The sequence below is a fragment of the Staurois parvus genome, unplaced genomic scaffold (assembly GCF_062004578.1).
Source record: "Staurois parvus isolate SC_StPar_1 unplaced genomic scaffold, SC_StPar_1.0 ptg000090l, whole genome shotgun sequence".
Classification (NCBI taxonomy): Eukaryota; Metazoa; Chordata; class Amphibia; order Anura; family Ranidae; genus Staurois; species Staurois parvus.
In genome coordinates this window covers 13,175,984-13,320,162 of record NW_028317886.1, presented here as the reverse complement: position 1 = coordinate 13,320,162, position 144,179 = coordinate 13,175,984, and the positions used below count along the sequence as shown (strand labels likewise).

General features: G+C 41.9%; 1 protein-coding gene across 2 annotated transcripts; it reads left to right on the top strand.

The window, feature by feature from the left end:
- Positions 1-57,425: 57,425 nt before the first annotated feature.
- NPY2R (neuropeptide Y receptor Y2) lies at positions 57,426-133,236 on the top strand. 2 transcript variants are annotated; one of them, XM_089670424.1, is made up of 2 exons: positions 57,426-57,905; positions 130,117-133,236. In XM_089670424.1, exon 2 carries the CDS (start codon positions 130,151-130,153, stop codon positions 131,318-131,320), a length of 1,170 nt encoding a protein of 389 aa, XP_089526550.1. In that variant the 5' UTR covers positions 57,426-57,905; positions 130,117-130,150; the 3' UTR covers positions 131,321-133,236. The 2 variants fall into 2 exon arrangements, with proteins under 2 accessions (XP_089526550.1, XP_089526548.1); XM_089670422.1 differs by having other exon boundaries at positions 57,426-57,913.
- The last annotated feature ends 10,943 nt before the right edge of the window (positions 133,237-144,179 follow it).

The window sequence follows — 144,179 nt, the reverse complement described above, 5'->3', positions numbered from 1 at the left end:
CACCTTGTTGCAACGTCGCAGATCAGGCGATGCTGTGGAATTCCGTTCTGCCGCTGCAGCTCAAGGAGGGTGTGCTTTGCGGTGTAGGAATGGCTGAAATGCATGCAAAGTTTACGTGACATTTTAAGGATGTCTTGCAGTGGGATGGTGGATTTTAAGAACCGCTTGACAACCAGATTGAACACGTGAGCCATGCATGGCGCATGGCACAACCTTCCTTGACGCAGAGCAGACACCATGTTCTTTCCGTTGTCGGTCAACATGGTTCCGATTTTCAGTTTGCGCGGAGACAGCCATCTGTCGATTTCTCTGTTCATTACACTCAGAAGTTCCTCCCCTGTGTGACTACGTTCGCCAAGGCATACCAGGTGCAGAACAGCGTGACACCGTTGCGCCCTGCACATGTGATATGCCGGTCGGGTAATGGGACTTGGCACTGGGGTGGCGGCTGAGGACACGGCGGAAGAAGAGGTGGTAGAGGCGGACATCTTTGCCGGACCAAGGACGTGCAAACGTGGAGGCAAAAGCGGCGTGACCTGTCCAAGTTGCTGGTGCGGCTGTGACGGCACCACGTTCACCCAGTGGGCCGTAAATGACATGTACTGTCCCTGACCATAGTTACAGCTCCACACGTCGGCGCTGCCGTGCACTTTGGCAGAGACCGACATGCTCAAAGACTGGCCCACCATGTCTTCTACATGTGAATGCAGGGCTGGCACTGCCTTTTTGGCGAAGAAATGACGGCTTGGCACTCTCCACCGCGGCGCGGCACAAGCCATCATTTCTCTGAAAGGTGCTGAGTCCACCACTTGGAAAGGGAGGGACTGCAGCACCAGCAACTTGGACAGGAGGACGTTCAGCTTTTGCACCGTCGGGTGCGTGCTCGCAAACTGTTGTCTCTTGGAAACGGATTCCAAGAAAGACTGCTGACGGAATCCGTGAAGAGGAGTAGCAGGAGAAGGAGCATCTGAACGAGCGGAAGATGCCAACGAGCGACAACTCCCCTCAGCTGAGGTGTTGGAGCCTTGACTGGCTGATGGAGGGCGATTGACGTCGGGTGACGGAGCAAGTAACGGAGCGGGTGATGGAGCGGGGGCTGGGGCGGGCAGAACCGCCGTATCTTTATCACGGTTTTCCCAGGCCACCAAATGGCGACGCTGCATATGCTGCCGCAACGCTGTAGTCCCAACATGGGCCCCCTGGCCACGCTTGACTTTCTGGCCACATAGTCGACATATGGCTACGTTTACTTCCTCGGGCGGCTTGACGAAAAATTGCCACACCGCCGAGTAGGAAACTTTGCCCCCGATACTCCTCACTGGCTGACTGCTGCTTCCTCCGTGCACACCGGCACCACTACTGGCCGTGGTGGTAGGCTGCAGTGGAGCTGGTGCTCTACTCCGTGGACGTTTGGCTCCACTGACACTGCTGCGACCCTGCTGCTGTCTCCTGGGCAACCCACCGACTGTTTTGCTCGCTGCCAAGCTGCCACCCTCTTCTCCTGATGATGCGGAAGAAATTGCCTGATGACGACGAGGCTGCCAAGTGCGATCAACCTCCTCATCATCAAGTAGGGTCTCCGCCTCACTACTAGCCCCCTCGGCTGCGTCTGGGTCAGGAGACAGACCTGTCTCTAGACCGGCTACCGAGCCACTCTCCTCGCCACTACTTCTTCGCCTGGCTGCTGAAAAGGCGGATGTCTCCCCCCGTTCCTGACCGCCCTCTGTTAGCTCTTCCTCACTGTACAGTGGGGCTGAGCCCACAGCATGCGATACTTCGCTTGGTGAGGGAACACCAAAGGACAGGGGCAGGTAGAGGACACGTGATTTCAGTGGGCTTGGTCCCGGGCCATGCCAACTAACGGTTGTGTCTGACGTACCCACCGACCGTTGGCTGTAGGTGTCAGAGGTGACCTGGGAAGAGGAAGACAACCGAGCCAACCAATCGACGACGGCAGGGTTGTCGGTGGAGACACGACCGCTGGATGACACCGGGAGCACTGGCCTCTGGCTGCGAATAGTGCTGCCTCGACCCCTTCCTCTGCTGCCACGTCTGCTCGCTCCTAAAACATTGCCTCCTCTGCCACTCCTCTGCATGTTGTCTGACATACTCTTTAATTAAACGATTATGTGTCCCTGAGTAACAATTCTGTGTCCCTGAGTAACAATTCTGTGTCTGTGCGAGTAACAGTTCTGTGGCCCTAAGTAACAGTTCTGTGGCCCTCAGTAACAATTCTGTGTCCCTGATTAACGTTTCTGTGGCCCCAAGTAACAGTTCTGTGGCCCTCAGTAACAATTCTGTGTCTGTGCGAGTAACAATTCTGTGTCTGTGCGAGTAACAATTCTGTGGCCCTAAGTAAAGTTTCTGTGGCCCTAAGTAACAATTCTCTGGCACTCAGTAACAATTCTGTCTGTCCCTGAGTAACAATTCTCTGGCACTCAGTAACAATTCTGTCTGTCCCTGAGTAAAAATTCTGTGGCCCTAATTAAAGTTTCTGTGGCCCTAAGTAACAATTCTCTGGCACTCAGTAACAATTCTGTCTGTCCCTGAGTAACAATTCTCTGACACTCCGTAACAATTCTGTCTGTCCCTGAGTAACAATTCTCTGGCACTCAGTAACAATTCTGTCTGTCCCTGAGTAAAAATTCTGTGGCCCTAAGTAAAGTTTCTGTGGCCCTGAGTAACAATTCTCTGGCACTCCGTAACAATTCTGTCTGTCCCTGAGTATGAATTCCGTGGCCCTAACTAGCGTTTCTTTGTCCCTAAGTAAAGTTTCTGTGGCCCTCAGTAACAGTTCTGTGTCTGTGCGAGTAACAATTCTGTGTCTGTGCGAGTAACAATTCTGTGGCCCTAAGTAAAGTTTCTGTGGCCCTAAGTAACAATTCTCTGGCACTCCGTAACAATTCTGTCTGTCCCTGAGTAACAATTCTCTGGCACTCAGTAACAATTCTGTCTGTCCCTGAGTAAAAATTCTGTGGCCCTAAGTAAAGTTTCTGTGGCCCTGAGTAACAATTCTCTGGCACTCCGTAACAATTCTGTCTGTCCCTGAGTAACAATTCTCTGGCACTCAGTAACAATTCTGTCTGTCCCTGAGTAAAAATTCTGTGGCCCTAAGTAAAGTTTCTGTGGCCCAGAGTAACAATTCTCTGGCACTCCGTAACAATTCTGTCTGTCCCTGAGTATGAATTCTGTGGCCCTAACTAGCGTTTCTTTGTCCCTAAGTAACAGTTCTGTGGCCCTGAGTAACAATTCTGTGTCTGTGCGAGTAACAATTCTGTGGCCCTAAGTAACAGTTCTGTGGCTCTCAGTAACAGTTCTGTGTCTGTGCGAGTAACAATTCTGTGTCTGTGCGAGTAACAATTCTGTGGCCCTAAGTAACAGTTCTGTGGCCTTCAGTAACAATTCTGTGTCTGTGCGAGTAACAATTCTGTGTCTGTGCGAGTAACAATTCTGTGGCCCTAAGTAAAGTTTCTGTGGCCCTAAGTAACAATTCTCTGGCACTCAGTAACAATTCTGTCTGTCCCTGAGTAACAATTCTCTGGCACTCAGTAACAATTCTGTCTGTCCCTGAGTAAAAATTCTGTGGCCCTAAGTAAAGTTTCTGTGGCCCTAAGTAACAATTCTCTGGCACTCAGTAACAATTCTGTCTGTCCCTGAGTAACAATTCTCTGGCACTGAGTAACAATTCTGTCTGTCCCTGAGTAAAAATTCTGTGGCCCTAATTAAAGTTTCTGTGGCCCTAAGTAACAATTCTCTGGCACTCAGTAACAATTCTGTCTGTCCCTGAGTAACAATTCTCTGGCACTCAGTAACAATTCTGTCTGTCCCTGAGTAACAATTCTGTGGCCCTAATAACGTTTCTGTGGCCCTAAGTAACAATTCTCTGGCACTGAGTAACAATTCTGTCTGTCCCTGATTATGAATTCTGTGGCCCTAACTAGCGTTTCTTTGTCCCTAAATAACGATTCTGTGGCCCTCATTAACAAGTCTGTGTCCCTGAGTAATGGTTCTCTGTCCCTAAGTAACTTTTCTCTGTCCCCAATTATCGTTTCTGTGGCCCTAACTCTGTCCCTGTCCCTAGTACAGAGCGGTCTGCCTCTGTTCAATAACTGCAGGCAAATGAAGAATTCCAAAATGGCCGCTATTTATAGCTCGACCATTACACAGTGCTGGCTGGCTGGCTGCTGATAGGCTGATGCGATCACATGTAGTTGAGGAATGCATTATGGGTCAGCGCGCCTTGTCTGCGCGCCTTCCCAGACATCCCCGCTCCGTCGCCGCACATGTCAGCCGCCATTTTCTGAAAAATTTCGATTCGCGCATCCGAATTAGGCTATTTTTCGGATTCGGCACGAATCGAAATTTTTCCGATATTCGACTCGAATTCCACTTCGGATACTTCGATTCGCTCATCTCTAATTGCAATGCATGTAAACTAAAAATCCCTCTTTTCAAGAAAGGGTGTATAGCAGTGTGCAGAGGTTTCATTAAAATTTTTAGTGTTAACATGTGATCATACCCCTTTAGAACCTGATGGGTTATATGCTGTATATGTATTAGCCATCTGGATTTCAGCATAGGTATATTGCATTTCTATGGAAAATTCAGGATACAGAATTTTGCTGTCATTTTGCAGCTGCACACCAATGTAAAGCTTGATCTTTGGGGTATCTGTTACCCTGTACAACCTCATCTTTTATATTTTACAAAAAAAATAGGTATTATATTGTGTTTGTCTTCCTCCAAATTCCTTTACTGTTTTTTTACTGAATTTGTGTTCTTGATAAACCATTGTACAAAGATTGGGTGACAAAAAAAATTGGACTACTACAATTTTATTCTACAGGGTGTCTGCTCATATAATGTATACTGTAATTTTTGGAACTAATCCTCAGACCTAAAATTATTTTTTAAACCTGTGTGGAAAATTGGCTCTGGCAGCAAAAGTGTTAATAGCATGATATTATAATAATTAGAGATGAGCACACAGTTTGGTTCTGTCCTTAACAACCACTGACTTCATCTGGCCTATTCACTTACATGGCCAGGAACGCCAACCGCAAAAGCAAAAGTGACTGGGAAAGGAGCTTTACATCATTGCCACATGCAGTACCGGATTACCAAATAGGCAGAGTAGGCACTAGCCTATGGATTCCATGCCATTTAAGGCCCCGTGAAAGAAAATTACAATGAAGCTTTCTTAAATTGTTTACAAAAAAAATGAATCAACTCAATGAAAAGAAAACCTTACATGAAAGACTCCATAGAGAAAATACTGTATTAATGTACGGCGCGGTGTTCTTTCTTGTTTGGCAGCATGCATGCGTGCGCCCCCTGCTGACCAATGCTGTGAATGGCTACAGTACAGGTTTGTCAGCAGGTTTCAGCCAATGATTTTGGCCTTGAACCTGTTGATTGGCTGCAGCCAACCACAACACAGCCCAATGAGCTGTAAACACAGACACAGGATCTGGCCGGTTCTTTTCTTCCTGAGCCCTTTTCAGTCCAGGAAGGGAAGAAAGCCAGACCTGTGTGAGTAGAAGCAGCACATTTGCACTTGCATACACCTGTTTAACTCTTTGATTGCACTTTTAACCCTTTGATTAACCTCCGTTTGCTCTTTGATTGCCCTGTCACACAGCCAGTTGCCATTAGTACAGTGTCAGTGTACAGTATTTTTCATTGATCACTGTATTAGTGTCACTAGTGACATCAGATAGTGTTAGAGTCCATTAGTGCTACATGGCTCACCACACTATTGCAGTCACACTATAAGTCGCTGATCACCGCCATTACGCTTTTACTAGTATAGTGTCTGTACGGGTCAGTATCTTGATCACAAACAGAACTATACTAGTGTCCCCAATAGTATGGTGTCACCACAAATGCAGCATTAGCTGGAACAGCCCTGATCCCTGCCAGTACTTGCATTTAACACTTTCCCCCCTCAACAAGTGCAGTGTCAGTATCATCCTTCTGATCACTGCCACCTCTGATACATTGTCCACAAAACTGCAGTGTTAGCAAGATCAGACCTAATCTCTGCCAGCACTAGCAGTTAATTCTATTTCTAGTGTACAAGCAGTCCTTAATTTCTATCCAATCTTTTTCCCGTAGTCATGACTAGGTACCTGTAAATTTAGTGCCCAAAATGTCCCAAAAAAGGTACACTAGTGAGAAGATCTGGCAAGCACCAGTGGCGTAGTACATCTTGGTCTTTTAGATACCAGTGTTGCAGTGTTTCATGTTGAAATAGTGAGCACCATCATTGCAGTACAAGCTGGTGAGGCAGCTAGCACTTATAGTGTAATGCAACCACAGCAACCAAGTACTTGAGAACAGGCCCATAGAGCCTGTAGTAGCCCTCCAGAGGTTCTTGCAAACCCTAATGCCCCCCAGATTCAGCAGCACCTGATATTCCCCTAATCACAGACCAGCCCGGGGTTCAGGTAGAAAACAGCCTTTATGCACAACAGTACTTCGCTGCCAACCCAAAATCAAACATTGTCAGGTCATTCGAGTGGAGAGCTATTACGGTTTCCCAATTTAAAACTTTTTTAGGCTTAACCCCTAACATGAGCATTACAAAAAAGAATGAATTGCAGTCATATTAGTCCACAGAACTGATTCCGCATATGCACATGTTCTATGCAGTAATGTCCAGGAAAAGATATGTGAAAATAATACGTTTTATGCATTGCAGTGATAAAACCCTCTGTTGTCCTTGGGGTGACCCTGACTATGATAATCTCCACAAAATTCAGACCCTCATAAATTTCCCGTCCCAGAAATTTGCAGATGTGTATGTGCCCCAACACAACATCTGCAAAAATGAGTACCTCGTACATTTTGCTGGTAGGCTTGCAATTTAGCACTATCTTTCCAGAAAGCGTGCCAGATATGGGGTCAATATTTATAAGCTCTGTCAAAGAGCCACATGCTATACATACCAATTTGGAATTTATGAGGAAAAGAAAGACTAGTGGAGCCCCCTGTATGCCCAGACTACATGGGGAGCAGTGGCAAGATAGTGTGGGACTTGTTGTCAACCTTGTTCCATAAGGGGTATAATTTGTACGTGAGCAACTTTTATGCAAGCGTGCCACTTTTTAGACATTTTTCATTGAAGAAATATGCTACTGTGGCACCATGCGACCTAATTGCAGGGGCTTCCCCCAATGTCTTGTTAACACCCCACTTAGAAAAAGGGAGAATGCCTGCTTGCACAATGAAGAACTACTCTATCTTTTATACAAAGCTATTGGTTTTTCTTTAACCACCTTCCACCCGCCCTATAGTACCATGACGGGCGCAAGGTGGTTCTCTTGTTCTTTTTTTTTTTTTATTATAAATATTTATTAAATTTTTCCAATTCATATACAAAACATTTCAACATTTCTATTAAAATAATTATCCCAAATGTTTTCTCTTCTTACATAAATTATCCCTGTATATGACTTTCTTTCCTTGCCCTCCTCCCCCCTCCACCCCCCCATCTCCTCCAACCCCTCCCACGCTCAACATTATTTTTACTCTCGTTAACTCCATACTATTCTGTTGTTTCTAAATCTCAGTTCTAAGCCAGCTTCCATGAATATTATCTCTTCATATATTTCACCTTTTCTCTGTATTCTTCCCAGCCTTTCCATTTTTTATTATATAACTCCAGCTTGTCCTCGTGCGTGTAATACAATCTTTCTGTCCCTGAGATCTGATTTACTCTAGCCATCCAATCCTCCTCAGTTGGCACCTCTCTTTTCTTCCAGAACCTGGGTATCAGACTCTTCGCTGCGGTCAAGTAATGCCATATCCCAGAACTCTTATATGTTTTCACTGAGAGTTCTGAGATATGGAGGAGACATACTTCTGGATCTAATCCTATATTGATTTTTGTGATTTTCCCTATCAAATAAACTATCCTCCGCCAAAACACCTGTATTTCTGAACACTCCCACCACACATGATACCACGTGCCCACCTCTCCACAACCTCTCCAACACATCTGTGAGATTTCTGTATTCATCTTGTGCTCCAGATAGGGGGTAATGTGCCATCTATTCAAACACTTATAGTTTATTTCCACTTCTCTCATACTAATATTTTCGTGAATTAATGTGAACATCTTCTTCTTCTCCTCCTCCTCTATTTTTCTTCCCATATCTCTTTCCCATTTCTCTATGTGCATTAATTTTGTGTCTATATTAAGTTCCATTAATATCTTGTGAATTTTTGCCATACCGTGTCTACCATTTCCCCGTGACTCAAAGATTCTCTCAAATGGATTCCAGTCTTTTCTAGTCCTTATTGGTTTTGGAAGGCTTTCAAAGAAATTCTTCAGTTGGTAATATGTTAGTCTATCCATCTTATTAAAGACTTCACCCTTTCTTTCCTCCATATCCTTATATGACCCCATTTCCTCTCCTACCATTATATCTCTCCATTGCGCCTCCTGTTTTATTATCCATTTCCCTGCTATACTATCTTTTCCCGGGATGAAATATTTTGTGTTCCTAAGTGGCATTAGTTGTGAATTAAAAATCCACCCCTTTTGTCTGTGTAATAAATCCCATTCTTTTAAAACATTAAGAGTGTACGTGCTTGTGCTCTCCTCTAATTCTCTATATTGTGCAGGGACCCAGATACTATTACTCAAACTTTTTCCACTCAGTGCTTTCTCAATTTTAACCCAAGTTTTCTCCGGATTATGAATCCAGTCGAAGATTCTTGCAATAATCCCTGCTTTGTAATATCTCCTAAAATCTGGTACCCCCAATCCTCCTCTTACTTTGCTTCTGGTCAGCGTTTCATAACCTATTCTAGGCTTTTTATTCCTCCATATGCATTTTATTATCATTTTCCTCAGTTCTTTAAAATATGCCTCTGGGAGTTTGATTGGGATCATTTGAAATTTAGATAATACTTTGGGGACTATTACCATCTTTAGCAAGTTTATGCGACCTATCCACGATGGATTTCCATTTCCCACTCTTCTCAACTCCTCCTTGATTTCATTTAATAGCGTTATATAATTGGCTTTATAAAGGTTCTTATTTGAGGCTGATAGTTTTATTCCTAGATATTTTAATTCTTTATCTCTCCAAAGGAAAGGGAATTCCTCTTGTAGTTTTTCTTTTTCACTATTTTTGAGATTTATGTTTAAGATTTCGGTCTTTGTCGGGTTAATTTTTAGGTTTGACAGGTCTCCGTACTCCCTCAATGCTTTCATTAAATTTGGGAGTGATGTTCTAGGGTTTCCTACATAAAACATCAGATCGTCCGCATAAGCCACTACCTTGTGTTCTCTATCACCTATCTTTATTCCTTTTATGTCTACATTCCTCCTAATCATGGACAGCAAGGGCTCCAGTGATAACACATACAGCAATGGAGACAATGGGCATCCCTGTCTTGTACCATTTGACATCTTAAAGTACTCTGATCTTCCTCCATTTACCATTATGGTAGCGGTAGGCCCTCTGTACAACTCACTAATCCACCCTCTCATTCTATCTCCCATTCCTAATGCTTCCAGAGTATCCATCATAAAACCCCAACTCACTCTGTCGAATGCCTTCTCAGCGTCTATCGACATCAGTATCATTGGGGTTTTCCCTTTTTTGCCCTCCTGTATAAGCAACAATGATCTCAAAGCATTATCTCTACCCTCTCTTCCCGAGACAAACCCCACCTGATCTCCATTTATCCACTCAGGCATCAGCTCTTTCAGTCTATTTGCCAGAACCTTTGCATATATTTTAGTGTCTACATTCAGCAGCGCTATTGGGCGGTAACTCGCACATTGCGAGGGGTCTTTATCCTCCTTCTGTATCAATACTATATTCGCCTGTAAAGACTCTCCCCTCATCTCCATCCCATTCCCCAAGGCATTCATATAGGTCTTCATTTTAGGTATTAAAAGCTCTTTATATTTTTTATAGTATTTGGCCGTATATCCATCCGGACCTGAGCTTTTCCCTCCCGCCATGCTTTCTAATGCTATTTTTATTTCCTCTGAAGTTATTTCTGCCTCTAAAGAGTTCAGTTGTGTTTCTCTAATTTTCGGTAGGCCTGCCTCCTCTAGATATTTCTTTCTTTCCCCTCTATTTACTGTTTCGATTTTCTTAAACGTATCCTGGGGTATAATATTATACAGCTCATTATAATATTCTTTAAATGTTCTAGCAATATCCTTGGTTGAATGTACAAATTCCCCCTTGGGATTTCTTATTTTCTCTATATAATTTCTATTTTTCTTTTTTCTTAAAGTTCTCATTAAATACTTTCCCGGCCTGTCTCCCCATCTATATCTTTCACTTGTTATTTTATTAAAGATTCTTCTTTTTTCCTCCTCCATTACATTCTCTAATTCTTCTTTCTTCTTTATTAACATCTGCATTATCTCCTTAGATCTTTCCCTTTTATGCACTTGTTCAAGATCATATATTTCATTTAATAATGTATTTATCTTTTCTCTTCTTTCTTTTTTCTTTTTTGCTCCCATTGCAATGAGTAGACCTCTGATATAAACTTTATGAGCTTCCCACACCGTTGCAACCGAGACACCCTCTGTTTCATTCTCTCCAAAAAACCATTCAATTTCCCTCTCAATTCTTTGACCAATCTCTTCCTCCATGAGAAGTGCCTCATTCAACCGCCATACATAACCTTCTCTCCTTTCTCTCCCCCATCTCAACTTCATTGCAACTGGGGCGTGATCTGACAGGGTACTTCCTTCAATTTTTACTTCTACTACCAGCTCTATCATTCGGTGTTCTACTAATATATAATCTAGTCTAGAATAAGTCTCATGAACGTGCGAAAAGAAAGTATAATCTCTCTCCTTCATATTCCTGATTCTCCAGATGTCTACCAGCTGACACTCATGCATCAATTTCTTTACCATTCTCAAAGATTTGCTTTCCTCCCTCCTCACAGAGGAAGTGGTGTCCATCCGCGGGTCCATACAGATGTTTAGGTCGCCCGCTACTATCATGCATCCACTTTTAAAATCCATCAATCTCCTCAACACTTCTCTCATAAACCTCTCCGGCTTCTTATTTGGGCTGTATATGTTTGCTATTGTACACTCAATTCCCTGTAATTTACCTCTCAAAACAAAAACCTTCCCTCCAGATCTGTTAATCTCTCCTCCAGCTCAAACCTTATATTCTTTGCGAATCCTATAGCAACTCCTTTTGCTCTTTTAGTTGGTGAATCCGCATAGAACCATGTTGGAAAATATCTAGTCCTCAGTCTAACCTTCGACTCCGTCTCTAGATGTGTTTCCTGCAGGAATACCACTGAGGATTTTCTATGTTGGAGTTCTTTAAATAACCTGAATCTCTTTCCTGGACAACTTAACCCTTTTACATTATAGGTTATATATTGGATTTCTTCCATCTTACTCTTTTTCTACCGTCTCCTTCTTCCTCCTTTCCTTCTTCTTTCTTATTCCTATGGAGCATTTTTATCCCTCTACCCTTTTCTCTCCCCTTTTCCCTCCCCCCCTCTCTCCATGCGCCCCTCAATCTACTCCCTCTCCCTCCCTTCCCTCCTCCCCCCTCCCCCCCCCTCTTTTTAGGCCTTCACTTTGCCTAACCGTCATATGTGGAGGCAGTATCCACCTTTGACTTAATCCTCAGGGCTTTACTCCTCCCATGGACGGCCTCCCCTCCCTCCAAATCCCCCCCTTGACCTCCTCTCTACTTGTACTTTCTGAGAAAGGAAAAGAAAGGAGTCAGGCCGAGGGGACAAGGGAGAAAAAAAAGGCAACGGGATGGGAGCAAGGATAGAGAAAAAAAAAAAAAAACTTCTCTCCTCTTCACTCACCCTCCCCGTCCCTCCTCCCCCCCTCCACCCGCCTCCACCCGCCTCCACCCCTCCCCTCTTTTTAATCTATTTCCCCCAGAATCTTCTTCCCAACCGTTTATTTCAATTTTCTGCATTTCAAGTCTATCACAAAAATTTCTCAAGTCCTCTGGGAACCTCAATTGGGCTGTTATTCCATTTTTCCATCCTATTAAACTCTCCGGAACTCCCCATCTATATTGCACCTTCTGTTTTTTCATCAGCTCCAGCAAAGGCCTCAAAGTTCTCCTTCTCCGGAGAGTCTCTAGTGACAAGTCCGCATATATTTGAATATCCATTTCTCCATACTTTATAGCTGATTTTCCCTTAGTTTTCCTCCAGAGTCTTTCCCTTTGCTGTACTTCATAGAATTTTACAAGTATGTCTCTCGGCCTGTCCTTCTCATAATTTCCCTGGAGTTTCCCATTTCTAGAGATTCTTTCTATATTAGTCCTTTCCATTTCAGAATTTTCCATTATATAGTTCAGAATTTTGCAGACCATCTCTTCCAATATTTCTCCTTTTAAACTTTCCGGTATCCCTCTTATCCTTATGTTTCTCCTTCTTTCTCTATTCTCTTGGATTTCCGCCTTGTACTGCAATTTTTCCTGAATTTTTTCCATATTAATTATCCTCTTCTCTAATTCGGAAATAATCTGATTTTCAACTTTCTGCTCCGTTTCTTCCACCCTTAACAACAGCTGCCCCAGGTCATTCCGAATATTTACCATTTCTTGCTTTATTGTTCTCTCCAGATCTTTAAACATTTCTGTCATCTCTTTTTTATTTGGGATTTGTAGGTCTTTTTCTGTCTCTGATATTTGCTGATTACTGATATCCAATTCCAGTGATTGTTTAGGACTATTTTGCATACTTAAATCAGACTCTCTATCATTTCTGCTCTGGGGCCTTTCTGGGGTCACATTTCCCTGGGATGTATACTTTTTAATTGTCCCAATTTGGGTCCCCTTAGGCCCGGTTCCTTTTGTACTTTTATTTTTCATTTCTTCTGTAACTTTTATTTTCTTCTCATAGACTTATACTTTACAGAAACAGGGATACTAATAAGATATAGAGGTAGAATTCCCAGCTCTGTCTTCCCACCTTTCTGTACGCCTTTTGGCTACACCTTGCGCTCTTCTCCTTATTTTTATTATTATTCTCTGGGGGTCCCCCCCTTTTCTCTTTCTCCCAGCTCTATACAGTTTTTTTTTTTTTTGTTGAATATTTGGGGCCACCGCCAGACTCACTCACCCTTCCTGCGCTTCTTGTGAGACAGCTTTAGGCTCCACTCTCCATCTCTCTCGATAGATCAGCTCTCTTCCTTTCAGGGGGACCCTCCAGGACTTTCCTCCACACTCTTCTACTTTGTTGGATTGTTGGGCAGGCTCACCATTGATCCCCTGCCAAGGCTCCAGGGATAGCAGGTCGTCCGACAGAACGGGGATCTCTCCTGCTCTCTGTCAGCCTCCGGCCGGGCGGCCGGCTACCTTGCCTCCCAGGGATGCACCGCGGCCGGTCACATGTCCCAGCCGCGCCTCCCTGTTTCCCGGCAACCAGGCTCGGCGTCCAGGCTCAGCGTCCCCGCCTCTCTCCGCCGGTCTCCGCTCTCAACTCCCCTCACCGCGGGTAGCCACAGGAGCCAGTAAGTCCCCCGGTCAAGGAAGGTCTCTGCCTTCTAGTGCTCCATCTCCATGGGGGGAATGTAGAGGTCCAAGGGGGGGTAGGTCGGAGGGGCCTCGTGCGGGAGCTCCTACCACGAGCTCTCCGCCACCGCCATAGTTAGGCTCCGCCCCTCTCCCAATGGTTCTCTTGTTCTGATAGGATGTCATATGACGTCCTACCATTCTCACTGCGCATGCGCGGCTCAGGGAGCGCGCAGCGCGGCGATCGCCGGTGCGCTGTGTCCCTCGGACACAGCGGATCACGGAAAGAACCAAAGATGTCGGATCGGTCATGTGATCAGCTGTGTCCAATCACAGCTGATCACATGTAAACACGGAAATGCCGGTTATCGGCATTTCTCTCCTCTCGAGCTGTCACGCTGACAGCGCAAGAGGAGAGGAGAGCCGGTAATCGGCTTTCCGCGGAGGGGACATGTACACTGATCATCAGGGCACTGATGATCAGTGTGCCCTGATGATCAGTGTGGCCCCAGAAGTGCCACCTGTCAGTGCTCATCAGTGCCACGTGCCAGTGCCCATCAGTGCCACGTGTCAGTGCCCATCAGTGCCACATCAATGCCACATATCAGTGCATACCAGTGCACATCAATGCCACATATCAGTGCCCATCTGAGCTGCCTTTCAATGTCACCCATCAGTGCCAGTCAGTGCCACCTATCAATGCCAATCAGTGCCACCTATCAGTGTTGCCAATCAGTGCCACCTATCAGTGCCAGTCAGTGTCACCTATCAGTGCGCATCAGTGCCAGTCAGTGCCGCATATCAGTGCCAGTCAGTGCTGCCTATCAGTGCCAGTCAGTGCCGCCTAACAGTGCCAGTCAGTGCCGCCTATTAGTGCCAGTCAGTGCCGCCTATTAGTGCCAGTCAGTGCTGCCTATCAGTGCCATGTATCAGTGTCATGTATCAGTGTCATGTATCAGTGCTGCCTTTCAGTGCCCATCAGTGATGCCTGTCAATGCCCATCAGTGCAACTTACCAGTGCCTCCTCATCGGTACCACCTATCAGTGTCCATCAGTGCAGCCTATCAGTGCCCATCACTGCAGCCTCATTAGTGCACATCAGTGAAGGAGAAAAATCACTTATTTACAAAATTATATAACAAAAACTAAGAAAAAACATTTTTTCCCCCAAAATTTTCAGTGGTTTTTGGTTTGTTTAAGAAAAAATAAAAATCCCAGAGGTGATTAAACACCACCAAAAGAAAGCTCTATCTGTCTCAAAAAAATGATAAAAATTTCATATGGGTGCAATGTTGCATGATCGCGCAATTGTCATTCAAAGTGTGACAGCGCTGAAAGCTGGAAATTGGCCTGGGCAGGAAGGGGGTATAAGTGCCCTGTAGGCTAGTGGTTAAACATGTGCAATAGACCAGCATATTCTCTACAATGCTCATATCCTCAAATAACAATTAAACATGATTCAATAAAGTGTCCTTTCTGCTTCAGTAAAGTCTCTCTGTGCATATAATGTGCCCGAGTGCTTTCAGTTATTCACAGTATAATGCACAATGCCTTCAAACATATTAAAGTGTCCGTGCTCAAAAAATGCTCCATTTCCAACAATCAGTGCCATAGTGTTCCCAAAATACTCTACCATAAACACAGAACACTCCCCACATTTATTTGACTTCCTATCACAGGTGAGTCATACAGCATTTAGTATCATGGATAACCACCATCAGCCTTCTCCTTCTTGGGCCAACTGCACTCTTTCCTTTTAAATGTCTCTTAAATGCTGAAGCCGTATTTAGTCTCCCACAGAGTTAGACACTGGTACAAAAAAATGTCTATATATATATATATTTCAATTCTATATGCAACGCTTTTGGTATTCATAAAGCTACTGGAAGAACTGGATTCCTTTCAGGTAGCCATCATCACAGCCCTGCTGTTTCAAGAAGGCACTGTGGCCCAAAGCCTAAATCCATATGCTGTTAGCCGGCTGCAGGCTGCATGAGAGTCATTTTCCAGATGTCCTCCAAGGTACCCCAACACAAGGGTCACCCCAAAAAAGATATGTCTGTGGTAAAAGTGGAATAACATGTGACACCCATTTTTTTTGTCCCTCCTCTCCTGGCCAACCCGGCCTCAGGGACTGCTTCCATCTGTAACACACACACTAGTTGACTATTAGTCTAGAGTACAGCATGGCACTGTCTAGGGCAGGGGTGGGCAAACTTTTTGACTTGAGGGCCGCAATGGGTTCATATATTGGACCCGGGGGCCGGACCAAGAGTAGATGAATGATGTGTATGTGTCATCCATAGTAAGTATAGTAATATTCCCCCATAGTAAGCATAGTAATTAATCCCCCATATAGTAATTCATCCCCCATAGTAATTCATCCCCCATATAGTAATTCATCCCCCATATAGTAATTCATCTCCCATAGTAATTCATCCCCCCTATAGTAATTCATCTCCCATATAGTAATTCATCCCCCATATAGTAATTCATCCCCCCATAGTAATTCACCCCCCATAGTAATTCATCCCCCATAGTAATTCATCCCCCATAGTAATTCATCCCCCATATAGTAATTCATCCCCCATAGTAATTCATCCCCCATATAGTAATTCATCCCCCATATAGTAATTCATCCCCCATAGTAATTCATCCCCCCTATAGTAATTCATTCCCCATAGTAATTCATCCCCCATATTAAGTCCCCAAGTCCCCCCTGAGTCAATTCACTTACCTTTGCTCCGCGCGTTCCTCTCGCCGTGTTCCCGCGCCGTTCCGGTGTAGCATGAAAATCTGTCCCCTATGAGGATCTGTCCCCCTCGACGTATCTGCGCATGTGCCAGTTTCAGGCATTAGCAGCCGATCGGCGATCTCCGGCACATGCGCAGATACGTCGAGGGGGACAGATCTTCATAGGAGACAGATTCTCATGCTACATCGGTCTTCAGGGCGGACTGTCAGAGGAGCCTAGCGGGAGCCGTATACGTAGTTTGCCCATTGCTGGTCTAGGGCATTGTTTCTCAACCTTTTTTCAGTCAAGGCATCCTTTAAAATTATGGTCAATGACAAGGCACCTTCTAAAATTATGGACATTCCCAAGGCACCCTTTAAAATTATGGACAGTCTTGAGGCAACCCATTCTAATATGTAAAAACTATTCTAAGCAACATCCAAACACACAGTACACCAAACATTAGTGGCGATTTATTCTTCCATAGCAAATACACTTTTGCACACTGGTACTGACTAGTATTCCAATTTTTCTCTTCTCCCTAAATTTTTCTCCATCACTGAGCTAATGTGACCCGAGCACTAATGGATCAAAATAAATCAGTGAGAGAAAGGGGATTGAAATAATCAACTTGTCTGTTTTATATATGGTACTTACCCCAGCCGAACAGGAGGTTTTGCAATATGATTTGGACTTCTGCCCAACTAACAATATAGATACAATTTGAGGTGGTAAAAAATCTAAACCTTTTTGTCCAGAAATTGAGCTTTAACTGCACAATTGAAGGACCTAAGGTAAAAAAGAAAAATGCTCCTTTAGAGGGCTTTCCCACAGATCAGCGATATGTTAGTAAAAATTATTATAAAATGTTGAAGATGTTAACTGAGTTGGAGAAAAAATCAAATAAAGACCCCATGAAAATATTTGGTGCGTATTCTGATTTGATGGAAAGACATGAGGAGGGAGTGTGTTGGGTACCCACATGAAGAAGTTTAAAAAGAGATATAATAAGTTCCCTTGTCAAACCAATCCAAAAGTAAATATTTGCTTAGGTATCTGCCATTCTGGGCTGGAAGTTAGTTTTAGTTTTGGGACAAGTGCCACAGCTAGTGGAAAGTCATCTTTTGGGATATCAAAATATAAATTATTAGCCAGTATAACCTTTACAGCTTATGTACAGTTGCAAGAAAAAGTATGTGAACCCCTTGGGATTACATGGAATTTTGCATGAATTGGGCAAAAAATGTGCTCTGAACATCATCTAAGTCACAAAAATAGAAGAACACAGTCTGCTGAACATAATACTACACAAACATTAGATGTTGCCATGGTTTAATTGCACATAACATGTAAACATTCACAGTGCAGGGAGGAAAAAGTATGTGAACCTTGGGACTTAATAACTGGTTGACCCACCTTTGGCAGCAATAACCTCAACCAAACGTTTCCTGTAGTTGCAGATCAGACCTGCACAACGATCTGGAGTAATTTTGGACCACTCCTCTTCACAAAACTGTTTCAGTGTAGCAATATTCTTGGGATGTCTGGTGTGATTCGCTCTCTTAAGGTCATGCCACAGCATTTCAATCGGGTTGAGGTCAGGACTCTGACTGGGCCACTCCAGAAGGTGTATTCTGTGCTGTTGCAGCCATTGTTTTGTTGAATTACTTGTATGCTTTGGGTCATTGTCCTGTTGCATCACCCATCCTCTGCGGAGCTTCAGTTGGCGGACAGATGGTCGTACGTTTTCCTGCAAAATGTCTTGATAAACTCTGGAATTCATTTTCCCATCAATGACAACAATCCGTCCAGGTTCTGAGGCAGCAAAGCAGCCCCAAACCATGATGCTCCCTCCGCCATGTTTTACAATGGGGATGAGGTTTCGATGTTGGTGTGCTGTGCCTTTTTTTCTCCACACATAGTGTTGTGTGTTCTTCCCAAACAACTCAATCTTGGTTTCATCTGTCCACAGTATATTTTGCCAGTAGTGCTGTGGAACATCCAGGTACTCTTTTGCAAACTTCAAACGTGCTGCAATATTCTTTTTGGACAGCAATGGCTTCCTCCATGGTGTCCTCCCATGTACTCCATTCTTGTTTAATGTTTTCCTTATTGTAGATGTGTCAACAAAAATGTTAGCATGTGCCAGAGATTTCTGTAGGTCTTTAGCTGACACTCTGGGATTCTTCTTTACCTCATGCAGCATTCTGCGCTGTGTTCTTGCAGTCATTATTACAGGACGACCACGCCTAGGGAGAGTAGCAACAGTGCTAAACTTTCTCCATTTGTAGACAGTCTGTCTTACCATGGACACATGAACATCAAGGCTTTTGGAGATACTTTTGTAACCCTTTCCAGCTTCATGCAAGTCAACAATTCTTGATCGTAGGTCTTCTGAGAGCTCTTTTCTGCGAGACATGGTTCACATCAGACAGTGCTTCTTGAAACCAGTAAACCCAAAACAGGTGTGTGTTTTTTTAAGGGCAGGACAGCTGTCAGCAACACATCCAATATCATCACACTGATTGGAGTCAAGGTTGGCTCACTCCTGGCTCCAATTAGCTCTGGGAGAAGTCATTAAGCTAGGGCCTCACATACTTTTTCCTCCCTGCACTGTGAATGTTTACATGTTATGAGCAATTAAACCATGGCAGCATCTAATGTTTGTGTAGTATTATGTTCAGCAGACTGTGTTCTTCTATTGTTGTGACTTAGATGACGTTCAGAGCACATTTTATGCCCAATTCATGCAAAATTCCACGTAATCCCAAGGGGTTCACATACTTTTTCTTGCAACTGTACATGGGTATGTACAATTGATGCATTATTTAGAGGGGTGAATGTGGTTGTATACGATAGTGTGAGGAAGTTTGTTTGTGTACAGTATCTACTATATTGTCTTCCTCTTTAAAGTGATTTTGATCATCTACTTTACCTACTCAGTATACCCCCATTTTTGACTGCTTGGCTTTGGAGAGGTGCTTTTGAAGCTCATTGTTGACATTGAGCTAAGAATGTTCTTCACCTAGTCCTAATGACTTTCTTGCCCCCCAATGGAATCATATGTACATAGTGCTGGATGTTGGGGAGGGCTGTACTGTAAGTTAATAAGGTTTGGGGTGGGTGTGTGTTTCTTTTGTGTCCTCCCACACCTCTCTCCTGTGGTGTTCACATAGTAGGAACCTTGACTGGCATATATGTAACATTTAAATGGATATATTTTTTAATGTTTTGTGGTTGATATTATGATATTTTTATTATATTTTTTTTTTATAGTTACATCATTCACCAAACAGCGAGAATCCAGAGGAAGCACTATTTTGATGAAATGCGTTGATCCAATATGCCAGTTACTCTTCAATCATGTAATATTGATCCTGCTTGGTCATTCTATGATTATATGATAACCGCTAACACAGTTGGCATCCAGATACCTTACTATTGTCATTTAATTTTAGTGTTAAATTTTAATTAAGGTTTTGCTTTTATTGGATAATGTTGTTACATCCCTTACACTTTTGTGGGCACGAAAAAAAACACTATACTGTAAGTTTTAAGAATATTAGGATTTGCATCAGTGTCCACTGAACAGATAAAACCATGTATACAGATGATTAAACTCAGAAGTGAATCCTACTACTCTTCTGTTTTAAATTATTATTATTATACAGGATTTATATAGCGCCAAAAATTTGCTCAGCGCTTTACAATATAATGGGAGACAATACAGCAACAATACAGTTCAATACAAGAGGGATAGGAGAGCCCTGCTCCTTGGAGCTTACAATCTAGAAGGGAGGGTTTAGTGGTACAAAAGGTCAGGATAAGCTTCCCTGAAGAGATAGGTTTTCAGAGATCACCTAAAAGTGAGCAGAGTAGGCGATAGTCTGATAAATTGTGGTAGAGAGTTCCAGAGGATGGGGGAAGCTCTGGAGAAGTCCTGGAGACAAGCATGGGAGGAGGAGACAAGGGAGCTAGAGAGTAGGAGGTCTTGCGGGGAGCGGAGAGTATGGTTTGGGTTATATTTAGAGACAAGATCGGTGATGTAATCTGGGGCAGAGTTATAAATGGCTTTATACGTTATTGTTAATGTTTTGAATTTTATCCGTTGGGCAATAGGAAGCCATTGGAGGGATTGGCACAGAGGGGTGGCAGATACAGAACGGTTAGTAAGGTGGTTGAGTCTGGCAGCAGCATTCATAATAGACTGAAGAAGTGATAGCCTGCGATTAGGTAGGCCAATGAGGAGGGAGTTACAATAGTCAAGGCGAGATATAACAAGGGAGTGAATAAGTTGCTTAGTGGTTTCCGAGGTTAGGAATGGGCGTATCTTGGAGATGTTGCGGAAGTGCAGTCTACAAGATTTGGACAGTGAATGGATTTGGGACTGAAAGGACAGATGGGAGTCTAGGATTACACCTAGTACCTTGGCATGAGGGGAGGGACTGATGATTGTGTTATTGATGTTGATGGAGAAGTCAGGGGAGGGGGCACGGGCTGGTGGGAATGCTAAGAGCTCAGTTTGGAAATATTTAGTTTGAGGAAGTGGAGTGACATCCATGCCGATATGTCACTTAGTAGGTTAATAATGTAAGGAGACTGAAGGGGTGTGGTGAGGGGTAGAAAGATAGATTTGTGTGTCATCAGCATAGAGATGGTACTTAAAGCCATGGGAGTTTATCAAGTGACCAAGAGAGGTGGTGTAGATAAAGAAGAGAAGGGGTCCAAGGACAGAACCTTGAGGGACCCCTACAGAAAGAGGAAGTGAAGAGGAAGAGGCGGTTATAGGTAACGCTGAAGGAGCGCTGCGATAGGTAGGAGGAGAACCAGGAAAGAGCAGAGTCTCTGAGGCCAAGAGAGTGGAGTTTTTTGAGGAGGAGAGGGTGGTCAACCGTATCAAAAGTCGCAGAGAGGTAAAGAAGTAAGAGTATGGAGTAGTGGCCATTGGTTTTAGCTGTTAGTAGATCATTAGTGAGTTTTAGTAGGGCAGTTTCAGTGGAGTGTAGTGAGCGAAAGCCAGACTGTAGAGGGTCAATAAGGTTGTTGTTGGTGAGGTGGGAGCTCAGGCGATTGTAGACTAAGCGTTCTAGGAGTTTAGAGGTAAATGGCAGCAGGGTGATGGGTCTTAATTTGTTCAGGTCGGTGGGGTCCAGGGAGGGCTTTTTAAGTATGGGAGTGATGTGTGCATGCTTTAGAGGGGACGGGAAGGCACCAGTAGAGAGAGAAAGATTGAAGATGTGAGTGAGGGAGCATAGGATGGAAGAAGAGGGTGATCGTAGTAGTTGTGAGGGGACAGAATCCAGGGGGCAGGTAGTGAGACGGGCTTCTGAGAAAACCTTAGTGACCTCTTCAGTAGTAGCAAGGTCAAAAGAGGAAAGTGTTGAGGGAGGTTTAGTATAAGGTATGCTAAGTAGGATGGATGTCTGTGCAGTGGTGATGCCCCTACGAATTGCATCAATCTTGTTTTCGAAATGATCTGCAATCTCGTGAGCAGTGAGTGAGGTACTGGGTGGAGGTGGAGGTGGAGAAAGCAGAGAGTTAAAATTAGAGAAGAGACGACGAGGACTGGATGACAAGGTATTAATAAGAGTGACAAAGTAGGCTTGTTTGGCAGCATGAAGGGAGGAATTGTATGTTAAGAAAGCAGATTTATACAGGGCGAATGCTTGTTGAGATTTGGTTTTACACCACAATCGCTCCAGCACATGACTATGTCATTTAAGATTTCTGGTGTCGTCAGTCTGCCAAGGTTGTAATGGTAGGGGCCTGATGCTTTATGTTGTTAGAGGAACAAGGGAGTCTAATGTGGATGAAAGCAAACTGTTGTAGACAGTAGTGTCCAGGTCAGGGCAGGACAGGGGAGAGATTCTGTCATAGAGTTGGTCAGTTGCAGAGTGGAAAGGAGCTAGGTTCAAGTTGTGAAGGTTTCTGCGGGTAATTGTTTGCTGCGTTGAGGGATAGGTGTTTGAAGATGAGGACACTATGAAGGTGATGAGATTGTGATCAGAGAGAGGAAAGGGTGTGTTTGTGAGGTTGTAGGGAGTACAAAGATGGGAGAAAACAAGGTCTAATGTATTCCCATCAGAGTGAGTGGAGGACTGTATACATTGTGCTAATGCAAAAGATGAGGTTAAGTTGAAGAGTTGGGATGTAGCCGGATTGTTGACATTAATAGGGATGTTAAAATTTCCGAGAATGATAGCGAGTAGTTCAGAGGAGAGAAAGTAGGGTAGCCAGGCGGGGAAATCATCAAGAAAGTGGGACACTGGTCCAGGAGGTTGATAGATCACTGTAATCCTCAGAGAAATTGTAGAAAACAGCTGGATGCAGTGAGTCTCGAAAGAAGAGAAGGATAGAGAGGGAGGGTTAGGGATGACTTGAAAGGTGCTCAGTGGGGATAGAAGCAAACCAACTCCACCACCTTTCCAACCACTGGGTCTGGGTGAGTGGGTCCAGAGAAGGTCTCCATAGGAAAGTGCTGCGGGAGAAGAAGAATCTGCTGCTTGAAGCCAGGTTTCTGTAGTTGCTAGTAGGTTAAGGAAGCGGTAGACAAAAAGGTCATGGACAGAGGTGAGCTTATTACAGACAGAGCGGGCATTCTAGAGCGCACATGAAAAAGGGAGGGTGGTTTTTGGGAGCACGGGGACTGATATTAAATTGAGGGGATTGCTGCTATTCCCGGAAGAAGGAGGATGCCTGTTGTGGGGGTGAGATACTGGAGGGCCAGGGTTTGGGGAGATATCCCCAGAGGTTAGGAGAAGAAGAATGATGAGGAAAGTAACATGGGAACGGGATGTACACAAGTGCACATGCCTTCCAGTCCTGGTGTTTGGGTCAGCAGGAGAGTAAAGTATCAGCAGTAGGTGATGAGAGCAGTAGTAGGGAGGGTGGTAGCAGTGAAGGTGAGATGTACAAGTTTTGGGGTGGAGCAGAGGGGTAAAGAAGTGAGATTTTGGGAACGCAGGATAGTAATATGAAAAGGAGGAGTAGAGGGGACATATTAAAAGGTAGACGGAGTGGGACAGACTTGTAAGAGATGTTTCCCAGGGTGTTTGCTTGCAGTATGTCCAGCATGCAGTAGAATTTCTTGCTGTTGTTGTATCTTCCTGCTGCTTGAGTTATCCTGCTTTAGTTCAACTGCTGTGTTCAACTGCTTCTTAGCACTCTATCACAAACAGAACTCATGCAGAAACAGCACCCCATCTGTGACTATGCCCCCCGATCTGTGACCACCCCCCATGAGCTGATATAAATTTATAGGAAATGGTCAAATGAGCACTCTTCTCCGCCCAAATTAGGAACTGATAAAGATCACATGAATAAGGGGGGATGTTTCTCAAACACAGACCAGACACAGGCCACAGTCATAAAAAGAGTGAAACAAGAAGTGAGAACTAATCAACATAGACAAAATATATATACACTAGTTGTTCTGAAATTAACAGGAGTCTATGCGTTGTTGCAGTTTAGAGTGGAAAAGCATTTACCCAGAGATAGCAGGAGTCTATGCGTTGTTGCAGTTTAGAGTGGAAAAGCATTTGCCCAGAGATAGCAGGAGTCTATGCGTTGTTGCATTTACATACCTCCTAAGACCCAGCCTGTCTGGACAGTATGGTCATCTGCTAACTTGCCAACATCCACAGGCAGTTTAACTCTTAAATAAGACAATCAAATGTGATTTTACTTCAGATAATAGCTGTACAGAGGATTTTTTCCCCAGTATTTTTAAAGGAGAAGTATGGCCAAAGCTATTATGGCCCTGTTTTTCCTATGGATCACAGAAGTGCAGTTAGTTCTGTACTCCTGTGATCTCTTTTCAGCCCACAAAAAGCTAAAGTTTTCCGTTGGCTGACGTCACCCAGCCAGTCCATATGGTTGGGATCCAACCAGTAGCCTTGCTGGCAGCTGGTTCAAGCATTCAGCATGACACTGAAAGTCTGCCACAATCGTTCCCACCCCCTCCACAGCCCAGTGCTCCAGTGGGAGCTGAAGAGGCAGAGCTGAGAACTGGTTACAGGCATACACCACTCTCTGCTCAAAGCGGAGGAGAGAACCGAGTGATCAGTGATCAGTGCAGAGCCGGCAGGGGACAGATGCAGCATTGGATCAATGTTAGATCCACCTATGTGAGTATAAATGTTTTTATTCCAGCCCCATGCTGCCACTAGATGTCAACATACATCAAACAAGGACAACCTGAAACAATTCAATGCAACACAGAGAAAATTCAAAATGGGAGAGAACAATTTATAATAATTAATTGACAGAATATACTTTATTCTTAATTAAAACTGAGCTCTTAGTATTCCCCCCAGCCCGTGCCCCCTCCCCTGACTTCTTCATCAAGATCAATAACACAATCATCAGTCCCTCCCCTCATGCCAGGGTACTAGGTGTAATCCTGGACTCCCATCTGTCTTTTCAGTCCCAAATCCATTCACTGTCCAAATCTTGTAGACTTCACCTCCGCAACATCTCCAAGGTACGCCCGTTCTTAACCTCAGAAACCACTAAGCAACTTATCCACTCCCTTGTTATCTCTCACCTTGACTATTGTAACTCCCTCCTCATTGGCCTACTTAATCGCAGGCTATCCCCTCTTCAATCGATAATGAATGCTGCTGCCAGACTCATCCACCTTACTAACCGTTCTGTATCTGCCATCCCTCTCTGCTAATCCTTCCACTGGCTTCTCATTGCCCAACGGATAAAATTCAAAACATTAACAATAACATGTAAAGCCATTTATAACTCTGCCGCAAATTACATCACCGATCTTGTCTCCAAATATCACCCAAACCGTACTCTCCGCTCCTCGCACAACCTCCTGCTCTCTAGCTCCCTTGTCTCCTCCTATGCTCATCTCCAGGACTTCTCCAGAGCTTCCCCCATCTTCTGGAACTCTCTACCCCAATTTATCAGACTATTGCCTACTCTGCTCACTTTTAATTGGATCTCTGAAAATCTATCTCTTCAGGGAAGCCTATCCTGCCCTCAGCTAATAATGGAATCTTCTACTCTTCCTACCAGTCTATTCCCCATAGTTACTACCTTTTGTACCACTAGCCCCTCCAACCTAGATTGTAAGCTCCAAGGAGCAGAGCCCTCCTAACCCTCTTGTATTAAACTGAATTGAACTGTATTGTCTCCCGTTATATAAGCGCTGAGCAACTGTTCTGTATAATTCTGTATAATAATAATAATAATAATTAGGCTCTTTCAGTCCCAACACAAGGACAATAACAGACTACACAAAACTATTCACATTTTCAAGGAGTAGACCCCAAATGCTATGTGTGCTGTGCTAGACATGGAGCCTAATGAAAAAAAAATATGTAAATTTATAATCCTGTTTTTGTTGATTTTCACACTTTATGCTTCAGGTCAGTCGGGTGTTTATTAAAGCTTGGCCAGGTGTTTACTGCTATTGTGATCCTGTTTTATTTCTAATATACGTTTCACATATTTTACTGTTTTTGTTGTTTTTTTACACTTTATTCTTCAGCTCAGCCGGGTGTTTATTATAGGTTGTCCAGGTGTTCATTGCTACTTGATTTTGGTTTATTTTTTATATATGTTTCACATATCATTTGAATTTAGTGGCTGAGCCAGTTTGTTTTTATTTACTATTGACTTTATTTGTTTCACAGATTTATTCTATTACACATTGGTTTTGATTCTCACAAGGGTGTTTATTTATTATTAGTGTATTTTTTGGGTCACTAGGGCGCAGCACACTATTCTTGGGGAGTTTTATTGATGCGGGAACACATTTAGCTGCTTGCAGCAGCTAATCATTTATTTGTGGCAGCACATGAGTAATACAGTATATCCTTGAATTGCTTGTTTTCAGCGCCACCCAGGCACTGCTTGTTTCCAGATCTGTTCAGGCATTGTTTATAACAGTACTGACTCTTGGGGGATCAGGAAGGAATTTTTTCCCCTGCTGGAGCAAATTTGATCAAGCTTTATTGTGTTTTTTTTATTTCCTCTGGATTAACTGTGGGTATAGGGATGTGTATATAGAATTGTATAATTTTTTTTTACCTTTTAATGGTTGAACTAGAAGGACAGCTGTCTTTTTTGTCAACCTGACTAACTCTGTAACTACAGTAGATAGCTATGCACTGTTGAGCTCTGTTCAGGAATTGTTCATTTTCAGCATTCTTCCAGCCCTCCCTGCCCTGCTAGAGCCCAGGATTTGTTTTGTAATTCTTCTTACATCCCAGTCCTGCTTTTTGACTCTAGGATTGGTTTGGAGGGTATTTAAGTTCCAGCCTTTGAGCAGGCTGTTACTGCGTATTCAAACCTGTGTGCTGTTGTCACTGACCTGTATTTCCTCATTGTTCTCTCATCTCCTAATTTGTCTTCTGACATTGCCGACCCAGACTGTCCTACCATTTTTTATGCTTGCCGCCTGCAAAGACCCCTGCCTGATCTCTCATTATCATTCCCAGCCTAGTTTACTGCTTATTTGTTGCCAGCTCGAACTGCCTATCTACTGTCTGCTTGCCACGTACAATTGCTTGATCCCAACTAGTGGGGCAATCCTGGGGGTCACAGCCTGGTACCAGCATGTTAGCAGATGCAGTCTGTAATCCCCACTGTAGGTGGTGATCAACCGTAGCGGCAATGCAGATGGGGGAGGAACTTGAGAAAAACTTGGTGCCTCTATGATTTCCTCTGTCACATGGGGGAAGCTTTCTGATTGAATGCTGATACCCCATGTGAGCCTGGTGGCCATCTTGGGTCAGGCAAAGTATTTTTAAGACTCTGGCTCCAAAGCTTGGCACAATTTATGCAGGTGGCTAGCCTAGGTATAGTCCCTGTCTGTCAGGGACAGTGATTAGAGACAGGGAAATGTTCTGGAGGAGTAGGGACAGTGCAGGGAACACGTTTACCTCTTTCAGGAAGCCTTCTCCTTTGGATGTGGACTGGCAAGGCCACATTCCGCTCCTTATGGCAGATGTTGTTGGCATCTTCCATTCTTAAAACAGCTGTTTTATCACTGTCACAGTTGAGAGTGGCTCCAGATGAGTGTGCTCCCCCGCTGGGCTTGTTTTTCTTGCTAAATTCTCCAAAAACATATTGTTATTGACAACTTGGAAAACCACATAAAAGCTTGCATCAACTGCCAGAAGGTGTAGACATTACACTCTTTATACTGATATAACTTATGAGTCATTCACTATAAGGGCTCATGTACACTGCAGCTCCTAAACTCACATTCAGGAGCTGTTCAGCATTTTTTTCAGCAGCCCCTGAACTCTCCCTAATGTTTTCCTATGTGTCCATGTACACATAGTCCTTTACAGTTGTTTACAGGGAGTTGAGTTTGCAGTCTTTTTTTTGAACGCACCAAACTTGCGTTCAGGAGTAGATTTTACTGGTGTTTCAAACGCCAAACGCTTGTAAATGCGGTTAACCGAGTTTATAATCATTTGAGTTTAGAAGCGATTTTTAACTGTTCCATGTCCAGATGCTGTCCAGAGCCTTTTTTCAGAAATGCATGCAAAGCATTTTCCATGTATTCAAATGGACCTAGTACCCCAGAGCAGTCAGTTCCAGGTTTTGCGTGAAGGAAAAAGTTGTGATGGGATCCATAGTGAATACAACCAGAAAAGACAGATAACCTCGACACACACTGCTCTCTCTGCTTTTGCTCTCTATATTCCTCTCAAAATGTCTGAAATGGTTAATTTTTTACTATTTTTCAGTGCATTCTGGGCATTTGGGAAGGTCTCCTGAGGTTATCTTTTAAAAACGCTTCTAAATGCAAACGCACATAAATGCGCATAAATGCAGTATGCAAACTGACGTTTTCTAACCTACATTTTCCAGCAGTCAGTTTCTATCTTGCAGAAGAGTTTTCCAAACACCCCGTGTACATGATCCCTAATAATACATCTTTCAAGGAAAGCAGTCTTATTCCTTAGGAGCACAATCAAACCTATTTGTCATGTGTTAATGTGCATCGATGTTGGACACACATCTTGTGTATGTGTTCTGGTGTTGCACCGCTTCATTTCTAATAGGACTTCATCACACAACCATGCACTACATAATGTATGTGATGCTCAACATAGCAAAACACATACACCAGTAAACACATTGGAGTGCATTGGGAATAAAAGTGTCAGGTAGTTTTTTTAGTACATGGATGTGTGTTGAGGAACCAAAGCAAATGGACAGGCACAGGTCCCCAGTTCTTGTACATACTGTAGGTGTGTACTGGCCCAGAATGAAGCTTGTCTAATGTTTTATATTTAAAGTAGAACTAAAGGCAAAACTTTTTTTCGACATTTTGGACAGAGCAAGGGAAGGCTATAAGCCCTGTCAAATTTTTGTTCACCTTCTGTGTTTCATTGCGGAGATTTCCCTTTACTTCCTGTCCCAAAGCCAAACAGGAAGTGAGATGAAATCCCTGCAAATTAGGGGAATTCTTTCTCTATTACTTTTCTGGGGACAACCTGAAATTTGGGATTTTCTTTTACTTTCAGTTTCAATGATAATGCTAAACAGGATGAATAGAGAAGGTGAATCTCCCTAACGAGGGCACAGACAGCAATAGAAACCTGACAGACGTTCTAATCCATCTCCACTATGTCCAAAACTAAAAAAAGTTTTGCCTTTAATTATACTTCACCATGAGGTTAAACAACACTGGCCATTATGGGCTTCTTTTTTATTACTAATCAACCACGAGAGATCATTCCAATTATTTGTTTTAGGCAGTTTTACTTCTTTCACAAATGATTACTGTGTGACTGTAAAGTATACACATTGCTGGAATCTTCACAGGAAGAACTAGAAATTGCCAAGCAGGAGCAAATAAACAAGAATACCATTAATTATTTAGGTACAAAAACTTTGTAAACTTGTGCAACAACAGTGCGAGCAAATGATCAAAAACCCATCTGGAATTATATTAGCGACATTCACATATCAATGACATACATGGGCTAATTCACAAACTGATTAACTAAATCCCAGCTGGAGGAAATACAGCAAAGGCAAAAACATTTTACTGAACAGAAAACCTCATGGCAATTGTTTATAATCCATGCTATTAAAGCAAATGAAAAGTCATAAAGATAAAGAGGAACTGCAGGCATTTCTTCAAAAATTAATAGTCAGCAGCTAAAAATGTAGCTGCTGAATTTTAATAAACACTTACCAGTCCAGAAGTCCAGAGTTGTCATCAACTGGACCTGTTCTTCGCTGATCTTTGTGTCCACGGCTCTGCTGTTTTGCTTGTGGGAAGCCAGCTGTGACTTCCTTCTTTCTGTTTTAGGTGTTCCGTTTTAAGGTTAAAATCTATTGTACTTTTTATATCTGACAGAGTTTCCCTTTAAATAAAGAAGCCCAAATCATACAGTATTTTAAGCCCTTTGCGCCTAAGGGTAAAACAAATGTTAATGTCTAAGCACAATTTTGCTACTTGGACATGTGTTAGTAAAACCGTACATCGCACCTACTACAGGTGGATTGCATCTTGTTTTTTTCAGGACAAATTGGGTTTTCATGCAGTGGCAAATGGTAATGCATATCACCTGATTATTTTTTTTATTATCAAAGGAAAACTGGCCCAAAATAGTAATAAATAATAAAACTGGCCCTCCCTTCCTTCCTTCCTTCCATTCCCTCCATTTTCTTCCTTTTGTGTCTGCCTGTGTGTGGACGGCCGGCTGGATTGGAGTGGAGTCTCCCTCTAGTGGTGGCCAAGAGGTAGTGCAGGCTGTGAACGTATATCACAGCTGGTTTTATATACGTATATATATATTCAAAGTTAAGTCCCCCTTATTCCCTCTTATCCCAAGTCACGGCTGCATGTGCGTGCCTTTTTCCTTCCTTCCTTCCTTCCTTCCTTCCTTCCTTCCTTCCTTCCTTCCTTCATCTCCTCCCTTCATTCTTTCCTCCCTCCCCACCTTTCATTTCCTTCCTTCCTCCCTCCCCTTCTTTAATTTCCCTCCCTCCCCTCCTTTCTTCCTTCCTCTTCCTTCCTTCCTCCCTTCCTTCCTCCCCTCTTTTACCTTCTTTACTTTTTCCATCCATTTTATTTCCTTCCTTTATTCCTTCCTTCCTTCCTTCCTCCATCCATTCCCTCCCTCTCTTTTCTTCCTTCCCTTCCTTTCTCCATCCCCTCCCTTCATTCTTTCCTCCCACCCCTCCTTCGTTCCCTCTCCTTCCTTCCTTCCTTCCTCCATCCATTCCCTCCCTCCTTTTTCCTTCCTTCCTTCCTTCCTTCCTTCCTTCCTTCCTTCCTTCCTTCCTTCCTTCCTTCCTTCCTTCTTTCCTTCCCTCCCCTTTCTTCCTCCCTTCATCTATTCCCTCCCTTTTCTTCCTTCCTTCCTTCCTGCCTCCCTCCCCTCTTTTCATTTCCTTCCTTCCTCCCTCACCTCCTTCCTTCCCTCCCTTTCTTTCATTCTTTCCTCCATCCATTTCCTTCTTCCTCCATCCATACCCTCCCTCCCTTTTCTTCCTTCCTTTCTCTTCCATTCCTTCCTTTCTCTATCCATTCCCTTTTCTTCCTTCCTCCCTCCCCTCCTTCCTTCCTTCATTCCTTCTTTCCCTCCCCTTCCTTCATCCCTTCCTCCCTTTTCCTCCTTCCTCCATCCCCTCCCTTCATTCTTTCCTCTCTCCCTCCCTCCCCTTCCTTCCTTCCTCCTTCCCTTTTCTTTCTTTCTTTCTTTCTTTCTTTCTTTCTTTCTTTCTTTCTTTCTTTCTTTCTTTCTTTCTTTCTTTCTTTCTTTCTTCCTTCCTTCCTTCCTTCCTTCCTTCCTTCCTTCCTTCCTTCCTTCCTTTCTTCCTTCCTTCCTTCCTTCCTTCCTTCCTCTATCCATTCCCTCCCTCCCTCCCTTTTCTTTGTTCCTCCATCCCCTTCATCCATTCATTCATTCATTCCTTCCTTCCTTCCTTCTTTCCTTCCTTTCTTCCTCCATCGCCTCCCTTCATTCTTTCCTCCCTCCCCCCCTTTCATTTCCTTCCTTCCTCCCTTCCCTCCTTTCATTTCCTTCCCTCCTCCCTCCCCTCCCTCCCTCCTTCCTTCCTTTCGTCCTTCCTTCCTTCCCTCCCCTTCCTTCTTTCCCTCTTTTACCTTCATTACTTTGTCCATCCATTTTCTTTCCTTCTATGACATAAATTTACAGATTTGAGTAGCTGAGATGTGACCTGTAGCAATATGTAATCGTAAATTTAGTTTCATTCCTTGTTATTAAAGATATATTCAGTCATATATTCAGTCATAGGTATTCAGAGACATGTGCTCACCCATTAGCATCTGAAAAGACAGAGCAACTTCCAGGCTGGAAGTGACACATGGGTGCCAATAAGATTTGTCTATAATCAGACTTTGCCACCTTCCTGAAGTTTAAAAGAGGAATGCAGACGTTTCGGCTTCATGACACCAGGGGGGCTCTGATGTGTCTGGGGAGCTTTAAAGTATATCACAGATCAAAGGAATAGATTTCATCTCTCATAAAAGCTAATATATTAGTTGTAGAGGGATGAAAATACTTCCTTCTGATTGGGCACTCTGTGGGCTACATCTGCATGTAAAAACCGTATTTGTGGCCTATGCAAAATACCAGAAAAATGCAGGAAATGGTTATGTGGCACCGGATTGCGACAGCTGAACAGTGATTGGTACTGTCACGATTGAACTGATGCACTGGTGTCAGAAATACAATCCCTGACTTGGTGATTCAAACCGTTCCTGGTCCGATCAACTTTGGGCATTTCAGCACCCAAAACATCCTGTGGGCTTTTACGGGAACACCCCCCAGAGTCAATTGGCAAAGGACTAATGTCCAGTCCACGTCCATATTCCCATAAATTGAGGACCCTGGGGTATGAACGATGTGATTCGTATGGAGCCGTCCTTTTGACGGATCGTGGACTTTCTCTGACTTGCTCCAGTCGCAGGATAAATCTTCGTAAAAGTTTTATTTGTTTTTTTATTCCCTTTTATTTTATAGTCAATAGCCAATTGTGTGTCTTCTTGTATTTGTTGTATTTTCTGTAACTTTTTATACTTTGTACATATTTTATGCACTGCCCACTTTGGGATATTAAATCATAAAATTAATAAGTGACTTCTGGGTATTTAAGCACGGGCTCATATCTCTGGAAAGATTAGATTGTATTGTATTTTAGTGTCTTTATTTGCTCTGTAAAGTTCATTGCCAATCTGTATGCAATTGCACTGTGTGTTGGCAGATTGTATGCAGATTGTAAAGGTAACAGGTCTGCCAGACGGAGATCTGTGTGTGTGTGGTGTCCCAGCAGACCGTTCTGCGGGTAAACTGTTGGGTGGTGGCAAGCTACTGTTTGTGGTGTGTCTGGTGTGGGGGTGTGTGGACAGTGGAAGAGTGATTAACAACTGGGTTCTAGCTTGTAGGATAGCTGGAGGAATCCTAGAAGGGTGTGTGATTGCTAGGCTGCTCCTCAACCCTAATTATTGCATCAGATTGTATGTAAGATTTGTGTCTGCCTGTGTGTGGTCAGCCAGCTGGATTGGAGTGGAGTCTTCCTCCAGTGGTGGCCAAGAGGTAGTGCGGGCTGTGAAAGTATATCACGGCTGGTCTTATATACGTATATATATATTCAAAGTTAAGTCCCCCTTATTCCCTCTTACCCCAAGTCACGGCCGCACGTGCGTGCCTCGGTTAGCTAGTCACTGTGGGCGTGTGTGTGGGTGAACCGTGACACCTTCCTTCATTCATTCCTTCCTCCATTCATTCCCTCCCTTTTCTTCCTTCATCCCCTCCTTTCAGTCTTTCCTCCCACCCTTCCTTCCCTCTCCTTCTTTCCTTCCTCCATCCCCTCTCTCCTTCTTCCTTCCTTCCTTCCTTTCTTCCTCCATCTATTCCCTCCCTTATATAAGTCAACTCAGACACTATTTAACCACACCCCTTTTAAGCCATGCCCAATTTTTAGCACAATTGAAAACACACCCCTCCTCTCTCATCCCTTCCTCTCTCTCTCTCACTACTCCTCCTCCTCCTCTTTCTCTCTCACACCCCTCTTCTTTTTCACCCTCTCACTCCCCTCTCTCTTTCACTTCCCCCACATGGCAGCCATCTTTAAACCTGGAAGTGCCCAGTGGCTTCTGAGCTGCAATATGTAGGTAGAGTGTTGTGTGGGTGTGGCTTGAGTGTAGGCGGGGGAACAGGGGGCCCTATTATCTCTTACTGCCCGGGGGCCCAATGAGTTGTCAGTCCGCCCCTGGATGCAACTTATGTAGGATTATTTGTTTCATCTCTGTATATCATTTGGGGCTAATCACTTCACTAGGTATATGTAATTGTTTACAGCCACTTTAAAACAGTTGTAAAGGTTTTTTTTCTAAAATAATAAACACGTTATACTTACCCACTCTGTGCAATGGTATTGCACAGAGTGGCCCCAAACCTCCTATTCTGGGGTTCCATACCAGCTCTCTCAGCTCCTCCTCTTCTGTGTGTGCCCCCTTGGCAAGCAGCCTGCTATGGAGGTACAACTGTGGGCTTGTTCCCGAGCTGGGCTGTGTGAGTCCATAGACACACACAGCCCAGCTCGGTCCAGCCCCCCTGCTTCCTGTCACATGATTTTATTGACAGCAGCAGGAGCCAATGGCGAGGAGAGGAACAAAGACCAATGTTGCTGCAGATGGGCACAGAGGTGGACTGAGATAGGACTAAGTATTTAGGAAGCTGTGGGGCAAAACAACTACTGGGACACTTTTTACCTTAATGCAGGAAATGCAATAAGGTATAAACCACTTTAACCTTTTCACCTCTGCACAGTGTATCATGAATGCTGCTGTCACACTTATCTATCGTTACTAAAAACTCAATGTTTGGTTTACGACTTCCCAAAGAACACGATCCCAGATACTTACAACAATATACAAAGCCATTCACAACTCTGCCAGAACTACATTACCAACCTTGTCTCAACATATCATCCAAACTGTCCTCCCTGCTCCTCCCATGATGCCTGCTCTCTAGATCCTTCATCACCTACTCCCATGCTTGCATTCAGAACTTCTCTAGAGCCTCTTCTATCCTCTGGAACTCCCTACCCTTTTTTATCAGCTTCTCCCCATACATATATTACCTTTTGTATCACTTGCCTCTCCCTTTTAGAGAGTAAGCTCTCACAAGCAGAGCCTGCTTAATTATTATTATACATGTAGCACTTCCCCTAATACTATTGCTAATGAATTGGGTCCCCCTATAGACCTGCACAGCCAGTCATTCTGCATTTTCAACACAAGCTTGCATTCAGAGACAGAAACCAATCCTTGAGCTTTTGTTTTATTATATATTGAGGTGATTAGAACTTGGATAGGGTAAGGGGGGTATAGAATGCCCAAGGGAACCAATATCTGGGCACAACTGCATAAATTATTCACAAGCTTCTTTTCTATGACATAGTCTCTGTTGGAGTGCTAGCTGGCATCTTCTAGTTGTAACACCCCAGACCCTAGATGAACTCCTCTTCACCCAGAAATCTGAAGACTTTCTTTTTGAGCAGGGGATCTGGCTCCTGTTCCTTTAAACGAGGTGAACAGTCACTAGTAGAGGGCTAATCTGGTTTCCCACCAGAGTGCTCCTTCCCCTATCTGCCCAGGGGCTGTATCAGATCCTCTCCTGTACCGCTTGTGGGTTGGCTGCTGCTACCAGTCCTATCAGCTGGGCTTCTCCATCCCTGCCATACAGGTGGTCCTTGCTCAGGGGGCCAATGAGCTCCAAGTTTTCCGCTTTACCATCTCCTGGCTCGCAGGCAGGCACCATCCCACTAGGCCTCTTGGCAGCTTTCCTTCTCCTACCTCACATTTTCCTACTCCTTCTTCCACCCATCTCCTCACACTCCTGCCATTGAGCAGTCTCTTACACTTTCAAGGGAGTCCCAGCCCCTTGCAAAGCCTTCTGTTGGGGATTGTCCGAGGTCCGTCAAGAGGGAAGCCAGTCACTCCTCAGATCCACCCACTGCCTCCAAGGCCCTCCTGCGAAAACCTGAAAGCAGGGGGAAATTCTAGAGGGGCTGGCCTGCAGAGCCTCTCAGCCCTGACCAAAATTTGACTCATCTGACTATTATACCTGAGCTGCTAACAGCTCCTGTCTAACCATTAGGATCTAGCTCCCCCTAGCTAAACTAGAATGGTGCTCCATACTGGATTTATATAGTGCCAGCAGTCTGAGCAGCACTTTACAATGTGAGGGCAGACAGTACAGTTAAAATATGATTAAATATGGGAGGAATCTGAGAGCCCTGTACAGCTTAAATTCTAAAAGGAGGAACACTTAACCCTGTTGTCCTGAATTGTACTGTAACTGTACTGTCTCCCAATATCTTAAAACACTGCACAAAATGTTGGTGCTATATAAATTCTGTTTAATAATTTTAATAGACCCAATAAGACCCCAAAAGACACTGCAGGCACCAGCAGAAAAGTCCAGAGGAAGCTGAGGCTGTCGTTAAAGAAGAACTACCCACCACCCAACTTTTTGACAAAATGATGATCAGAGTAAGTTAATGTTCTGGGGACAAGTCAAAGTAATCTGTGATGTCACATAAGTGTAAGAGCTAGAACTAGCAATGTCAGCAAGAAGCAATGAACAGATCTTCTGGTCAGCTCATAAATCATTAAAAACAATATTTTCTGCTGATCTGCCTGTTTTTGAGAGTTTGCAGCAGTTTTCGATTCTTGCATCAATCACCTAAATAACCTCTGTTATAATGAAAGTAGAAGTTTCTTAACGGTGGTAAGTGGAGTAACCTAGGAATGGAAAAAAAGTGAAGAGTTCCATGAAGAACATGCCACAGGTCATAGGTGTCAGCTTACTATCACCCTGTTAAATGACAGGAATATGTGTGACATTACCTTTTAAAGAAGACAAGTAGATGACTGTGTATTTTATTGTGATCACAATAGTCAAGGGAATTCATAACTGTGTCACTCTGGAACGCCATTTGTAGGCAGGTGCAGTTCATCCTCCCTGATATAGGTGGCACTGTTCAGATGGCTGCTGAGCAGAAGGGGATGAAAGTTGAAAGGAGCTTTGTTCCTTTGTTTAGTTTTGACTTGTTTTTTGCACAAATATGTCATTTTTTGAGATTCGGGTGTATCCTAATCTCCGAATGGACACAGAAACAAATGGCAATGAATCTGAAAAAAAGTTATAATGAAATTAATGAATGCATTTGTTTCTTTCGGATGCCGTCACATGATGTGATAGTAGTTCGGGCCTATAGGGAAAAGAATTAAAATGTTCAAATTTGTTCGATAGTAGTTTGGATGCACATGATGAGAGTCAATATTGTCCAATCAGCTCATGCCATTTCTCTTGGTAGGTTGGACTATCATCAGAAAATATCAAATCCGTCCAATTCGAATCCATCCAATTCAATAATATATCGCAATCTTCTGGAAAAACTGAAACATTTTCAAAATCCACTCAGACCAATGAATATATGAAATGAATGCCGAAGAGGCAAAATGAATCCTAAAAATGAATTGGTTCAACATAACGAATATGAAAAAACAAAATTTTTCCATTAATCACTTACCGTCCGCCCTATAGCGGAAATGCTGCTACAGGGCGGCATGGGTGCGCAAAATCACGTATATACTAGTGCCCGGTGATTGCCGAGGATCACCAATGGGGAGGAGGGCTGCTTTGTTTACCAACAGTCCTCCTCCCTGTCAGATTGGGCACACTGCTCTGCATGGCTAAGCAAAGCCATCCAGAGCAGTGTGCTTTAAAGTGAAGCACACCTGCCCCCGAGTAAAACATTACCTGCTTGCATTTAACCCTTTGATCACCCCTCATTGCTAACCCCTTCCTGCCCAGTGCCATTAGTACAGTGTCAGTGCTTTTTTTTAGCACTGATCATTGTATTGGTGTCACTAAGGATGTCAGTGACACCAAGTCAGTTCTCCCAGCGTCAGAATATCCACCGCAGTTCCGCTATAAGTCGCTGATTGCCGCAATTACTAGTAAATAAGAAATAAAAAAATTCCAGTATCTATACCGCCATTTATAAATGATATAACTTAATTTACACGTATTAGGATTTTTTTTAGCAAAGACATAGCAGAATTCATTTTGGCCTAAATTTCTAACAAAATTTTCTTTAAAAATTTTTTTTTACTGGACATGTTTAACCGCTTCCGCGCCACCCTATAGTAGAAATACTGCCGCAGGGCGGCACGGTTTTGCAAAATCACGTATATATGCGTGATTCGAGCCCATGCAGTTTTCCCACCCCTCCCAGATAGAGTCAGATTGCCCATCAGCACACCAGTAATCACATTTAACCCCTTAATTGCCAGGAACATGCTCACATACACAATAAACCTCCAATGCTAGTATAGTGTCTGAACGAATCAATATCTTTAATCAGATCAGCACTATCCCATTAGTATAATGTCCCCAAAAATGCAGCATTAGCGGGATCAGCTCCGGCACCTGCCAGCACCTGCATTTAGCCCCTACGCCTGCCTCCTACCCCCACCCTTCTCCCTCAGCAAGTGCAGTGTCAGTGGATTACTGTCACTTGATACATTGCACACAAAACTGTAGTGTTTGCAGAATTAGGTCTGATTTCTGTTAGCACTTGGCGGTAAATTTTTTTGTAGCGGTTCAAGCAGTCTCTGACAGCCAGGTGCTCTGTGGCGAGTCTCATAAGTGCAGCACAAGCTGGTGCGGTGGCGAGCACAAGTAGTATTCCACAGCCACCAAGAATTCACACACAGGCCCGTAGAGCCCCTAGTATCCTTCTGGATGTGCTTGCAAATCCCGATTGGTAACCCACAAATTCTGCAGCACCCGTACTTCCCCCATTCACTGCCCAACCCAGAATTCAGGTGGAAACAGCAAATTTAAATACTTCCCTTGATTTTTTGGAGCTGTTTTTCACGGGAGATCTGTATGCATTGATTGTGGATCAAAGCAATTTACATGCACAAAAGTTTATCGCCGCCAAACCCAAATTTCAAACCTTGCCAGACCATTCGCATGGAAACCCATTACAGTTTCCGAATGTAAAGTTTTTTTGGGCCAAACCCTAAACATGGGCATTACTAAAAAAATGAATTGCGGTTGTATTGGTCCACAGACTCAATTCATCATATGCCCATGTTCTCTCCTGCCATGGCCAGGCATAGATATGAGAGTATAATGTGTTTTATGGATTTCAATGACAACACACTCTGTCGTCCTCAGGGTGAACCTGAATTTAACCAGCTCCACAAAACTTGGTCCCTCATAAAACACCTTAACCAAAAATTTGCAGATGTCTATACTCCCCAGCAAAACATCTGTGTTGATGAGTCCCTCATTAATTATTCTCTCCGCCTTCCATTCCTGCAATGTCTCCCAAGCAAGAGTACCAGATATGGGGGTCAAGATGTATGAGACCTGTGAGAGGACAACAGGCTATACGGATAAGTTTTGGATTTAGGAGGGAAAAGATAATCATGTGGAGCCCCCCGGATGCCCAGACTACATTGGGAGCAGTGGCAAGATAGTTTGGGACTTGGTGTCATCCTTTTTCCACATGGGGTACCACTTATACGTGGACAATTTTTATTCAAGCGTGCCACTATTTAGACATTTGTACAATCTTGGACTTGGTGCATGTGGCACCATACGACTTAATCACCAGGGCTCCACCCAATGGCGTGTAAATACCCATCTTAGAAGGGGGAAAAAACCTGCTTTAGAAATGAGGATGTCATTCAGCTGGAGCACCAACTTGTTTATTCTGACAGCAACAGGGTCTTGATCTCAGAATATACATAATTTAGTGTGGACAGCACTGTTGGATGATTTTTCATTCGCAGTTAAAAAAAGAGCATATATGCCGAAGCATGGGGGCCTGGGGTGGCCAGTGGGTGGATGGCCCCTATGCGTCGGCATATATATTTTATAATTTTTTTTGCACATTAGAAGTGGGTGGATGCACAATGGAAATTTTCGTTAGAAAAATTGCAGCACCCGTCATTTTATTTACTAGGGTGTCTGCTTTAAAAAAAATATATATAATGTTTGGGGGTTCAAAGTAATTTCCTAGCAAAAATACTGATTTTTTTTTTTTCATGTGAACAAAAAGTGTCAGAAAAGGCTTGTTCTTCAGGTGGTTAGAAGAGTGAAAGATGTGTGGCATAAACTCCTAATGCCACCACCCCCCAAAACTACCTCTTTTTGAAAAGTAGACACCCCAAACTATTTGCTGAGAGGCATGTTGAGTCAATAGAAGAATTTATTTTTTTACCACAGGTTTTTGAAAAATTACAAAAAAATTATTTTATTTCTACACAAAGTTGTCACTTAAATGATTTATTGCTCACATATGCCATGGATATATGTGGAATTACTCCCCAAAATACATTCCATACAGTATCCCCATACCTGGTAGAAGTAGCAGAATGTATTTTGGGGTGTAATTCCACATATACCCATGGCTTGTATGAGCAATATATCATTTAAGTGACAACTTTGTGTAAAAAAAAAAAATGTTTTTGTCATTTTCCAAAAACGTGTGGAAAAATAATAAATCTTCCATGGACTCAATATGCCTCTCAGCAGATAGCTTAGGGTGTCTTAAGGGGTCTTAGGGGGTCATTTGGGGGTGTTTGTACTGTCCAGGTGTTTTAGCACCTAATGAAATGTGATAGGCAGTCAGAAAGTAAAAGCTGTGTAAATTTCTTTATCTATGCCATAGTTTGTAGATGCTATAACTTTCACACAAAGCAATCAATATACACTTCTAGGGATTTTTTTTTTACCAAAAACATGTAGCAGAATACATTTTGGCCTAAATTTATGGCGCAATTTGAGTTTTTTGGGATATTTTTTATGACAGAAATGAGAAAATATTGTTTTTTTAAAAAAAAATCCAGTCTTTTTTTGTTTATAGCGCCAAAAATTAAAAGCGCACAGGTGATCAAATATCATTGAAAGAAAGCTCTATTTGTGTGAAAAAAGGACATACATTTAATTTATGTACAGCATTGCATGACCGCACAATCGTCAGTTAAACTAGTGCAGCGCTGTATAGCAAAAAATGGTGTAAATTGCAGTATCTAAACCATAGTTTGTAGACGCTATAACTTTAACACAAAGTAATCAATATACACTTGTTGGGATTTTTTTTTAAGAAAAACATGTACCAGAATCCATTTTGGCCTACATTTATGACTAAATTTGAGTTTACTATATTTTTTTAATATCCGAAAGTAAAAAACATAGTTTTTTTTTCAAAATGTTTTCTTTTTTTGTTTATAGCGCAAAAAATAAAAAGCCCACAGGTGATCAAATACCACCAAAAGAAATCTCTACATAAATTTTGTTTGGGTACAGCATTGCATGACTGCGCAATTATCAGTTGAAATAGTGCAGTGCCAAATAACAAAAATAGGCCTGGTCAGGAAGGGAGGTAAATCCTCAGGATGCAAGTGGTTAACAAATGCATCCAAAACTAAATAAAACTAAAATTTCCATTGTGCACATGTCTAGTCCAAATGGATGGTGCTGGTCTGGCTGACCTCCGTGGCCATCTTTAGTGAGGGCAATGCTAATAAACAGCTAATCCCACTGCAGTTGGGGGCTTTTGCAAAGTGGATAGAGTAGGGACAGGATCCTAGGGAGAAGTGTCTGTCGAGGAGGAACAGAACAGGGATACCACAACTGGCTCCTTTATCAGAGGATTCTAGATATGGGACAAAGATCATTCTATCAGTCTTCTAAGTTTGCCTGCACCACTGCTCACCCACCCACTTCACATGATGCCATATTGGTTTGGGACTGTTATACATGTGGTATTTGTTACTCCTAATTAACCAAATAATAACAGTGCCACTTTACTTGGTTTCTGTGTGCCTTTAGTCCATCTTGGGTACTAACCAACTGGCCCTGCCCACACGTCAGTGAGGGAGACAACTTCATATACCCTTTGTAAACAGTAGAGGTGCATTGAGGCTGAAGTGTCCATAATGACAGTCCATCCTCAGTGCAACTGAGCTGCCTTCTGTGACGATCGTGGCGTCAGACCCCAGCCCTTCTCACCAAACTCGTGACCAAAGGACTAGCCAATCTAAAACCGCGCTGTCACGTACGTAACAATGCCACGCCCATCTGTACTCTACACAGAGATTGTCCAGCTAATGGACCACAATCTGTGTACTTGCAGCCTGGGAGCGATTGTTACTGGGTCAGGTTAATTACGCAATTAACCCTTCACACTGCCACCACCTCCTTTTTGTACAGAGAAAGAGGAAACTCAGCAATATCAGCAATAACACTATGACGGTTGAATAATCGTCTGTATACCACTGTCACCACAGACAGGGTATACAGAGGGTTAAACACACACAGTAGCGCTCTTCAGAGACAGGGGTTCTTAGTTTGCATTAAAGAGCTTTAGAAACAGTTCAACACTTTCAGAAAGTAAGATTTATTACTAAAAGGTCAAAAGGGTGCAATAAAAATATTTACAGAAAAAGATGTAGCCAGTACAGTGGGGCAAAAAAGTATTTAGCCAGCCACCAATTGTGCAAGTTCTCCCACTTAAAAAGACGAGAGAGGCCTGTAATTGGCATCATAGGTAGACCTCAACTATGAGAGACAAAATGAGAAAAAAAATCCAGACAATCACATTGGCTGATTTGGAAAGAATTTATTTGCAAATTATGGTGGAAAATAAGTATTTGGTCAATATCAAAAGTTCATCTCAATACTTTGTTATATATCCTTTGTTGGCAATGACAGAGGTCAAATGTTTCCTGTAAGTCTTCACAAGGTTGGCACACACTGTTGCTGGTATGTTGGCCCATTACTCCATGTAGATCTCCTCTAGAGCAGTGATGTTTTGGGGCTGTTGCTGGGCAACACAGACTTTCAACTCCCTCCAAAGGTTTTATACGGGGTTGAGATCTGGAGACTGGCTAGGCCACTCCAGGACCTTGAAATGCTTCTTACGAAGCCACTCCTTCGTTGCCCGGGCGGTATTGTCATGTTGGAAGACCCAGCCACGTTTCATCTTCAATGCCCTTGCTGATGGAAGGAGAGTTGCACTCAAAATTTCACGATACATGGCCCCATTCATTCTGTCCTGTACATGGATCAGTCGTCCTGGTCCCTTTGTGGAGAAACAGCCCCAAAGCATGATGTTGCCACCCCCATGCTTCACAGTAGGTATGGTGTTCTTTGGATGCAACTCAGCATTCTCTCTCCTCCAAACACGACGAGTTGTGTTTCTACCAAACAGTTCTATTTTGGTTTCACCTGACCATATGACATTCTACCAATCCTCTTCTGGATCATCCAAATGCTCTCTAGCAAACTTCAGATGGGCCCGGACATGTACTGGCTTAAGCAGGGGGACACGTCTGGCACTGCAGGATCTGATTCCCTGGCGGCGTAGTGTGTTACTGATGGTAGCCTTTGTTACGTTGGTCCCAGCTTTCTGCAGGTCATTCACTAGGTTCCCCCGTGTGGTCCTGGGATTTTTGCTCACCGTTCTTGTGATCATTTTGACCCCACGGGGTGAGATCTTGTGTGGAGCCCCAGATCGAGGGAGATTTTCAGTGGTCTTGTATGTCTTCCATTTTCTAATTATTGTTTCCACAGTTGATTTGCTGACCAAGCTGCTTGCCTATTGCAGATTCAGTCTTCCCAGCCTGGTGCAGCTCTACAATTTTGTTTCTGGTGTCCTTCGATAGCTCTTTGGTCTTCACCATAGTGGAGTTTGGAGTGTGACTGTTTGAGGTTGTAGACAGGTGTCTTTTATACTGATAACAAGTTCAAAGAGGTGCCATTGATACAGGTAATGAGTGCAGGACAGAGGAGCCTCTTAAAGAAGAAGGTACAGGTCTGTGAGAGCCAGAAATCTTGCTTGTTTGTAAGTGACCAAATACTTATTTTCCACCATAATTTGCAAATAAATTCTTTCCAAATCAGCCAATGTGATTGTCTGGATTTTTTTTCTCATTTTGTCTCTCATAGTTGAGGTCTACCTATGATGCCAATTACAGGCCTCTCTCATCTTTTTAAGTGGGAGAGCTTGCACAATTGGTGGCTGACTAAAAACCATTGTATATATATATATATATATATATATATATATATATATATATATATATAAATATACAGAGAGCAATAACACAGCAAAGAGATAACAGAAAGAAATTTAGGGAGGTAAAGTACTTGCCAAATGTCCTGGTTTAAGCAGATCAAGTTTCAGAGCAGAAGGGTGCCTTACCTCCCAAAGTTGGTTCCTGATGTTAGAAGGGAGATTTCTTGAACTTCAACTCAACTCATCGTAGCTTAACTTCAAGCATAACAACCTTTTTCTAGGAACTCAGCAGGGTGTCTCCTTAAAGTAGAGAACCGATCGCCTCATTTGAGGAGGGGTGTTGTAGGCAGGGAGCTCAGGCTATGACCAAATCCCTTGCAAATTATACTATGGTCAATAACTTTTCCTAGGTACATGTAACATTCTATCCACGGGTAGATTAATACATAGAATCATCTGCTGAACGTCTAGATATGAAATATGACATACCTGCTGGGATGGTTAAGGAGATATCATTTTCTGCTCTCCTGTTTGTGTCAGCTAGGGGGTGTAATATATCAGACGACTTGTATTAAAGTGACCGGTCTGAATATATGCCTGGTTTTTATGTAAGTCTTTCATATTCCAAGATATGTAATCATATGGGAAAGTGGATTTTGAATGTGATGTCTGCTTTATGGCTTATCTGGAATGTCTTTGAAGCTCAGCGAGGGACTGGTTTATGGTTTTACGATCCTTTTCCAAGCAGAGTCTCGCAGACATATGGGGGTCAGGCTAATTGGGGTTTATAGCGATGAGCTCTCCCACTGGGCCGTGATGCCTTTTTGAACTCAGCATCCAGGGACCACGTGTCACTCAACAGAGAGGGAGGGGGGATGTGGAGGAGAGAGAGAGATACAAGATGGAGGATCCTTAGCAAAATGGGTGACCGCGTCCATCTCTGTATGCACAATTGCTACACCTTCCACCACTTTAGCTGTCACACAGAAAGCGCAGTGCTGATGAGTTTTGTGTATGGATGGGCAGAGCCTGATGGAGAAGCTGAGACACTACTGTTCCCCATCAGCTCTGCTCCCCTTGTGATTGGAAGCTAGTAATTGGCAAACCCAAAGCTAATATACAGCCTGTAATTGATTGTAAGGCCCACTAGTGTCTCAGCTGTCCATGAGTCTCTGCCCACTGTCAGCATGATGGGTTGCTAGGTGACTGTCAGCTGTGAAGCCAACAGTATAGTTAACAACCAGCGGCAGGTGGATAGCGGCAGCAAAAATAACACCTGCTTCACAGTATACAGAGACAAACACTCTGCCTGTTTCTGTATGCTGACCTAGAGCTGGTCTCAATCAACTTCAGTTTTGTTGTCTACAAACTGGAGGTAATTATTTTTTAATTTGGTGCAGTAATAACACAACTTTGTAAAAAACTACCTGAATCTGTTGCACATGTTGGTAAAGCTAACAAAACAGTCAGCGTGGATTTTTTAATCTGGTGTAGGGTCTTACCACAATTAAAGTGTAGTTACAGCTTTTTTGAGTTACCCCTATATACAGTTAGGTCCATATATATTTGAACACAGGCACAATTTTCATACTTTTGGCTCTGTATGCCACCAGAATAAGTTAAAACAAAACAATAAAAATGAATTTGAAGTGCAGACTTTCAGCTTTAATTCAAGGGGTTGAACATAAATATCACGTACACATTTAGGAACTGCAACCATTTTTATACACAGTCTCTCCATTTTCAGGGGCTCAAGTGTAATTGGACAAATGAATATAATCATAAATAAAATGTTCATTTTTAATATTTTGTTGAGAATCCTTTACTGGCAATGACTGTCTGAAGTCTGGAACTCATGGACATTGTCAAAGACTGGGTTTCCTCCTTTCTGATGCTTTGCCAGGCTCTAACTGCAGCTGTCTTCAGTTGTTCTTTGTGGGTCTTTCTGCCTTTAGTATTGCCTTCAGCAAGTGAAATACATGCTCAGTTGGGTTGAGATCAGGCGATAGACTCAACCATTGCAGAATATTCCACTTTTTTTCCTTCAAAAGCTCCTGGGTTGCTTTTGCAGTGTGTTTTGGATCATTGTCCATCTGTACTGTGAAGCGCTGTCCAATCAACTTTGCTGCATTTGGCTGAATCTGGGCAGACAGTATATCTCTAAACACTGCAGAATTCATCTGGCTGCTTCTGTCACATCATCAATAAACACCAATTAATGCATGATGTAGGTTCACAGCAATAGATTCCAAATGCAAATACCACACTTAGAATCAACTCCAGACCTTGCACCTGCTTAATTGATGAAGAAATAACAAAGTAGTAGCCCACACCTGGTCATGAAACAGCCTTTGATTCAATTGTCCAATTACTTTTGATCCCTTGAAAAAGGGGGGTGGCTACTCTTAAGAGCTGTAATTCCTAAACCCTTCCTCCAATTTGGATGTACATACCCTAAAATTAAACCTAAGAGTGTGCACTTTCAGCCCATATTCATTATATAACTATTGCTTGAATATGTTTTGGCAAATACATGAAATAACTATAATTGTGCCTGTGTCCAAATATATATGAACCTAACCGTATTTATTTGTAGGGCACAGAGGTTTCTGCCCTAACTCCTTCCCATCGCTGCCTCCCAGCCCTTTAACAGGTTTTAAATGCCAGGGATCTTGACAAGGGAGTGTGCGTCCACCCTTAGAGGTCTAGAGCATGCTCCAAAACACATCGCTATGCATGCTGGTCCACATATTTCATCACGCTGATTCCAACGTTGTGCCTCAAGGTGCGTTCCAGACGCCATCTTTAGAAGACAGTACATGCCACCCGGCTATCTTGACACATCCACGGTCTTCATAGTGCGGATGCGGCTGACACAGCAAGGACACAGCTGTCCTCCCATCCAGTTGAGCTTGCTTTTATAATACAAAATGTGAGTTGTTCTACATTGGTTGCTAATTAAAGTTGTCTTATACTGCACTTAGAGGTGCTTCTTTTTTCTTTCATTAAAATGCCAGGAAGCAGAGCTGGTGCATTCTGATCATGTGACTGCTGCGATTGGCAGTCACAGCAGTCACATGATCGAAAAGCTCCTGATCGCATGTTTGCATTGGGAGCTTTCCAGTCCCTATCGGTTACTGTGCTGGGAGCATTGAGAAAGCATGCTCTCAGCATTACTGTATTATTTGTTTCTATGGGGATGCACACCACTGGCTGCTCAGCGTTAAAAGCCACCCACCAAGAGGTCACATATATTTGTACGGCTGGCAGGTAGTAGTTAATGATTTCCACATAGGAAAAAAATCTAAATTTGTAAAGCTGAACTCAACTCTGGGCACACAAAATAGAATGGAAGTATATTCCTCTATAGACACAATAAATATAAATCTATTTTGTGTGCCGTAAATGCCTTTGCAAACTCAGATTTGGCAAATTCCCGTGCCATCACTGTGCAGAGCGCAAAATTGTGGGAAGGACTCAGCAAGGCAACCCAGAAATCGAAAGGAGAAGACCAGATACAAGACCAGTCATTCTGCATAAGGAGAGAGAGAGCAGCACTAAAGGTCTTTATTACAGGAAACTCCTGCACACAGACAACGTTTCACACTGGATTACCACACAGATCTGAAAGAATTACACAAAGCACACCAAGATTCAAGTAAGAATAACCATGCCTCTTGTGCTTCGACTATATTTGTTTATCTCAGAGTTCAGCTTTAAGCCTTAAGAGTAGAAGATGAGGGAACATAGCTTTGTAGAACATGTGCTTTACCCTAGCTGTTCCCTGAATGGAATAGGATTTTAATAAAATGGATAATGCTGTTCATAAGACTTTGTACTTGGCAGTTTAATCCTCCTGGCAATCTGATTGCAGCATGGGCACATAATCTGTACACTGTAAATAAAGGATTGGATGGCAAGCTGGCGTTAGGAAATAACTATTACTGTGTCTAAGGAAAGAGCAACGTATTGATTCAGTGATGAGCAAATAATACATTATTAATCAAGGAATAACTTGAAACTGGAGACGGGGTGTATTGTTAGTGTAAAGACAAATTACAAAGCAATGTCACATGTGATCCTGGATTCCTGATATTTAAGGCACATTTATCATGATTTGGTTAAGACAATGTATAGATCTCTTTTTCCTCTATACCAGGAAAACAAAGCTTCAGGAAATTATTTACTTATGTAGTCCTAGTATTTAAACTGCCTTTATTTGGTCTTTAATAACACTGTTCAACAAATTTTTATTTTTTGCCAGTCGGAAACAAAAGGATCCATTTCTTAATGAATTTGACATTCTGAGTTCAAATATAACAATGAAATTTGTCAATTGGCTCTAGTTTTTCTGTAAACGGAAAGTTTTCTACTATAGGCGTAATGACTACATAATGCACAATAATTATATAGATAGATGTCTTTCCACAAATATAAAGCAAGTGATATTGACTACATAACAAAGCCTAAATGGCATAATATATTGCATAGGATTACCAAGAAAAATTATAGCCATAAGCTAAGTTGAATCATTTTAATACTTAGGATTCTCACTAGTTTTGTCTTCAGTTTGTGTCGGTTTTGCTTCTCTTGGCTTTTCTCTTGTATTCGAGGAAAGGGCTATCTCTTACAACTGCACGTGACTACACGCTTCAGGTTCTTCCTCACTTGACTCAACCACGAAGGATTCTGGTGCTTTAGGAATTGGTAGCCCCTCTCCATGAGGAACTGGACGTATTGCCGATGGAATATTTGGATAGTGCACAGATAACTTTTTCTTCTTATTTAGCCCTTTTACAATTGGAGGCACCATACAAAAGTAACAATTACTAACATGATCTGTTGGCTCTCTCCAAATCATTGGCACAGCGAAAGGCATAGATGCCTTTTTTCCATTCAACCATTGCTCCAGTGCTGTCCCACAAGAATTGCAGCATATATGTGGTGCCCAGCTCTTGTCCTGGTCTCCTATCTTGCAGCCAAAATACAAGTTGTAGGCTTTCTTAATCATTCCTGTTATCCTCCTTTTTTGTGAGATAAAAGTTATTTCACCGCAGATATAGCAGAAATTATCTGCTTTATTCACACAAGTTCGAGGCATTACTGAGTAGCCTATATAAGCATAAAACGAAATGTAAAGACGCTGTCGAACTACAATCAGCTACAGATACTGCAGCTTTTATGCAGTGAAGTGATGCAATTAAAGGCTAATATTGCATCATCTCAGTATACATGCAATTTTCTATTGGTCACCAGTATCAATTGCACAATATTTAGCTGAAGTTGCATCATAATTTTGAATGGCTTACGTCATTAGATGGGTGAATATATCATGGAAACTAGAGCCAATCAACATTTTTTAGGGTCATTTTCGGTTTCAGCACCCCAAAATTATGTAAGATTAGCTAATTTTATGCCCAAAACTTTTTGCCTGTTGAACAGTGTAACTATTTGTGTACACTCAAATATTCTATTTTAAAGAAGACCATAATATATAATTAAAAAGTGATATGAAATAAGGATGCATTTTTCCAGTGTGGTAGTGCCGTAGGTGAATTGAAGTGCTCAGTACAGGGGTGGAAAATTTGAATTCACTCATCTGGGGAGTCACAAAAAAGTACTTCACATATTAATATTATTATTGTTATACAGAATTTATATATCGCCAACAGTTTGCTCAGTGCTTTACAATATAGCGGGAGACAATACAGCAACAATACAGTTCGATACAAGAGGGTTAGGAGGGCCCTGCTCCTTGGAGCTTACAATCTAAGAGTCACATTTAACACACTTATGTTATGACATCAAACAGAATAACAGCAAAGGAAGTCAAGGAGAGCCAAAATGTAAGTTTGTGCGTGTGTATATATACATTATATTGCCAAAAGTATTGGGACACCCCTCCAAATCATTGGATTCAGGTGTTCCAATCACCTCCATGGCCACAGGTGTATAAAATCAAGCACCTAGGCATGCAGACTGCTTCTACAAACATTTGTGAAAGAATGCATCACTCTTAGGGCTCGTTCACACTAGGCTGTTTTGCCAACGCTTGCCAAACGCCCCTATAGCGTTTGGCAAGCGTTGGTCCGGCGTTTGTGGAGCGTTTTTTAACGCTCCGCAAACGCCGCATGCGCGGTTTAGCGGCGGTTGCTAGGCGTTTGCCGAGCGTTAATAACGCCCCACAAACGCCTATAATGCAGTTTGAGTGGTGTTACCGCGTCGCAACCGCACGGCAAACGCCGGCCGGCCGTTTGCGGAGCGGCACCATAGACGAGAATAGGAGGCTTCAAAGCCTCCTGACTCATCCAGAGGCGTCCGTTTTGCCGCGACGCAACGCGACGCGACGCAAACGCTCCCGTTAGAACAGCACCATGTGCTGTAATGTGCAGAATTGGCAGAGGCATTTGGGAAGCGGTAAAAACGCTTCCCAAACGCCTCTCTGCCGCCTGCACACAAGGCTAGTGTGAACGTAGCCTTAGAAGCTCATAGAATTCAAACGTGGTACCATGATAGGTTGCCATCTGTGCAATAAGTCCACCCGTGACATTTCCTTGCTACTAAATATTCCACGGTTAACTGTTAGTGGTATTATAACAAAGTGGAAATGACTGGGAACAGCAGCAACTCAGCCCTGAAGTGGTAGGCCACGTAAAATGACAAAGCGGTGTCAGCGCATGCTGAAGCGCACAGTGCGCAGAAGTCGCCAACTGTCTGCAGAGTCAATAGCTAAAGACCTCCAAACTTCGTGTGGCCTTCAGATTAGCACAACAACAGTGTGTAGAGAGCTTCATGGAATGGGTTTCCATGGCTGAGCAGCTGCATCCAGGCCTTGCATCATCAAATGCAATGCAGAGTGTCAGATGCAGTGGTGTAAAGCATGCAGCCACTTGTGTTTGCCAGGAGAATGGTACTGGAGTGTCAGTGAGCGCTATGGGTGTATAAAAGGTATAAGCTGCTGGCACTAAAGGACCGCCCTTGGTATCCTCACTGGTGAATGAAATATAAAATGTGCAGCGCTAAAGTAATGAATTAATCAAATGAAATACTTCTAAAACATGTTCCTATACATAAATAAATAAAACATGATGATAAGGTGAATAGAAGCAGCAATAGAACAAATAGCAGCAATATAAAAAGCAGACACAGTGAGGCGCTCTGATCAGCGCTACCAGTCTAAAGTGCAAGAGTTCATGAATCCTAGATTGTAAGCTCCAAGGAGCAGGGCCCTCCTATCCCTCTTGTATTGAACTGTATTGTTGCTGTATTGTCTCCTGTTATATTGTAAAGCGCTGAGCAAACTGTTGGCGCTATATAAATCCTGTATAATATTAATAATTATTATTAATAAAGTTCATGAATTATTAATATTAATAATTCATGAACTCTCACACTTTAGACTGGTAGCGCTGATCAGAGAGCCTCACTGTGTCTGCTTTTTATATTGCTGCTATTCGTTCTATTTACCTTATCATCATTTATTATTTATCTATGTATATGCACATGCTTTAGAAGTATTTCATTTGATTAATTCATTATTTTAGCGCTGCACCTTTTATATTTCATTCACCAGGGGAACGGTACTTGCCTAACTGCATTGTGCCAAGTGTAAAGTTTGGTGAAGTGGGATTATGGTGTGGGGTTGTTTTTCAGGGGTTGAGCTTGGCCCCTTAGTTCCAGAGAAGGGGACTCTTAAGGCATCAGTATACCAAGACATTTTGGACAATTTCATGCTCCCAACTTTGTGTGAACAGTTTGGGAATGGCCCCTTCCTATTCCAACATGACTGCGCACCAGTGCACAAAGCAAAGTCCATAAAGACATGGATGAGCTAGTTTGGGTTGGAGGAACTTGACTGGCCTGCACAGAGTCCTGACTTCAACTCGATGGAACATCTATGGGATGAATTAAAGTGGAGACTGCTAGCCAGGTCTTCTCATCCGACATCAGTGCCTGACCTCACAAATGGGCTTCTGGAAGAATGGTCAAACATTCCCATAGACACACTCCTAAACCCTGTTGACAGCTTTCCCAGAAGAGTTGAAGCTGTTATAGCTGCAAAGGGGGGGCCAACTCAATATTGAACCCTACGGACTAAGACTGGGATTCCATTAAAGTTCATGTGCGTGTAAAGGCAGGCATCACAATACTTTTGGCAATATAGCGTATATATATCTATATAATTTTTTTTTAATGTATGTACGAGGTGTGATCATTTAATTCCCGGAATGCCGTAGCACTACGGTAGTGAGTCAAAAGATGTCCACGATGACGCAAGAAGTGAGCAGCCAAAACCACAAAGGACGGATGCAAATGTGGACAGATTATGAACACTTGTACGCTAGTATCAAAGACTGAGTGTGTGAACGACGGCAGAAGAATTGAACATGAACAGGGAAACAGCGCAGCAGATTCTAATGGAAGATTTGGGAGTATGAAAGGTGCAGTGTGCAGGAGCTGACAGGGGAGAGACCTGTTTTGTTTACAAACAGTCCTCCCCCCTGCCGGAGATGCTTGGCAATCACCAGGCATCGGGGAGTAATCACTGGCTGTGACCCGGTGATTGACAGAGCGAGGCCGCAAATGGTGGCATGGGTATGGCGCGCATGCGCCTTTTGAACGCTCTCTACCCGGAAATGCGAAATCACGTATATATACGTGATTTTGCGCATACGTGCCGCCCTGTAGCAGTACTTCTACTATAGGGCAGAAGGGAAGCAGTTAAATACCACCAAAAAAAGCTCAATTTGTGTGAAAAAATGCAAAAAATGTAATATGCGTACAGTGTTGCATGACCGCACAATTGTCATTCAAAGTGCGACCGCACTGAAAGCTGAAAATTGGCTTGGGCAGGAAAGGGGTAAAAATGCCCAGTAGGCAAGTGGTTAAACTGCTAGTCCCTGACTTTGTATTTTTCTCAGGCCAACAATCCATACACCTATCCTGATGCTATGAAATTGTCGTAATTGAATAGTAACTGGAATGCAGCCATTTTCATTTAAATAATAAGCTAATAAGCAAATGAAGGTAAGTGTGTTAACATCTTAGTGTTCCTAAGTACTGTTTAATCATGCCATGCTGCTTTATTCATTAAGGGCTGGGTTCACACCATGCCCAGAGATGAATCGCACAGGAATGCGCTGTGCGTTCCTGTGCGATTTACATGCAGCTCTGCATTGGTGCGATTTTAAGCTCATTCAGTTTGAATGGCTATAATCACACTGCACTGTGCCAAATGTAGTGCATGCACTACTATGTTTTAAAATGCACTGTACCATACGATCTGGTGTGAGCAGGTTTGGGAAAACTCACTGCGTTTGTGACCTGCATTTGGGGTGTCATTTCAATTTTATTGACACTTGCTGGAGATTGTAAAAGCAGTGCATTTTGCATGCATGTTGAATTGCAGAGGAACGCACTGCACGTTTCTCTGTGTTTCAGAAGCAGGCATGGTGTGAACCGGCCCTTAAAAGGTATTTCCACTTTCACAGCCAAATTTGAGAAAACCCCACTAAATGTTTGTTATGGGTTATAATTCACACAGCAAACCTTTTTTTTTTTTACTTAACTATTTGCCGACTGCAGGTAGCTAGGATGGCTGCACTGCAGCTGGCCTGTTCTGGGAGGCTGTCATATGACATCCTCCCAGAACGCGCTCTCCTGTGCGCCCCCCGGGGGTGCGCACCCGGCGATCTCCATGATCACGTGATGTGGTAAAAGGCCAATCACAGCGGCCTTTTACCACGTGATCACGGTGATCACCAGGAAATGCAATTGCCGGTTCTCGGCTGCACTTTCCTCACGCTGTCAGATGGTGAGGAAAATACTGCAGAGAACTGGCAGTTGCCAGAGTAGGGATTGGCCTGATCATCAGTGCTCTGATGATCGATGCCCAGCAGTGCCACCCACCAGTTCTGCCCACAAGTGCCCAGCAGTGTCACCCACCTGTGCCCAGCAGTGTCACCCACCTGTGCCCAGCAGTGCCCACCAGTGCTGCCAGTCAGTGCCACCCAGCAGTGCTGACAGTCAGTGCCCAACAGTGCCGCCAGTCAGTTCCCAGTAGTTGCGCCAGTCAGTGCCCAGCAGTGCCGGCTATCACTGCCGACTATCAGTACACATCATCAGTGCCAGCTCATCAGTGCCGCCTATCAGTGCCACCTATCAGTGCCCATCAATGCTGCCTATCAGTGCCCATCAGTGCCACCTATCAGTGCAGTCTCATGAACGCACATCAGTGAAAGAGAATTACCTGTTTGCAAAATTTTATAATAGAAACAAAGAAACTTTTTTTTTCACATTGTTTTGCTTTTTTGCTTATAGTGCAAAAAGTAAAACACCCAGTGGCAAGTAAATACCACCAAAAGAAAACTCTATTTGTGAGAAAAAAAGATAAAAATTTCATATGGGTATAATGTTGCATGACCGCGCAATTGTCATTCAAAGTGCGACAGCGCTGAAAGGTGAAAATTGGCCTGGTAAGGAAGGGGGTATAAGTGTCCGGTAGGCAAGTGGTTAAAAAAATATATATATATACACTCACCGGCCTCTTTATCAGGTGGACCTGTTCATTTGCTCAGTAACACAAATTGCTAATCAGCCAATCACATGGCAGCAACTCAATGCATTTAGGCATCTAGACGTGGTGAAGACGACTTGCTGAAGTTCAAACCGAGCATCAGAATAGGGAAGAAAGGGGATAAAGCTGATTTTGAACTTTGCATGGTTGTTGGTGCCAGATGGGCTGTTCTGAATATTTAAAAAACTGCTGATCTACTGGGATTTTCACACACAACCATCTTTAGGGTTTACAGAGAATGGTACGAAAAAAAGACAATATCCAGTGAGCTTGAGTTGTGTGGAAGAAAATGTCTTGTTGAGGTCAGAGGAGAATGGGCAGATTGGTTTAAGATGATAGAAAGGCAACAGTAACTCCAATAACCACTAGTTACAACCAAGGTATGCAGAATACCATCTCTGAATGCACAACACGTCGAACCTTGAAGCAGATGGACTACAGAAGCAGAAGACCACACTGGGTGCCACTCATGTCATCTAAGAACAGGAAACAGAGGCTACAATTCGCACAGGCTCACCAAAATTGGACAATAGAAGATTGGAAAAACGTTGCCTGGTCTGATGAGTATTGCTTTCAGCTGCAACATTCAGATGGTAGGGTCAGAATTTGGCATAAACAACATGAAAGCATGGATCCATCCTGCCTTGTATAAACGGTTCAGGCTGGTGGTGGTGGTGTAATGGTGTGGGAGATATTTTCTTGGCACACTTTGGGCCCCTTAGTACCAACTGAGTATTGTTTAAATGCCATGACCTACCTGAGTACCATGCTGACCATGTCCATCCCTTTATGACTACAGTGTACCCATTTTCTGATGGCTACTTCCAGCAGGCTAATGCACCATGTCACAAAGCTCAAATCATCTCAAACTGGATTCTTGAACATGACAATGAGTTCACTGTACTCCAATGGCCTCCACAGTCACCAGATCTCAATCCAATAGAGCATCTTTGGGATGTGGTGGAATGGCAGATTTGCATGATGGATGTGCGGCTGACAAATCAACAACTGTGTGATGCTCTCATGTCAATATGGACCAAAATCTCTGAGAAATGTTTCCAACACCTTGTTGAATCTATGCAACGAAGAATTAATGCAGTTCTGAAGGCAAAAGGTGGTCCAACCCGCTACTAGCAAGGTGCACCTAATAAAGTGGCCGGTGAGTGTATATACAGTATGTCTTACCTTTCAGATGTTTCTTTCAGAGAGTGAGAGAGAAAGGGAGAAAGAGAGTGAGGGAGGCAGATAGATATATGGAGAGAAATGAAAAAGAGACAGAGGCAGAGTGGGGGAGAGAGAGAAGGAGAAGAAGAAGGAGGAATAGAGAGGGAGAGAGTTGGGGGCGGAAAGAGAGATAGAAGGGGGGAGAGAGAGAAAGGGAACTGAGAGAGGGAGGGAGACAGAGAGATATATGGAGAGAAATGAAAAAGAGACAGAGGCAGAGTGGGGGAGAGAGAGAGAGGGAGAAGAAGGAGGGGCGGAGAGGGAGGGGGGAGGTAGAAAAAGAGAGAGAAAGATAGAGGGGCGGAGAGAAAGGGGACTGAGGAAGGGAGACAGATATATGGAGGTAAATTAAAAAGAGGCAAAGGGAGAGCAGGGGAGAAAGATGGAGAAGAAGAAGCAGGGACAGAGAGGGAGAAAGTGGGGGGGAGAGAAGGATAGAAGGGGGGAGAGAGAGAAAGGTGATTGAGAGAGGAAGGGAGAGAAAAGAGAAAGCGGGAGAGAAAGGAAGGGGGGGGGGGAAGGATAGAGGGAGGCAGAGAGATATATGGAGAGAAATGAAGAGAGTGAGAGCAGGGGAGATAGAGAGAGAGAAGAAGAAGGAGGGACAGAGAGGAAGAGAGGAGGGGGTAGAAAAAGAGAGAGAAAGATAGGGGGGGGGGGGAGAGAGAAAGGGGACTGAGAGAGGGAGGGAGACAGAGATATATGGAGAGAAATGAAAAAAAGACCGAGGGAGAGTGGGGGGAGAAAGAGGGGGAGAAGAAAAAGGAGGGACAGAGAGGGAGAGAGCTCCCCTCTCTCAGTTCCCTTTCTCTCTCCCCCCTCTATTTTTCTCTCTCTTTTTCTACCCCCCCCCCATAGAAAAAGAGAGAGAAAGATAGAGAGGGGAGAGGAAGGGGACTGAGAGAGGGAGGGAGACAGAGATATACTGTATGAAGAGAAATGAAAAAGAGACAGAGAGAGAGCAGGGCAGAGAGAGAGGGAGAAGAAGAAGCAGGGACAGAGAGGGAAAGAGTGGGAGGGAGAGAAAGATAGAAGGGGGGAGAGAGAGAAAGGGGATTGAGAGTGGAAGGGGGAGAGAGAGGGAGAGGGAGAGAAAGGAAGGAGGGGAGGGAGAAGGATAGAGGGAGGCAGAGAGATATATGGAGAGAAATGAAGAGAGTGAGAGTGGAGGAGAGAGAGAGGGAGAAGAATAAGGAGCAGCAGAGAGGGATAGAGTGCAGGGGGGGTGAGAAAGATATGAAAGATAGAGGGGGAGTGACAGAAAGTGACTGAGAGAGGGGGGGAGGAAAGAGAAAGAAAGATAGAGAGGAAGAGGGGGAGAGAAAGGAGTGAGAGAGAGGGAGACAAAGAGAGAGAGGGAGAAGAGAGAAAGAGTGAGAGAATGAGACAGAGAGCGAGAGATTTGAAGAGAGAAGGAAAAAGAGAGAAAGTAAGGGAGGCTGATGGGGAGAGAGAGAGAGAGAGAGAGAGAAAGATCCGCTGATCTCTAAACTACAGTGGTATGAGAGAAAAAATGAGAGAAAGAGAGGAAGGGAGACAAAGAGAGAAAGATAGTGAGAGAATGAGACAGGGAGCGAGAGATATGAAGAGAGAAAGAAAAAGAGAGAAAGGAAGGGAGACAGAGAAAGAAAGATCCACTGATCTCTAAACTACAGTGGTATGAGAGAAAAGAGAGAGAGATGATGGGAGACAGATATATGGAAAGAAAGGGATAGAGAAAGAGGGGGGAGAGAAAGAAGAAGGAAGACAGAATGAGGGAAGGGGGCAGAGAGATATATGGAGAGAGAGAGGTAGGGATAAAGAAAGAGAGAAGAGAGAGGGGGAAGAAGAGAGGAAGGAAGATAAAAGAGGGAAGGGGGCAGAGAGATATATGGAGGGAGACATAGGCAGAGGTAAATAGAGAGGGTAGGGGGAGGGGAGGCAGAAAGAGACAGAGTGGGTGAAAGAGAGCAAGCAAGGTGGGGACATTAAGAAAAAGAGAAAAACAACTGGGAGAAAAAGAGGGAGAGAGTGGGATTAATGCAGGTCAGCGATACTGTTTGCATTCTGTAAATGAAATCCTGCTGATTTGGTGGTAAACGTTCCAGTAAGGAATGTCAGGCAGTCTGGATGTGCTGAACACTTTCAGGAAGATTTTACACGGAGGAGGAGGCAATGATCCAGTATACATAAGTCCTAGGGGGTTATTTACTAAAACTAAAAAGTGCAAAATGTGGTGCAGCTTCCAGGTTTTATTGTCAAAAAATAATTGAACAAGCTGAAGTTAGAAGCTGATTGGCTCCCATGCACAGCTGCACCAGATTGTGAGTGCACGCTCCAGTCTTAGTACATCTCCCTTCCAGTCTTCTGTATGTGTTCACCATCCTCTTCACACAGAGCAGTTCTCTGCTGCTGCCGGGGAACTCCTGACTTTCCATCGAGCTGTATAATAAGAAGAGATGGCTGGCTGGGTCGGTGGGTGGGTGGGAGGTGTGTTGTTGTCAGCAGAAGCCCTGAGCACTGACTGGCTCTTTCTATTGCATCCCCGACTCGGTGACTCCCAAGGACTTTAATTAGCAGCTCTCAGCGCAGCAGCTCAGATCAGAGTGGAGTGGAGGAGCCGGATCGCTCTGGTGCTGCCAGCACTCACTCACCTACCTACCTACCTACCTATGACAAGGGAGCTTCTTCCTCTAGACATCAGCCTATGGAGAGATCCTAGAAGCCTCATCCAGGAGAATGTGGACTGTCACCTCAAGGCAGCGCTTTATCTCAGCTAGAAAAGAAGAAGATTAAAGAAGAGGAACTTTTATTCCACATCCCAAAAAGAAAGGTGACTTTGTAAGTTGTAAAAGGCAACTCTTCTTTCTGACATGTTTAGTGTAGTAGATGTAAGGGCAATTCCCTCCCAGCACAACACAACACTTCCCTGACAGCATACAGGGTCATCCATCTCTCTGTATCCACACTCCTGGGGGGGGGGGGGGGTCTTAATTGCAGCATTATTCGTTTTTCATCAAATGGGGTGATGTTATCTCGTATCCATTATTTTATTTTAGAGAGAGCAAAGAATATTGCACCTTCTATAACAAGTACATATTCTATTATGCAAACACTGCAGTGTGTTTTAATTATTTACTATAAATATATACACCCATCTCTCTAGATTGTGCTTAAGAGCAAAAATAGCATTATATTGAGCTTGTACAATAGACCAACAAAAAAGATTTAAAAAAAAAAAGTGCAAAATAAACTGCACTTACCCATAGAAATGAAATGTCAGTTTATTTGATTCCCATCAATTATTTATTATGTCTTACACATTTCATTATGTCTTATGGAACAGGATCATTAGCCGAAAGGGTAGATTTACTAAAACTGGTGCACACAGAGTCTGGTGCAGCTCTGCATAGCAACCAATCAGCTTCCAGGTTTAATTTTCAAACCCTAATTGAACAAACAGAAGTTAGAAGCTGATTGGTTACAACCCACAACTGGACCAGATTCTGTGTGCACCTGTTTTAGTAAATCCCCACCAGTATATATTAGTGCATCTGAAGTTTGCTCTTAAAAGTGAATAGAGAATATAGGATTTGAGTTTCCATCTTTCATTAATAAACGTTAGTTCTGTTGGAAAAGCATGTATGTTATGGTGGCCACACACTGAACAATTTTATATATGATTGTATTGTTGATTGATTACTGTTCAGGATAAAAATATGATCAGAAGATGGAAAAAGATTGTCCATATACTTAACAATCGGATTAAGCTACATTTCCTATGATCATATTTGCTTTCCAGACCAATCAGAATAATTTCAATTAAATCAAACATTTTTGCTCAAAATAGATCAATGACACAGCATGTGTCTTTAAAACAATTCAAAGATTCGGTCACATTGTCTAATTCGTGAAGAATTGTATTATCAGATTGTTATGTGTATGGCCACCATTGCATAGCATATTTCAAGCTTTTTATCATTGCCTGTTGCTTTTACTAATACTTGTGTCACACTGTGTCCTCTATAGTGAAATATTGACTGAAGTTTAGAAAAACATGTTTTTTTAATTTTTTAGTAAACTTTATTTAAGTTTACTAAAACAATGCATACGCACATCTAAGTGATACACATTTTATTGAATCCGACAACTAATATTCATTTTGTGTGATATTACACATAGCATAAGAATAAAGCTCTGACATCTATAACAGGGTGTCATATCTTTTTTCTTTTTTTTCTTTACTCATGTTGCATGAATGTTACTGACACTCGATATGCAAATTAAGTGGATTTTTCCATTGCAGATTCACTATAAATACAGGTTAGGCATATTTGCTTTGGGCATTTTTATATATCCCATTCACTTCCTAAATTGTATTCATAGAAAGGGATTGCTCCCATATTAGGTAATGTTGCCACAAACCATAATGTATTAAGATTTTTTTTTTAGATTTGTTAAAGAGTTGTATTTGCTTTTTCTGCATGCAGTATTTTGCAGATTAGATTGGTGTTTTATTTTTAATGAGGTCTATGAACTAAGTGCATTAAAAGGGCTCTTTTAAAATAGACTTTACCTGGAAGTAGTAGCTCCAGTCCTGCTGTGACAGTGATCAGTCTCTAAATACTTGAGCACATACTAAAATGTAGGCATTCATGTTATAGTGGAGGCCAACGCTATTATTTATTGCCCCATAATGTGGCTAGAATGATATACTCTTAACTTCAACCCAACCCTTGACCTTTAAGCTAACCAAAACCCTAGGGATGGACAAACCAGCAAGTTCAATGCACAGAGGGTTGGATGAATCATATCTGAAATTTGCAAAACCTGAATTTAGCAATTCATTCTATTGAAACCTATGGGGATGAATCTTGATACTAAATTCTGGCCAACTTCAAGTCTATTAGGCAAGCTATTGTCCCAAAAAGAATGGGGTTCTGGGCACTGCCCTGGGGGACAATTAACTAAGCAAAAAAACCCCAAAAACCATACAGTGGGGAGACGTTTCCTTAAAGTGGATTTCCAGTCAATCTATCAAAAAATAAAAGTCAGCAGCTACAAAAACTGTAGCTGATGACTTTTAAAAAATAGCCACTTACCTGTCCCTTGTTACCTGTCCACTGCAGCGCATTTCACCGGCCGTCCTGTATTCCAGCAGGCCGGCATCCTCAGTGTGGGCACCCGGCTGTGATAGCTTGCTGCTTCACAGCTGGGTACCCACTGTGCATGCAAAAGTAGCGCAGCACTTTGTGAATAGTCCTGTAGTCTTCTGGGACCTGTCACGTGTCCCAAAAGACTACAGGGAGGGAGAGAGGACACCTTCTGCTTCTGATCACCTAGGCGATCGGACCGGAAGTGGGAGCGGGTACCTGTCAAATTCGGGTACCCGCTCCCCCTGCTCCCCAAAGGTGCCAATCTTTAATGGGGAGCGGGGGAGCAGTCCTTAAAGTGGAACTTCCCCTTTTGGGTGGAGCTCCACTTTAATTGTGACATGGAAAAAAACAGCAATCCTTTAAATGACATGTTTGGGGATGCCTTTGAGCTGTATGTAGTGTTACAGAACCATCTGATTTTCACGGACAGCATCAGCAACATTGTATTCTGGCATCACAATTTTTGAATGTGCATTTGATTTTTTAACTTTTTAGCTTGGCATAAATACAGCAGCATTACCCTACATTGATTCACTTTAACCTACAAAAAGGCTGTTTTAGATCATTTTGGCAATAAAAAACATGAGTGAAAAAAAGGGTGCTAATGCGCTTGTTGGTGTATCAATCATTCCCAATAATAACTTGCAGCAGTCCTGAATTGTGAACTTGTAAACACAAACTAATAGATAAATAACCATATGGACCGTGCATAATAAGTGCAAAAATCAACATAAATTGTATGAAATAATAGACAGAATTAAATAAATTCAGTCCCAATAAGTGAAAAAATGGTGCAGAGTGCTGATATTCTACTGTCTACTGTCTACTGTTCTTGATTGTGAACTCTTTTCATAACACAACAGGTGCTCCACTGTGCTCAGAATAGTGCCCCACATGGACTGACACTCACCATCTAGAATGGTCATTCGCGCTGTTGGGACTATCCCAGTGAAACAGTGTTGCTATTGGTAACCACTTTTCCTCCAAGTGAGCTGTATCTGTTACCAACTTTCTCTTCTCCACAAGCAGAGTGGACAAATAGTCAGCATGCGTAAAGAAACAAAAGTAGACATCCCAGAATGTAAATATGCTTTTACTTTAATTATGGGGAAATTACTGCAAATATTACACTCACAAAAGAAGTGCCCATAACCTGGAACCCAGTGTACTCAGCCCCGTTGCTTGTGCAGTAAGAAAATGGCTGACGCTATGGTGGTTAGTCTTCTAGTCGGCGTGTGTTCCGAAGGGCAGATGTGACGTTGGCGGAAGTCGCGTCATCAAACCTCGATAAGTCTCGATCATAGATCGTCTTCATGAATTGACCAGTGAAAGCAGCAACCCCAGCAAGCTATTGAAAAAGTGCCAAAGCCCTCAACTTTGTACAGCTTGTCCTGTGGCACAGCAGTTCAAGGACCTTTTTAGGATTAACTTTTTGTGTTTGTCAGCAATAACTGTAGTTGTGGTTTAGCTGCTGACAGTATGAATGAGCCATATGTTTTTTGCGGTTGGAACCGCCTGCAGCTTCTTGCAGGCAGCCAATTTTACTCTAGGGGACACAGCGGCTGTATGGACACAGTCGCATGTCCTAATTTGACAGGCATGCAGGGGGTGGGTGTGCGACCTCTGGGGATGTATAATTTATTTTCTTTTGCTGCAGACATATTTTTTTAACTGTGAGATGGGTAGCATACACTTGTTGCTCACATAGGGAAAGCTGCCGTTTGTAGCACATACTTTTACATACTTGTATACTAAAGCAATGTGCACCAAAGAACCACATATGTATTCCTCCTATTGCCATAGCTGCCTTTAAATTAGGCAATTCTCTTTATTAAAAATGTCAGGCAGGGCTAAAATGAGTTTTTACTGAGTTAGTAGGAGGCAAAAAAGTGCTGCAGGGCAAAGTGGTGGTTAGGCTATACCATCTACTTGATGGACATGTCTGCTTTTTCTATTTGGCCTGTTCTATACAGCCACAGTAAATGCAAGAGGTAGTTGAGTGGTTAAGAAGCCTTCCTTGTCCGAAACATACAGCTGCCAGTTGTCAGAATGATTTGATCACACTGACTTGCTGCTGTAGAATGATCTTGGTCATGCACAAGATTTCCTTCTTTAAAATCTGAGGAAAGTAGCATCATAACTGTAGAGTGCAAAAGACCCCACAGTCCTCCTCCCCATTCCTCACTTTCTGCACACTCTCCACAACATTCACCTCCTGCATGTGCAACAACATCTGCAACCTCTAGTGACAGAGAGAGTTTCCGAGCCTAGGATACAACATGTCAAATGGTGAACAGGTTTATGGGTTCATGCTGAGGCGTGGGTCAGGTCACATCAGGTGAAAGCTTGAACATTTGCAGAACCCTTCTCCAGCAACATCCTTTCCCAGGCAGGTGTGTATTTCGCAATTGCTGCAGCAGAAGAAAAGTTCCCCCTTGCCCAGCATCTCAATGCCATTGTTGCAAAACTGCTGGCCTTACAGCTGCTCCTATTCCAGGTCTTGGAATCAGCCCCCTTTCACAAGTTTATGGCCTGTATCCAGCTTCCCACCCAAGAAAGCCATCCCTTCCCTCCACCAGTATATAAATGTAATGTGCTTGTGTCACTGGACCATGCTGTTGTTGGCAAGGTACACATGACTATAAGCACATGTTCCAGTAAGCCTGGACAGGGGCACTACATACTGGGTCAATCTTCTGGTGGTTGTGAAGAATGCAGGATGGGGAACACCACTGGAACTGGTGATGTTGCCATTTGTCTTGTACAATTGTGACAGCGCAGTCACTGGTACGCCCTTCTCCTCACTGGCCTCATCCTCCACCTCCTCAGACCTGGAAGTTTCCTCCAAGAACCCCCAGAGCATTTGCAACATCCCAGACTACATACAGCCACGTGTTGCAGCTTGTTTGCCTAGGGTACAGAAGCTACACTGGGCCAGAGCTGTTTCCAGCTCTCCAGTTCCAGGCTGAAAGGCAGTTGACCTCATGTCATCTTTATTTGGGCAACCCCTACAATAGTCAAGTGCAGGTATGCTAGCTTGGCACTTAAACTGCTTCCATACTCTTTATGAGGCCTCTTGGCTGTCCAGGGATCTTTCGAACCACACTTCTATATCAATTACACTCCAGTTTCTGGTGAGATGCAGGAAGGGGGGGGGGGTAATGTAGTTGTAGATTGGCCCCCGGAGTGGTCATAGGTGTAGAAGAGCGAATCTCAACAGGTGGCTCCCTCTTTCACCTCTTTCTGGACAGAAAATATAGATACTGTGCTTAAAACATATTGTCTGGGATGCTTTCAAGGCAGTTATAAGGGGGGAATATGTGTCCGCTATTAAAACAGTTTGTACCAGATACAGTACAATTTGGCTCTGTGGGGACTGCAAGATAAAGAGAGGAGGTGAATATGCTTCTTACCCGTCCAAAGCCACATACACAGCCTTATCTAATTCTAGACAACAGCTGAATTTACACTTGTCTGAATTTACTCATACTTCCTGTATTAGGAGGGATAAGTCACTGTTCGAGCAGGCAGACAAAATGGCAAGCTTCTGGCCTTATTAGTAGCAGATCAGAGGACACAGACAAACATTCCTTGTATTAAAAACCTTGGCTAGGGAACTTTTTACTGACCTGGAGGTCATACTGTAGTTGAGTCATTTGTATGAAATTACAGTCTCTTGTATGCTCCTATCTTCCCCTACAGAAGAGAGGATCTGGAAATGCATTTTCATCTCTCTCCATTCCTTTGCTGGCAGAGGAGGATAGGTCATTCTTGGATGCTGACATGTCCATCTTTTCCTCCTCATAAGTCAATGGATCTGGATGGTCTCCCAGCTGGGTGGTATAGGAGCAACAGATTACATTCTTTATACAAATACTGTTTGAATTGCTCTATCTTATCTGCCTGTATGTTAGATGCACATGTGGTGTTAATCCCTAAATCTGGCAAGGACCCTACTGAATGCTCCTTTCCTAGATTGTAAGCTCGAAAGGGCTGGGCCCTCGAACCCCTCGTGTATCACATTGTATTGTTATCGTACTGTCGCATGTTCTGTCTCCCATTGTAATGTACAGTGCTGAACGAACTGTTGGTGCTTTATAAATACTGTAGAATAATAATATGCGTTATTGAACATGGATCTAAAAATTTTAACTAATTTGCTGGCCACCCATCTGTCCTGCATTATAGCCTTGCTAGTGAATTTAGATCAAACTGGGTTTATGCCCCATAAATCCACAGATACAAACCTTTGAAGGCTCTTTTCACATCTCTAGATAACTCATTATAACCCGGGGGCTAGAGTTGTACTCTCTTTAGACATAGAAAAAGCCCTTTATTCTGTGGATTGGCAGTACATGGAGATGGCACTCCTTCATATGGGTTTTGGTCTGAAACTTTTAAGCTGGATTAAAAAAAACACAAGTATTTTAAGTGGCCCAAATATTCTTTGCCCATAGATGGTTGAGTGAGAGTGACGGGGTACAGCTACGGTATTAAAGGTAGCACTGGTGGGGTCATATAAGGGATTGAAATTTCTTCTTAACTGAGGGCTTCAGGCACTACACATGGGCACTCCATGAAAACAACCATAAGTACCTGGGACCTGGCCCATAAGATCGGAACAAAAGATTTCTTCATATTTCCCATTGTTGCTAAATCTCTGCTATCCTCATCTCACGTCAGTCCTTTATCTGGTGTTGTGGGCAGTGAAGGGGATCAAGATGATAGGTGATATTGCATTTCAAGGCAAACTGTTGATATTTAATCAGCTCAAAGTCAAATTTACTCTCCCTAACTGGCATTTCTTTAGGTTTCTATGCTTTTTTTCACAACTTGGCTTGTCTGCCTTGGTGACTCAGCCCTCCTTTCTAGAAAGACTGTTATGAGATGATGATCTGGTTACGCTGCTTTCTGCAGTGTACAAAGAGTTGTTCCCAACTGGCCCCCCAAATGCAGGTGAAATTCAGGAGGAAATGGGAGGTTAATGCTCATGGAAATGACTGGAACAACATGTGGGACAACTCCTTCCAGCACTTAGTCTCTGCAAAAGATCATCTAATACAATATAAGTTTCTCTATGGTATATATTATACAGGTTTGGAAAAATATTACCCAATTTATAGCATGACCTTCATCTCTCCCAATTCTCTTGACCATCCCAGCCTCCTTGCTAGGACTGATAGAGGGACTCTTGGCCACAGTGGCACATAAGACCCTTCTAAGAATTGTTCTTTATTATGCCTGCAAAACAATTATACTACAGTGGAAAAAAACCTCTGACCCCTACAGTGCCATCCTGGAAGGGATTGGTGAATGTTACACTTCTGTTTTACAAAGCCACATATTTAAACCGGGGCTGGCTGAAAATAATTGGAGTGATTAAATAATAAAAAATAATTTGGGGTAGTTGGATTTCCTTGTCAGAGACATGATGTTTAGGATTACATTTTTACTACATTTCATTCTTTTTTTTGCTTTTTTTAAGACTGCCCTGCACTGATCAAACAAACAAGGACAAGTACAGCAGGGCTTTAATTAAAACACTTACAAGCAATCATACCATGGACTACTGAGTGTCAAGGATGTATCACTGGCTGGATGTGACCCAATAGGAGTTTGAGGTACTAGCCTGCCCTACAAGTCATGGCAGAAAGAGTCTTCAGTGCAGCATGGGGAATTTCCTCTTCTATCTGCTCACAAAACTGCCCTGCTGCTGGTCATTGCTTTCCTAAAGCTGAACCCTGGGATAAGCAAATGTTTCCTAAATACAAGAAACTTGTGTATTCTTACCTGGATCTTGATGTGCATTGTGTATTTCTTCCTGATCTGTGCAATACGCCAGTGAAAAATGTTGCCTCTGTGCAGAAACATCCTGTAATAAAGACCGGTCACTGATGCTATCACCTTGTGCAGGGTGACTGGCCTTGTGTCTGCTCCCTCCTGTAGTTTTCTGCAGACAGCCTGTAGTAGGTGGGACCAGCTGGACCTCTTTTACAGCACTGATCTCTGCACAGATACAGAGGTGATGGCTACTTTTACAAGGTAATATCTGGGTTTGTAAAGGCAATTGGTACACACAAAGTGGATTTCTATCCTTTGTGGCTATTAAGGAATATATTTAAATGAACGTTTTGTACCTATAGGTCAGCTTTAAGAGGGGTTTTAAACACAAAATCAAATATTGTAATATACTGCAACATACCAATCCTTAAAAGAAATGGTTGCATTCATTTTCTTTTTAAGGTTTTTACTCTATTCTATTATTTTCACCTGGTGATCTGACAAGTAACACACTTCTTTGATTGACTTCAGTCAGCGGGACATGTCGGAAGACTTTTCCAACATGTCACAGTGTATTCTTTTCCAACATATCCCAGTGTAATCTGATGGCAGTGGGTACAGCTGTCAGAATGCAATAATCGGGTGAGAGAGATTCTTCCACCCATATCATTTGTGTGGCTGAATGAATCTGTTCAACCAGTGGTTAAAAAAAACTTCCTGACCAGGCCATTTTTTGCTATATGGCGCTGCGTTACTTTAACTGACAATTGCGCAGTCATGCAACACTGCACCCAAATGAAATTTATGTCCTCTTTTTCCGCCAAAATGAGCTTTCTTTCGGTTGTATTTGATTGCCTGTGCATTTTTTATTTTTTGCACTATAAACAAAAAAAGGCCGACAATTTTGAAAAAAAAAACCCCAGTATTTTTTACTTTTTGCAATAAAACATATCTAGTCAAAAATTTCAAAAATCAAATTTCATCATAAATAAGCCAAAATGTATTCTACTACATGTCATTGCTAAAAAAATCCCAATACGTCTACATTAATTGGTTTAAGTTAAAGTTATAGCATCTACAAATGGCGGTATATATATTGGAATTTTTTTATTCTTTATACTAGTAATCGCAGCAATCATCAACTTATAGCAGGACTGCGGTGGGCATTCTGACACTAAAGGGGGACTGACTAACTGCCACTGACATCCCCTGTGACACTAATACAGTGGTCAGTGCTAATAAAAAGCACTGACACTGTACTAATGACACTGGGCAGGAAGGGGTTAACATCTGGGGCAAAGGGTTAACTGTGTGCTGTTTTACTATGTGGCCTGTGTGTGTTTTACTATATAAGCATGCTGCTTTGTATTGCTCTGCTAGGTACAGTATCTCACAGAGTACACCCCTCACATTTTTGTAAATATTTTAATATATCTTTTCATGTGACAACACTGAATAAATGACACTTTGCTACAATGTAAAGTAGTGAGTGTACAGCTTGTATAACAGTGTAAATTTGCTGTCCCCTCAAAACCTGTCCTGTTAAACCGCTGTATAGTCTTGGCCACCATGCTGCAGCTCAGTTTCAGGGTCTAAGCTATCTTCTTATAGCCTAGGCCATCTTTATGTAGCGAGCAACGTACACACTACTTAGTTCAATGTTATCCCACTAGAGTATGCATACAGGAAACCTTCAGAGTCAGAACCATGCGAGGGAGGGGGGGCGGGGTTGGGGTAACGTTTCAACTGCCTAGGGGGCTCCCTAGAGTTTAATCTGTACTGGTAAGATGGGTCGGGATAGGGGCCAGAATGAGGATCTGTTGCAAGGGTCCTAGGTAGTGGCAGCAGGATCAGGGTAACAGGTTCAAGCAATTGATGTAAAAAAAAAAGGGTTTAAGGCAGCAAATCAGTGGCGTAGCAGAGCAAGACTGTTAGTTTAAAGGAGGAAATATCAGGAGGTTTGGACACAGAGGTAAAATCACTGAGACACTGTGGACACCTAGAGTAGGAGATAAATACTCTCCTAGCAGCTAGCATCATTTGTAGACAATTACAGGAATCTGCTGACTTCTGGTGGACAATACCTGCCGGACACCAGGGCTACATAATTCAGGTTCGGGAACCACAGTACCACCAGCAGATTATCTTGTTCCTAACAATTAAACAATTATGCTATGAGAGATGAGAACCAGCTGAAAGAAGTTGGCAAGATCATGGATTAAGTATTCCTGTTTATCCGATCCTTCCTAGACAAAAAATAATAATATATCCTATATACAGTATACTGGAGAAATAGACCAATTTTATATTTGCATTAGCTTGAGTTGGGCTTTATTCTTAACCCGGCTTTAAACTTTTTTAATACTTTTATCAAGAGTTTTGTCAATATTTAAAAGAAACCAAGTTTAAATATTTAACCAGGGGACAACCTGCATGAGTTGAGAAAAGAGAAGATAGCACTTTGGATGAGAAAACAGAAAACATGCATTTCAGGCTGTGGATAACAGTGAAAAATTAAACATTAGTGGTTCAGAAGGAATTTGATCTGTCTCCAGTACTGCTAGATGTCTCATTACAATACACAGGTTTTTATTGTAAATATTACTTTTTTAACCACATTTTAAAATACAGTCTTCTTTTGGTATATTTAAAAAGATTGATTTCTTTGAGTCAGTCATGTGAGGTTAAGTTGCTTGGTTTCAACAGCTTAATTTCATTAAGCATACAGTGTGTGTGTGTATATGTATATGATATATATATATATATATATATATATATATATATATATATATATAGACACACATACACTATATTGCCAAAGTATTGGGACGCTTGCCTTCTTTGCAGCTATAACAGCTTCAACTCTTCTGGGAAGACTGTCCACAAGGTTTTGGAGTGTGTCTACGGGAATATTTGACCATTCTTCCAGAAGTGCATTTGTGAGGTCTGGCACTGATGTCGGACGAGAAGGCCTGGCTCGCAGTCTTCGCTCTAATTCATCCCAAAGGTGTTCTATCGGGTTTAGGTCAGGACTCTGTCCAGGCCAGTCAAGTTCCTCCACCCCAAACTGGCTCATCCATGTCTTTATGGACCTTGCTTTGTGCTCTGGTGCAGTCATGTTGGAACAGAAAGGGACCTTCCCCAAACTGTTCCCACAAAGTTGGGAGCATGAAATTGTCCATGATGTCTTGGTTTGCAGATGCCTTAAGAGTTCCCTTCACTGGAAATAAGGGACCAAGCCCAACCCCTGAAAAACAACCCCTTACCATAGCCCCCTTCCACCAAACTTTACACTTGGCATAATACAATCAGGCAAGTACCGTTCATCTTGCAACCGCCAAACACAGAATTGTCCATTGGACTGAGTAAACATTTTTGTAAAACCAACTATGGGTGAAAGCAAGAGTTTGTATACATGGTATAGGATTCAACATTTGTAGTTTAAAATTGCAAAAATTAATGATTCTAAAACAACTCACTAAAGCATGCTTAACCTAAAAACTAAATTTGAATCTCTTCCTGACCGCCCATAGACTATAGACAGTAGATGGGAAGCTTTGCTAATGTGGGCTGACATACCTGTATGTCAGCCGGCATCGGCGGCTCCTGCGCAGCTCACAGAGAGGCACAGCAGACCACATTACCACTGTGTCTGGGCGATCACATGGTGTTTTGCCATGTGATTGCAGTGTCCATTCACAGCAATCACAGAGTACACAATGCAAAGTGAAACTAAAGATAGCTTCTCTCTGCTGTCACTGTGAGAGCAGAGAGAAGCAATCCTGCAGCCTGTGAATGTACAGCAGCCTGTCAGACTGCTTGTATACTCACAGACTGCAGTGCAAGCCACACCAGTGTCCCTGATCACTGCCCCAGTATAGGGATAATAAACAATGCAGCCAGCCCCTGTCACCTGTCTCAGTGTGCTCAAGAACTCTACCATACACCATACCAATGTCCTAAGCACCACCATACCATTGTCCTGATCACCACTATACCCCATACCAGCGTCCTGATCACCGCCATATGCCATACCAGCACCTTGATTACCACCATACCCCATACCAGCATCCTGATGACTGCCATACCCCATACAAGCATCCTGATAACCCCATACACCATACCAGCAACCTTATCACCGCCATGCTCCACACCAGCATCTTGATCAACCCATATGCCATACCAGCATCCTGATCACCACTATACCCCATACCAGCATTCTGATCACCGCTATACCCCATATCAGCATCCTGATCACCCCCATACCCCATATTAGCATCCTGATCAACCCCATACCAGCGTCCTGATCATTGCTATACCAGCGTCCTGGTCGACAGCATACCTCATGCTAAGGTCCTGATCACCGTAATACCCCATACCAGTGACCTGATCACTGCCATACGTCATGCCAGCATCTGACATTTTAGGGTCTCAACTGATCAATTTTCAGATATATATCCCATAGTTTGTAGGTTCTATATCTTGCACACATACTAAATAATACACACGCCCAGTGGTGCTCAAATACCACCAAAAGAAAGCTCTATCTGTCTCAATAAATGATACAAATGTCATATGGGTACAGTGTTGCATGACTGAGTATTTGTCACTCAAAGTGTGATAGTGCTGAAAGCTGAAAATTGGCCTGGGCTGGAAGGAGGTGAAAGTGACTTGAAGTGGTTAATATGTTTCTGAATGCCAGTCTATGGATGTTATGACTGTATTCATTTTTTCTTCTCCATAATTTTCACCTAGTAATACTGGAAATAACACTCCCTCCACTGTATCTATGGAGAGAACCACGGTTATCATACAGGTTGCTCTCCTAAATGACACTAAAAAAGGGGTAATTTTTTCTTTATCTCCATTATATGGGCGGCAGCAGAATTGGTAGCTTACAGAAGATTGTAAAGCAGGGTTTACAGGTATCGAAATTCAGTCGGTTCAAGTCGGAACTGGCCAAATTTCACTGTGTGTATATCCCTCTGTGTTCAACAGAAACTGGTCATTGGACCGACTTCTAATGAACGGCCCTGCTGGAATACCAGCATTCGATCAGTGCTGTCAGAATACAATAGCATAGCAGGGAAGATTCCTGCATCCACATCGCTTGTGTGGATGTGGGAATCTATCATTTTTTTTTTCCATTCCACTAACAGAAAAAAAAATGTCAGTGTATTCCCAGCTCAAGACAAATGAGATTATTTGAGTTTTCAATCCAGCTCATAGAGAGTTACAAGGACATTGCACCTCTGGAAAATTCAACAAGTAATTTCTTAGCTTGAAAAAAGAAACCTAATGAGGCCACTGTATCTAAGGACTGGTAAGTGGCAATATATTGCCTTATATTGCCTTTTTATTCTTGGATATTCTTTTAAAAAAGGCACATTTTTTCAGAAAAATCTTAGCTCTTTATCCTCTGTGCCAAATGATTTGGCAGCTAAGTATTGTGTTGAGAACAAATGATACTAAGGGAACTAATACTATATACCTATTATTGCTACAGGTTGGCTTTAAGCATTATAGGATAAGTTCACCTTCGGGAACATGTAACACGTTCCCATTCCTGCAGCGGCTTGGCGATCTGAGCCCTCTTTGTGACAGCTGTACGGGGAGAAGTTCCCTGCACCAGCTGTAACTTTTTTAAAAGAGTGCAGCTGTGCGGGGGCACCGCCCACAAAGTTATGTGAATAAATCAACTACAAGTACCGACATCCTTTGTGGATATCAGCTTGTAATTCTCAATGAACTACCACGGCGCTGTTGAGTGTTGTGGTAGTTCATTGATTCTTCCTGACACCGTAAAACAGCCTGCCCATATGATGTACGGGTAGACAGCGTACACTGACAGTCTGCAAGAGTCCTGCATGGCACCTGTAAAAAAATGTGCATTTATTATTTTTTTTTTAAAGGTGAACTTATCCCATAACACACTTTATTGTAGATTCCTACCTTTATCTGCTGTGAAGAAATAGCTGCTTGCTTCACCATATCATTTGCAAATTTATTTTGAATGGGGGAGTTGGTTCTGATGAGAAAAGCTAGTGTTGGCATCCCTTTAACCTCCTCGGCGGTCTGATTATTTCCGATTTTTTGTGCTGAAAGCGGTACCATTTTTTTGCATGGAAATATGTCGTTTTTTATTGTAGGCTGTAATTTTTAGGAATAACTCACTGAAATCTGTACGAACAAGAGTCTAGTAAACATCCCGGGTAGGATAAAATTTGAAACACGAAATCATAAATTATAATTGAATAAATAATCATAAAAAATGATAATATAATAATAATAAATGTAATTCAATAATATAATCAAACCAAAAACACTGAAATTTGAAATACAGAGTCAAATTCGCACATCGCTGAGCAAAGTCGCAAAATCGTTTTCAGTGTCTGATGACGAATTTCCCCACGAATCATTATCACTCAATTCTGCAAGTGGTTCTGATTTACTATCGCTGTTTTCTAGCTGGTCTAAAACCGCTTTTGACGTAAAGGAACGCTTTTTGGACGCCATGGACTATTCTAAGTTTCCAGGCAGAAAGAACAGTCAAAATGCAGGCAGGGCACAGGACAAAGCAGTAGGGACAAAATGTATGTGAAATGCATTGAAACAGCAATGTTTTACTATGTAATAATCATTTTTAAAAAAATGACATTTTTAAAAAATTTCAAATTTGCTGCCGGTTCCGGCGCTCTCTTACGTCCCGACGTCACAGGGACCGAAACACGGAAGCCAGATGCCGGCATCGGCCGGAGGAGATGGCTGGGGACACTGCAGGGGACATATCGTGGGAGCGAAGGACAAGGTAAGTGCTGCAGGGACTCCTTGAGCAACGCCGCATGGTAAGCCCGAGTGTAGCTCGGGGTTACCGCTCTTGGTACTCACATTTTACCCCGAGCTACACTCGGGAATACCGCTAAGGAGGTTAAAAGCATTTAACCCTTGGGGAGTATTTCACCAAACCTAAACTATTATTGCAGGGGGTGCCTACACTTTGACTTGTATCCTAGTGCAGACTTCTGGGAAAATCAGTTAGCCAATCACACAAGCAGGAAATAACATTTCTAGTGGCATTCAATACACCAGTGGTGTACGGAACAACTCCAAGCTGTCATATTGCATTGAATTTTACAGAAAATTTCAGTGACTGCAGATTGAAAAGGGAAGGTATTTTTAATACCATTAAATTACAATATGGCTTGTCTAGCTACAGCATATACCCATTAAATGCCCCAATTGGCTGTATGATCTGAGCCTTCTCAAAGGACAGACTAGAGACACCTACAATGACCTATTATGATTACCCTGACAGATGGCTTAGGTTATGCCCCCTGATTGGTAGCCTTCTTTTATCATTATTTTGGTCCTCGGGAATCGCTCATGTTTTGACCTCCTTTCTTTGTCTTTTCCTTTCTTTTCCTCCTTTTTTCTCTTCTTTATATTCTTCTTTTTCTTGTCTCTTCTTCCTTGTATTTTACCATGCCTTCTGCTACTTTAGGCCCTGATCTTACTAATTTAACCACAAATGACTTCCATGTCAGCCCAATTATGCAGTGTATGCCTTAACTGGTCCTTTTTCGATCTTAATAATGTGATTAACTGTGGTTGAGCCTCATGTTTGCAGCCATTTTTTTGACTTGATATGACATAATATTTTCCTGTTATTTTATGAAATCAATAAAGACATTTTTACCTTTAAATGCCCCAGTTGCCCTCCACAACTCCTTATAGACATCTTTTCTTAGCACTTGTTTTTCTATTTCCCTGTAGGAGTGACAGACTGTAGCCTTGTGTAAGTTCTAAGTTTGGTCAGAGCTTCCATAGGGCTATGATATACCTCTCAACCCCCATTTGATAATGCTGGAGCCTGCCAATTAGCTGCCCAGGCACTCAGCTCTGCATCATGTGAGAAAAGGAAAAAGTCAGATATGCTCTCATACTCATAACTACGAAGTATTTCCCTTTGTTCCAGGTGGTTAAACAGAGCAGTGAGACAAATGGAAGGTGATTATGTGTAGGTAATGAGGCAGACATTTAAAGAGGTTCTGCACTGTGTCTCTGTGTGTAGGACACCATCTTGGTAGAGGCAGGGCTTTTGTTTCTCATGTCAAAGCCTCCAGCAGGGAGAACAGTAAGAGTAGTGACATCACAAGATCTCACTCCAAATTGTCTGAGACTAGCAGTTATGTGCACAGTGCCTTAGGTCTCAAACTGCAGATATGACTGTAGGCACAGGAGTAAATCTTTTAAGTTGCAGTTTAGGAAAACATTAACAATTGTAGATGCCCCCTAACCTTATAGCAACAAATTTTCACTTTTACAGTTCAGATCCACTTTAAAGTGTTTGTAAACCTCAAACATGAAATATGAACAGAGCATAACCTTTTACAGTGTGTGCGAGTCTCAATCCATAGCACTAAACGTCGTTTCAGTCTGCTGCCTCCTTCTTCTGCAATCAGCATGAGTCACTAATGATGAGTTTTCCTGACACCAAGAGAAAAATTGTGACAGGGGAGGGAGCTCCAGCTTATTGACAGCTTCATCTCTGTTCCTGTGAGTTGTGTGAAGGAGGGGGTGTCTCTTCCCTCCAATCAGCTCTTTCAGCTCTTGTACAGTGTGTGACTGTAGCTCTCTGCCCCCTGCTTTTCAGAGCTGAGAGATCCTGTGTAAATTCTGCACTTTCAATGGATGTGGGGGAAAGACTCTGTAGATAAACAGGTACAATTTATGTAGGGAGATTTGTTTCATCTTTGTGTATCAGTGAGGCCAGTCACTTCACTGGGTATACATAAGGGTTTACAACCACTTTAAATACATTTGTAGCTTTTTGGAGCAAGTATGTCACATTTGTTTAGGGAACAAATTGAGACACATGAGAAAAAGCTTAAAGCACAGTAGCTAATTGGTTAGCACTTCTAACTACGGTCGTTGGTTTAAATCCCAACCATGGCATCGCCTGCCTGGAGTTTTCATGTTCTCCCTGTGCCTGCATGGATTTCCTCCCACACGCCAAAGGCATGCTGGTAGGTTAATTGGATCCTGTCTAAATTAGCCCTATTAAGTGTATGTATGAATGTGAGTTAGGGACCTTAATTGTATGCCCCTCAAGGGTTAGGGACTGATGTGAATATACAATATATATATATATATAGTAAAGCGATGTGTAAATTGACGACACTATATAAGTACCTGAAATCAATAAAATAAAGCAATATTAAAGGTTTATTTTTTTTTGTAAAATAACAAACATGTCTATACTTACCTGCTATGTGCAGTAGTTTTGCACAGAGCAGCCTGGATCCTCCTCTTCTTGGGTCCCCTGCAGGCTCTCCTGGCTCCTCCTTTCTGTTGGGTGCCCCCATAGCAAGCAGTTTGCTTTGGGGGCACCCGCTGCTCCATGTGTCCATTCTCACATGGAACTGTGGCTTGGCCCTGCCTGCCCTTTCTCCTCATTGGCTGACTGGCTGTGATTGACAGCATGAGAGCCAATGGCTCCCGCTTGCTGTCTCAGCAAATCAGGAGGCAGAGACCCGGGAAATCTGAGGCTGCGTGCACATGGCTGGATCGCGATGAGGCTCAGGTAAGTATTGAGGGGGCTGGGGGCACTGCTACACACAAAAGGTTTTTTACCTTCATGTATAGAATGCATGAAGGTAAAAAACATTGAGCCTTTACAGCCACTTTAATATCTATACTGCAGTACTGTGGATCATGAGTTTTTAGCAGTTTTTTTTTTAAACTACTAAAGTTAATGTTCCAAATGTGTTACATTTCATGATTGTATCATTGTATACACAATCTCAATCAGAAATCAGATACAGCCAGTAAAAAAGATGTTTGTAATCCTCTCAAATTTGCTCCAGTATAATCCAGGTACTATTGATTTTACTGCCACAATGTTAAAGGATGTAATCAGTAACACCTGGTTTAATCCAGAACAATTTGAAGAGAATTGCAAATATCTTTTTTCAGTGGCAATACTATCCTTCTGATAAAGAGTGTGTATACAGCAATACTACAGTGCAATTTAATACATTTGGAACCTGTTACTTTTTTACTATTACAGGATTGACATTATCCAGGTGAATGTGACATAGTTTACGACAAGCGTAGCGGGTCTTTATCCCATTTTACTTTAGGTTACGTTAGCTGTAGTAAGCAATTTAAATGTTAAATAATACTTACATTTAAGGATGGAAGAGTTTAAGATGACGGCTAAGAGCCAATTCACATTAGTGCGATGTGGGAAATGCAGCGAATCCTAAGTGTTCCCCACACCACACTCTGTTCGTGCGATCTGCCACTGGTGTCAATCTTAACCACTTGCCCACCGGAAGATTTACCCCCCCCCCCCACCCATGACCAGGCCATTGTTAGCTATATAGTGCTGCGCTATTTTAAATGACGATTGCGCGGTCATGCAACACTGTACATAAATTAAATATATATCATTTTTTTCACACAAATAGAACTCTCTTTTGGGGGTATTTAATCACCACTGGGTTTTTTATTTTTAGTGCTATAACTGAAAAAAGACCAAAAATAAAAAAAAACTATATTTTTACTTTTTGCTAAAAAACATATCTAATAAAAAAGTAAACAAAATAAAATGTATTCATAAATTTAGGCCAAAATGTATTCTGCTACACATCTTTAGTAACAAAATCCCAATAAGTGTGTAATTTATTTGCATGAAAATTATAGCGTTTACAAATGGCGGTATATATACTGGAATTTTTCTTTTTATACTAGTAATGGCGATGATCAGCGACTTATAGCGGGACTGTGATAGTACAGCGGGCATTCTGACATTGGGCAGGAACTGAGTAACTGCAACTGACATCTCCAGTGACACTAATACAGTGATCAGTGCTAATAAAAAGGACTGACACTGTACTAATGACATCGGGCAGGAAGTGGTTAACATCTGGGGCGATCAAAGGGTTAACTGTGTGTTGGGGAGTGTTATTAGTGGGCACTTTGTTGTTGTGTTTTACTAGGGGACGTGCTGCCTTTTATCTCCCTGCTGTGCAGAGAGATAAAAAACAACTTTCCTGCTGACAGGAGAGAGACCTGTGTAATTTTTTTATTTAACAGATTTATTTTTTTATTTCAGGTACCTATATAGCGCCGTCAATTTACACAGCGCTTTACATATATATTATACATTCACATCAGTCCACACACAGATGGAAAGACCTATGTCATTTACACTCATAGATCTCTCTTCAGTCAGTGGCTCTGCTGATCACCCGGTGATTGACACTTACAGAAGGTAGGACGGCGCACATGTCCCCTACCCAAAAATGCAAAATAACATATATATACATGATTTTGCTCAGAGCAACCACGCTGTAGCAGTAAAACTACTACAGCTTGGTTGGCAAGTGGTTAAATCAATGACACCCCAAAACAAATTGCAAAACGCAGTGCAACTGCAAGAATCAAATCGTATAGGTATGAACATCCAAGTGATCTGATTCCGGTGCGACAAAAAAAGGATCCTGCACTTTTTTTGTGCGGGTGCTATCCAAATTGAGCCCATACAAAATGAATGGACTCAAATCGCACTGCAATTCCTGTCCGAATCACATGCAATTTTCCGCACTGCTATAGTGTGAATCCAGCCTAAGAGTCAAGTATAGGAGGAAAAAGAAGCTTAAGTGTTAGGATAAGTTCAACTTTAATCTTTAAATTTTAGTGTTCATTTTAAGTACTACAGTCAGGTCCATAAATATTGGGACATCTACACAATTCTAACATTTTTGGCTCTATACACCACCACAATGGATTTGAAATGAAACGAACAAGATGTGCTTTAACTGCAGACTGTCAGCTTTAATTTGAGGGTATTTACATCCAAATCAGGAGAACGGTGTAGGAAGTACAACAGTTTGCATATGTGCCTCCCACTTATTAAGGGACCAAAAGTAATGGGACAATTGGCTTCTCAGCTGTTCCATGGTCTGGTGTGTGTTATTTCCTCATTATCCCAATTACAATGAGCAGATAAAAGGTCCAGAGTTCATTTCAAGTGTGCTATTTGCATTTGGAATCTGTTGCTGTCAACTCTCAAGATGAGATCCAAAGAGCTGTCACTATCAGTGAAGCAAGCCATCATTAGGCTGAAAAAACAAAACAAACCCATCAGAGAGATAGCAAAAACATTAGGCGAGGCCAAAACAACTGTTTGGAACATTCTTAAAAAGAAGGAATGCACTGGTGAGCTCAGCAACACCAAAAGACCCGGAAGACCACGGAAAACAACTGTGGTGGATGAGCGAAGAATTCTTTCCCTGGTGAAGAAAACACCCTTCACAACAGTTGGCCAGATCAAGAACACTCTCCAGGAGGTAGGTGTATGTGTGTCAAAGTCAATAATCAAGAGAAGACTTCACCAGAGTGAACACAGAAGGTTCACCACAAGATGTAAACCATTGGTGAGCCTCAAAAACAGGAAGGCCAGATTAGAGTTTGCCAAACGACATCTAAAAAAGCCTTCACAGTTCTGGAACAACATCCTATGGACAGATGAGACCAAGATCAACTTGTACCAGAGTGATGGGAAGAGAAGAGTATGGAGAAGGAAAGGAACTGCTCATGATCCTAAGCATACCACCTCATCAGTGAAGCATGGTGGTGGTAGTGTCATGGCGTGGGCATGTATGGCTGCCAATGAAACTGGTTCTCTTGTATTTATTGATGATGTGACTGCTGACAAAAGCAGCAGGATGAATTCTGAAGTGTTTCGGGCAATATTATCTGCTCATAATCAGCCAAATGCTTCACAACTCATTGGACGCCGCTTCACAGTGCAGATGGACAATGACCCAAAGCATACTGCAAAAGCAACCAAAGAGTTTTTTAAGGGAAAGAAGTGGAATGTTATGCAATGGCCAAGTCAATCACCTGACCTGAATCCGATTGAGCATGCATTTCACTTGCTGAAGACAAAACTGAAGGGAAAATGCCCCAAGAACAAGCAGGAACTGAAGACAGTTGCAGTAGAGGCCTGGCAGAGCATCACCAGGGATGAAACCCAGCGTCTGGTGATGTCTATGCGTTCCAGACTTCAGGCTGTAATTGACTGCAAAGGATTTGCAACCAAGTATTAAAAAGTGAAAGTTTGATTTATGATTATTATTCTGTCCCATTACTTTTGGTTCCTTAATAAGTGGGAGGCACATATGCAAACTGTTGTAATTCCTACACCGTTCACCTGATTTGGATGTAAATACCCTCAAATTAAAGCTGACACTCTGCAGTTAAAGCACATCTTGTTTGTTTCATTTCAAATCCATCATGGTGGTGTATAGAGCCAAAAATGTTAGAATTGTGTCGATGTCCCAATATTTATGGGCCTGACTGTATGTTCTGTTCTCACTCCACGTCTCCCTGTGTGTAACTTGACATGCAGCTAAACCCTTTTGTTCTGCAATAAGCCAGACTGAATGTAATCTTGAAGCTTTATTAACAAAACAGGATGGGGTGAAACTATTAGGAAAAACAGAAGTACAAGTAGCACATATAATCAATATATAAAACATTCAAACACGATGAAATCGTGATGCTGCCTGTAAGGGATAGAAGTTCATTTCATGACATGTGTTGCAGAGAATTTGGACTACCTCCTTCTCTCTCAGTTTCTAAGATAGAGTCTGAGCTCCATTTCCTTTTCTTAGAGTGAAAGAGTTTTTTTTTTTAGGCTAGTCTCTAGTTTCTGTAAAAAATTTTTATTTATTTTGGGCTCCATCTAGTGGCCAAATTTTATACTGCAGGCAGGACAACACTAAATTTCCCTAGTGGAGGCAGGACACATTAAAGTAGACCTTTACCCTCCTCTCCATCAGACCACCCCTCCTCAGTGTTGATATTGGGTTCCTTCTTGTTGTGTTTTTTTGTCCTTGAAAGGCTCAGCCCGCCTAGGTGAATGATGCAGTGCTCCAGGTGCCTCCTGGGATGCATGACATGCAGTCCCATTCAGTAAAGAGGAGGGGCTTAACAGCGCCTGCATCCGGAAGAGCCAGCAGCTGTGACTGGAAACATGGCCGCACTGTGTAGCGGCTCCAGAGAGGAGGAGGATTCCAGCTGGTCAACGCTAGATCTGCTGGCTAGGTGAGTATCCTAACTGTAGAACACTAAAAGCAAGGTAAGCAAGGGGGGGGGGAAATGTAGGGGGGTCAGAAAGGCTGAAGTGCCTCTCTAAGTTAAGGTTTAAAGCAGAACTCCAGACAAAAATGCATATAGAAAAATGTAATAGCCAATTAAAAGAAAAAATATAAATCAGTTTTTTCTCTAATCCTCTCCTTTAATCCACAGCTGTCCTCACAGTACTTCCTTTTAACCCCTAGGTTTCATCATTCCTCCAGGTTGAATAGCAGTCAACATCATTCAGCCCACTTTCTCTGAGCCTAGGCTGTTATGGACCCATCCCCAGTCTGTTAGAATATAGCCCCAGTGTGCACTGGTCTTTTAGCCACTGTTTACGAGATTTTGTATGGGTGGAAGGCACAGATGCACCATCAAGCCCTGCTGCTAGCAGTATGTAAAACTCTCTGAAAAGTTGAAAGCTGCTGTATCTGGACAGGGCTGGGCACTTCTTTGATTGGTACTCATGCTTATAGCAGTATGCCTGTTCATTAATTCTTTTTTACTATTACAATTAGCTTTGCTTGCAGACAACAGCAGCATCATAGACATTTTATTTGATTCATAACTGTTTTTTTTTTTAAGTTTGTACAGCGACACTAAAGAAAAATGCAGAGTGGGAAGCCAAAGGGAGATGTCTTCTTAAAGAATGTGAGCTGATACCCTCAGGTATGGCAGGGCCAGTGACCCATAGTTTAATGGCACACAATTTTTCACGGCAATCACTGCATTATTTTAGAACATTATGTATATAAATTGTAAAATTATTTTTTTTTAAAACTTACATCACCACCACCTCACATTCCCTATAGCCCTCATCCCCCAATTCCGTACTCCTAGTTTTTTAAAAAATATTAAAGCTACAGCTCTTTGGTTTGGTTTGATAGAAACTGGCCAGCAGCAAGGGAGTTTGGTGGAGACACAAGACATGGGCAGATTTTTTTTCTCTTTCAATATATTTTTATTTTCATATTAACAAAATACAATGCAAACACCTCCCAGGATACACGGGAGGAAAAGAGGAAAACAAAAAAAATGTTTTTGATATTTCCGACAATGAGGACATATAGGCACATTCCACTGTGACCAACATAAGAAAGGGCACAGCGATAAAATTCTGACAGTACAGAAAGGCCCTTCACAGAATGATATGTCAACAATGAACTCAACAACAACCATAATTAAAGAAAATATGGAATGAGAGAAAGAAAAATAAAATAGAAAAGTGTGAATAAGACAAGAGAGAGAAGGAAAAGAGAGGGAGAAAAAAAAGGGGAGAAAGTGAAAGTAGAGGTGCGCCCCCCTCACCGCCCAGGCAAATGGACGGTCCCAAATCACCAAGAACTTGACAGGTATCTAAGCCATGGGTCCCATACTCTTTCAAAAAGAGCCATCTTATCTTGAAGAATCGCTGTCAGGCATTCATCCATCATAATCCATGTCAGCTTGGTCTTCAGAAGGTGGAACGGAGTAACCGGGGACTTCCAAGTCCACGCAATAGAGTTTCTCGCTGCCATAAAAATCAATGTTAATAACCAACGCACAGGTTTCGGTGCCCCCTCCACTGGTTTACCGAGGAGGGCCTGCTGAGGGCTTTTCCTAAGGTTCATCTGGGTAAGAGAATAGATAAAGTTATATGTATGTATCCAAAAACCTTTGGGCACAACCACCAAATATGGAGCACCATCCCAGCCTGGCCGCAGCAGCAGATTTTTTCTAAAACATTAAGGACTCATCAACACTTGTGGTTGGGGATGGTAAAATAAGTGTCAGCACAATATTGTGTTTGCTTAGTGGTTTCTTTCCTGAAGTGTGACTTCCTCCGGAGTGCTAGCAATCACTGAACCACCTTTTCCCACTCTTAACAACTCACTCACTTCTCCACTACTCCACCTCCTGCAGCAAGCTAGAAATGCAATGCTCAAATAATTCCAATATTTCTCAATTGCAGGGGAGAGCGAAGCTGATGCAAGCTTCTTAAGCCAGTTAACAACCTCCTCTGTGTGCAGTTGGTTGATTAGTTGGCCATTGGTCAAGGAAACGCAGGAGAGCTTCACCCCACTATCTGTACATCCAACACTGTTTCCTCTGCCAGGCCTTTCTGCTGTTTGGGTTTATTCTACAGTGTAACCCTAAATTTAATTTTCACTACAAGGGTAAGGGAATGTGGTGAAAGTGGGTGATAGTGTGAGGTGGTTTGGGTTTATACTGTTTTTGCACCTAATTATGTATTAAGCTTTTTTTTTCTTTGAGTGATGCACTTGTGTGTTGTGTGCAGCGAACAAAAAGCAGCTGTCAAAATAAATTGTCACCATAAATGGAATGCTCGGCTTTCATCACCCCAAATTTAAAACAAAAGTCAAAACAAAATAAAAACCAAGACACATAATGAAAACCCTCAAATACCAATCCCTAAATCAAAAGCAGACTAATTTTAACAGATGTTATGAAGCGGAAAAAAACAGCTTTGTTATGTGTTGGTGTGCTTTACTAGTAGTTCAAGGACTTTCTGGTTAAGTGAAGACCTATGAATACTGGCGGGCACACAGAAATATTTACCCCACCACTGAATTTTAATGAGGTAAACTAACTGATCTGTATCTTGTCCTATGTAGTCAGTGATCTCCACCAAACCTCTCTGTACAGCAACTCATGCAAAATAAATGACATTACGGCTGCTCTCAGCCCACCCCTTAGTTTTCCCCCAATAAGTCCTCATGCACACTAGGCGTTTTGATAACACTGGTAATGTTAGCTGTGTAAAGTCACGTTAAAAACGTGAGTTTTTCAGCTTTTTTATAGCGTTTTTGCATTGGCATTTAGCAGTGTTTTCTCGCGTTTTTCCGCGTTTGCAGTTTTTAGTGGCTTTTTTTTACCAAAGAAAATATTTTTGGGTCAAAAAAAGTCCAACGCTGCAGAGTTTTACCATATTTTTTAGCAGTAGAGCGTTTTTACGGCTAAAAAAAATCCTCTAGAAACCCGCTAGTCCTGGGTTTTTTTTCCAGACAAAAAACGTTAAATAAAGTCTATCTGTGCATGGACACATAGGATAACATGTTGCGGGATTTACTAGCTGTAGAAAAAAAATCAAAATCCAGAAACAGCAGCTGTAAAAATGTCACGTGTGCATGAGGACTAATAGTTGTTGTGGCCAGGGTTAAAGGCTGCACATGCTGATATGATTGGGAGCCACAATTCACCATCTGTAAATATGCCCAAAATTCAAGGTGAATTTGAATCCTGGAAATTCATCACAAATTCATCATCAGACAAATTTGAATCTCATTGCTACTCCCAAGGCATTGATACCAGGATCAAGATAAAAATACTGTAGCTTTCACTTTTTGGTAAGAAATAGGCTAAGTGTTATTGTGTATTATATGTGTATTATGAAAAATGTTAAAATAGATTAGTCTTGGAGGTATAATGAATTTCACATTTGTTTTCAGCTCTGAAAGTCCTGTGCTAGATTTCCTAATTAGCAGTGGACCTTTCTAAGGCTTTTGGGGAGGGGGGCATATGACATTTTTATTTCAAGTGGCGTCCCCCTTACAATCTATTACAGATCCTTATCCTGCATAAAGTCTGGTCTAGATTTTAAATGGTTTACAAACAGTAAAAACTGTCATTGACCACCAATTTCAGTGCATTTTGAATTGTAAATGTTACATTTGCTTTAGTTAGGTATACCATTTCTCATTCACGTTTGGAGGCATTCCTTAAGCATGCTATTTGAAGGAATTGTGCATTTTTAACGTTGCCCTTTTTAAAACTGCTGCTCGATGCCACACAATATTTTATTATTATTATTTTTGCATTGGTACATGTTCCCCTTCTCAGTGTCCGGATCCCTGTTCTCTTTCCTATTAGCCTTAACATTTGATAAAAGCAGTTTGCAGGATTCATCCCCACAGACTTTAATAGGGTTCAGGAAATGTTAGAAATTTCTGAACTTCTTTTTTGGTGAATGTCCTTGAACCAAACCCAGGTGCATTTGGCTTTTCGCTGTTTTTGACATAGTCCTTTTATGATGTCACTTTATCATTCCCATTAATAGGTTTACGTAATTACACATCAGGGGCGGACTGACAGCTCATGGGGCCCCCAGGCAATAGGGGATCATGGGGCCCCTGTGTCCTTGCCCAAACTCAAAAAAGCCTATGAAAAAGGTTCCAGGGGCATCTCATGGGGCCCTCTACTGACCCCGGGCCCTCGGGCAGTGCCCGAGTTTCCAAATGGTCAGTCCGCCCGTTACACATACAAAACACAAATTAATTGTAAGGGTTCATTGTAAATGAATAATGTTTTTTTTGCATATTGACAAATATTAATGAATGTTCTCATTGTGCCTGCGTGGATTGTACAGGGGGTTGACGGTTAGGGACTGATGTGAATGTACAATATATATGTAAAGTGCTGTGTAAATTGATGGTGCTATACAAGTACCTGAAATAAAAATAAATAAAATTCCCTTTGGAAATAGTAACAGGGTGTTGCAAGATGAGGAGTAACATGGGTGCCTGCAGTGGGTCCTGACACAGAGGATAATCTGGATACTTCTGGGAAGCTGTGGATGATCAGCCTGGATCTTGTGCAGAATGCTAGAACATGGGTGGAGCACAGGAACTAGCAGATGCAGAATGCAAGCTGAATACAAAGTGAGCCATAGTCAGCAACAGCAGGGTAGCAGAGGCACCTACTTGGATGGCAGGAGCAGAATTGGAGCCAGGATGGGGCTGATATCAGACAGGCAGCAAAGTTACCAATTCAGTAGGCAGAAGACGAGGTCAGAACACAAGTCACAGTCAACAACTAGAGATCTGAACAGGGGCGGACTGACAACTCATGGGGCCCCCAGGCAATAGGGGATCATGGGGCCCCTGTGTCCTTGCCCAAACTCAAAAAAGCCTATGAAAAGGTACCAGGGACATCTCATGGGGCCCCCTACTGACCCCGGGCCCTCGGGCAGTGCCCGAGTTTCCAAATGGTCAGTCCGCCCCTCGATCTGAATACAGAGCAGCCAGGAGGCAAGCTGGGTGAAAACGGTGCAGAATGCAGGTCAGATTACAGGTCTCAGGAGCTGGTGCCCACTCAGCAGTTCTCCTTAGTTCTGCATGCTTTAAACAGGGCCCTGGGTGTGCATGCTGATTCATGCTAATTCAAGTTAATTCATGTTGATGTGCTCACAGCCCTGACTTGGCACCAAAATATGAGCTGTAGTATGTGCACACATGCAGATCTTCAGACACAGCCATGCACTCGATCTTCCTAACATTGATACAATAGATCTCAGCATCAGTTGCAGAAGAACAAGGAGCTACAAGAGAGTGCAGGTAAGCATAAGCCCTGGTTCACACTGATGCGGTGTGGAATTCTCAGCATTTTCTGTGAAAATTCTGCACCGCATCACAATTGCACCCCATTCATGCGAACTGCTGCGGGTGTGTATGTTAAGTTAACAACACTCCGAAATCAGTCCACAAAACGCAGTGCGATGTGCAGAATCGGATCGCATGGGTGTGAATACTCATGCGATCTGATTCTAGCAGACCAAAAAAAGGGCCCTGCACCTTTTTTGTGTAAATGCGGTGCGATTTGAGCCATACATAATGTATGGCGCCAATTGCACCGCATGTGACTTGCACAGGAATGTGGTACGGTTCCTGTGGTCACATGCGATATACCACACCGCACAAGTGTGAACCCAGCCTAAAGGTGTTGAGGGGAGGGAAATTTCAGAGACACTGTTTCCTTGCCCTTGCAAGTTGACTGTGCCTCTTTAACCACTTGCCCTCCAGAGAATTTACCCCCCTTCCTGACCAGACCATTTATTGCGATACGGCACTGCCTTACTTTAACTGACAATTGCACGGTCATGCAACGTTGTACATAGATTAAATTTGTAATTTTTTCCCACAAATAGAGCTTTCTTTCGGTGGTATTTGATAATGCATTTTTTTGTTTTTTGTGCTATAATCCAAATAAGGCTCATAATTTAAAAAAAAAACAAAAATATTTTTGACTATAAAACATATCCATTAAAAAAATTTAAATACAATTTCTTCATAAATTTAGGCCAAAATGTATTCTGCTACATTTCTTTGCTGAAAAAAATCCCAATAAGTGTATATTAATTGGTTTACGTGAAAGCTATAGCATCTACAAATGGTATACTGGACTTATACTGGGGGCGATCTGCGACTTATAAGCGCGACTGCAGTGGGCATTCTGACACTGGGTGGGAACTGACCGCTGACATCTCCAGTGACACTAATACAGTGATCAGTGCTAATAAAAAGCACTGACACTGTACTAATTGCACTGGGCAGGAAGGGTTAACATCTGGGGTGATCAAAGGATTAACAGTGTGCTGTGTGTGTTTTACTGTGTGTACTGTGTGGTGTTTTACTTGGGAGACATGCTGCTTTGTATCTCTCTATTGTGCAGAGAGATACAAAACAGCACGTCCATGCTGACACAAGAGAGATCTGTGTTGTTGTCAGGAATGGACTGGCCAGCAATGGTGGGACTCACCTGCCTTATGGGCTGCAGTACCAGGGTTGGCCAGCGGGTGCTCCCAGCAATCAGAGACTCAACCTTGCAGCCAGCCAAACACCTGAAACTGCTTATGCTGCTGTATTTAAGGGATGGCCAGACCTGCAGACTCTGCCTTGGTGTGTGTTTCTCCTGGGCCCTGTATCCTGTTCCTGCAACCCTGTTCCTGTTCCTGTTCCTGTCTGATTCGTTGCTGACCCTGCTCTGATCCCTGGCTTTGTCTGACCATTCTCCTGCTCTGATCCCTGGCTTTGTCTGACCATTCTCCTGCTCTGATCCCTGGCTTTGTCTGACCATTCTCCTGCTCTGATCCCTGGCTTTGTCTGACCATTCTCCTGCTCTGATCCCTGGCTTTGTCTGACCATTCTCCTGCTTTACCCCATACGTTCTGACCTCCTGTTTATGATCCGGCCTGCCTGACGACGCTTGCATTGTATGTTTTGTTATCTGTGGGTGGTTTGGTTTGGTTCGTTTGCACTGTGTTATGTTTTAGTATTGCACTGCGTTTATGTTTGTATTGTTAGTCTTTAATAAATTATATTGTTTATAACTTATCTGAAGCCTGCGTTTCCCTGCGTCAGTCACATACCTCTGGTCATACCCTGGAGCCCTGACAGTTGTTTACACATGGATCTCTCCTCTGTCAATCCTGCTGACAATCACTGAGTGCCGGCAGGGAATCGCCGGCCGGGACCCGGTGATTGACATCCCCAGCAGCCAATAGCAGCGTGGGTAGATATTTTTTCAGGATCTTTCTCCAGTCTGGACCTGCTGAGTGATGTCTGCCTACAGTGGACTTTAGCCCGCTGTTGGCTGAAAATGGTAGTGACCAAAGTCATGGTTGGGAATCGCCAGCCGGGACCCAGTGATTATGATGCCTGTAACTAGTTGGGGAGATTTAGAGTGTAGAAGGTTGGAACTTCCATCAGGTTTTTATCACTGTTTTGTGGCTGCTGGAAACATTTTCCTGTGGTAATGAGACAGAAAGGGAGCAAATGATCTTAAAAGGGAGGAATAGACAGTAACAATACACTTTTATAAAGTAAACAGGGAAGGTAAGAACCTTTGTCACACTCTCTGAATCCCAGAGAGTCAATACTAAATATCTTTCCTCATAAATCTCAGAATCATTTAAGAGAGGTGTACGTTTTATGCAACCTTAACTGCAATTTCCGATATATTCTATGTAAATATCTTTTTATGTTCTTTATTCAGCATTTAAAGTATTTGAGTGCTATCCTATTTATAAAGCATGACATAAGTTGCAAGCTCATTGCTTTCCTCCATCAGTGAAATTTTGATTCACTAAATGTATAAACTGTGGCAATACATTAGCTAAAGTGCTATTAGTGGAGTTCTGTGGTTGTTCGATGTTAATTTGGCATAGAAATTTACCAGACTGCTGTCAAGAGCCAAGGCTTCCAACTTGACCAAAGAAACCTGAGAAATAAATACAGACCTTCATTAGACCTGCAATAGATGGTGTTTTTTCAGTATAAACATTGTCTTTGTTAGGTATGCTCCTTCATAAGGATTTTATTTGCCTTGTGTCTCCTTTGTCTTTTCTTTTTCACTTATACCTCCCTTTTCCTTGCTGGAGCTCACAATGTAGATTTCCCGCGAAGCTATAAGTTTCATTTGGATGTTGATGACAGTGTGCATGTATCATATTTGCCCTTGCTGTCTTGATCCCACTCTCTGAAGTTTTCTCTCTATCCCATGCTAATACTGTGACTTTTTTTGTGGAACAATGCATTATAGTCAGTACTAAATTCTGAAGCTAGTAGCACAGGCAGTAAGAGAAGGCGATCGATGAATTCTGGGACTGCAAAGGTATATGGAATTCTCCCTCCACTTAAAACAAAAGATTTCTTTCTTTTAATGTTGAATTCCAGCTAAATAACTAAGCACAAAGTTAAAGTGATTGTAAAGACCCAAGGTAAAAACCTTCTGTGTGCAGTAAGTCCGCAATGTATTGGAACATGCTACTATGGGTTGATGTGGTGATGAGAATGTTGACATGCTGAATTTTTACATATATGCACAGTACAGTATAGAAAATGATTTGTTTTCTATGTGACCTTGCATTGAACCAGAATTGATTAATGCAGCTCAATGCACCTGATGTGAACAAGCCCTTAATAGGTTTTATCTAGGCTCTTCTGTTTTGTAATCTATGATGAAGGTGTGGGCTGAAGAGAACACACTTGAACAGGGCTAGCCTGTCTGATGTGGAGGTGCAGTAAAATGTCAGGTGGGCAGAGGATGAGAAGTCATCAGGGCAGTGTACAGGGAGTAAGCAGGGCAGAGGATAGGGTCAGCAGTTTGTAGGGCAGTGTACAGGGGTCAGCAGGGTGGAGGACAGGGTCAGTAGTAGATGAATCAGAGTTCAGAGGTCTAAAATACAGGTGGAAAAGACTGTTCACATGCTGCAGCTAATTTAAGTTAGCCTATAATCAGGGGCATACTGACAACTCATGGGGCCCCCGGGCAATAGGGTATCATGGGGCCCCTGTGTCCTTGCCCAAACTCAAAAAAGCCTTTCATAGGCTTTTTCATAAAGGTACCAGGGGCATCTCATGGGACCCCCCACTGACCTTGGGCCCTTGGGCAGTGCCCGAGTTTCCAAATGGTCAGTCCACCCCTGCCTGTAGTAACATGTTACATGTTACACCCATAGTTAGAGTGTAACATGTACTATTTTACTAACTGAGCAGCCCCCACATCTTTCTGATCCCCTGTTGTGACAGTGGGCCAGGGATCTTCTAGCCGCACTCGCTGTCACTCCCCCGCGGCAAAACCATTCATTCAAAAAGTTCCGTGAATGGGGGAATTACATCAGTCATTGCGGCTGACGGCCTGTAGTCTTCAAAGAACTACCAGGGCGCTGATGAGCTCTCTAGGTAGGTCATTGATCCTTCATGAAGGTGAACTTATCCTGTAATGCAGCATGTTGAGTTGATAGGCAGCATCACCTGTCAAAATTAGCCATTCAAGTCAATAGGGCCATGCTGCAACTGTGAGCAAAAACTCTTGGCTTGCAGTTGTAGCACATTATCTGTATTATAAATTGTTTGGCAAAAAGAAACCCAAAGGCATTCAGGATATGGCAAGATTGCCTCCTGAATCCCTTACCCTGGCTGCTTAGCTGCACTCTGACAAGCGATCCAACACAGATTGCTTTTTGGAGCACCAACTAGCCTAATACCAGTCATTGTAATGCCATCTACATTGCTGTCCTTTTAACAAGGTGACAATAAGCTGACATCGATGCTGTATAGGTGTAAAGTTCCTTTCATCCTGTTAAAAGGACAGCAATATGGGTGGCATTACAATTACTGGTATTAAAGGTGTGTGGGGGGGGGGAGGCACAGGCTATGCACTGCACAGGCAGTTCTGACAGTTCTAGCTGCAATATATATAAACTGCTGCGGGGGTAAAACACACTCTCTCGCCCACCCCTCACTCACCTCAACCAATGCAAGATCTTTGCAGAGCCGATCCAACCCCCAACAACACAGGCAGCCTGCAGGATGAAGACTTGATTGCTGTGATGGACAGCGCACCTTGTGTACTCATTGGCTGAAGATGCAGTGGAAAGCAGACTCACCTCCTGCTGCCTCATCAGCCAATGGATAGCTGAATTCTGCACTTAAGCCCCCCTTTCTCAACATCACTCAAGACTTCCCAATTCCCAGTAAGCTACCTTACTATGCAGGTGGGCCAGGAAGATCTACAGTCAGGTCCATAAATATTGGGACATCGACACAATTCTAACATTTTTGGCTGTATACACCACCACAATGGATTTGAAATGAAACAAACAAGATGTGCTTTAACTGCTCATTGTAATTGAGATAATGAGGGAATAACACACACCTAGCCATGGAACAGCTGAGAAGCCAATTGTCCCATTACTTTTGGTCCCTTAACAAGTGGGAGGCACATATGCAAACTCTTGTAATTCCTACACCGTTCACCTGATTTGGATGTAAATACCCTCAAATTAAAGCTGACAGTCTGCAGTTAAAGCACATCTTGTTTGTTTCATTTCAAATCCATTGTGGTGGTGTATAGAGCCAAAAATGTTAGAATTGTGTAGATGTCCCAATATTTATGGACCTGACTGTACTGTATGCTATAATACAAAGCAATCTCTTATTAAAGGGGATATTGGTAACCTTATGTACAACCTCCCTGCTGCCCTCCCATCCACCGCAGAACTTATGGGACCCTGTCTGACTGTGTCCCCTTATCAGAAGCCCTTGAGGGGGAGTGGAGCTGATAGCTTTGGGGGGGAGCAACTGAAATGTGGGGGGGGCGTAGCTCACCCCAGCACCCCCCTAGATCTGGTCATGCACTCAAAAATCAAGAGTGGTTTTAGGACTTTTGACTAAGGAGTTCTTTATTGAAGGTTCAACAAAGCAGAAGGAATAATGAGTATAAATCCATGGGGCAACAATCTGGCCACAGCAAGGAATTAGATAGAAAGGGAAGTAAATGGCAAGTTGCTTGCCATCAAAACAGGATGGCTGGTTGGGCAGCTCGCTGCACCAGGGATCAAAAAGCCTGAAGAAGAAGCATGAGCAAACGAATGCTTTAACTCCTGCGCTGGACGATGAGCTCCACAATGTCAGAAACCCCACATGGAGTACTTTTTGGGAATGCAAGTCTTGCTGTCCTCAATGGACCAGGGAAATCCAAAGGAGCTGTGTGCAAAGAAACAGAGGGCACATGGGCCTTGTGCGTTACCTTCTAAAAATGAGATTTATTGAATAAAAAGTAGTATATTCACAAAAGAATAAAGTCAAAGACTGAGCAGGGTGTCCAACTACCAAGCACATGGCACATAGTTGGTGTGAATTGGTGGGATCTTCATGAAGCTACTGGGAACATAGGATGGCGGCTGGTTAAGAAAGTTCTTCTTCCCTAAGAAGAATGATATGTTGGTGGGTTACATGTTGAGACAGAGGGAGACAGAGCTGGATTGTGGTGATAAACTGAGGGACAGGGTGGCCTGTTTCATAAGCATATTTACAGCATTAGACAGAAAGCACTGTACTAAGTAATAGAAATTTGATTAGCTAACAATGTTTCCTCTCTCATCCAGTATGAATTTTCCCATGACAGGGATTCCAGGAAAGTAATACAATGATATATTCAGATACTTACATTAGTACTTAAATTACATTTAATGATCTTTAAACAGTAATGATATAAAACGGTGTTTTGTAAGATCTGTCTATAATACCGTTTTAATACAAATTGTTTATGACTTTTTTTGATCAAATTTTTTTTGTATCATTCATTGGAAATGTGGGTTTGTTATTAGGATATGATTGATGTGATTTTTTTTATCAAAGCTATTATACTGTAGATCAGGTAAGACTGAGTTAGGTACAGAGGGGTTACGTTGAAGTTAAGGGTTAGGTTTATGCGTTCATTCAAGACTTTAAGCCAGACTCTATGTTAAATACAAAAATGAAATACGTAAATGGGAGCTGTTTTACCTGCCAAAGGATTATTATTTCTATACACCCAGCCCTGAGATTTACACAGTTCTGCCCCACAGCAGAGATTCTTACATTGCTGTAGTTTCATTTTCCCTTACAGTTTCCTACTCCCACTCTATGACTGGACATCACTCTGTCTTACTGCTAGTATCAGCATACTGCTTACACTGCAACACATGGGATTGGCTCATTGTGCTGTTTCTCCATCTCCTTTGCTGAGCTCTGCTTTACAGATTGTACAGTTGACTGCAAAAGGCTGATACTAAAATAGATTTCAGAAACTTACACAGCTTGCATTTTAGGAAAAGGCATTTAACGGTGTATTTATGATTACAGGGCTACATTCATTTGTAGCTTTTATACCAGCTTGGAGTTCAGCTTTATGGTTAGGATTTATATTAGTTGATATTTCTTTTTGCTTGTCACCGGTAATACTTATTGGTGCTATAACTGATTTGAGTTGATTTCAGCTGTCTTTCATTTGTGAATTTTGTACAGATGTATAGTTGTCCTCAAAAGCACTATGCTCAAACTATAAGCTGCTAGCTTCATTGACACATACTACAACTATTCCAGCTCTTAAAAATGAATGCTATGTTCAAAGCTGTACTCCAGGGATTCAGCCATTTTGGAAAATGTTCTGGATTACTATGGGTTGGATGCCAAATTTCGGAGTTATCTCTTTAATTTACAACTGTACAGCCCCTGTGTCCGCCGCTGTCCTCCACCTCCTCAATCATTGAACACTTTGTGTTATTTGAGCCCATTCACAAAATACAAAGGCTCCTGTGAATGGGCATCAGAGGGGAGGGGTGGGCAGAGATGCTGTGTAGAAGAAGGCAATGTCTCTCCTATCAGAATTCCAGGAGTGTAGCAAGCAATAGCAATAGGAGTTTCATAGCTCCATAAAGTTGTCAGACGTAAATTAAGGAGATGAGTCCACAAGGTAGCACCTCATTGGTCTTAAAGTATAACTAAAGGCATTTTTTATGGATAGGGATTAAAGTGGAGAGGCATTAGAACCCTTGTCAGTTTTTGTCGCTCTCTCTGCACCCGAGGAGATCCAACCTTTCCACCCATCCCAGAGAGACAGTACTAAATATCTACTAAATATCATCTTAAAGCTGAACTCCACAATTTCAATCTCTCTGTGAACTGTGCTTGAATACTATGAGTTAAATAGAACTATAGGCAAAACTTATTTTTTTCATTTTGGATAGAGCAAGGGAGGGTTATAACCCCCGTAATATTTTTTCTTTTACGATCTGTGTCAGGACAAATAGAGAGGATGGATCTACCCATTCTTTCACAAATGTTTGTAGAAGTAGTTTGCATGCCAAAGTGCTTGATCTTATACACCTGTGGCCTTGGAGGTGATTGGAACACTTGAATCCAATTATTTGGAGGGGTGTTCCATTTGTGAAAGAATGGGACACTTTCAGGAGCTCATTGAATTAGAGCGTGGTACTGTGATAGGTTGCCACCTGTGCAATAAGTCCATCCATGAAATGTCCTTGCTACTAAATATCAACTGTTAGTGGTATTATAAGAAATTGGAAGCAACTGGGAACAACAGCAACTCAGTCACAAAGTGATAGGCCATGTATAATGACAGGACGGGGTCAATAGCTAAAGACCTCCAAATTTCGTGTGGCCTTCAGATTAACAAAACAGTGAGTAGAGACCTTCATTAAATGGGTTTCCATGGCCGAGCAGCTGCATCCAAGCCTTACATCACCAAGTTCAATGCAAAGCGTTGGATGCAGTGGTGTAAAGCATTGGACTCTAGAGCAGTGGAGATGTGTTCTCTGGAGTACGAATCACGCTTCTCTGTCTGGCAGTCCGATGAATGTGTCTGGGTTTGGTGGTTGCCAGGAGAACAGTACTTGCCTGACTGCATTGTGCCAAGTGTAAAGTTTGGTGGAGGGAGGATTATGGTAAGGGGTTGGTTTTCAGGTGTTGGATTTGGCCCCTTAGTTCCAGTGAGAGGAACTCTTAAGGTGTCAGCATACCAAGACATTTTTTGGACAATTTCATGCTCCCAACTTTTGTGGGAACGGTTTGGGGATGGCAGTTTTGGGATGAATTAGAGCAGAGACTGCGAGCCAGGTCTTCTTGTCTGACATCAGTGCCTGACCTCACAAATGAGCTTCTGGAAGAATGGGCAAACATTCCCATAGACACACTCCTAAACCTTGTGGACAGCCTTCCCAGAAGAGTTGAAGCTTGTACAGCTGCAAAGAGTAGGCCAACTCAATATTAAACCCTACAGACTAAGACTGGGATACCATTAAAGTTCATGTGCGTGTAAGGCAGGCATCCCAATGCTTGGCAATATAGTATGTGTGTATGTATGTATATATATATATATATATATATATATATATATATATATATAGAGCCTGTATTGAATTATGTTCAGGTCAGAATGGCTTCTTTCCCCATACAAGTCAAATGGAACGCCTAAGCAGCTTGAAGAAAGTCAAATACAGGCCAGAAACTGGTCAGCTGAAGGTCACATGCAACTGTCAATCAATTTTGGATGGTTTCAGAGGCATGAAAATCTCATATAAAAAAATCCCCAACAAAAACACCAAAGTAAATCCCTGGCCTGGGTTATAACCCTCCCCTTCTCTATCTTAAACAAAAAAAGTGTGTGACTTGACTTATATTTTAACACTTTATATGCAGATCATGTGTGTCTTATCTATGCTTAGACTTTTCTACAGAGCACACAACTGTTCTTCGATAACATAGCACGAAATGCAATGATGTGAAGTGACTTGCAGCAAACATTCAAATGTGCCCTTCCTGAAAGCATAATTAAAAAAGGCTGCAATTATATGTCATATTAAGTAAACATATGTGTTATTTGTCATACAGTAAATCTGTGGTAGAATATATTACCAGGCTAACTGATGCTCAACCTCCTGGAATACTCTAATAATGTCTATATGTACTGTACATTTGCACTAAAGGACAGCAATGACAAATGTAATTAGCAATTCTTTGAATACCATTTATCTTTTGATAAGATCTATATAAGGATATAAATAGTAACTCTTACGGTAGTAACTAGATTTGAAATATTGGTAGCTCTTCATGGCAAACAGAAGCTCACATGGTTTCTTATATCACCGGACATTTCTGTCTTTTAAGTATATGTCCTCTGAACAGGACTGGACAGTATTAAGGATATAAATTTAATTACCAATCCATTTGTTATCAAATGATAGAAATAAAAATTAGAGCACCAGCAGCTGGTGGTTGTGCGCAGACTAATATTACTTAAAAATGATTTGTTCACTCTGTTCTAAGTAATGCATAAAAAACATGTATCATAAATTTGGAAGAAATACTTAAATTGTTTGGTTCATATTAAACTTAAAGTTGAACTCCAGCCTTTCTTTTATCCTCGCACAGTTGTACAGCCCTGGCCAAAAGTTTTGAGAATGACACAAATATTAATTTTCAGTGCTGCCTCAGTTTTTTTGATAGCCATTTGCATATACTCAAGAATGTTATGAAGAGTGAACAGATGAATTGCAATTAATTGCAAAGTCCCTCTTTGCCATGAAAATGAACTTAATCCCCCCAAAAATTTCCACTGCATTTTAGCCCTGCCACAAAAGGACCAGCTGACATCATGTCATTCTCATGTTAACACAGGTGTCATTTTTGATGAGGAGAAGGCTGGAGATCACTCTGCCATGCTAATTGAGTTAGAATAACAGACTGGAAGCTTTAAAAGGAGGGTGGTGCGTGAAATCATTGTTCTTCCTCTGTTAACCATAGTTAACTGCAAGGAAACGTTCAGTTATCATTGCTTTGCACAAAAAGGGATTTACAGACAATGATATTGCTGCTAATAAGATTGCATCTAAATCAACTATTTATTGGATCATGAAGAACTTCAAGGAGAGAGGTTCAATTGTTGTGAAGAAGGCTTCAAGGCACCCAAGAAAGTCCAGCAAGTGCCAGGACCATCTCCTAAAGTTGATTCAGCTGCGGGATCGGGGCACCACCAGTGCAGAGCTTGCTCAAGAATGGCAACAGGCAGGTGGGAGTATATCTGCATGCACAGTGAGGCGAGGACTTTTGGGGGATTGCCTAGTGTCAAGAAGGGCAGCAAAAAAGCCACTTCTATCCAGGAAAAACATTAGGAACAGACTGATATTTTGAAAAAGGTACAGGTATTTGACTGCTGAGTACTGGGGTAAAGTAATTTTCTCTTATGAATCCCCTTTCCGATTGGGGCATCCGGGAAAAAACCTTATCCGGAGAAGTAAAGAGCGTTACTATCAATCTTGTGTCATAACAACAGTAAAGCATCCTGAGACCATTCATGTGTGGGATTGCTCACTCACAATTTTCCCTAAGAACAAAGCCGTGAATAGAAAATGCTACAAAAACATTCTCCAAAGAGCAACTTCTCCTAACCATTCAAGAACAGTTTGGTGACGAACAATTCCTTTTCCAGTATGATTGAGCACCTTGTCATAAGGCAAAAAGTGATAACTAAGTGGCTTGGGGAACAATACATTGACATTTTGGGTCCATGGCCAGAAAAGTCCTCAGACCTTAATCCCATTTAGAACATCTGGCCATTCCTCAAAAGGCGAGTGAACAAAAAACCAGAAACATATTCTGACAAACTCTAAGCATTGATTATGCAAGAATGGGCTGCCTTCAGTTAGGATGTGGCCCAAAAGTTGATTGACAGCATGCCAGGGTGAATTGCATAGGTCTTGAAAACGAAGGGTCAACACTGCAAAAATTTACTCTTTGTATAAACCTAATGTATTTGTCAATAAAAGCCTTTGACACTTATGAAATACTTGTAATTATACTTAAGTATACCATAGTAACATCTGACAAAAAGATCTAAAAACACTGAAGAAGAAGACTTTGTGAAAATTAATATTTGTGTCATTCTCAAAACTTTTGGCCACAGCTGTACAGTCTCCTATCCTGTACCTAATTTGATTACTCAGATTTCATTACACACTATGAGATACTCACAGTGTGCTTTAGGAGCTGCAGCAAAACTGACGGAGCCTGCTAAAATTCCTAAGTAAAGGATGTCCAGCATGATCTAGCCCTTTCCTATCCAACCTTACTGTCTCTGGCCCTCCCATTTCATTAATTGGATTTCAGTTCTTTTGATCTTGCAAATGCAGGCTGCATAGGACTGCCATCTCCTGCATGCAGTGACATGCACCCATCAAGACATTTAGATATTTGCACAATTACCCCCCCCCCCCAGAACTAGCACACTGTATGCATCAGGGCTGAGGTCTCTTGAGGGGAGTACTGAAGAAGGATGCTTTGATATTTTCAGAGAGCATGCTGCTCTACCAGCTGTGATCTATCTGAAGTGCATAGAAAAGACTCTAAATAAGCTATGTTATATAAAAAGCATTTAATTATAAAAATGTAATTAGCATGATTATGAGGGGGGAAAGGAGGAACCAGGCAAAACATAAGCAGACTAAACTTCATTTTTAATTTATATTTAAAAAAACTGAGTGTCGCCCACAGTAACCAGTCTGGATGTTATTTTTCTAGACCAAAATTAATTCTTACCTAGCAGTGTTTCTGATTTTTTTTCCTTTCCTGTAATGTTTATAAATGGTTTTCATAGTGAGAGCTGATATTAGGCAAATTAAATATGCTGTGCATAACAGCCAGCCAAATTTCATCTGATAAAAGCTGAATTTTTCACTGCAATATAAAGAAAAAATGACTTTTATAATGTGTTGCTTGGTTTCCATATGTTGTAATCATACGAGCAAACAGCTTATATATGTGTATGCATGTTAGAATAATGTCACCCGTGTATGCATGGTGGACACATTACAGAGAACACAGCTACACTCTACTCCTACAACTATTCTTTGTTGGCAGAAGGTATAGATCACTCCTGGTCCCACAACAAATCACTCCTCTTGGACACCCTGTTAAAAACTTTTATCTGCTCCCACATCATGGACTACCTAAAGCTGTTATCCATGGCCACTATATACATAAAAGTCCCAGAATGGATGGCTTCTTGGCTTTCTGCTATAAATGTTTCTCAGACATCCTTGCACCCTTGCTCTGTACCGCCTTCAACAACCTCTGTAGTCAAAACTCCTTTGAGAATCTCTCCCAGCTTCCATCTCAATGATTCCCAAGCCTAACACTGACAACACCCAATGCTCTAACTTCAGACCAGTATCCCTATTTGGCTTTACACCTACTAGACAAGCTAGAGACAATATCTGAAAACTTGATCTCCTGATTGAGGCTTGCAAACGCCAACAGACACCTCTCATTCTCCTTTCACTTGACATAAAGAAAGCCTTCAACACAGTCTTGTGGCCATTTCTGTTCTATGCACTAGGGCAGTGGTTCTTAACCTTTTTGGAGGTACTGAACCCCACCAGTTTCATATGCGCATTCACCGAACCCTTCTTAATTGGAAAAATAAAATATGATTTTTAAAATTCAAAACATAGGTATATATTTATACATAGGTGCACAAAATGAACAAAACCATTAAGAACAAAGAACAAAACCATTAAAACATGATTTTCACAGAAAAACAAAATAATGAATATTTACCGCAAATCAGTGTGACTTCTGCTGTTGTCTTTCAGAGGCCAGTTCAGAAATGCGCGGCATTACCTTGGCAAGTGCCACTCTCATGTCATTTTCGCAACAAAGTCTGTTCCTTTTCTTCGTCTTTATGTCCAGCATCCTCGAAAAGGATTGCTCGCAAAGATATGTTGTAACAAACGGTATGAAAATTCATCCCCCATAGTAATTCATCCCCCATATAGTAATTCATCCCCCATATAGTAATTCATCCCCCATAGTAATTCATTCCCCATATAGCAATTCATCCCCCATATAGTAATTCATCCCCCATAGTAATTCATCCCTCATAGTAATTCATCCCCCATATAGTAATTCATCCCCCATAGTAATTCATCCCCCCATATAGTAATTCATCCCCCATATAGTAATTCATCCCCCTATAGTAATTCCTTCCCCATATAGTAATTCATCCCCCATATAGTAATTCATCCCCCATAGTAATTCATCCCCCATATAGTAATTCATCCCCCATAGTAATACATCCCCCATATAGTAATTCATCCCCCATATAGTAATTCATCCCCCATATAGTAATACATCCCCCATATAGTAATACATCCCCCATATAGTAATTCATCCCCCATATAATAATTCATCCCCCATATAGTAATTCATCCCCCATAGTAATAAATCCCCCATATAGTAATTCATCCCCCATATAGTAATACATCCCCCATATAGTAATACATCCCCCATATAGTAATTCATCCCCCATTTAATAATTCATCCCCCATATAGTAATTCATCCCCCATATAGTAATTCATCCCCCCTATAGTAATTCATTCCCCATATTAATTCATCCCCCATATTAAGTCCCCAAGTCCCCCCTGTGTCAATTCACTTACCTTTGCTCCGCGCGTTCCTCTCGCTGTATTCCCGCGCCGTTCCGGTCTTCAGGGCGGACTGTGAGAGGATATATTAAGATAGTTATTTAAGAGGTTATTGAATAAATTAGCGTGTCACCCAATGTATGGTCTCCATTCAGTAGCCAAAAGAGGCATACAAAAAAGGGGGGGTTTGTGAAAAGAGATTCACAAAAAAGCGGCTACATAGTGAACAGAACGTGACACACTGGAAGAAATTTCCAAAAATTATGCTTTATTACACATATAAAAATATGACATATGGGCTTTCGCCCTGGTTTACCATCACCTCAGTTGAGACAATACACACAGACCTAAAACCATTTAAAATGACACCAGAACCGGTCTACATGTATGTGCAGCAGGGAAAATGGCTACAAGAGTCTAGTGTCCCTGTAGCACAAACACACAAGTGAACACTTCCCTAGGGAGGTGTATCCAAAAATTATGCCATGGGCATACCATAATGAAGGATATAAGGGATTTAAGCAGTAACCATATAGGCAAATCCCAATCAAGGAATCCAAAAATTATACTAAATATATGTATGTCACATGTATACAATATAGCAAGCACAATATGCGTCAAAAAGGAGAATTGCAGGCCTCAGGCCTGTATGAAGGAAGACATAAATGTCAAATATATTATACAATACATTCCTGTGCCGGCACAAGTGGTTGGGGCCCATTCATCTGTAATGTAGATAGCTGTTTCCTAGAGCTCTTGGATGGGAATGTGCCCCATTTATTTCCAGGATGGAGAAAAAGATGCACAAAGCAGCACTCTGCTTGAAGTGGTTTCTTCACCACTATATGTGGACTATACACCACTTTTGTAGGAAAAAACAAGACACATCCCAAAGACTCTTCTGCCTGTTGAAATATATATGATGGTATATCTTGTATCCTATACAGCGCACCATGATGTCCCCATCCTGTAGTGAAACAAACACAGGAATGTATTGTATAATATATTTGACATTTATGTCTTCCTTCATACAGGCCTGAGGCCTGCAATTCTCCTTTTTGACGCATATTGTGCTTGCTATATTGTATACATGTGACATACATATATTTAGTATAATTTTTGGATTCCTTGATTGGGATTTGCCTATATGGTTACTGCTTAAATCCCTTATATCCTTCATTATGGTATGCCCATGGCATAATTTTTGGATACACCTCCCTAGGGAAGTGTTCACTTGTGTGTTTGTGCTACAGGGAGACTAGACTCTTGTAGCCATTTTCCCTGCTGCACATACATGTAGACTGGTTCTGGTGTCATTTTAAATGGTTTTAGGTCTGTGTGTATTGTCTCAACTGAGGTGATGGTAAACCAGGGCGAAAGCCCATATGTCATATTTTTATATGTGTAATAAAGCATAATTTTTGGAAATTTCTTCCAGTGTGTCACGTTCTGTTCACTATGTAGCCGCTTTTTTGTGAATCTCTTTTCACAAACCCCCCCTTTTTTGTACGGACTGTGAGAGGAGCCTAGCTCCTCTCACGTTCGTCACGCTGCCCCGCCTACACACATCCTGACAGCCAATCACTGGCTATCAGGATGTGAGTGGCAGCGAGACTGGCCAATCATTGCATTTGAGTCCCTGCCGCCCGAGAGGAGGGAGGGGAGCGGGCGCCCGGCACACAAGAGCCGCGGCTTGCCGACCACTGGGCATGTCATCACAAATCATATGAGTCGGTGTGGGTCACCTCCGCCGAACCCCCGAGACTGACTCACCGAACCCCTGGGGTTCGATCGAACCCAGGTTAAGAACCACTGCACTAGGGGCTTTGACCCATATTTTCATAAATGGATGCACAGTGTTAATGCCCATCCAAAAGCTGATGTGAAATATTCTGGCTTTAAATCCTCTCCCTCCTCCCTCTCTCAGGGTACTAGAAAGGGTTGCCCACTGTCTCCCCTTATATTTGCCTGAATCATAGAACCTCTTTCTCAAGCTATTCGTGAATCCCCAGATATAACTGGCTTGCAGATTACACAGTGCCACTACAAACTGTGTCTATTCGCAGCCAATGTCATTCTGACTGGTTTAAACCTGCTCATCTCACTGCCTTTATTACAAGCCCTCCTAACCTGATTTGGTATGACTTCAGGATTAGGAGTCAATCCTAAGAAATCCAAGGCCCTATACATTTCTCTGCCCTTCCCCTACTACAAAACCTGCAACAATCCTGTCAATTTTAATGAGAACACTATACACTATCATATCTGGGAGTTTTCCTCACAAAAGTCTACAGATCTCTATACAAAGCCTTCATGCCTTGTTGGAAACCTGGGTTGCTCACCACCTCTCCTGGTTGGGCTGTATTGTGCCCATAAAAATGACATATTTACCTATACTGCTATACCTTTTTAGATACTATTATGCCCCCCAATTATCACAATTGACGAAATATCACACTAGACAGAAAATCCCTTTATGGATCAACATAGAAGCCCAGGACTGTGCTCCCCTCTCAGTTCATAACTTATTATGTCTCCTGCCCCAAAACAGGAAGAGCATACTGAATCCAATCACATGGCATTGCTGCTCCTTTGGGACAGCCACAAGTACTCTAGTGGACTCCTCCCCAACTCCTGTTACTATTTATAATACGCAGCCCTTCCTTACCCCTGGCTACAAGTCCTCTGGAGCTTTTCTCCACTGGATCACCTTGAAGGTGACTTGCCTCCACACCCTGCTAACTCAGAGAGGCTTTAGGACCTTTGCGGACTTACAATCCTCCTGACACCTACCTCAGTCCGAACTGTTCAGGTATCTTCAAGTTAAACATACATGTTATCTGCAGTGCGCATGGATGGTGAGCCCCTGACTCTCACACTTTTTGAATCCAAAAATGGCCCACACTTGGTGGGGAAAACCTCCCTTCTTTACAGCTGTTTCATAACTAAATGCACACCTCAACCTTTGTCTTACATCTCTGGATGGAAACTGGACCTTCAACCCCTGGATCAATCACACTGGGTACAAGTCTGGTCCACCACATAATCTTACTCTAGAAATATTGCTGCAGTAGAGCCTAACTCTAAAGTATTGCTCAGATGGTATATGGTCCAGTGGACTAGCACATACCTCCACTGCCTCCTCCGCCATTTGCTTTCATGTCAGACAATTTTGGCAGCAAGTAAACCAACTCTTCAACGCCCTCTTCCACTCTATTCAGGCCCCAGATCCACCTGAAGCTTTACTAAACTGTAAGCCAAAAGTACTTTTTAGTTCCCAGTTCATCCTTATGACCCACATACTGGCTGAAGCTAAGTAAGTTGTAGCCAAGGCCCAGCTATTACTGAGCATCTCTTTTGCAAAGGTAAAATCAAGAGTACACTGGATATTGATAAACGAATAGCTGATGACCTGCATACTTAACACTATGCCTAAACTCCAAAGGGTTAGGATCCTGGATTACATTTTCCTGAGATGCTTCTATCACAGATTATTGGATCGCTGGCAGTCCAGCTTGTGTAATTGTACCACCAATGACCCAAATGTGATGTTGCCTGAGTTTGAGGCCAGGGACAAGACTTCAACTGTCAATTTCAGGTTATTTCTGAATCTTTGACACATAAGGGAGAAGATAAAGTAAGTTAAACAAAATAATGGGAGGATGTACATATTTATACATACATATTGTACATTTATACATACATAAGTACAATGTAAGTTTTCACATGTCCTAATTAAAGAGTAAATATTCAGTTTATTGCAAAAGCCAATCTATAACTGGTTCTCTTTAATCATACTCTATACTGCAAAACAGATCTACAGTTGAGCAAAGAAAAAGGAATGATTAGTCTGACACTACCCAACATCTTAAAATAAGGAACATCCCTTGTCTTTTCACTTTATGACTGAGGAGGTTGTATCAGTACCCACTGTTTGAGGAGACAAAGCTGAGCATCAAAGAATGTACTTTTAAATATAATAAATGCCTGGCTGTATGTTTTGAAGCATTTTTCTTCCTGATTTATAGCAGCTAAGGTTTTTTGTATTTCACCGTGAGCATCAAACTAACAGAACATTCAATAAATGTTATATAAGGAGAAAAAGCAGTGTAGACTAAAGTGAAAGTAGAGGTAAAGATCACCATGGGAACGCTAGCAACTATTTATTTAAAATGTATTTATTTGCCATGAGCAATATTATATAGTACTGTAGGTATCTATGCAGCTCATAAAAAGCAAGTTTGGCAGATGTTCACAGTTTTGCAACGCAATACAATAGCATCCTTATAATTGTATTTAGATATACACTCACCGGCCTCTTTATTAGGTATACCTGTTCAATTTGCTTGGTAATACAAATTGCTAATCTGCCAATCACATGGCAGCAACTCATTTATGTGTGTGAAGATGACTTGCTGAAGTTCAACCCAAGCATTGGAATAGGGAAGAAAGAGGATTAAGTGACTTTGAACGAGGCATGGTTGTTGGTGCCAGATGGGCTGGTCTGAGTATTTAAAAAACTGCTGATCTACTGGAATTTTCACACACAACCATCTCTAGGGTTTACAGAGAATGGTCAGAAAAAGAGAAAATATCCAGTGGCAGTTATGTGGATGAAAATGCCTTGTTGATGTCAGAGGTTAAAGGAGAATGGGCAGACTGGTTCGAGATGATAGAAAGGCAACAGAAACTCATGTCAATATGGACCAAAATCTCTGAGGAAAATTTCCAACACCTTGTCAAATCTATGCCACAAAGAGTTGAGGCAGTTCTGAAGTCAAAAGGGGGTCCAATCCAGTACTAGCAAGGTGTACCTAATAAAGTGGCCGGTAAGCGTATATTTCCTTCCTTCCTTTATCAATTATGTAAGCTTGATGCTCTGAATATATATTTTAAATCACAGCCCTCTTAATGCGCCTTGAAGACTTTTGAAAAAGAAAAGATTGAATGATTTGTGGTTGTTCTAAAGTCTTCTTTTTAGTTGTTCTGTTGTAGATAAAATGTTATGCTCCCCAGTGTATCTGCCTACATTATTGTTGTACTTCTGTTTGCACCTTTAAGAGATATCCTCTCCTTGCCCTCTTCTTTCTGGAAAAACACCTTGGTGTCAAAGAGGAAACTGGTTTCATTTTATGGAATAACAGGCTCATTCATTCACTATTGTGTGAACCACGTAATCACACTCTCCCCACCCTATTTATCCTTCTAGTTTCATGTAGTTACCTGAATGCCTGAGGCCAAATTTTTCAGAATGGCTGATATCCTAGTATAACTGGCTCTGATGCTTATGGAAGGAACAGAAATTCGATTAAACAGGTGTTTACCTTAAAAAAACCCTTTTGCATCTCCACAAGAGACACCAATGTTCTGTTGAGTAGTAGTTGTTGGGGTGCGATATTTAAAGCAAACCTGTCATGAGAAAAATATGGAGTCTGTCTTTGCCAAAACCCTTTCTGAAAATGCTGTGATTCGGAAAGTCAGTGATAGCTATGCCAACTAGCATTTACAGAAGCAACTCAGCAATGCTATATAATTCAAATTAAGTGGCTTTTTGTGATTATGCTGATTGATAGTGTATCATAAGACTTTAGATGTGAAGCAGGACTAATGTGCGAAAACTTTTGCAAAAAAAGAAAAACATGTAACTTTGCTACTAGAAGCCATTCAGATATTAATTCTAATTCTCTAGTATACACATACAATAGATTTGGTGGATATGGGGAACACTTCTCCTTCTTTTATCCTTTTGGGACAGTGACCTTTTCAGGTTCCATACATGTGGCATCAAAAGGTGGTGCTCAGAACTCAATGCATAAACAAACTGAGTGCTTCTTGTCCGTGGGGCCAATAAGGTGGTGTGAGCTGAAAACTCTGTGCATAGACCTTAGCAATTTATTTTGTTTCAAATTGAAATTGAGAGGAAATTTTCATTATTCGGGGATTCAGATGCATCTGAATTTCCTAATCACAATAGTAACGAATTTAAATGAATCCAAAATAAATGATAGCGAAACTAGTTATCCGAATTCGAAAATGAATTTGAAAATTAATTCAAATTCAAAATGGAAACATATTGCAGTAAGTACAGTAAGATATAAAAGTGAAGTAAGATAATGATTGTTACTTGGGCTGCTTAATAGGATAGAAAGGAATATAATAAAACAGAGTAGAAAACAATAGAATAGAACAGAATTGAATAGAATAGAAAACAACAGAATATAATTGAAAAAAAAAAAACAGAATAGATTAACTGAATAAATTATAATGTAATACAATAGAACAATTATAGCCACTTTTTTAAAATTGAATTTGGAAATTCGAATGTCAAATTTTGTATTTTGAATTGTTTTGAAAATAACAAATATACGGAATGAATCCAAATATACAAAACAAATTAAAAAACCGAATCATTCTAACTTAACAAATATAACGAAATGAAATTATTAACTTAATGAACTAATCTGAAACAAAACGATACACATTTTTCCATTGAACGCATCTCTATTTGTAAACACAAGCACAGAGCGATAAACACATGCTTCTTGGCAGCATGTTTTATTAGCCCTGATTCACACTGAATACAACTGACTGAAATTGTGCAGTTTAACTTGAAGTTGCCTAATTTCAAAGTTGCATGTCAGCGAGACTTCAAATGTGGCTTGTAAGATATCTGTGTGAATTCATGCACAGATGTCTATACACAGATGTCACACCCTAAATCGTGAAGGAATAGTTACATTAAATTAGTGTGGCACCGCAAAATCTGAGTCACACTTATTTGAAGGGTTCCAATGCCGACAATAAGGTGTGACTTGTAATGCGATTTGAAACTCCTTCTTACCTACCCACAGTCCTGATAAATAAGTCACAGTAATTACCAGAGATAAAATACATCCATGGTATAATCAAAAACACAATTTCAAGTAGTGCATTTAGCTACTTAATACATAAAGACTTTAAAACGGAGGTCCACCCAACCAAAAGCGGAAGTTCCACTTTAAGGCTTTGTCAGGGGTGGAGGAGGTACCCGAATATGACAGGTACCAGCTCCCATTTCTGCTGCGATCGCCTATGGTGATCAGAAGTGGAAGCTGTCCTCCCCCCTCCCTCCCTGTAGTCTTCTGGGACACGTGACAGGTCCCAGAAGACTACGGGAACATTCAGAAAGTGCAGGGCTACTCAATCATGCATAGTGGGCACCCGGCTGTGAAGCCGCAAGCTGTCACAGCCGGGTGCCCACTCTGAAGATGCCAGCTCTGGGGAGAGAAGAGGGCCATTGAAAACCAGCCGTGGTTAGGACACCGCTGGACCGAGGGACAGGTAAATGTCTGCTTTTTAAAAGTCAGCAGCTAGTCAGTAGCTGATGACTTTTATTTTTTTTTAAATCAACCGGAACTCCGCTTTAATCATTACATAGGTGGCTTTTATTGGATGTGATTTTTTTTTTAACTTATAAGGCAGTTTTCCTCTGTGTACCATTGGAAATACCAATACTGCAGCATTAGAATAAGGTGGCTAGTTCCCCATTTTCTCCAGAGATGTGAAGTACTCTTACTACACAAAGCATCCCCAGGGAGAGACACTTTACCCACTCATATGTATTTAAAAGAAAATCACAATTGATGTGCAGTTGCAGGAATATGGCTACACATCCAACATTTCAAGTTCACATGTCTTGCAGTAGTGTAATTCCAACAAAGCATTGTTGTTTCATGGCACTTGAGCAATATGTGTAAGGAAAAGCAATGTAATAAAGACATCCATTCTTCACCCAATGGAAGGCCTGTAAGAGACAAAACCAAATGAAACATAAGTAGCCAGCTGAGCTTAAGCAACACTGCTAAAGGGAGCACATAAACAGCAGCTAAAACAACCAATGTTTTTGTTGGAAGGCTCCTTCTAGCTTAGTAGTCTGTTTCACCAAACACTGAGTCTTTGGATGGTAATCCAGTTACATTTGGAAACCCAGTGACTTCATTGACCAAATATGGTCATGTTCTATATGGCCAATGGCATCTCCCGGGAGAGTCTGCCCCTTTATTTATACCAGTTGTCATCCACTGGAGCTGTCAAAAGCAGGCAAGCAGTCATCTGGGTAAGATTGTCTCAACAGGCAGAAGATTTCTTTTTTTTTCTTTTGATGGGTCAGTGGGCATTGGGCAACATGGTGAATGTGGATCTACATTGCTAGACAATGTGGTTTACAGTGTACATTTTTTGGGGTTAATTTTTTTTAATGAAAGGACTGTGTGTGTGTGTGTTTTATGGTTTACTTGTTTTGTGAATGACTGGGGTATTTTGTACCCCTTACTCAGTCACATAGGGGGCAGTATCTGGGGATACCCTTGCTGTTAAAAAGGCATTACAGATTTTAATATGCTCCCTGCAGACCCCCAAAACCACCAGGCCAAGGTTGGGGGGAAGAGGTCCTTGTCCTCATCAATATGGAGACAGGATGTTTTGTCAGGGGGGTCTCTCCATGTTGAGGGCACGTGGCCTGGTACAGAGCAAGAGGGGAGATGCATGCTTTTCCACTTTTTTCTGGGCTGCCAGGCTGCATATGCTTAGATAAAGGCCTGGTATAAACTTTTAGGGCGGAGGGGGGCTCTTTTTTAAATGTTTGCTTTGAGTTCCTGCTATGGAATTCAGGAGGGACCCTCAAGTTGTTTTGCATCTATAGATCACCTTAAGCTAGGATATGGGTTTGGTATAGCTGAATGAAACCCCTGATCACTTGGTTTACACACTGAATGAAGATGCTGGAAGCTGTAGTTTTGTTAGGAACTTAAGCACACTTATTTTCTTTGTAAATGTCAGTGGCAACTATTGTTGGCAATATGTTTATAAAGAATCAATGACTAACAATACTTAAAGTGGCTGTAAAGGCTCAAAGTTTTTTACCTTCATGCAGTCTATGCATAAAGGTAAAAAATCTTCTGTGTGCAGTAGTGTCCCCAGCTTCTTCAATATTTACCAATATTTGCCTTGGCTGTCCCAGGTGTCTGCTTCCTCATTGGCTGAGACAGCAAGTGGGAGCCATTGGCTCCTGCTGCTGTCAATCACAGCCAGTCAGCCAATAAGGAGAGAGGGGGTGGGGCCAATCTGCAGCTCCGTGTTTACATGGACACACAGAGCAGCGGGTGCCCCCATAACAAGCTGCTAGGTAAAAGGAATATCTCCTAAGCATGCACTGTTTAGGAGATATTCAGTATCCCTGCAGCTGAAGACGTCACGGTGCATGCGCTCTGAAGGAACCTTCAAGGCTCTTCAGTTCCTTTAAGGCTCTGTGCCATGGCCAAAACATAATCGTGGCTCGGCCAGAGCCTGCTAACCTGGAAGGAAAACCAAGTGAAGATGGAAGCCCTGTCAGCTGTGACAGTGCACCGCTGGAGGGTTTCATTCTAAGGTAAGTCTTTGAGAATGTACTATTACTAGCACATTATGATATTACCTTACAGAGAGACTATATTTAAGTCAACTTTACTACCACTTTAATTAGTGATCAGTGTAAGAAAAAAGATTTGGTTTCCCACCTGGAAACAGCTATTAAATACACAAAACAGCTCAAAAAAACATTTTTGTCCAGAACATATTTTTAGGAAATTGTATATCTTTAAAGGGTTTGTATTGTAATTTAATTTTATTACAGGAGTTCTGTCAGTTTGAGGTTAGGGCTCTGTGCAGGCCAGTCACGTTCCTCCACCCCAAACACGCTCATCCATGTCTTTATGGATCTTGCTTTGTGCACTGGTGCGCAGTCATGTTGGAACAGGAAGGGGTCATCCCCAAACTGTTCACACAAAGTTGGGAGCATGAAATTGTCCAAAATGTCTTAGTATGCTAACGCCTTAAAAGTTCCCTTCAATGGAACTCACGGGCCAAGCCCAATCCCTGAAAAAAAATCCCAAACCATAATCCCCCCTCCACCAAACTTTAAACTTGGCACAATGCAGTCAGGCAAGTCCCATTTAACTGGCAACCGCTAAACCTAGACACATCAATTGGATTTCCAGACAGAGAAGTGTGATTCATCACTCCAGAGAGTTCAGTGCTTTACACCACTGCATCCGACGCTTTGCATTGAACTTGGAGATGTAAGGTTTGGATGCAGCTGCTCGGCCATGAAACACATTCCATGAAGCTCACTACGCACTATTGTTGTTCAAATCTGAAGGCCACACAAACTTTGGAGGTCTTTAGCTATTGATTCTGCGGACAGTTGGCAACTTCTGCGCACTGTCATTTTACATGGCCTACCACTTTGTGGCTGAGTTGCTGTTGTTCCCAGTTGCTTCCACTTAGTTATAATACCACTAACAGTTGACCGTGGCATAATTAGTAGCAAGGACATTTCATGGATGGACTTATTGCACAGGTGGCAACATATCATGGTACAATGCTTGAATTCACTGAGCTCCTGAGAGCGACCCATTCTTTCACAAATGTTTGTAGAAGCAGTCTGCATTCATGGGTGCTAGATTTTATACACCTGTGGCCATGGAGGTGATTGGAACAAGAAACTTCTTAACCACATGCTGTTTCATGCACGCACTAACACTGTTGTCTGCCATCTTGATTAATGGTCTCTGGACTAGCCTGTGACATGTGTGCCACCTATCAGTAATAGAACACACTTGCCACTGCTTGTAGTGCCGCCACGCTAGCATCCCGTTTTATACCTGTAAATATAAAAGTCCCAGTTTGACTTGAACTGAATGTTTACTGTATATATATAGATATATATCGTATTTTTTGCTCCATAAGATGCACTTTTTTCCCCCCAAAAAATAGGAGAAAATGTCTGTGTGTCTTTTGAGCGAATATGGAGTGGCTGGCCCGGTATTCCCGCCGGCGCCGTGTTAGCATACCAGGCCGTCCGCTTGGCTCTAATGTGCAGAAGAACCCGCTCCTCCGTCCTACCTGTTCCTCTGTCCAGCAGTGTCCTGCTTCTATTGGCTGTCTTCTCTCCCTCGCACCAGCATCTTCAGTGTGGGCACCCGGAAGTGACAGCTTGCGGCTTCACATCCGGGTGCCCACTGCGCATGCGCCAGAATCGCTGCGCTTTGTGAATGGCCCCGTAGTCTTGTGAGACCTGTCACGTGTCCCACAAGACTATGGGGAGGGGGGAGGACAACTTTCTGGAAGTAGGAGCGGGTATCTGTCAAATGCGGGTACCTGCCCGCCCCTCCCCAAAGGTCTGGACTCCCTGGTCATCTCCTGTACTATGTCCGCAGTCTCTGGTCATCTCCTGTACTATGTCCGCTGTCTCTGGTCATCTCCTGTACTATGTCTGCAATCTCTGGTCATCTCCTGTAGTACATCTGCAGTCTCTGGTCATCTCCTGTACTGTGTCTGCAGTCTGTGGTCATCTCCTATACTATGTCCACAGTCTGTGGTCATCTCCTGTACTATATCTGCAAGCTCTGGTCATCTCCTGTACTATGTCCGCAGTCTCTGGTCATCTCCTGTAGTATGTCCGCAGTCTCTGGTCATCTCCTGTACTATGTCCGCTGTCTCTGGTCATCTCCCGTACTATATTCACAGTCTCTGGTCATCTCCTGTAGTATGTCCGCAGTCTCTCGTCATCTGTACTATGTCCGTAGTCTCTGGTCATCTGTAGTATGTTAGCAGTCTCTGGTCATCTCCTATACTATGTCCGCAGTCTCTGGTCATCTCCTGTACTATGTCCGCAGTCTCTAGTCATCTCCTGTACTATGTCTGCAGTCTCTGGTCATTTCCTGTACTATGGCTGTAGTCTCTGGTCATTTCCTGTACTATGACTGTAGTCTCTGGTCATCTCCTGTACTATGTCTGCAGTCTCTGGTCATTTCCTGTACTATGACTGTAGTCTCTGGTCATTTCCTGTACTATGTCTGCAGTCCATTGGTTCAGAATTTTTTTTCTTGTTTTCCTCCTCTAAAATCTAGGTGTGTCTTATGGTCAGGTATGTCTTATGGAGCGAAAAATGCAGTATATATAATGAAGGTTTTAGCATTCCACTCACCGCCATGCATTGGTTTCACCCTGAAAATTAAAACAGAAATCTTTTTTCACTCAGGTGTGAAAGCCAGACAGCTCTTTCACAGTCTGCTCACCTCACAGTCATCAGCATTTTTCAGAACAACACCCAACAGGAACTTCCTGTTATTCTATTGCAAATAACCCACCAGTGGCTTCACTAGCTAAATGATTGGCTGGCCATGGAGTCCAACCTCACTCTCCCTGGCCAGGCTCCAGAGCCCATAAAAGACAACATCTTTTCCTGCTTGTCTCAGACAATCTGCTTTTTGATGCCTTTCCTTATTATGAAAATCACAAGCAAATATCTCCCTTCTCATACCAATCCCCAGACCATCTGGGGCTGTTTGTCAAATTATATCCAGGTGCACCGCTAACATATAAATATAAAAACTGCCCCTTGATGCATAGTAATACCGTTCCCTCAATAGGCCTGGAGTTTTTGACATTGCTCAGTGTCTGAACTCTGCAGATAATTATTCACCATGGCTGTGCCCAGACTGCTTATTTAATTACCTTGTGATGGTTATCCAGACAATGACAGGCATAGTGAAAACATGTTAACCAATTAAGTGAATTGTTACATTTCCAAGACTTCTCTCTTGGCATATGTCCGATTTAATTTAACTACCAGGAATATTCTATTGAGATTTACCCTTAATTAACACTTTAAGACTTCCTAAAAAACTGTTCTTTTTTAGATGGAGGATAACGAAGATGTGATATACACACAACAAAATCAATTTAAATACACTGCATCAATGATTTCAAAATGTTCATATTCATGCTTTTCACAACAGCTGCACAACAATATCAAGAACATGCAAAATAACTGATCTAAGCACTTCTCCTCTTTTCTGTAGGGAGAGCTGGCATATCTGTACTGAAAGGGCCCCTTTACATTGATCCACCTGCAGTAAAGAGCATTAATTATGCATTTATTGATTAATGCACAATTACTTGCAACCATATATGTATTTTTGCGCTTTGAAGGGTGCAAAATTTGTGTCCTCTTGTACCGGCCTGCACAGGGTTGGTGGGAAGAGCACCATGTCTGTGGAGATAACCCCTTCAAACATTACATAGCCTTTTTCCCTGCTATATTGACAATTTGATCTTCATTGTAAATCATTCCTTCCATCGTTCAGATATATTTTTATTCGATCCAAATTGATTATGATTCAATGTGTGAATGCAAAGAACCTGTTGGGACTGTAGAGTGGGGACCCTCTCACTCGTGCTGTCTTTGTGTTTTTGATGAGAATGGATCGTCTCTTCAGACACTGGATTGGTTCACTGGATCTGAATCCTTTTTGCCCCCTATTTACATGTTCATTTATTGTGTGTTCATCTGTGAGTCTTCTCTGTTTGGGCCTGGTGCACATCAGTCTCTGGTGAAGCGGGGTGCTCTCTGCCCCGAGACTGAATGAAGTAAGACCCTTGTCTTTAGTATTTCTTTTAGAGAGGTTTAATTGGTCAGCATGAGGATAACAGTAGCGGCTCGTCCTGCTGTGTGATGATGGGACTTGTCATGCCTTTCAAGGAAGTTGTTTTCATGTCCATGAGGAAGGAGAATATGGGAGTTCTGCAGTTTTAAACGTAGGTGTCATATCATGTTTTAATGTCTGTGTGCCCATTTCTATTTTTCTGAGGAGGCAACTCATTTTTAACAATGGTGTTCACACCAGCCCGAGCAGGAAGTGGTGATGGTGCACATTTATTAATTTATATTTATGCCAAGTTCATACTGTTGTACACTAATACTGTACTTCCTAATGATTTCTCACTCATTAGATCATGACAATTGGTCTTTGTATTATTCATGATTGTGTTTTATTATTTACTTACATGGGGGGATATAAAAGACGTCCAGCCTTGACCACCTCACCTCTACGATTAAGCCCAATTGAGGTGAAATGTGTGGCCTAATTCAGAGACTGTGGTTTTGGAGGGCAGCTACCTTGAATAAAGTACTACAGTGTGATTTTACTAGTGCGCACCTCTGCATTCACTTTTTGTTATATACGGTATGTCAAGCTGGACGAGCAGTGAGATCCAGCACCTAAAGCAATATAAGGACCATAGGAGCAGGTCAGCAGAACTTTGTACGGTCCAGCTTTTTTTGGGACTAATGTGTTTATGAGTGTTTAATTTCAATAATTTTTATTGAAGATTTTCAAAAATGTAACAGGAAGAAGACATTTGGTTCAGAATAGATTGTATGCATACAATATAACTTTAATAGAAAGTCACCCCACCTTTTGGCTGGGGTTAGAGTTAGGGTTGCGGCATAAACATCAGAGGTATGCTTGGGGTTAAACTGAACTGTGGGGTGGAGTAGGAAGTACTAAGGGGGTATTGAACAGGGGGAGAATAATAGGGGGGTAGTGGGGAGGGGAGGGCTAATTGTGATGGAGTGGGGAGGGAGTACCAGTCTGAAGTAGATGGGTAGATCAATCATTTGTAATTTATCAGGGTTTTACGGAGCAGTTAGGGTTTTGTAACCAGTTAGACCATAAGGAATTAAACTTGTGTTGGGTGGAATTATTAAGAGCCAGTCTTTTTTCCATTTCGCATTGGAAGTTAAGATCTGAAATTAGCGATTTAAAGGAAGGAGCAGTGGTGGTATTCCATAATCAGGTTATATTTAGTTTTGCTGCAAAGAGTATGTGGATAATGGTGGTATGGGAGGTATATGGGAATTTGTTAATCCCGATGTGTAAGAGCGCGAGTGCCAGATTTGGGGTTATCATTATTTTGGAAACTTCAGCTATTAGTTGTAATACACTATTCCAGAAGGATTTAATGGATTTGCAGGACCATAGTATGTGTAGAGTGGAGCCTGTGTCCCCGCATTGTCGCCAGCAAGAGGGGGAATGGTTTGGGTAGAAAATGACTAGTTTGGTAGGGGTTAGGTACCACTGATGAAGTATTTTCCAGTAGGATTCCCAATGTGAGCTGCAGTGAGAGGATTTGTAGGTGGAGTTAAATGTAGTAATCCATGTATGAGTTGGAATTGTTTCTGCTAGGGTTTTTTCACAATTGGATAGGGAGGTAGATTTTAGAATAAATTGTAGGTCTGTTAAATATTTGTAGAAGGTAGAGATGCCTTTACCTGGGTATTGTGGTCTGGAGAAAAAGGTGTAAGCCGTAGCTGGGATTTTTATGGTATGGGGTATGTTGTTTGTTTGGATGCAGTAGGTGATTCGTAAGTAGGGGAAGTATTCAGTGGTAGGGAGATTAAATGTGGTTTAGAGATATTGAAATGAGAGTAGGGTGTGGCTTTTGTAGAGGCCTGCTATGTGATGTATGTTTCATTTTTCCCATTGGGTTAGATCTAGGGAGGGTGTACTGGAATGTAGTATATCAACTGGGGTATGGAGTTGTTTGGAGTCTGCGTAATCTGTGGATAAGAGATCTTTCCAAGCTTGAAGAGTGGCTTGGATACACGGGTGTTTTAAATGGTAAGTCGTTTGTGATAATGTTGTAGTTAAGAGTAGATGGTGGGGTTTAAGTGGAAGGAAGGGTGAGGTTTCCATTGTGGACCAGGTTTTTTCTCTGGTTGGGTTCCACCAAAAATATATTTGGTCCAGGAGAGTGGCATTCTAGTAGGATTTAAGGTGTGGAAGGCCAGCGCCTCCGTTGGAGGATGGTCTTATTAAGAGATTGGTGGTACATCTAGGTTTTTTGGAATTCCATAAAAATCTGGTATCGATTGAAGTTTGGAGAAGAAGGTATTAGGGACTGGTATGGGGAGTGTGCGGAAAATATAGAGAATTTTTGGTAGGATGAGCATTTTTAATGTCGCCACTCTACCTATTTTAGATAATTCTGAAGTACGAAGGTTGGCAATTTCTTGGGGTATAGTTTCAAGTAATTGTTTGTGATTCAAAGTAAATAATTGGTCTGTTATAGCAGTGAGTTTGATTCCTAAGTATGGGATGTTATTTTTTTCCCAGGTGAAGGGGAATTGTTTAGTAAGGGATAGCTCAGTGAAATATGGCGTGTGGAGGTTTAAGATTGAGGATTTGGGCTCGTTTAGTTCATAGTAGGAGACCATTGTATATTGTTGAAGATGGGTGCGTATTGTTTGAAGGGATTTGGTTGGGTTGGTAATCATCAATATGATGTCGTCTGCAAATAGGCTAATTTTGTGTTCAGTGTTAAGGTGTCTTATGCCAGTGAACATTGGATCGTCTCGAAGTTTAGAGGCTAGGGGTTCAATGAATAATGTAAATATGACAGGAGATAGAGGGCAGCCTTGTCTGGTACCATTGGTAATATCAAAGGGATCTGATAATGTTCCGTCTGTTAATACTCTGGCTGAAGGGAGGGAGTATAGTGATAATATGGCCGTTACCATCCAACCTGTAATGCCAAATTTCTGTAAGGTCATTTGCATAAATAGCCAGTGTATACGGTCGAATGCTTTTTCAGCGTCTAGTGATAAAAGCAATGAGGGTTGTTTGGTGTGTTCTAAGTGATGAATGAGGGATATGAGTCTTCTGGTAGCGTCAGGTGCTTGGCGGCCTGGTATGAATCCTACTTGGTCTGGGTTTATCAGAGTAGGAAGATAGGGTCGTAGTCTGCGTGCTATAATTTTTGCATAGAGTTTGATGTCTGTGTTGAGTAGGGAAATTGGTCTATAATTTTGGACAGATTGTGGATCTTTGCCAGGTTTTGGTATTCTTTTATTATCGATTGTAGCATGTCTTTGGGGAATGTGCCAGTGATGGCTGCATCGTTCCCTTTTAATTGTGTTGAGGAATTGCTGTATGGACGTAGGTGTTGGTTGGATGGTATCATTTTTAAGGTTGTATAGTTGTTTGTAGTAGGTCGCGAAGGCATTGGCTATTTCTTGCGGGTTTGTGGTTAAGGTTTGTGAAGATGGATGATAAACTGAAGATAATTTAGTTTTTAGCCGTCGTTGTTTAATCATTTTGATTAGTAAGGAGTTGGCTTTGTTGCTAAGGGAGTAGAATTTAGTTTTTGTTTTTTGAAGGTTGAGGTCATATTTATAGAATAGGAGGGTTCTAAGTTTGTTTCTGTCATTGGTGAGTTGGGCGGAAGTTACGGAGTTTGGGGATTTTTTGCTTAATTCTTCTTTTGTTTTAATTGAGAGGAGGAGATCGTCGATTTGTTGGTTTCTCTATTTGGAGATACGAGAATTTAGTTGTATAAGGATACTGCTCATATATGACTTATATGCAGACCATAATGTGGGTATCGATATTTCAGGAATCATTTATGTCAAAAAACATATTATGAGCGTCCAATATATTTTTTTTGAGATCCGGGTCCTTCAGTAAGGATGAGTTTAGTCTCCACATACGAGGGATTGAAGAGTGTTGATTGTGATCTAAGGAGATGGAGATTGGAGCATGGTCTGACCAGGTTATGGTACCAATCTCGGAGGATGTGGCGTGTTGCAAAGTCCAGTTGTCTGTGATGAAAAAGTCAATTCTGGAGTAGGAGAGTTGAGATGGGGAATAGTAGGTGTAGTCTTTTTCCGTACTGTGATGGCATCGCCAAATATCGTAGAGATCATTCTTGTGTAGAAAGATGTTAAAAGAGTGTTTGGAGGAGCGTTTGCTAGAAGAAGAGTCCAGGAGTGGGTTGCCGATAATGTTAAAGTCGCCTCCTATGATTAGTCTGTCTTGTTTCTGAGCGGAAATAGTTGAATTGATTTTGTTGTAGAATTGGAGTTGGTTGGGGTTTGGACTATAGATGTCGCCCAGGGTCCATTAATTTTGCATATCAAGATATGGTAGCGGCCTTGTGGGTCTGCAACTTCTGAGATGTAGTGGTATTGGAGAGAGTCTCTTATGGCTGTGATGACGCCATTCTTCTTCTTGGGGCTGGTTGCCATATATAATCGGAGAAAAATGGTGTATGTAAAATTTGGGGATTTTGTCGGTGGCAAAGTGGGATTTTTGAAGGAATAGGACATCAGCTTATAGGGAGCGAGCTTCTTTTTGTAGTAGAGATCTTTTGAACCGTGAGTTAAGGCCACGGACATTCAAGGATGATATTTTAATCATAGTGCTGGATGTAGGTGAGTTGTCCGGAGTAGCAGAGGTGTTTCGTAGGTTGTGTAGAGTGGTGGATTATCTTTTTGTTGTTTTGGAGGAGTTTCCACAGAGAAGAGGTAATGTACTGGATGCGGTCGCTGGTTTGATGAGGATGTTCCATCTTGTAAGTCGTTTTTTTGAGGGAGGAGGGGTTGAGTCAATCGACTGGTGGAGGTAGGAGGGTAAGAGGGTAAAATGAACTTGTTGAAAACACAAGTGGTATGTGTAGCACTTATTGCTAGTGTACAACAGGGGGAATTGAACATACATGACTTATGTGGGAAGTCATGTTGATGAAAAACTTGGGGTTCGGGGATGATTGTAATGGGGCCATCTGCCAGCCATTAGTGATTTATGAATAGATTCCCAGCTTGTTAGGTGGTTGTTGATGTTAAGGACCTTAGGATCCGCACCATTCTGTGTCCATGTGTTGTGGTCGGTTGGAGGTGGATTGGTGGGAGTCCACTGGTATGATGTTCCAGGCAGGGGCGGACTGACCATTTGGGAACTCGGGCAGTGCCCGAGGGCCCGGGTAGGGAGCCCCATGATATGCCCCTGGTACCTTTCATAGGCTTTTTTGGGTGTGGTTTGAGTGTGGGCGAGGACACAGGGGCCCCATGATCCCCTATTGCCTGGGGGCCCCATGAGTTGTCAGTCCACCCCCGGTTCCAGGTTTTCAGGAGGTCGATGCCTGCTTCAAGGGTTTTAATTGTAAAGAGCCTTCCTTGTTGTTTAACAATGAGCTTTGTGGGGAATCCCCATTGGTAGCCAATTCCGTGGTTCTGCAACGCTTTTGTTATGGTGACTAGTTTCTTGCGGTTGAGAAGTGTGGTTTTAGATAGGTCTGCAAATAATTTTATATTCGCTTGATCTGGTGGTATTGATGTAGTGTTTCTCGCAGCTATCATAATTTTTTCTTTCACATGGTAGAAGTGGATGCGTGCCAGGATATCCCTAGGTATTGCGACCGGTAGGAATGACGGTTTTGGTAATCTGTGCGCAAGATCTATAGCGAGCTCTACATCTAATAGGGAAGGAATGAGATTTTTCATGTACTGTTGTAAATATGGTACTATGGCGTCCATATTGATATTTTCTGGGATTCCGCTAAATTTGATATTGTTCCTCCTAGAGCGGTCTTCTAGATTCGCCAATTTGAGGTTAATCTGTTCTATATCGGCTCCATGGTCTGCGTGTGCATCTATTAGGTCGTTGTGTGCTGCGAACATTTCCCCCATTTTATTTTCAATATGGCGGATACGGTGAAACTGTTGTTGTACCGTGGTTGAGATTTGAGATAGTGTTGTCGTCAGGTCGTTATGTAATGTTTGTCGCAGTGAGAGAAGCATACTTTTCATAGATAGTTCAGTGATAGGTTGATCTGAAGCAGGAAAATTTTCTATTAAGGATGGAGTAGAGATAGCAATATTGAGTGCAGAATAGGAAGGCTGAGTAATAGGTGGATTTTCTATGTCCAGCCTAGGTCTGGACTTAGCAGGGCTGCTTGTGGTGGGAGACGGGTGGAGAGGACTCACCAGGGTCTCCAGGTTATAATGATGCTTTGAGCCTGGGGTCTGTGATGTGCTCTGTGCTCCGTTCTTGCTGTGAGGCATCGTGCTATGAGGAGCCGGCACCATCTTGGCTGCAGGGGCTGAGAGCTGGGAAAAAGCTTGTCAGTTTTCCCGGCGTCCCTGGTGATCTGTAGCGACGAGGCATATCCCTGGGGATCTAGTGGTGACTTGCGTCCCCTTATCAGTGTGGGGAGAGGTCCGTGCTGCCGTTAGCTCCGGTGTGTGCTGGGTTATGGCTGGCGGTGAGATGGAGCTCACAGAGCTGTCATCCCGGAACCGGCCGCGCATGCGCCCCCCCCCCCCCCGTTTATGTGTGTTTAAAAGGGTTCTATATGTTATGTGTGAAGAAAAACTTTCTAAAAAGAAATTCTTTTGTTACCTGACATCTAATAGTCTACTTGATTAAACAGTGCAGCTACAATAATTATTTTGTACCACTCCGCTGGGTTAAACTGCACTGCTTTTCCAGGTCGGCTACACTGATCTCATAGGTAAACTGCTCTCATTTGCCAGTTTTTTGAAAGCTGAAAAAACATTATTAAAAAGTCCCCCAAAACAGTTGACTACGGTACCTATGTAGTTTGCTGCATATGATTCAGTAGTTAATTAAATACAATAATAACTGGCAGCAGGCCCAGGGCATCTTGTCCTCAGAGTTCATTCATTCAGAAGAAATCAGATAAACAGAAGCTTTGTTCTTGTTTTTATTAAAGCAATAAGGTCCAAGGAACCCCTTTACCAGGTCTGGAATTGGAGAGATTTTTTTCACTTACAGTTTAAAAAAAATAAGATCATGACAAAAAACTGTGGGTACAAATCCAGCACTCACATATTCTGCAGTAGCATTGTGAAGTTCAAAAAGTTCATGTACTAGTTCACTATGTAAAGGTAAATCAAGAGAGGTGCCTTTTTGTATTACTGTGTAGTCAAAACATGCTAATGCGTGGGATAGTGTATAGCAGTATGGAAAAATGAAGTGGTCCCAGTATGTATAAATATTTTTTTTATATATCCTGTGGTTTACACATTAATTTAGTATATAAAACAGCAAATGTGTGTATGGACCATCAGTGGTATTTGAGAACACTTTAGGAAGATAGCACTAAACTATGTAGTGAGCCAAATGACTATTTTTCAATGTCATGTTCCAAAATAACTTTTATGTACTTTCCTAAACGTTATGCCAGCTCATTTGCTTGAATCCTTGAATGCAAAATGTCATGAAGATAGTGGTTAGAAACAATTTATGTTTTTAATGTTGGGACAGTGTGATAAAATATGTGTCTTTGTAGTGCATATGATGTGTATAAACTAAATGACACTTCTATATGGTGGATGTGAGTGTCAACACATATAGGTTTGCTCATTGCAGGATGTACTTTAGATCCTGAATGCTCCATACAAGGTAAAATCATGGACAGTCAAAAAAATCTGACTTCTATGAAAAATCATGGAAGGTCCATGAAAATAAAATTATTCTTTCTACTGCAATGTAACATGCATTCCAAGAAACTCAACATATGAGTAAAGAGAAGTAAAGTCATTTCAGTTAGAAGCAGTAAAAACAAATGTAAGGATAGGGTTGGTGAAAGAGACCTGTATCCAGACCATGGAAACATTGATTGCTGCCCCAGTGGTAATGACTGGACATAAGTACCCTGAAGCTGGTTGTGTGCCTCTCAAAATATTAGAGTTTTGGGACTCTAGAGCTATTACACTGTGGTGTGAACTGGCCTGAGAGCCGTCCCTGCCCCCCCCCCCCCACCTTGGTGTGAAGGAGCCCTTACTCTGTGTACCAAAATATAGTCACAGAAGTTTGCCACCTGGGTTCCTCACAAGCACCATTTCCAATTAAGGGGCCATTAATCCAGCTGCTACTCATTTGCCAGCACTGGACAGTCTCTGACAGTCCTCTTGTGCCGACTTTACTCCTCTTCAGGATCCTGAGAGGATCCCATCACTGGACAGCTAATAGGACGTTTCCAAGTCACACATGCAGTGACATAGACCCCCAAACAAAAGAGAAGCAAAGATGCAACCATGGCGTGAAGTAAGTAAAAAGTCCTTTCAAAGCCTGCGACTGGGCTTTAAGCTTGCTATGCATGCTGTCACATCCTGTTTTTTGTGAATCAATTAAGTTGCTAGGGCTGCTGGGTTTAAATTTTGTTCCTATTTTCAAGACCAAAATACTTTTTAAAAGATAACAACATCATGAGCTATTCCAAGCCTTTTCCACACTTTTTTCTTCCTGTCATTCTGGTACAGATTAATCTTAGTTTTATCTGTCCAAAGAATGCTTTTCCCGAACTGGTCTGGCTTTTTCAGATGTTTTTTGGCAGTCTAATTTGGCTTTTCTATTCCTCAGGCTTATGAATGGTTTGCACGTTGTGGTGAACCCTCTGTATTTGCTCTCGTGAAGTCTTCACTTGATTGTAGACTTTTACAATTATACACCCACCTCCTGGAGAGTGTCCTTCACTTGTCAGGATGTTGAGAATGGGTTTTTCTTTACCATAGACAGGATCCTGCAATCATCCACCATTGTTGTCTTCCATGGATGTCGATGCCTTTTTATGTTGCTGAGCTCACCAGTGCGTTCTTCTTTCCTCAGAATGTACCAAATTGTTGATTTGGTCACTCCTAATGTTGCTTTTATCTCTTTGATGGATTTGTTTAGTTTTTGAAGCATTACAATGGCCTGTTTCACTTGCATGGACAGCTCCTTTGAAGGCATGATGTAGGTTCACAGCAATAGATTCCAAATGCAAATACCACACTTAGAATCAACTCCAGACCTTTTACCTGCTTACTTGATGAATAAATAATGAAGGCGTAGCTCACACCTGGCCATGAAACAGCGTTTCATTCAATTGTCCAATTACTTTTGGTCCTTTGAAAAAGGGGGGATGACTACTCTTAAAAGCTGTAATTCCTAAACCCTTCCTCCAATTTGGATGTATGTACCCTCAAATTAAACCTGAGAGTGTGCACTTTCAGCCCATATCCATTATATAACTATAGCTTGAATATGTTTTGGTAAATACCTGAAAAAACTAAAATTGTACCTTTGTCAAAATCTATATGGACCTAACTGTATATAAAACCACGCTTCCATTGGAAGTGTGTGTGACCTCGTATCTTGTTACGAACAGCAACGGCCACCTTTTAGCACACCCAGTCCTATACCTACTATTGTACATGCTTGTAAGGGTCTGTGGACCCAGTTTTAAAATATGAGTAGCTTTCCACTTGTTTTATATTTAATAAATGGGAACGTTTTACACTATGGGAAGTCCCTTATCACTTATATTTTGAGTGCTTAACTGACTGGAATGCGATCCGAAAGGAGCCATAGGCGAGGTGATACTGAAGAGATCTATCAATGTAAAGCGCATGGGACCTAGAGGTTTAACCTGAGGTGAGCGTGCACAGCAGCTAGAGGAGGAGCACTATGATAGTTTAATTTTGAAGATCACTGGTGGACTGTTTTTAGTTTGGAGAAGTTTTTCACTAGGAGACTATTTTGCATTTATCCTACAGATATATTTATTCATGTTTTGCACTATTTAAATTGACCATTATGTGTTGTTTGTGAGCACTCCACCGAGTGTTTACCAGTAATATCACTACTTGATGTTTTTCACTGGTATTTATTTTAATTGTATTTATGTATAATCACAATACTTGCGCTCAGATAATAGGTGAAAATAAATGCAAATGAACACAAAAATATACAAGGTAAATGATGACACTGTCAACATCCAAGCAACCAGATCCTACAACAATCGGTAAAGATGCAAGAACAGCACCCATGTGGATAGAGTGGAGGGAAAATGTATGTTGTTTCAGGGGATGATAAATCCTATTTCTCAAAGACAGAGCAGGGGTGAATGTGTGTATGTCTCTGAAGGAGGAGAGGAAATGGCAATGTGTAACTTCTGGAGCAGGTAAGCTGTGAAAGAAAATTCCACTGACTTGCATTCCCCAAAAGGAGAGTGAGAGAAAGCGGATGAGCTAGCTTAACCAATTAAGGACCACCCACAGCCTTTTAACTGTGGCCAGGCTCATGTGCATGTGCATGATCCTGCATTTCCAGGTAGAGGGTGCATGCCTGAGCCCAACCCCCTCCCAACTCTGTGCTGTCATTCGGTACAGCACAAGTCGGTCAGCAGGACCCTGCAAAGCAGAGAGGAAACATCCACATCAATTAATAAAAGCAGCACATATTACACACATTACACATTGTTAGGCACACAGTTACTACTTTGACTGCCCCAAGATGTTAACCCCTTCCCAGTCAGTGTCAGTAGTACAGTGTGCAGTATTAGCACTGATCACTGTAATGTCATTCATGATGTCAGGGTCAGTTAGTCAGCTAATGTTGCTCCCAGTCAGCGTAGGTTAGCATCAGGATACACGTTGGCCTACATTTATGAAGAAATCTGATTTTTTTTTGTTTTTTTTGTATTGATGTTTTATAACAGAAAGTAGAAAATATTGTTTTGTTTTTTTTTTGTCAAAATGTTTGGTCTTTTTTCATTTACAGGTGAAACTCGAAAAATTAGAATATCGTGCAAAAGTTCATTTATTTCAGTAATGCAACTTAAAAGGTGAAACTAATATATGAGATAGACTCATTACATGCAAAGCAAGATAGTTCAAGACGTGATTTGTCATACTTGTGATGATTATGGTTTACAGCTCATGAAAATCCCAAATCCACAATCTCAGAAAATTAGAATATTACATGCAATCAATAAAACAAGGATTGCACATAGAACAATATCGGACCTCTGAAAAGTATAAGCATGCATATGTACTCAGTACTTGGTTTGGGCCCCTTTTGCAGCAATTACTGCCTCAATGCGGCGTGGCATGGAAGCTATCAGCCTGTGGCACTGCTGAGGTGTTATGGAAGACCAGGATGCTTCAGTAACGGCCTTCAGCTCTTCAGCATTGTTCGGTCTCATGTCTCTCATCTTTCTCTTGGCAATGCTCCATAGATTCTCTATGGAGTTCAGGTCAGGCGAGTTTGCTGGCCAATCAAGCACAGTAATCCCACGGTCATTGAACCAGGTTTTGGTGCTTTTGGCAGTGTGGGCAGGTGCCAAGTCCTGCTGGAAAATGAAGTCAGCATCCCCATAAAGCTCGTCTGTGGAAGGAAGCATGAAGTGCTCCAAAATCTCCTGGTAGACGGCTGCGTTGACCCTGGACTTAATGAAGCACAGTGGACCAACACTAGCAGATGACATGGCTCCCCAAATCAACACAGACTGGAAAGTTCACACTGGACTTCTAGCATCTTGCAGTATGTGCCTCTCCATTCTTCCTCCATACTCTGGGTTCTTGGTTTCCAAATGAGATGCAAAAGTTGCTCTCATCAGAAAAGAGGACTTTGGACCACTGAGCAACAGACCAGGTCTGTTTCTTTAGCCCAGGTAAGACGCTTCTGCCACTGTTTGTTGTTCAGGAGCGGCTTGACAAGAGGAATATGACATTTGAAGCCCATGTCCAGGATCCATCTGTGTGTTGTGGCTCTTGATGCACTGACTCCAACCTCAATCCACTCCTTGTGAAAATCCCCAACACTTTTGAATGGCCTTTTCCTGACAATCCTCTCCAGGCTGCAGTCATCCCTGCTGCTTGTGCACCTTTTTCTTCCACACTTTTCACTTCCACATAACTTTCTATTAATGTGCTTTGATACAGCACTTTGGGAACATCCAACTTCTTTTGAAATTACCTTTTGAGGCTTTCCCTCCTTATGGAGGGTGTCAATGATGGTTTTCTGCACAACTGTCAGGTCAGCAGTCTTTCCCATGATTGTGATTCCTACTGAACCAGACTGAGAGACCATTTAAAGGCTCAGAAACCCTTTGAAGGTGTTATGGCTTAATTAGCTAGTTAGAGTGGGACACTTTGAGCCTAGAATATTGCACCTTTTCACAATATTCTAATTTTCTGAGATTGTGGATTTGGGGTTTTCATGAGCTGTAAGCCATAATCATCACAATTATGACAAATCACGGCTTGAACTATCTTGCTTTGCATGTAACGAGTCTATCTCATATATTAGTTTCACCTTTTAAGTTGCATTACTGAAATAAATGAACTTTTGCACGATATTCTAATTTTTCGAGTTTCACCTGTATATAATAAAATAATAATAAGCCCAGTGGTGAACAAATGCAACCAAAAGAACGCTTATTTTGTGTGAAAAAAATAATACAAATTTCATTTGCGTACAGTGTTGTGTGACCACACAGTTGCCAGTTAAAGTACCACAGTGCTGAATAGCAAAACAAATGCCCTGGTCATGAAACGGGTAAAATCTTCCAATGCTTAAGTGGTTAATCAGTAAGCTAGGAACTGAAGAATACACTGTATGGCATTATAAAATAAAGAACATATTTAGATAACATCAGAGTTTAACTCAATTATGAACTTGATATGTCAGCAAGTGCATGATTCCAATTTATTTTGTAGTCTGGCACAGAAAACGAGTCTCTGTGCCATTGCTTCAAGTGTCCGTTTTGACATTGTTCTGGCTCAAAAAATATGTGGTTCCTAATACTGAAAGCTACAAATATGTAAAGCTCAACATGCTGTAAGGCAAGAAGAATGCCAGCCATCGGTTTGAGTCTTCCCCAACCATAGATTGTTGGATTAGGATTTATGTGCACTAATGTACTTCCCAGTTGTCTCAAGCAGGCAAATGTCCACTATCTCAGTATAGCTGCATTTTTTTAAAATTGGGCAGTGTTATTAAAGTGTTTCTAAAGGCAATTTTTAAAAAATTTAAATAATAGAAATGTTACACTCACCTGCTGTATACAATGGTATTGCACAGAGCAGCCCTTGAATTCCTCTTCTGGGTTCTCCCATTGGCACTCTTGGATCCCCCTTTTCTGTGTCGGCCCCCATAGAAAGCTGCTTGCTATGGCAGTAGACATGCAGGTTTGCTCTTGAGTCTGTTTGTGTGTGTCCATTGACGCTCACAGCCTGACATGGCCCCACCTCCTGCTCTCTGCTCACAGGATTTGACTGACAGCAGCAGGAGCCAATGGCTCATGCTGCTTTCTCATCCTCCTGTGGGAAGAGGACGACAGAAGAAATGACTTACAAACGGCACAGTGCTGGATCGACACAGGACTCAAATAAGTGTTTAGGGTAAAGATAGACGCATCAAGCAACAGGCAAAATGTCTTTTACTTTAGTGCAAGGAATGCATTATGGTAAAAAAAAAAGTTTTAGCTTTAGAACCACTTTAAAGTAGATCTAAACCCTAACTGGATGATATTCAATTTGCTTAAGCAAGGAATCTAGTTAAACATTTTTTTTCCCATGCAGTGGAGCTGTGCCTTCACTGCATGGGTTAAGTGCTTGTTTTGTCTAGGGGCTGAGGGTAAAGCTGTACTTACCCATTCCTCTGATTCTCTTGAAAACCGCTTTCCTCCTCTTCCAGCAGTGGACTGTTCCTGCCATCCTCACATCCGGAGCTGGGCTATGCGTGTGATGACGTCAGAAACAGCTAGTGTGCAGGGGGGGCAGGAGCAGCGGGGACCGGTCTTGAGCTTGGAGGAACGACAGGTTAGGTAAGTATATCGTTACTTTCTGAGCCCCTAGACAGAAAAGAGCATTTAACCCATGCAGTGTGGGCATATCCCCACTGCATGGGAAAATAAAAAAAACTTTCCTGGATTTCTTCTTTAAGCATAGTGTATCATAAACATTTGTTTTTTGACCATTCACTTTGATGCTGTGGAAAATCATGCAGGACTTTAAGATTATACACTGCTCAAAAAAAATAAAGGAACATTTTGAAAACACATCAGATCTCAATGGGGAAAAATATCATGCTGGATATCTGTACTGATATGGACTGGGTAATGTGTTAGGAACATAAGGATGTCCCATCATTGATGGAAATGAAAATTATCAATTCACTTTGACTGAATTCAAAGACACCCCTAAAATCAAAAAGAAAAAATAATGCAACAGGCTAGTCCATTTTGCTGAAATTTCATTGCAGCAACTCAGTGGTACTCAGTAGTTTGTATGGCCCCCACGTGCTTGTATGCATGCCTGACAATGTCGGGGCATGCTCCTAATGAGACCACGGATGGTTTCCTGGGGTATTTCCTCCCAAATATGCACCAGGGCATCACTGAGCTCCTGGACAGTCTGAGGTGCAACTTGTCGTAGGATAGACTGAAACATAATATCCCAGAGGCCGGGCATTGTTGTGCACAAGGAGGAACCCAGGACCCACTGCACCAGCATAGGGTCTGACAATAGGTCTAAGGATTTCATCCGGATACCTAATGGCAGTCAGGGTGCCATTGTCTAGCCTGTAGAGGTTTGTGTGTCACTCCATGGATATGCCTCCCCAGACCATCACTGACCCACCACCAAAACGGTCATGCTGAACAATGTTACAGGCAGCATAACTTTCTCTATGGCTTCTCCGGTCCCTTTCATGTCTGTCACATGTGCTCAGAGTGAACCTGCTCTCTTCTGTGAAAAGCACAGGGCGCCAATGGCAGACCTGCCAACTCTGGTTTTCAGTGGCAAATGCCACGGACCTGCCAACTCTGGTTTTCAGTGGCAAATGCCAATCGAGCTCTGTGGTTCGGGGCAGTGAGTACGGGGCCCACTAGAGGATGTCAGGCCCTCAGGCCACCCTCATGAAGTCTGTTTCTGATTGTTTGGTCAGAGACATTCACACCAGTGGCCTGCTGGAGGTCATTTTGTAGGGCTCTGGCTCTGCTGATGGGTTAAGGACCTTCTACGGCCCTGTCCAGCTCTCCTAGAGTAACTGCCTGTCTCCTGGAATCTCCTCCATGCTCGAGACTGTGCTGGGTGACACAGCAAACCTTCTGGCAATGGCACGTATTGATGTGCTATCGTGGAAGAGTTGGACTGCCTGCGCAACCTCTGTAGCGTCCAGGTATCACCTCATGCTACCAGCAGTGTCACTGACCTTAGCCATCATGTGCACCTGTTGTTAATTTCATTAACACCAAAGCAACTGAAACTGATTAACAACCCCCTCTGCTACTTAACTGACCAGATCAATATCCCAGGAGTTTAATTGACTTAATGCTATACTCTGATTAAAAGTGTTCCTTTAATTTTTTTAAACAGTGTAGTATATTTATATCAGATTATCTGACCTAATGAAGTTGTAATTTCATTGTTTATGGTAAGTGGTGGAACCATTCTTTTATGCAAGTATAACCGTGAATAGTGGTACAAATTTTATTATCAGAGATTTATCACTGTGGAGTTACTGAACATAAGATGTTTTACTGATTCCACTCACTAGATATCATCAGGTGTAAGATCAAAGGTGTCCTGATTCAGTGGGAAAATGCAACTCTACATATTTACAGGACATATGCTGTATACTGTGCAGAGCTTTTCAGACATCAAACACAATATGAACCATTCACCCTTCAGTTTGCCATAGCCTTTAAGCAAATATGCTTTAAATATACATTAGAAGCAGTACACACCTAGCAGCTTTTAACCAAGAAAATGGGAGCTTTAGTCATTTGTTTAGATAGGTTACATAGCAACCGTACAGTTTTGTTGTTCGTATGTGACTTTTACATACTGGAGTTCTGTTGTTTACCAGGAATGCAGGTTAATCAATTAACACTTAGCTTTAATCATTTCATTAATTTTAATCATGTGAAAACAAAGATTTTTTTTTTAAATTTTGGATAACATTGGGACAGGCTAGAACCACTACAAAGCTTTTTTATGTCTGTGACTATGTTGGGGTGATTTGAACTTATTCCCTGGTACAGGAAATAAATGCAATTCTCTCTAAAGGGTCTCAGACTCCCAAATATACATTCCGAGTATACTTTTTATATAGCACAGTTTGGGTTTATAAATGTTTAACCCACTGTATTAATTTATTTTGTTATATTGCTTTGTGGGTTATTTTCCCCTCAGGTTCTATGCGGGTCCATGTCACTAGAACAGGAAGTGAAGTGAAATCTCTGCAATGGGGACACAGCAATAAAACCGTGAAAGAGATTTTAACTCTGCCTCACTGTATCAAAAAAGGATTGGGTAGACGTCAACTTTAAAATAAAATTGGACAAAGAAGTCTAATGTCTGTTCTGGCACTTTTGGGCTCAGCTGGCAAATAATTGTGTTTCTATATGTGTATGGAATATATGAAAAGTTTTAATAAATAATGTGTGCGTATTGCATATGTATGAACAAATAATGCTTAGAGACAATAACGGTGGTGTTCTAGGGCTTACTAAAGTATAATATTATAACCATAATACAATTTACCTAGGTTTCATTTATATCATTTAATGAGATGTTAAAACAATTCTTTAGGCATTTGTTTGGCCTCAGCTGTTTAATCTGCCTCTCTATTCACAACGTCCTCTGATTTCCTGCATTCTGACCTGTCCTTGTGCAAATATTTATTGAATCTATAGGAAATGATAGCCTTGTGTTGTAAACGACTTGCCCGTGTCCTTAGTGGCATGTTTGCTTCTGTTAAATTAAGATATTTTAGACTGGATGATGAGCAAGATTAATGATGCCCTTAGCTCCAGTCATGACTTCCATTGCATGCAAGGTGTTTTGAGAATTTTAATTATCCAACTGTCAATATTGTGAAAGGGCTGTAAAACCTAACCTCTACATTCTAAGCTGATGAAAATGTACTTAAAAGTGACTTTTAACCTATCTATATTAATACTTTTATATGTCTTTTTTTAGGATATTCCAATCTTGTAGAGCAGAAGACTGCACAATGAAAGGCGGAATGCTTTTATTGGAGAAGGAAGAGAATAGTACAGAGGATGTTAAAGTGGAAATGCATACGTGGCTATACATCCCAGGACAGACCACTCCTTACAACGAAATGGCTCCCAAACCTGAGCTGATTGACATTACCAAATTTATCAGTGTCCAGATCATTTTAATCTTAGCATACAGTTCGATCATTCTGTTGGGTGTGGTAGGCAATGCTCTTGTAATCTATGTAGTTATTAAGTTCAAAACCATGCGTACTGTCACAAACTACTTTATCGTCAACCTGGCTATGTCAGACTTAATGGTGAACACGCTATGTCTCCCATTCACATTGGTCTACACTTTATTGGATGAGTGGAAGTTTGGAATTGTATTGTGCCATTTGGTGACCTACGCTCAAGGCCTTGCTGTTCAAGTATCCACTGTCACACTCATGGTGATTGCTCTTGACAGACATCGATGCATTGTGTATCATTTAGAAAGCAAAATCTCTACAAAAATTTGCTTTATGATAATTGGCATCACGTGGGCTTGTAGTGCTGCACTTGCTAGTCCGCTCGCCATTTTTAAGGAATATTCCCTTATTGTTATTTCACCAGATTTTAAGATTCAAGTTTGTGCAGAAAAGTGGCCAGGAGGACAGCTAAATTACAGCACCATTTACAGCATATCGATGTTGTTGATTCAGTACATTTTACCTTTAGCTATTATATCATATGCCTATATTAGAATATGGACTAAACTGAAGAACCATGTCAGTCCAGGGGGAGGAAATGATCATTATCACCAAAGAAGACGTAAGACAACCAAAATGTTGGTCACGGTGGTAGTAGTGTTTGCTGTATGCTGGCTGCCATTCCATGCCTTTCAACTAGCAAGTGACATTGACAGCAAGGTTTTGGACTTAAATGAATACAAACTAATTTATACAATATTTCATGTAATTGCCATGTGTTCTACATTTGCCAACCCAATCCTTTATGGGTGGATGAACAATAATTATAGAACAGCTTTCCTTACAGCTTTCAAATGTGAGCAGAGGATGGATTCTATACACCCTGAGGTTTCCGTAGCCTTTCAAGCCAAGAAGAAGCAGTTACAAGTCAAAGAAGTCAATGGTCCAAATTGCAATTATGCGACTTCTTGCACACATGCAACCAATGTATAATGCTACAGCGGACTAATGCAAATACATTTATAAAGAAACAATCAACTATAATTCAAAGACTAAAATTAAATCTGATGAAGTTAAAATTCAAATTCATTGACAATAGTTGTGAGAGAAACTATTGATGAGATACAAACACAGACTTGTGCCGTTTCTTTACACTAAAGTCTTTAGGAATATATGTGTGCTGGGATGTTGAAGTATCATGAATTTCAGAAAGAAAAATTACTGTGTTGCTTTAATTCTAAAACCTTTTTAAAAGACAAAAAACAACCCAAAAACAGGAATTTCATACCCAAATGACCTTTATATTGTGCCTCTGAAATACAGCAATGCTTATCAAATGGATAATTATAATGTCAGGCATACCTGAGACAAAACATCTACTTTGTCCAAATGCCACCCTTGGAAGTTGGACAAATTGCTCAATAATAATACACCTCTGAGCATACTTTCATCGGATTAGATCAATTAGGATCAGCTATGCTGCCTGAGTCAACATTTACTGAGCAAGCTTGGCTGGTAGTTTATTTTCAGAAACAGTGCCATGTGTAGCACTATGCTTTTAAAGAAAAGCTCCACTTTTGCTCATATATCATTGCCACTAAACTTTTCATCAATTAATGTTATCAAAAATGACCTTTAATGTCCAGCCGCAGCTGTGGTGTGCTGTGGTTTTTCAAAGTTCCCAAAAATTAAAATATTGCTTCTTTGCATAATGGCAGACTGGAAGCATTCTGTACACTTTATGAATACAACCCTGTACACTGCTCTTATTACAACAGTAAGTGTGCTCAGGTGACTTTAATAAAAACGCAGAAAAGTTTGAGTCTGCAAGATAGATAGTTTATTAAAATCCTTAAAATGTAAAGAATTCCCCTGGCAGTTATTTTTTTTTTCTTAGCAAAAGTGAAGTCTCACTTTAAAGGCATTTGCTTACTGGAGAACAACTTGTGTGGTCATATAGTAAGCAGGGGCGGACTGACCATCTGGAAACTCGGGAACTGCCCGAGGGCCCGAAGTCAGTAGGTGGGGCCCATGAGATGCCCCTAGTACCTTTTTCATAGGCTTTTTTGAGTTTGGACAAGGACACAGGGGCCCCATGATCCCCTATTGCCCGGGGGCCCCATGAGTTGTCAGTCTTTCCCTGATAGTGAGTGACATCATGTATCATCATGGCATACAAAATTACATTTTTCTGTTACAATGACCTAAAAATGAGCTGCAAGGCCCGTGGACAGTTTAACTGGCCACTCATTGAAATATTTTTGGATAATATAATTTTTGGATAATATAACAATAGCTTGTTTTTTACAGTCTTATACTATTCTATGCTACCTTGCCCACTAGTGCCTAAATTGCTAGTATAAGTATTCTTATGAAAACAAATATGTGCGTTTATCCTCCTTACTAATACAAGTTCTTATGAAATGGTTTGGTATACCCATAGCTAGATAGCATCAGCGATGTCAACAATGCCATTAACTAAATCTAGAAGACATATCAGTCAGAACTATATTGGACTTTTAAGATGAAGAAGGCCAAAAAATAGTACCCCTTCACCTATAAGTACTTGCATGACACTGATGGACATTGAATTGTTCTATACCTATGAACCTGGTGGAGGTACATGCTTCTTCGAGAAACAGAGTAGATTTGAAATCTGTTGCCATTTAAAAGCAGGTAAAATAACCATCCCTGCAAAAGGCAAACTGTTAAAAGGGGCTATTTATCTATTCCTAAAATACAAAACAAGAATTCCTTCTGTGTTGCCAATTCCCTAAAACAAAACTGGGTGGCTGCTAACACCTGCCTATATTACCAATAGTGGCAGAAAAAAATGAATGAGAAAATGGATGCTGCGCTACACAAAAACACTAGGGAAAAATAAACCCTATAAATAATAAATTAATTTAATATTATAATAAGTGACAAAGAAAGTGCAAATGAATAGAAAAGGGACATAAAATGAACTGGTGATACAATAGGTGAGCAATAAATATTAGGTGGAAAAAATAAATCGCATAACTAATCGTGACCCAATCAGTAAACAATAAATGATGAATGATAATAAATCACATAACATGTGCATAAACCATGTGAAAACAATGTGAAAAAAACAATGCTGTTGTACACAGTCCTAATAAATCTGTGTTCTTCAAAACATGTGACATATCTGGTGACCACTGCAATGAGTAATCCACCACCAGCTAGCGTGAATGCTCACCTCCAGGCTGCGACCCACAGGGGTCAAAAAGCTTCAATATAACACTCAGAACGATCCTATTCGTATATGTCCTCTTGGCAGTAATCAGGGGAATCCTCTTGGCGGAAACAGTACAGCACTCATGAGCGTACCAACAGTGGTAATGTCCCCTCACGGAAGTGGCCAGACAATCTCCTCTTAAGCGGCCCCCACATGGAAGATTAAATCAGAGAACTCCCATAGCGTAGTAAGCATATTACATTTATTGAATAAAGAATGCAGCAAAATGCCTACTCACATAAAAATGCAGGGTACACAGACCCACAAGCATAAAAACTGCAATAACATATAGGTGTATTGCATTCAGGTGTACCAAGATGGCGGCTGCCGTCCACACCGGAAATGACGGCACTACGCTTCTGTCCTACATGTTGCGTCATGAATCACATGACTTCCTCAGGGCCCTGACGTCATGCGTAGGACGAAAGCATGGTGACGTCATTTCCGGCACAGACAGCAGCTGCCATCTTGGTATTAGGTCTGTACACAACAGCATTGGTTCTTTCACATTTATTTCACATGGTTTATGCACATGACATGTGATTTATTATCATTCATCATTTATGGTTTACTCATTGGGTCACGATTAGTTATGTGATTTATTTTTTCCACCTAATATTTATTGCTCACCTATCGTATCACCAGTTCATTTTATGTCCTTTTTCTATTCATTTGCACTTTCTTTGCCACTTATTATTATAATAGTATATTCATTTTTATATTTATAGGGTTTATTTTTCCCTAGTGTTTTTAGATAGAGCAGCATCCATTTTCTCATTCATTTAATCCTAAAATACACAATTAAAATTTATAAAGATAACCTGTCATCCCAATGCATAGGTGACCAGGGAGCTTTTAGTGGAATTGGTATCATACGTTTCTTGGAACAGTATTAAGTATGTATTGTTATTATTAGGAAGACGGATTAAGACTGATTTATCACATGAATTAGGAATCTTCACTGAGCAGATTGTGTAAATATCTACTTTAATTATGCAATCATGTGAACAGCTAATCCCTGTTTATATATTTATTCTGTATAGAATTGATTATTTCACCATTTTACGCCTGTAGGACATCATATGAAGTCAACGGGTTTATGTGGTTATACTGGGATGAGGCCTGCAGCTGCAGATGTATTCCTGGTATCAAAATTTTCAGCCGGTGATGGACTTTTATGTAGAATTGATTTAGGTGGTTATAGAGCCACTCGGTCACTTCTACAGGCAGCAGAAAGGGGTTTCCCCCTCCTACCGCCGCTATTTCCTGGCTCTCCTGTCCCATCTGGTAGCTCGGTAAGTATGTGTCTGGCGGTATCATCTTCTGGGCACACAGTGAGAGGAACTGATGTTGTTCCTTTCACTGTGTAACATCAGAAACCAGAAGCAACCAGGATTTCATCACTTCTGGTTTTGGTTTAAAATAAACAAGCTTGGTCAGATGCTATGGCGGCCAGAAGTGGGATCTGGGGTCTCACAGACCCCATATTTTTCCAAAAAAAGGACTTGTCATGACCTATGCTATCACAAGTTGATAGAAAAACTTAAGGGACAGTGTAAAAACTACATTTAAATAAAAAAAGTTAAAAAATTAAAGTGCCCCATCTCCCTGTGCTCGCGTGCAAAAGCAAATGCTCAAGGTGGTCCTGCTTGCATAGTACCAGACCTCCTGTGTAACGCTAATCTGGCAACCTGTAAAATCTTTAAAAATGTTGCCTATGGATAGTTAATGTTTTGTAGGTTGTCACTGTTCTTTGGGCATGCACAATTTAAAGCGGGACCTTTGGTATCTATTTACTCGGTGTAATATAATATTTTATATTATACCAATTTTTATGTTTGTGTTCACTAAAACTCATTAAAGTGTATTTTCCAGTGTATTTTAAGCCTCTGCTTAAAATAATATATAAGATTTGGGGGTCTTCAGTAATTTTCTAGAAACAAAATGCTGATTGTTACATGTATGAAAGAAATGTCAGAACTGGCCTGAATGGCAGATGACTAAAGTGAACAGGAATTTGCTTTTGCTTTTCACATGATTGGATAATTGAAGAAAATGATCACACAATTAAGTGGGTTAAGATTCTCAACTCATTAGCTCCAATTCACAAATCTTTAACGCGAGGTTAAGGAACTTTAATTTCACTGCATAACTGTAATGTTCAAAGATTATTGGAGATGAAAATAACATACACTTTTTAAAAAATAAGTATAATTATCCTGGTGTTTTAGATTTATGAATTGAGCCTATTGCCGTTTAAAAAAAGGGCACCAAATCTGAAAAACATTTAATTGAAAGCGGAGTTTCACTCTAAAGTGGAAACTCCGCTTGTTTGCCTCCTCTCTCCACTGCCATATTTGGCACCTTTTGGGGGGTGGGAGTGGATACCTGTTTCTGAGAGCTCCCTCTTCCGGCTCAGTTCGCCACAGCGAAGTGAAACGGAAGTTCGACCCCCTCCTTCCTCCCACAGTCTCCTGGGAACCTTAACAGGTACCAGAAGACTGCCAGACCAATCAGAATGTGCAATGCGACTCACGCATGCACTGTGGGCACCCGGCACTGTGGGCCCCGAGGATAGAAGAGGCAGAGAACGGACGGCATGGGTGAGCACATCGCTGGACCCTGGGACAGGTAAGTGTGTGTTTATTAAAAGTCAGCAGCTACAGTTTATGTAGCTGCTGACTTTAAAAAAAAACAAAACTGACTGGAACTCCGCTTTAAAATCAAACTACAATAACCGCATCTTGAATAATAATATTAAGCAACAATTATATAAGAATGCTATTCTTCTGTCTTCTTTTTTAGTCCTAGGAGTTACTATTATAGCTTTTAAGCAATGGGTACATATTTTACATGCAAACAAATCTCCCCACACTCAAATCATTCGGAGATCCCATCTGTATGGTCAGGTTTAAACTGATTGGATGTGAAATAGAAAGCTGGTTATCAGTGAAGACTGAATTACTCTTTCACTCATTTTAATTCTGCAAGAAACATAATCTGATTTGCGGAGAATGCAATATAGGAATAGTGGCAATTAAGATACATGAATTTAATGTTTCTCTTCAAAAATTTCTGTGCACTGCTCCTATTAAAATTTATGCAGTCATTTGCTTAACACTACATATCATTAACTAAATTGTATCTAGTGTGCCTAGTCACCGCCTCCGACATCCCTCTTCCCGTGCCACTGTTTCCGCTTCGGTATCTGTAAAGTTTTAGTATTCAAATGGGGGTCCTGATTTTAAGGCAATCTTTCATTTTTTGAGGCAGCCTCACTGCTAGCTTTCAGTAAATATACATTGCAGTATTTCTCATTGAGAATGAAATGTTGCTGTATATACGTGTATATTTTCTGTATTCAGAGAGTTTGTACACTTGTACAGTACATACTATGTGGTATTTACATTTATTTATGAATGTTTTTTTTTATGAACTTGCATGTGGTGCAATAGTGATACATAAAACATATATTTATCTGGTATTTTTATAACATGAGATGAGCTGTTTTATGGTAATGCTGTTTTTATCTATTGCTGACTTTCTCAACTGACCTACTTATGCTGGTTAAACTGTTTGCATGGGCTGCCAAAGTGAGTAAACTACAGTGCCAAAAACCTCTTCAGTATTGCTACATTTCATGTAAGCAGCTTTACTTGAGAATATACATAACTGCAGACATTGATGTTTTCTATGAGATGCCAGAGCATCATCTTTGAATTATTCATTTGTACTAGATTTTTATTCCTGGGTAAAGTAGAATATTCTCAGAAAGCACAGACTGAAATGCCCTTAAAGACTCTTTCTAAATTGCAATATCAAATTATAACAAATTTGGTTAACATTATTCAGTTGCAAAATAGTCTTTTTTTTTTCTTGAAAATGAAAGGAATATCCATGAAAAAGACTTCATAATGATTGGGGGAATATTTAATGATACCCAATGGTTATTTAAAATATAAAACATTATTAAACAGTAATGTGATATTAAGACTCTTGTACTTTTTTCACTCTCTGTACCTTGTTTACTTTTCATGATGCCTTAAAAAATTTCTTCAGGCAACAAGCAAAACTAATCGTTGCACTGCTAATGCTGTCTAAGTGACATTGCCAAAAGAAAAACTCTACTTTTATTAAGAATTATTTATACATGCCACAGTACTTAAAGGAAAATTCTACTTTTATTAATAATTATTTATACTTGCCACAGTACTTAATAGAAAACTCTACTTTTGTTAAAGAATTATTTATATGCCATAGATATAATTGAAACACAAGCTATTTTGTATTGAACTGTTTTTAAAATGTATAAAACCATTTTTTTGGCTCAGCTTATAATTTAAACTCAAACTTTCTATAAAAGTTGTCAGCCATCTGATATTCCAAAATTGTCTGGAAATGTAAAATCTTCTTCCTTGTAACCAGGGTGTGGTCTGTACTCTGATCTTGCACAGAGTGTCCCAGATATGCAATTCTGCTCATGTGATTGGAACTCTGGAATACATGACAATTACATTTATTAAAACATATTCACATGTATAAAATTGACCTGGAAAAAGCTTTTTATTCCCCAACAATTGTGGAGTTGCCCTTTAAGATAAAAAATATCAACTCTGTTTATCATTAAAGTGTTACCAAACCCACAACAGTAAAATCGGTCTGTATATGCAGTAAAGCATGCTGGTTATACTCACTGTGGAATCTAAGGGGTTAATCCTGTGCATTGTGTAAAAAGGATGTTTGATTCTAACTTCTATGATCCTCCCCTTTTTCCACAGTACCAATGCTCAGTTTGATGTGTATTACTACAGAGGTTTTTTTTTTCATGTGATCAGCACAGGGCCAATCAGTGCTTTCCAGACAGAGGGTCAGGGGTCCTGCAGCCTCATAGGACTATCGGGAAAATGAAAACTCTGCCTACAAGCTTTAACCAGGTTTCTGCTGGACACTAATAGAAGTCAAAAGACTGGTCTAACTGCTGATGGGAAAAGATATTTAGCAGTTTATATTTACTAAAATTGTTGCATTTCCATGTTCTGTGTACTGTGGGAGAGCAGAGATAGTATAATATAATTAAAATACCCTCTCCAGTCAATATTAGATGCTAAAACAAATAAGTTATTCTGTGTGTCTTACTTTTTGGTAAATTATAGGAGAAGTATAGCAAAAGCTTTTTTTGAGTATACTTCTCCCATGGATCACAGGAGTGCAGTTCGTTCTGCACTCCTGTGACCCATTTTTATTCAACAGTGGGCTAAAGCCTATGACATCACAGAGTTGGTCCAGGCTCTGAAAAGATCACACCCATATTGTCGAGATCCACTCAGAAGCCCAGACCAGCAGCTGGCTCAGTCTCTCAGCTGCGCCGCTGGGAGACTAAGCCAGCTGCTTCCGACCCTCCCCAGCCTTGCACACCAGTGAGCACTGGAGGGGCAGAGCAGAGAGCCAGTGGCTGACAGTCACAGATCTCTACTCAGAACAGAGGGGAGAACTGAAAGATCAGCAGTATTTGATCACTCAGTTCTCAGTGTTGAGCCGGCGGGGGACAGATACAGCATCGGATCAATGCTACATCCACCTACAGTAGATAAGTATAATGGGTTTTTTTGTAATACATCCCAAACTTCTCTTTTAATGAAATCTATGGAGAATTACTGATAAATGCTAGCACATAGGAATGTGGCAGAATGGTTGTCTGGAAGCAGCTAAGTTCTCTACCATCTGACCTTGGTGAGCTAAGATTATAGATATATTACTTTTTAGCAAATATAGTGTGTAATAAAATTGCCAGCTTTATGTGCAAATCATTAAAAAGGCTTATTGGGAACAGAATAGTACTCCCCACTCCCTAGTTCACAATTTAAAAAAAAATGCTGCTATTTAGTGTAAGAACAGGAAACAAATTAAGGAGAACCCACGCTTTTCTTTTCAAATTCTCATTCAGGACAATGAAAAAAAAACACCTAGGGTTTTTGTCTCTTAATTAAATAGGAGAACAAATAAGGCAATGATTGAGTTTTATTTTTTAAAAAGATTTTTTGAAGTTTTTATAGTGTCTTTCACCACCACTAATAAAAGCAGGGGTGAAAAACACAGTTGGAAGGTAAATTTCTCTTATCCCTCTGGATTTCTGCACTTACTCTGAGCCTGTTAGGTGTGAACAAAAACAATGATCTACCTGCATTTGTAACATTCAGACTGCAGTCTCTGCCACCTGCTGGTTAATACTTAATACTACAGTGTTGTGACACTACAGCTTCACACCTGGCTTTAATCAGGAGTGCTTAAAATATTTGTAAAGGCACAAGATTGTTTACCTTCATGTATTCTATACATGAAGGTAAAAAACCTTCTGTGTGCAGCATCACCCTCAGCCCCCCCTAATTCTCACATAAGCCCCCTCTCGATCCAGCGATGTGCACTGGAGTCTTGGCTATCCTGGGACTCCCTCTTCTCATTGGCTGAGACAGAAGTGGGAGCTGTCAATCACAGTCAGTGAGCCAATAAGAAGAGAGAGAGGGCAGGGCCGAGCCATGTGTGAACGGAGACACGGAACAGTAGGTGCCCCCATAGCAAGCTGCTTGCTGTGGGGGCACCAAACAGGAGGGAGGAGCCAGGAGAGCCTGTGGGGGACATGAGAAGAGGAGGATGGTCTGTGCAAAACCTTTGCACACAACAGGTAAGTATAGACATGTTTGTTATTTTTTCTTAAAAAAACAAGCCTTTAAAATCACTCTAAATGGACTGCAGAACATCTAGTCAGTGCCTGTTCAAAGATGTGTGTTTACTACTTGTCTTTCTGGATCTGTTTTTGATTAGTACTGTCCCCTGTTAGACTTTTTTTTCCCTCTGCCTATCTTGACCATCGTCTTGTTCCCTCACCAGGTTTGCCTGCCACACACCCCGACATCCAGCTTGATTATTCTTTTTTGCAATTTTGTACCACATATGATTCTGTCTGCATATGTCAACTGTCACTCTTCAGTGGCACAGAAGATCCACAAAATCCTCTGACAAATCATGACTTACTGAGACATTTCATCATGAAACCCTGAATCATCTGTTATCATTTGGAGTAAATTAAAGGGAAAAAATGAGTCCAAATTGCAAATTCAGTGTTAGTGCTATTTGTAACAATTGCATACAATACAACATCAATTATTGCAAGACAATCATTTTACTGTTAATAACTCAGTTGTTAATTAGCTAGTTATGACTGTTAAGTCACAATTACATCACTGCACAATACAGATTTTAAAGAATGAATGGTCTAATTAGTAGTAGTAAGCAACTCTGCACATTTTCCTTAGTCCTAGTTTCTGTAAATACTTCTACTAAATATAATATCTGGAAGGCAATAAACTCCACAGTTATGTCTAACTGTCAGAAAAAAAGGAATTCAGTTGGTGCATTTGGGTAGTTTGTTTTTTATTCCTGCTTTTAGTCCACATTCAGACTGTTGTGGTGCACTTCTGCATTTGTGTTAATGTGAGTAATTTTGTCACTTAATGTGCATTTTGATAAGGCAGCCAATTAATTTAAATAGGTTTCCAGTACGCCACAATGTATATTTTAATGGAACTTCATGATTTTTGTCAACACAGTTCACTAGAACACACACACAGTTATCTTATGTGCATTAAATTGCACTAAAACATAAGTACACTTAGGTGACTAATAGGAATGAAAGAATCTGCCTGAGTTCTATTTGTGGCCAGTTTCATGAAACATCCTGAAGATTCAGAAAATCAGAAATGTGCTGCTGCTTTAATGGCTGCAATGAAATCCTTTAAAATTACAAGCTTGGGAATGTGCTTAAGTTGTACATGGTTTACAGGCAGCCTCAGAGAGGAGGGGAAAGAGGGCAGATTTGTATTTCTAGCAGACAAATGGTTATTGGGAGGATATAGGTATAGAAGGGTTTGCAAACCAGTTATCCATCTGTTGGGGTGTTGTATTTGGAAAAAAAGTCATGCATACCCTACCTCTAGGACCTGCTAGCCCCATGCTTCTTCCACACACCATAGCTTTGCCCCTCATTTTACACCGGTCTCACATTGTAGTAGTTTTGGAATGCCCAGCTTTTACTGTGTGAGATGGGGAAACAGCTCACATTATTTGAACACTGTGTGGAAGTAAATTTATGTTTTCACTGACATTCTGCGGTTTAGCCACAAGATGTCACTGCTTTTCTAACACAGGCTCAGACTGCATAGATATTTGTATATTCATGAAGAGATGGAGTTTTCACAGAGAGTTGGAGTTGAGGAAACAGGAAGAGGAGACAGGAGCCATGTTCTGGAGAATGCTGAATGAAGGGGCCGTGTGAGCTGCAGCTGGGTGAAGCTGATGAGATTGCTGCCAGAAGGCTGATGAGAGCAGAGGAACAACGCAGCATACACTGCAATATCGCAGGCCTGTTGGAGAGACATTTGTTCTGTTCAGAGTCACCAGCGGATGCAAAGCAGACCCGGGTCAGTAAGATCGTGCATGCACCTCATTTCAGTGTTGGCGCCTATAGACTGCGACCAGGCCTATAGTTAGTTAGTTAGGGTCTCTGTTTGTGTCAGGCCACAAGTGTTGTTACTGGTTATTGGAAGGACTCCACAACTTAAAGTGACATTTCACATTGGAGAGCTGATAAAATCCTACAAACTCAAGCCAGACTGATATTTTGCTCAGAAGGAATACTCAGGCACGTGCTACAGGACCAGTTATGAGAGGGGGAATAGATTCGTAGATTTGTGTAAGATTGTAAGCTGTTGTGCTGCACCGCAGGCTAGCCCATACCATACACCCATACACAGATTCCTGCTCTTTTAGGGTAATAACAGGTAAGGCGTGGCAGCTTAGTTGTGCCCGCCAGTAGGTAAATTACTTCACTTTCTACCTTCATCCATCAGAAGGCGCCGTGCTGTGCAGCACAAGGGTCTTAGCCTTTGGGCTGGGTGTATGTAAATTTTTTGTATGTTTCCAGCATTTGTGGTTGTGTTTATTTGCCACATCTAAGTAAAATTCTGTTGTGGCAAAATCTGGTGTTGGGGTTGCTTTCCTCGTTCGTGACTTCCCTGTATCCTGGGGAGCCCACCCCGGTACATGGCTTACAACTGAAACTGGGGCAATAGGCAATGTGTAGTGCTTTAGATACACACTAGTTACTGCACAGCAATACAGTGATGTGCTGCTTACAAAGGACAGCTCCAAACCTGTTAAGCAACAAGAGTATGGTGCACACCCCAAATTTAAAGGCAACACATATTCTATAGTTTTAGAAAGAGAGAAGAGGGATTAGAAAACCTGTCAATTTTTTCTCAGTGCTACCTGTGCCCCTGTTAAGTAGATTAACCTGCTCTATTTGCTCTGGTGACTGTTCTCACCGAAAGTGAAAGAATATGCCAAATTTTGAGTATCACCAGAACAGAAACAGAGGGGAAATCTTCCAATGTGGACACTATCTCTGTTGACCCTAGTGACTACTAGGGATTTCCCCAACTTTGGAAGGATTTCCTCTCACTTCCTGTTTTGGCTATAGTACAGGAAGTGCAGCAAAACCTCTCCAATGGGACACAGATGGCAAAAAAGTTGAAGGAGGTTATAACCCTAAGTAACTCAAATAGCATATCCTCCAACCCCCAAAAATATTTTTTTATTTGTATATATTTACAGTAAACACAGAGGGGTATACCAGAGTATGTAGCTCACAATTTACAGTATAGCACAGTAGCACTGTTTAGCACTATATAGCACAGTATAATACTGTATAGCAATGTATCTCTCCCTACACAGATTTTCATTTTTGTGTAACCAGTTCACACACAAACTGACAATATGGCTGCCAGGAGCTTACCATTGATTATTAGTGGGCTGGCACTCACGGCAACGGGTCCTTCCAGCTATAGTCCCAGTTGAGCAAACAATCTCTCTGAGGCTCTTATGGACACAGCAAGGGCACCTGATCTCTGCACAGGCTCAGCAAAAACAACAGGTCCACATACTCTTGTCCCCACACTACTTTGAGATGGCACCCTGGTCTGGACAGTCCCAGCCAAGGCCACTAGCCTGTATGGCTTGGCTTCATCTCACAAAAGACCCACATCTCTCCAGAATTGTCCCAGAAAAGTCCTCTTTGTCCTCCTATAGAGTACTAGGAATCCTGGGTACTAAAATCCACAGTCCCATCCACTGTGTTGTGCATCTCTCCTTTATGGACTACATTTCTCAGGGTCCCATGCACTGCTGTATCATCTAGAACACAAGGTGTTAAACTGGCGTCCCCTCAAGCTGTTGCCAAACTACATGTCCCATGAGGCATTGCAAGATTGACAGTTACAAGCATGACTCTTAAAGGCGGAGGCATGATGGGACTTGTAGTTTCGCAACAGCTAGAGGGCCACCAGTTTGACACCCCTGATCTAGAGGGAGGGGATGAGTGCTATCTAACTATAATCCCCCCTTGTGTGTCTGCATCACTGCCACTGACAGGAGGGGAGGAGAGGCCAGAGAGCACACACAGCTGCTCTTCATCACACAGCAGGAAAGAGAAAGGAGAGAAGACACAGCCCATTCCAGCAACACAGCATGGAAGCAAAGGGA

Coding starts and splice junctions, on each gene's coding strand:
- NPY2R (XM_089670424.1), top strand. CDS start 130,151: ATGAAAGGCGGAATGCTTTTATTGGAGAAGGAAGAGAATAGTACAGAG.